The 144,179-nt window shown below is 42.2% G+C and overlaps 1 protein-coding gene and 1 pseudogene across 2 annotated transcripts; one reads left to right on the forward strand and one right to left on the reverse strand.

Annotated features, from left to right (window-relative positions):
• Nucleotides 1-22,520: 22,520 nt before the first annotated feature.
• On the forward strand, nucleotides 22,521-64,229 carry ANXA2 (annexin A2). 2 transcript variants are annotated; one of them, XM_044764784.2, is made up of 13 exons: nucleotides 22,521-22,660; nucleotides 32,962-33,020; nucleotides 35,964-36,063; nucleotides 49,254-49,348; nucleotides 52,909-53,022; nucleotides 56,100-56,190; nucleotides 57,101-57,180; nucleotides 58,578-58,637; nucleotides 60,321-60,414; nucleotides 60,961-61,056; nucleotides 61,522-61,580; nucleotides 62,703-62,825; nucleotides 63,868-64,229. In XM_044764784.2, exons 2-13 carry the CDS (start codon nucleotides 32,973-32,975, stop codon nucleotides 63,925-63,927), a joined length of 1,020 nt encoding a protein of 339 aa, XP_044620719.1. In that variant the 5' UTR covers nucleotides 22,521-22,660; nucleotides 32,962-32,972; the 3' UTR covers nucleotides 63,928-64,229. The 2 variants fall into 2 exon arrangements, with proteins under 2 accessions (XP_044620719.1, XP_070356738.1); XM_070500637.1 differs by lacking the exon at nucleotides 22,521-22,660 and adding an exon at nucleotides 26,482-26,574.
• A 6,909-nt stretch (nucleotides 64,230-71,138) lies between these two features.
• On the reverse strand, nucleotides 71,139-72,104 carry LOC123276102 (dual specificity protein phosphatase 5 pseudogene; annotated as a pseudogene).
• Between the last annotated feature and the right edge of the window lie 72,075 nt (nucleotides 72,105-144,179).

A 144,179-nucleotide genomic window follows, 5' to 3' on the forward strand; every position in this document is an offset into this window, starting at 1 on the left:
GTCAAAGATAGTTGATAATTTGAGTTTTGAACTCAGAAGCCTCTGGGGTTTGGGTCTGATCTGCTGAGCAAAGCTTACTGAAAGAGTCGAGGCCAAGATGTATATTTCTAGGCCAGGTCTCTAGATTCCCTCATCAAATAGGAAGATTCAAACAGTTAAGGGGTCGCCTTGGCATATATGTTTACTTTCAACATATGAGCTACTGTTAGAAAGCGATCAAGCAAGGAAGTACAAAAGAGTTGTTTTTTATTGCTGTACATGCATGGGATAACCTGGTTAAGGAACTGGGGACGAGGGCATTCTGAGTGTAAATTAATGGCTGTTTTGAAAGTGAAGAAACCTAGAGTCTGTGATTAGTTAATTGAATTACTCCTTCCCTTTTCTTGAGAATATACATTTTTTGGAGGGGAAAAAGAAATCTTTTCTGTACTCCCTATCCTAGATTTTGCTTACCCCAAAACATACAGCATAGGAGAGTATGTGCATGTTAATCTTAAAGAGTCACACTCCACTAAGGCAGTGCCATACTGATGCCAGGGGTTTCAGGTCTCTTTCAAGCACTGCATTAATGCAGCATCTGCTCCAGTCAGGCTCTACCAACACGTGAATTAGCCATTCTTGTCCCTGCCTGCATGTTTTTGCACATGAAGCTACCTCTGCTTGGATTTGTTATCACCTGTCGAAAACTTGCCTGTCCTCTATTGTTGATAATGCATTTTGGAACATCTATTGGATGTAATACATCATACGAATCCCTTGGGATTTACAGATAAATAAGATTGGTTTCTGCCTTAAGGGTATTTTCTAATCTAGTTGGGGAGCCAGATATGCACAGTTGGCTATAATACAGAGCAGAATGTTCAGGTGGCACAGTAATGTATAGGAATAAGAAGGATGCTTGGCAGTAAGAGAAATTCCTGGTAGAAATGACCTTTAAGCTGTATTTGAGAGACAGGTACAATATTAATATGAACAAAAAGGAAGCAGAGCATTGCAGGATGAGGGAAAACCATATGAAAAGTGCTGGTTTTAGGAAATGGCAAATATGCTCGTGTAACAAGCATGGGGGCAAAAGATGATAAATGGAAGATGAAGTTGAAGAGGTAAATTAGAGCTTGATAGTGGAAGGGATGGACTGTTATTCCCAGAGAATTTGATTTGATTCTGAAGGCAAACAGGAGACATTGAAGACTTTTTGAGAAAAATAACATCAATTTCAGGAAAGTTAACAATATAAAGGATTATTTAGAGAGGAGAAAGACTTATGGCAAGGAGATGTTAACTATACAAATAGCAGGTGATGGAAAAGGTGTAGATTGGAAAGCCATTAGCAGCTATCAGATTTGACCCTACCCTGAAAATGAATGTTTACCTCAGGGGCCGGCCCGGTAGGCTAGTGGTTAAGTTCACATGCTCTGCTTCGGCAGCCCGGGGTTCACAAGTTCAGATCCCAGGCACAGACCTACCCACCACTCAACAAGCCATGCTGTGGCAGCATCCCCCATACAAAATAGAAGAAGATTGGCAACAAATGTTAGCTCAGCAGGAATCTTCCTTGCCAAAAAAAAAAAGATGTTGATATGAAATAATGGTCTAGAACTCCATATACATCTCAAAGAATTAAAAAAAAAGAACATTTACCTTATATAACATTGAGTCACAACTGGGACACTAGGTGTTGGGAATACAAAGATGAATTAAAGGTCACAGCGTATGAAGTAGCTTGCATGTGTGGAATTATGAAGTGAGAAGTTTCTAAGACAACTGAAGTTTTCAGCCTGAGTCCTACCACTGACTTAAGTAAAAATGTTATAAGAAGAATATGGATGAGATGAAAAGACAACTAGTTAATGTTTTTAACCAGATGTCAGCAGTACAATTAAGGTGATGTCCTACAGAAACTATAGACTGAAAATGTGGGTCTGCAACTTAGGGGAGAGAAATAGATAGGAAGGCTGGGGGCCCGCATTTAGGCAGATACACCAGGAAACAGGCTGGCATGTCTGGGACCAAGCTGGCCTTTCCTTTCTTTATTTTCCTCTACTTGCCCTTCATTTGGGGCAAGGGGCTGGGAGTTTGGTTACATCCCAGGTTAATTGAGCAAATAAATACATTGAGAATAATGGGAAAGAGAAAGGCAGGAATAAACTCTGTGGTGTTGGATTAGAATTGGAAGTATCAGAATGAGCTCATGGTACTTAATATATACATAGAGATGGAGAAACAGATGTACCTGTGTCTGTGTACATGTGCATACATTATTTCCTAGTTCTGCTGATAGGGTCTGGAAGCAATGATACTCTAGTAGCAGTGAGCACACCTAGCACCCAGATCTTGGTTTCTAAATCTCATTCTTCACTAAAAGAAATCAGGGGTCGTTGGAGAAATTACTAATTCCAAGACTGGGGCAGGGAAAATACAAGATGAACCTACAACCTTGTCTTGCACCAGAAAGGAAGAAAGTGCTCAAAGAATAGTGGGTGCATGTCGAAAGAACACAGGAGCTAGCCTAAAGGAGTTGCCAGGTCTCAGAAACTTTCAGCATGAAATAATGATAGTAATGGGTTGTAATCCTTGAGCAAACTAGTAATCCACAAGCTCATACTGATATCAATGAATAAATAAGTAAATGGGGAAGAAGAGAATACTCTGTTCTACAGGAGAATGCCAACCAGTAAATCTAGAGGGAATGATGGCATTAGAAAAATCACCAATTTGCAACCGTTATAGTAATAATCATTTAGCTAAGAATCATCAAAGGATGCTAAATGTGGTGGGTGAAAATTTGATGGCAAATAGAAATATTTACATTGTCTTGAAGAATCTCCCTACAACATAGTTGTTATTATTAATGAGTATAACATACTTATTTACTTAATGCTGAAGAAACCTGGCAGAAACTATCTTTTCTTTCCTGCTTTTTCTCCCTAAATCTCCCCAGTACATAGTTGTATATTTTAGTTGTGGGTCTTTCTAGTTGTGGCATGTGGGATGCCGCCTCAACGTGACCTGATGAGCGGTGCCATGTCTGCGCCCAGGATCCACCGGTGAAACCCTGGGCCACTGAAGCGGAGCGCATGAACTTAACCACTCGGCCATGGGGCCGGCCCCATGCAGAAACTATCTTAACCAAGTGATTAAAATTAGTATCACCATTAATAAGACAAATCAACAATGTGTCTTTCTTGGTATGCACCAAGAAGAGCACAACATCACTTTTGTGGTATATTCCTGCCAGATATGCATAAATCATGAGGAAATAGAGAAACACAAGTTGAGGCACTAGTCTAGAAAGTAATTGGTCAACAATCTTCAAAAATGTCAGGGTCGTGAAAGACAGGGAAACACTGTAGGACTGTTTCACTTAAGGATTCACTGTGACTCGCGATCCTGGTTTGGATTCTAGTCCATTAACGGGAATTATTGGAACAATTGGCACAACTTGAATGGAGTTTGTGGATTGCATGGTAGTAATGTGTCGGTATTAATTTCCTGATTTTGCTGTGGTTTTGTCAGAGCCTGCCCCTGTACTTAGGAAATAAACGCTGAAGTATAGATTGGTCCTGGGGCATCGTGTCTGCAACTTATTCTCAAACTGCAGGATTTGGGCAGAGAAGTGTGAACAGAGAGTCTTGATGAAAGCTATGTAATAGCTATACGTACTATTTTTGTAATTTTTATATAAATTTGAGATTATTTCACAATAAAAACTCTGTAAAAAGGGCGTAATTCACAGTGTCAGGTACTATAGGCACGTCAAGGAGGGTGAAGACTGGGAGTAAAAGGCTATTGGATCCATCAATCAATCAGGCATAAAGACTAAAGTGTTGAAGTGAAATGGAGGGAAATCAGGGATTCCTGTTTTTAGGATCTGGGGCATGAAACTTTCCTTACAACTCAAACTCCTGAAAGGCTTTTCTCCTCTAAATTCCTACCGTACTTATTGTAACAGCACAGACTCTAAGTCTCAGATATTATCCTACATTATTCTCTTTCAAGTACTTTGTGTACATCCCTAAACAGATTTTAAGTTCCTCCCAGGCAATGTTTGTGTCTTTATACAGCTGTGTGTCTAACCCAAGACCAAGCACAGGGCTAGGCCAACTCCAGATGCTCCAACAATACGTATTAAATTGGGCTGATACCTATGAGCTCCCCATACACATGTCTAGGGGGAGACAATCCCCTTTCTTCCCTTCTTGTGTTCTTATGGCTGGACTAATAATAAAATTGACACCAGACCCAAACAGGAGGAAAACCTAGTTTGATACGTACGTATTGGAGATGATGGAGAGAGACGATGCTCGGAGAGTGAACAAAGCAGACCATATATATATCTTTTATGCAAAGAAACAGTAAATTTGTGAGGAATGACAGGACAAAGAACTTTAGATTAGAGATATGTGATTAGTAAGGAATTTAAGCAGAGTTTAGGCTTCAGGAAGTAAATTAGTAAGGTTTGTTTATACAAGCTTCCAGGCCCTGAATTCCTAGCTCTGCTGATAAGGATGAAAGGAGAGTACCTTTCACGTGGGAGATTTATTTCATGCTTTCAGGGGGAACGGAGATAGAAGGGTCAGAACGCCATTTTTGCTCCTCAAGTAACTTTAATTCAAAATAATCAATATACTGGGGCTGGCCCCGTGGCCAAGTGGTTAAGTTTGCGTGCTCCACTTCGGCAGCCCAGAGTTTGCCAGTTCGGATCCTGGGCACGGACCTATGCACCACTCATCAAGCCATGCTGTGGCAGCATCCCACATAGAGGAACTAGAATGACCTACAACTAGGAGATACAACTAGGTACTGGGGCTTTGGGGAGGAAAAAAAAAAAAAGAGGAAGATTAGCAACAGATGTTAACTCAGGGCCAATCTTTCAAGAAAAGAAAAAAATCTATATACTGTTGTGGGATATTTGAGGGCAGCCTGCCCTGGGCCCCCATACCAGCATGTAACTAGGTTGTCTCCACCTCAATCTTAGACCTCCCTACTTACAAGGGCAAGTCTATGGGCCGCTATGAGCCCTGCACAAGAAAAGAAATTTAAAAACTTATTAAAGGCCACACCAGTCACCCCTCAAGAAAGGAAGAGCTTTCTCTATGTTTGGGATACATTTTTACAATAATGTCTAACCCATTTAATATTACTCCATCTCATCTAAGAGCAACAAAAGAAGCACAAATTCAGGTTAGAGTTAACGATTTGGAAGATACCATGTTGCAAAACCTCTTAAAAACATCCTACCTGGCAGCCAGAACTTGTGTGGACAGGAACATGTAGTCTGTGATTCTTCCTGGGGCAGCCAAAAACAAAAAAAAATCCTTATCTTATCAAAGGGAGAGCCCTGTGGCCAACCACTGGCAAGCTGAGAAGCAGCCCGCTCATTTACACAACTCAAGGCCTCCCCGGTAGGTGATGTTCTCCAACATCAAGGAAACACAAACCCTCCATAGTTTGCAAACAGGTCTTTCCACAAACCTCTACCCAACTTAGGCTCCTGAAACTATAAGGTTTTTTTTTCAGTTTTAGCCTGTTAGATGAGACTCCAAATAAATAAAAGAGGATATTGTGTCCAGGGAACAGTCTTACTGACTGCAGAATCCTCCATGAGACTGGGCCCTGGTGGCCCAGTAGTTAAGTTCAGCACACTCTGCTTTGGTGGCCTGGGTTCGGTTCCTGGTGGAACCCGAGGTTCGGAACCATACCACTCCTGTTAGTGGCCCTGCTGTGGTGGCACCTAACATACAAAAAGAAGAAGATTGGCAGTGGATGTCAGCTCAGGGTGAATCTTCCTCAGGAAAAAAAAAAGCGAGAAATCTTGAGTCCAGAATAAATGATCAAGTCATTACAATCTCTTTATTTACTTGAATGAGAAAGTTAACGTTTCTATACAACTTAAGAGAGAGAATGCATTTTATGGAATTTGTGTTTTATTTTTAACTATTTAGTAAGGGGTCCCAACGATATGCAAACAGTAGTTTTACTAATGTGAAAGATAAATAATTGAATACATTTTGCAAGTATAATGTTTGTCCTCTGCCTCACTGAAAGTGATGCAAATTCTAGTTTCCCAAGTGCCACAATGGGCAGCTGGGAATAGCCTCTGTCCACTGCCAATATGCAGCCTCATAAAATTTCATGATGAGATGAGTTCTTCCGAGTTCAGAAAGAGGGTGAAGAAAACTGAAATCACAGTGCATTAGGCTTGACCGTCTCCGGGTATGTGTGCATGTTGGGAGGCTAATAAAGTGGTCGGTCAGTCCCTAATTCAGTTTGGCTTTTTTTTAATGCTACACTCTAGTGCCTGAAAACTTTTACTCCTAAGGAGCAAGGACTGTGTAACTTAGGAAGTGCCCTAGGCCAAAATGTCATTTTGCATACAAAGGAGTGCTGAGTTTGCTGTCAGCCAAGCCTTCTGCCCCGCTGGAGCCTGTGCTGGAGTGAATTCACGTCTGTCAGTTGGGAAGTCTTCAGAATGTTAAGACTGTCAGTTGCAACCTGGAGAGAAGTAGGAGAGGTTGCGTCTTAGAAGTAGGCAGCCCAGAGCTGGAGTTTGTTGGAAGAGGCAAAGTTGCAGAAGGATGCGTTGTGTTAGACTCTCAGCTCCACCATTTGTAAGGCCATATTTCTCCCCTCTTTGAGCCTTGGTCTTTTCACCTGTAAAATATAGATATTTGTGCCTTCTCAGCACATTCTACAGGCTCTAGTGGCCTTCCAGTACATAATGGACCTAAAAGTTCTTTTTAAACTGCAAGTCACTGTATAAATGTGAAGTATTGTCAGATCGAATCTATGAGAGAGGTCATTTGAGCTAAACCTTGAAAGAAGCTTGCCATACTGGAAGGGAAATTTCAGGCTGAGGCACCACGTATAATCGATGTTGCAGAGGTACAAACATGCCTACCGTGTTGGGACAGTAGGACATCCAGTGTGGCTAAGACCTGGCCGGGATGCCTATGCTAAAGGGACCAAAAGGAGCCTAAGAAAGGGTGCTGGGGAGAACTTGTCAATAAAAAGCCCCGGGTGCCTTCTTAGAGACTGTGGGTGTTGTCTTGAGATGGGAAGTAATCAGAGGCTTTTTAATGGGGGGTGGCAGTAGAGGTGGGCAACACAGTTAAGCTTGTATAATGGAAAGGATGGCTGTAATATGTAGGATAGATTGGGGGGGCAGAATAGAAACCAGGGAAGTCTGAGACCAGGGAGATAGGAGAGGGTATTTTTCAACCTAAACCTGAGGTTGCGTCATCAATCTTACTTGGCAATCTGTCACCTTTGTTTCTGTGGGACCAAATATGCCTGCCTCATTTGTGAGAACGTGGCCAAGCCAATGAGATAGAAGGTGCAGATCTGAAACCTCCTGGAATTGGACGAGCCAGAAATAGGGTGATAAGTACTACAGACCCTCATACAAGCTGTTCAGATGCCTCTCCTTCCTCTATGGCTACATGGGGTAAGGTTTCCTTTGTAAAAGTTATCATAAATTCCAACGATATCATTGGGAAGTGCACTCTAAATCTGGAAAACAGTTTGGAGTCCTCCCAAGAAACTCACTTAAAACAGGGTGGGTAACTCTTTAAATGCTACTTTTGCCTATTTGGTCTCTCTCCTAACATTTTAAAATTTGGACTCTGGGGCATAGGAAAGAAAAATAACGTGAGCCAAGCAGCTGAGCCAGATGCCCAAACTGAAACCTAAGTTGCCCTCCTTTCAGGGGCTTCAGGATCCCAGCAAGTCATGCTGTGAGCTCCTCCCCAGAATGTTTTAATGTTTGTGTGATATTTATGTTAATGTTGAAATGTTGAAAATGGATACTACAGCCTCGAAAGAGAGCACTGGGGGCCCAGCACCACAACTGAGTGGTTAAAGTTCCACATGCTCGGCTTCGGTGGCCCAGGTTTGTGGGTTCAGATCCAGGTGCAGACCTACTCCGCTCAATAGCCATGCTGTGGAGGTGTCCCACATACAAAATGGAGGAAGATTGGCACAGATGTCAGCTCAGGGCAGGTCTTCCTCAGCAAAAAAAAAAAAAAAAAAAGAGAAAATAGTGGGCTTAACCAGTTAAAGCTAATAGTAATGTGGAGACCAGCTTTGCCACCCTATGTGGATCTCAGGTCATGTCCCCCACCCATTCCTTTTCAGTTTGATATCAAAAGTATGAAGGCTTCATGGTTTTTTGTTTTGTTTTGTTTTGCTTTGTTTTGTTTTTGCTGAGGAAGATTCTCCCTGATCTAACATCTTTACCAATCTTCCTCAATTTTGTGTATGGGTCGCCACCACAGCATGGCCACCGACAAATGGCGTAGGTCCACACCCGGGAACTGAACCCAGGCCACTGAAGCGGAGCATGCTAAACTTAACCACTAGGCCAGGGGTCTGGCCCTATCATGTTTTTTTGTTAACAATACAAGGCAGAAAGTTTTATTATGTACATAACTTATTAACAGACTAATTTGTTAAACCACTAGCAGAAACAATATTAACGTTCTGCTAAACTATTTCTGTTTATGAAGGAAGAAGAACTTCAGCCCCAGAAGAGTGGTCAGCCCTTGTGAGCACGGGCTGGGGGTGACTCTGAACTGACTCTGCATCCACTAACTCTGTGCCTCCTGCTTTTCCTCTTCAGCTGCCTGGAGTGTGTTCCAGCTCTCCACAATACCCACAGGAATGCCACTGGCTCTGGAAGAGGAAAGGGATTGATGGTGGTAACTGAATCCATTTTGATGGTGACCTATGCCAGGCTGATGTCATTCATTGGAAACTGCAGCAAACTTGGCTATTCTTTTACCAATGGGGTATTGGTTTTTTGAGACCGTCTTTGGTGTATAAGTACCTCATCCAAAAAAAATATGTCATTATTGAAGATTCCATTTCAGTCCACTATATTTTTGGACATTTTCACCAAAAAAATTAATTACTCCTAAATAGCATTACATGATTTTGAATATTTAGTGTCTGAGGAACTCTGAAAGCTTTATTGGACTGATAGATATGCCTTTCAGACCTCATATCAGAATGATCGAATTTCCTTAAAACTGAAAAGTAAATACTGCTGAGTCCATTGAACAATGTAATCAAGTGAGGGCTGATATGGCTTCATGTATACTTAACCCCAGGTGGCAGTATCCTCTCCTCCTACTATCCTTTTCCCTCTTGGTCACGAGCCTTGGCTCAGAATGACCTTTAGCTCTTCCTCAAGACTCCTCTCAAGGGGCCAGGATCCACCTTGGATCTGAGGGTAATACCTAAGTAGAGGAGTTCCAAAAATATTTCACAATGGTGGCATTAATCAAATCAATATATACCTTCTCCGGTGACTAATTCTTTTTACCTCTTTTTATACTGGAACGGTCTGTTTAAAGATTAACGGCCACACCTCTCTACACTGACACTTTCCGCAGAAATAGAATCCGTTGGTGTGCGATACATTTCCTCTTTTATGGTTGCGCAATGACTTCAAACAGCTAGGAGTGATTGTAAATGCATTGACCAAGATGAAATGCCTTACTTCCTTTCTCTGATGGTTTATTGCCCCTCACAGAGTTAGGCATTCTTTTAGCAGTTTGACTCTATTTCTGATACATTTGTCAAATTATAATTGCTTATGTACCCCCACTAGACCTTGAGGCCGGACTTAGCATGTTTTTTCCTATTATGCATCTGTTACACAGTCCTGCCCTGGTGCCTGGCGTATGGTGGATACTCGATGTTTTTAAACTGAGTGAATTTGTCTTGAGTGTTCCTTGATTTTTGCAGCAGACAGATACTGGCAGCAGGTGATCAAAACCAATTAAGCTTCTATCTGTACTAGATTAAGCATTTCATCAATTTCCTAGAAAAATATGTGTAAAATACTTGATAAATGACAATGTTCATGTAATTGATATTTAAAGAGGAAAGATGGGGGTGCTGGAGATAGGGAGACCACTTGGGGAAGATTTCTGAGTTAGGAGTGTTGTGAGTTATTTTTTTTTTCATTCTCTTACAATCTTAACAGTTTTTCTTACATTCTTTCCTTTTGAGCTGTGACATAACCTGATTATTAGAGTTGTTTTTTTGCCCCTCCCTAGTTGCTATAGCTAGTGAATCATAGAAACCAGAGAAGGGAAAGACGGGTGAAATCATCTGGTTCATCTCCAAATTAGGGAGTGGAGCATTGGGATTTGGAGAAGACTAACCTCTTGTTTGAAAAAAGAAAAGAAAAAAAAACTTCAACTAGAGCTGATGAGAGCAGCTCTCCTGTCTGTTCACCTTTTGCTTCTCCCACAATCCTGAGATCCATCCTATTAGAAGGCAATCAGGGATTCTTATCAAGGGCCCCAGGAGCACCAGATGCCAAAGTATTAAGGAGTTGAACAAAAATTCTACTGCCTGAGTAATAAAGTTGGATTATGAATCCTTCAGTGATTGTTTTAATGGAGTCTTACAGAATTTGAAACTCTGTTTCAGCAAGGCCTTACGAATTTAAGAGCTGGCAAAGAACTTACAGAGGATCTGGGCTAAAATGTCCAGCTCCCAGCTGCAGAAACTAACAAGGGGTTGTTAAGAAATTATAGCAATGCCTAAGTCAAGAGTACAGACCTCTCAGTGCGTGTCTCTCTGTGTCACAGTCGCACAGTGTCCTCCCTCACAATGCTCCCCTCCACTGTTGTCTTCTTCCTCTTCCCCTCTTCTTCCTTCTTGTTCTTGTTCTCTTTTGCAGTGTTGTTTGAAGAAATGGCAGAGATGACTTAGCATCAGTGTCTGCTCTACGTGTCAGCCAAGCCTCATCCACTTGTCCTTGGGCCACAGAGGCAAGTGGATGCCACTTCAGCCACATCTGCAACCTGTCTACCACAGTCCTTGCTTCCCTCCTACTTGCCTCTGTGTCATTCCAGCTGCAGAACCTCGACTTCATCTCCTATTCAGACTCTGCTCTTGACCTTTGAACTTTTTCATGAATCACAGTGTCCTTGGCTCCTCCCTTGGTACCTCGCTTAGTTCTCCCCCAACTTCTGATGTCTTCCTATGGTATCCCTGCACCAGCTCTGACCTCCTACATTACAAAACCTTCCCCATACTGCTTGCCCTTTGCCAATGGCCCTTTACAGAGTGGGGAGGAATATTTGTACCCTATCAATAGTCATAGCATCTGCATACGTGTGTCCCCAGTGTAAATCCCCATATCTAGTTACCCAAGTATGTTATCACAGGCTCACATTATGGAAATCTAAATTCTTTTGTGATATTAGAGATATTCAACAGTTGCCTGTTATTTTTATTTTGATAATATTCTACACGGCCTCATCTCACTTTAAAGTGATCTTTCTCAATCGCAGCTATACATTTGAATAACTTAGGAACCAAAAACATGCTGGGATCCCATGATTCAAAGAGTCTGAATTAAAGCCACAATTTTATATGGGTATATTCAATTACACAAGGGATACTCTTTCCAATTTGGACAAAAATGGAATGCAGAGAAAGAAAGTCAATCGTATTTGATAAAAACGATTTATTGATCTAATAGAGAGAGAAAGTTGTTATTCAAAGTACTTCCATTTAGGAATCCTATTGGGCCTGTTTTAATGAATAGATAAAACTAGTTTATGTTTAGTAACATGCATGTGCATATATACAATTAATGTGCCTAAATCTATGAAGTTTTCATATTAAGGATTGAGTTTTAGAGCTAAAAGAGAACTTGAAGATTTTCTCATTTTGCACATAAGAATCAGAATCAGAGAGCCTAAGGGATTTGTCCAAGTACACCCAATTAGGATAGGAGTTAGGACCAGCCCCTCTGCCTCCTGACATCTGTGATGATTGGCACAGGACCCAGAAATAGAGTGCAATCCAACAAAGTCAGGGCTGTAAAGATGCAGAGGCTGTGATGGGTTCACACTGGGCAAGGTACTGGAGTTGCAAAGATGAACAGGAGCTCCCAGTCTGATGGGGAAGCCTGACACATCGACAGTCCTCTTACCATGAGATAAAGATACAGGGTTAATGAATAAAGAGGTCTACTCTACCCTTCCCATAAACCACATGCCACAAGTTATCTTATTTATTATATTAATTTGCTTAGCAAACCCTTTTTTTTCATACGCTGTATGAAATATGTAACCTTTGGCCCTGCCTACGTTGTATTATCATAGATTCTGATTAGAGGAATCAAAATCAAACGAGATTTTACAATATTGGGTGTTTTCTTTGTCAGCAGAGGGTGCTACGCTATCCAACTTTTCCTCTATAGGTTTTTAAAATTGTCTTTTCTTTAATAAACTATATGAAAAATACCATCAGGAAGATTAAAGTTTTCCCCAAAGCCTGGCACAGGCTGTTATAATCTTAATGTGTAAGAAGGAAGCCCTTTTTTCACTAGCTGTGTATCTTTTTGCTTTTTTCAACTATTTTTAAAATTATAGAAGTAATATGTGTTCACTGTTAAGAAAATCAACTAATATAAAACTTGCATATAATAAAATGGGAACATTCTCCTTTACACATATACATCAATCTTTGTCTTTCCCCAAAGGTAACCAATATCAGTTTGGGGTATATCCTTACATATGTGTGTCAAATATATGCACACACCCACACACATATGTAAATGTGCATACATGTAAATATTAACATAAGTAGAATCAAATTAGTCATATTATTCTAATTGACTTTTTTTCGCTCAGACAACATAAGGTCTTCAAAGTTTAAAAAATATTCGACACACTCAAAATGTATGTAGTGGACAATTAATAAAGATGAAAACTTTCAAAGTGCAGCTATCTCTTTTGTGTGTGTTTTCACATGAAAAATACTGTCCTATTTTGAGCATACTCTAATGCTAAGAGATATATATTTTATTACAGAATTAGGATTTTTCCACTGATAGCAGATACTTAGCACCTAAGTATTTGTATATATTTTGTGCCAAATTATGTGGAAAATGCTGCTTGAAGAAACAATAGAGGCTGATAGGATTTGAAATATTCATCCTCTGACTTGCCAAAATGTAAAAATGCAGTAAAATGTGCTGAGGTAGGAACTAAGATGCTTATAGCTCAGGAAGCATCCCAATGTCCCAGGGAGTTAACATAAGAAGGCTTATGATGGGGTGGACACTTGTTGCCAAATCATTTTCCATCATGCTGTACATATCAATATTGTAACAGAATGCCAGCAAGACACAATTTTACACTCACATTCTGCTTGTTCTTCTACTGAACATTATATTTTGGAAATCCGTTCATGTCAGAACATATTGATCTACTCCATTCTTTTCAGCAGCTTCATTCCATAGCACAGAAATTCCATAATTAATTTAATTTAGCTCATTGATGAGCACTTAAAGTGTTTCCACCTTAAAATGCTGCAATAAATGTCCTCATACACCTATGGCTGTGGTCATGTATCACTCTCTCTTTGGAAGAGCTTTCTAGAAGCAAACTCACTGAATCAAATGGCAATGACACTTTATTGATAGATTCTGCTAAATTGCCTTCCCACCAATAACATGAGAATTCCCATTGCACCTATTTCCAACTACACTGGATACTGTCAGCCTTTTAATTTTTGCCAGGTGAGTTATAGTGTGAATAAGGGAGGGGCCGGCTCCGTGGCCAAGTGGTTAAGTTTGCGCGCTCCGCTGCGGCGGCTCAGCGTTCAGATCCTGGGCGCGGACATGGCACCACTTGTCAGGCCACGTTGAGGCGACGTCCCACATCCCACAACTGGAAGGACCTGCAACTAAGATATACAACTATGTATGGGGGGGTTGGGAAGATAAAGCAGAAAAAAAAAAAAAGATTGGCAACAGTCGTTAGCTCAGGTGCCAATCTTTAAAAAAAAAAAAAAAAGTATGAATAAGGGCAAGGTAATGCGTTTCTGGAGAGAAATCCAGTAGTTGCCTGTACTGGGTAAGACAACGTCAGCACAACAGGCAACAACTCAATGCCTGGCCTCCAAGGAGCTCCTGCCTAGTTGCAGAGACCAACAAACACAAAAATAACAACACAACGTGACAACTGAGAGAGGAGTGGTATATAAAAGAAAAGCTAAGAGAAACAGATTAGAACCAAATCTGCCTGAAGGGCTTGAGAAAGGCTTTCCCTCACGAGAAAATGATATTTGCTCTGAGGCTTGAAGGAGGAGGTGGGGTTCAGCATGAGGAAAGTGGGAAAGTGCAAAAAGAAAGGCACGCAGGTGCTGGGAGTGGCGCATGGTGGGAGTGAAGGGGAAGATGTGGGAGATGAGGCTGTCAGGGCAGGTCAGACCCTGCTAAGAAGGGTTTCCAGGGAGGGTCATGTAATCAGAACTATTTCCTAGAAAGATCATTCTGGATGCCTTGTAGAAAACGAATTGAGGGGCTGGCCCCATGGCCAAGTGCTTAAGTTCACGTGCTCCCCTTTGGCAGCCCAGGGTTTTGCCAATTCGGATCCTGGGCACGGACATGGCAGCGCTCATCAGACCATGCTGAGGTGGCGTCCCACATAGCACAGCCAGAAGGACCTACAACTAGAATACACAACTATGTACTGGGGGGCTTTGGGGAGAAGAAGAAGAAAAAAAAGATTGGCAACAGATGTTAGCTCAGGTGCCAACCAGCTGGGAAAGAGGTTGGAGTCACTACAGATGTTTCCCTGGAAACATCTCAAAACAAAATAGAAATTGTGGTTTGTTCACATGAAGAGTCTTCTGTGTGGTTTGGTCATGATACCTGAATTTAACAAGGGTTGATTGAGGTCTTACTATGAGTACAGCAGGACTAGATACCAAGAACACTCAAAAAGCCAATCAATTAGCCACTGTTTTTTCAGCACCTACAATATACCAGGTGCTTTTTGTACATGCTCTAATCTTTACAATAGTCCTGTGACATGACAAGTGAGAAAACTGAGGTTTTCAAACGTTTCACCTGGCCAGGAAGAAGCAGAAACAGAAGGAGAGCCTGGAACTGGTTCACTCCAAAGCCCCATGCCTGTTCACTCACTCACTCACTCTCTCTGATTCTCCTCCTCCCTTCTCCCTCCTTCCTCCCTCCTTCCTCCCTCCCTTCCTTCCTCCCTTTCTCTCTAATTTTATCACAACTTATACATGTGAATAGTTCTAAAAGCCTACACAAGAATTCTATATAATTCTATATAAGCTCAGATTAAGTTAGTTTGTTAGTAACAGAGACTGGAAATAAGTAATTTACAAAAGGTAGAAATTTATTTTTTTCTTTCACGTAAAAGAAATCTGGAGGAGAGCAGTCCAGGGCTGAATGGATGGTTTCACATGCACCAGGGAAACAGTCCCCTCATAACTTGTTGCTCCGAGCTTTGTTTTCATCCTTGATTTTTTTATTTTCCATCCTTGTGCCTAGTTTCCATCTTCCAGTTTTCCTCATGGTCCACGGTAACTGAGGGAGCTCCGCTATCACATCAAGTATTAGGCAAAGGAAGAGTGAGGGGAAAAAAGTGTTTCAAGGCAAAAACAAAAACAGAAACAAAAAACCCATGTCAACTGTGTGTTTTGTCTTTAAAGAGCTTTTCTCGAAATCCTCCCTAACTTTTCCTTGGTTTCTTCTCAGCCAGAACGGGGTTAAATGGCCACACCTAATTCCAAAAGAAGCTGAAAAATGTAATCTTTTAGCTGAATATATTGCTGTCCACTCAAAAAAAATTGGATTTTGTTGTTGAGAGAAGAGCAGAATGTATATTGAGTAGGGAATTTGTACTTTCTATCATAGCTTACACACACACACACTCCTGGAGAGTTGTTACCTTGATCCACAAAACCCACAATTTCTGCTTCCAAGCCAAACATTTTCAACACCTGTAGCTATTTCTTGTGGAGATTGCACCAATATATTTCTAAACAAGATACTAATCTTCCTTAATTTTTCAGTTTTGAATATTATCTATTGCCTACTATGAAAAACGAGGCCTTTTGCTCCTCGCATACAGACACACACAGTCTCAAAATGGCTACATGACTTTCTCTAAATATTATTTATAGAATTATGACTATAGAAACACAACCTGAGCCAAATAATGTACTGTGTTTACATTGCCCTCTCATGACAACTGTTTCGGTTACATATTGCTGCAGAACTAACCACTCCCAAATTTGGTTTCTTAAAACAACAAGAAGAATTTATTTTGCTCACTAGTCTGCAGGTTGGGCAGAGCTCAGTGGAGAAGGCTCGTCTGTGCTCCACACAGCCTCAGCTGTGGCGGCTCAAGGAGAGGCTAGACAATCCATTTTCAAGATGGCTCACGTAGCTCGCAAGTTGGTCCTGGCTGTCAGCTAAGGACCCTGGTTCCTCTCCACATGAACCCCTCCACAGGCTGCTGCTTGGACTTCCTCATGGCATGGTGGCTGGATTCCAAGGCAAATGTCCCAAGTAAACAAGGTAGAAATGCATTCATGATCCAGCCTCAGAAGTCACATAACATGACTTCTGTTGGTCAATAATTCACAACGGGTCATGAGGTTCAAGGGGATCGGGCATACACTCCTCCTCTTGATGGGGAAGAGCAGGGTCCTAGAAGAGCATATGGGATGAAAAATATGGTGGTCAAATTTGGAGAATATCATACATTGTGTCTTTGTCTGTTCAGGCAGCTACAACAAACTACCATAGATTGCATGGCTTACAAACAACATAAATTTATTTCTCACAGTTATGGAGTCTGGAAAGTCCAAGATCAAGCTCTGGTGAGAACCCACTTCCTTCTTGATAGACTGCCATCTTCTCCCTATAACTTCACACGGAGGAATGGTGAGGGAGCCCTCTGGGACCTCTTTTATAAGGGCATTCATCCCACAGGAGGGCCTTGCTCTCCGGACCTAATCACCTCCCAAAGACCCCATCTCCAAACACCCTCACATGGACCATTAGGTCTCCATATATGAATTTGGGGGGATACCAACATTCAATTTACAGCATGAGGCGATAATTTTTTGTTTTCCTGGAGCTTTTCATTTGATAATTTTCCTCGTCACTCTCACTAGTGCATTTTCAAACCATCCAATGAAGCTGTTAATTTCTTCTCAGTGCCTTCAAACTCTTTGGGTAGTTGCTTCCTCCCACTCTTTTTGAGGCGTCCTTGCTAGACCCTCAGTCCTCTTCTCTCACCTAGAATGGTTGCTCTGCACAGCTGTTGTTCCAAGTTCTCTCTTCCTCATCATTCTGGGAATTCAGTTCACTTATTTTTGCATCGAATCCTCTGTTTTCCGGATCCAATGCTTCCTATTTTTGCTTTATTCTCTTGTCCTGGTTGAGCACATTATTCATAAGCCTCCTGAGAAAGGGTGTGTAGTGGGATGAATGGTGGCCCCCAAAACACATGTCTACATCCTAAGCCTCAGAATCTGAGTATTTCGTTATCTGGAAAAAGGGTCTTTGCAGATGTGATTAAGTTATAGATCTCAAGATGAGATCATCCTCAATTATCCATGTTGGTCCTAAATCCAGTGACAAGTGTTCTTATAAGAGACGGAAGAGGGGAAGACACAGAAACAGAGAAGGCCATGTGAAGATGGAAGCAGAGACTGGAGTAATGCAACCACAGGGAATATTGACAGCCACCAGAAGCTGGGAGAGAAAAGGAAGGATTGTCCTTTAGAGCTTCCAAAGGGAGTGTGACCCTGCTGATACCTTGATTTTAGACTTGTGGCTTCTAGAACTGTAACACATTTCTGTTAAGTCACCAGGTTTATGGCAATTTGCTATGGCAGCCCGGGGAAACTAACACACAGGGCATAAACAGCATTTTTGAAAAATGTTTATTATGCATGCATTCTTGATTTATAGTTTGGCTGCTGTAGAATTCCTGTTGCAAAATAATGATCTTTTATATTTATTTTTCCTGACACATTTATAACATTGGCATTCTTCTGTGAATAAGAGGTTTCCCTATCCCACCTCTTTTTGGATATTTTTTAACTATTGGTTTAGACTATTCAATGTGATATAATCAATTCCTATCATTACTCAATGTGATGTTCAAATTATCCCAAATTTTAACCAGTAAGAGACCCTTTAAATTGGCTTTTATGTCTTTTTGATATGTTTCCATCAGTCATTTAGCACAAAGCTCACCGTGTATTGTCTCTGCCCCATCTCTGGAACCACGTGTTTCTTCCAGGAGAACTGGTTCTTTACTGGGGAATAGTATTTAGAAACTGAGATCTGAGTATTGAATATCATGCCATTCTTATTTCTTATTCTTCATATATGACCTTTTTCTATCTCTCTGGAATCTTTCAGGAACTTTTCCTTGTCCCCACCCAGTGTTCTGAAATTTCATGATAACACACCTTGAGATTGTTTGTTTTTCCACTTATTATGGCTTTTCAATCTAAAAACTCATAGTTTTCAGTTCTAGAAATTGTGTTCAGTTATTTCTTGATGATTTTCTATCTTCCATGTTGCCTATTCTTTCTTTCTATTCTTGCTGATTCTTTGGGTGTTGGATTTTCCGGATAGATCTTTTTCCTCTTCTGGCCACCTCTTCAAATATAAGACATTATGATATACTGATTGTATATGACGAGGCTCAAAGAAATAATAGCTTTATGGTTAGTGAGAGTCTAACTCATATAATATAAAGACTTGGGGATAGCCTGCGTCTCACTGAAGCGATGGTGGTATGTAAGAAATAGGGTGGAATGAAAAAAGCAGTGGATTGAAAGGCAGAAAAATATATTCTAGCCTCAGCTCTGACACGTACTAGTTTAAGGATTCTGGTAGATTGTCTGCAGGTGGTTCCCAACAATTCGCTCCGCCATGTAAACATATGTCACTCCCTTTATGAGGAGGCGGAATCTATTTCCCCTTCCTTAGAATCTGGGTTATAGGACTCGCTTTGACCCACAGAATGCAGCAGAAGTGACATTGTTCCAGTTCTGGGCCTGGCAGCTTCCACTTTCACTCTTGAAAACCAGCAACTGCCCTGCTGGAGAGAGGCCCTTTTGGATCTTTTAGCCTCATTTGGGCCTCCCTAGCTAATGCTAAATAGACCAGAAACGAGCTGACCCAACGAACTCTGCCCTTTGCAGAATCATGAACAGATAAATGGTGGTGGTTGTTTCAAGCCTCTAAGATTTGGAGGTGGCTTATTTCCTAGTAATAGGTAACTGAAACAGAAATTAATACCTGGATGTGGAGTGTTGCTGTAACAATGGCCTAACATGCTATTGACTTTACTGCCAGGCAGTAACCAGAAAAAAGACTGTTTGTGGGTGGAGCTTGGAAGAGCAGTGAGGAGTTTGTTATGGGAGGTTGGAGAAAAGGCAACCTAGGTTATATATTGGCAGAATGTTTAATTACTGTTGCCTGTGGTAACATGAACGAACTTGTGGATCTAGCCAAGGAGATTTCCAGGCAGACCGCTTTAAATGCCAAGGCCTCCTTTAGCTGCTTATGATAAAGTACAAGAAAAAACATGCACTGAAAGAAAGATGCTTGATTTTCAAGCAGAATTCTAGCCAGTGAAGGATTCGTAAAGTAACAAATGGCCTCAGGATAAAGATCAAGTCACGTGTGGTTACAAAAAGTTTTTAATTTTTAAGATTCCAGAAAGCTTTAATGTGGTACTTTGAAGACCATCCCAGGGCTTCTAAGAATCTTAAGTGCATTGTTCCAGTCTGACAAGCACAACGTAGAGAGAGAGGTCTGTTTTTAGAAAGAGTAATGAATGTGAATTTTGGAGAATGGAGTTAAACCTCATTAAGATTTACAGAAAATCCACAACGTTTTTGAGAAAATTGTATTGGATATGAATTTTGAAGCACAGAGTGGACCTAGATAAGATTTATAGAAAATCCACAGAGTTTTTAAAGACAATTGTATTAATGAAAGAACTGCCAGCTTGGACACACAAACAGTTCAAATGAAAAGAAGATTCTGTACCTTTGAGTTTCTACTGGCATGAAGCCAATTGAGAGAGCCACTCAGCTACAAATTATGGGCCCTTCTTAAGGAAAAAGAAAGGCATCTCAGAGAGTGGGGTCAAGAGGGCAGAGGGCAAAGCCCAAAACTGATTAGACAATGGATTAAAGCAAGGATCAGCAAACTACAGCCCATAAAGCCAATCCAGCCTTTTGGTTGTTTTTGTATACTCCAGAAGCGAAGAGCCCTGGCAGCTTCAGCTTTTGCTTCTTGAAAGCCAGCTGCCATTACTATCCCAGTATAGAGAGAGAAGGACCTGGAAGATGAGAAACCAAGGGACAGAGAGACCCAGCCTGCTCTCAGTCATTCTTGCAACCCCAGCTGAGGCACCAGACAAATGAGTGAAGCCACATTGGATCCTCCAGCCCCAGTTGAGCTGCCCCACCCAACACCATGTGAAACAGAGCCAAGCTATCCCCACTGAGTCCTGTCCAAATTGCAAAATCATGAGCAAATAAATAGTTATTTCTATTTTAACCGCTAAGTTTTGGTAGTAATTTGTTACATTGCAATAAGTAACTTGAGTGCATTATTTAATCTCTGAACTGGGCAGGGGACTTTATTGGGCTCCAGTTTCTTCATCTATATAAATCAAAGATTGGACGAGTTAGTCTCTTAAGGCCTCTGTCTGCTCTAACGTTCTATTACTGGGTGAAGAATTCTGTTCTATTATTCTATAATTTTTAGTGCATGCCTATCATTGCTAGCTAGGCAGTATTAGTGGGGCAGCAGATAAAGTGTGAACACAATAAAGCTGAGGCTTTAGAGGACAGTATGCACAGCAGCAGACATAACCTGAGATCTGTTGTAGTAAACATTCTCCCCAGCCAGGGGGGAGAAAGAAAGAATGGAAAAAGAGAATCTTTGCAGTAAGAGATTCAAAACTTCTCTTTTACTAGTAGAATTGGCCCCACATTCCTCAGAAAAAGCAAACCATGACTTCTAATAGCTCCATTTTTATGAGAGCATCAGTGTAAGGTTCTGGAGCATGGAGCAAACTCTGGCTATTGCACAGATCTGTATGTTTGGATTTGCTGGATGCCCAAGATAAGCAAAAACATTCTTTTGGATACTTAGTAGCTTTTATGTATTCCACATGCTTCGAATTAAATCTTGTCTTCTGCAGAGGGCCTACCACAGCACAACTAGGAGTAAGAGGCTGTGCAACCTGCCCTGAGAAGAGAAGGGAGGCGGAATCCTGTCCACCTTTATTGACTGCCTGTGTTCCCCTTCTGTTCCAAAATGATCAGGGCAATAGGCAGATGAGCACGATTTCTGGCTGTAAGGCTTTCAGCCTAAATTGGAGAGCCATAAATGTAAATCAGAAATTGCATCAAAAGAGTTGTCTTATTCTCTAATTGTCCTTCTGATGGGGCCTACCGTGTATTATTCCCGGTGAAGGAACAGGATGACAGTGAGCTCTGGGGTGAGTGTGCCCAGGCTCCATTTGTGGCCCCGACTTTGCAGCTAACTGGTTAGGTGACCGTGAGCATGGCAACGAATGTCTTTCGGCCTTGCTATCATTTTCTGATTCCCAAGAGTGAAATGACGCTCTACTGGAATTCAAAATGGACGTTAAAGATGGGAGATTGAAACACACAAGCAACAAGACTAGGAGAAAGAGCTGCATGAAGCGGGTGTGAAAGGAAGGAATTCAAAGACGCAGCGAGAGGTCTTGGGATTCTTAGCAAAACATTCCTGTTAGTTTGAGGTGCAATTCAGCATTTGCGCAGTCACACAAAAAAACATGTTTGCTATTACATGTTGCCACTGTGGCTCGTGGAAGGAGAGCAGGGAAGAAAAGCGAGAAACTGAGCAAAACTAAGCAACGGAGCTGGCTAGGAGGCTGCGAAAAAACAGCAGTTAGGAAAGAAGGAAGGGAGGAAACTTCTTTGTTGGAACTCGAGGTTCAAAGCCACCGGCCCCACCCAGCCCGGGACGGCCTGCCACGAGGACGCGCAGAGCTCCCAACTCGCAAGGGGAGCGGCTGAGCAGAGCGCGCTCGGGAAAAGGGCGCCTCCCGGGGCGGGCGCGGGGTGGATCTGGGCTCCTAGCCTCGGCCTCCCACCCCCTCCCGGACCCTGGCTCCGGGCCCCCCTGCGCGCTCGGAGGCCGAGGCAGGCCAGTCTTTGCAGGGCAGGAGCCGGCCCATCGCCCTCCCCGCGCTCCTCCCGGGAACTGCCGGTCAGAGGTTAAGCTAATATGTTTGCAGACGGTAACGAGGAACTGGATGCCAACGGCCCCAGCTCAGGGGAATCACGATTTATGTTTCTTGGAACCATTCTCCCTTCCATTGCATCGATGCCTTTAAAAAAGTGACTTAACCAAGCTCAGAGTCTGCTAAAGTCTTGCTAATTTATTAACCTAAGCCAGAGCTGGGAACTCGACGTGGCGCTCAAGAAGGAAATGGAGGGAGGGAGGCAGGACGAAACGAGGCCGGTAATGGGTCTCGAGGAGGCCTCGGCGACGCTTTCAGGGAGGGCAGGGCCGTGGGCGAGGGGCCGCTCCCGCGTGGCGCGGCTCGGGGAACGTTCCAGGGCGAGGCCACCCCTGCGGGCGAGCGGGCCGGGGAGGGTGAGTCACCCCGACTCGGGGTGGGAGCGGGCAGGGGAAGGGGGAGGCGGGGCGGGGCGAGGCGGGGCGGGCCTCGCCTGCACAGCGAGGATGTGGCGGCTATAAAAGCCCCACCCAGGCCAACGGGCTCCGCTCTGCATCTGGGACGCTCGCAGCCCTCGGCGTCCGGCCCAGGTAAGCGGGCGCGTCCCCCGCCCGCTATGGCCCCGGGCCGCCGGCTAGCGGGGCGCGGAGAGGAGCGCAGGGGGCGGCCTTGCAAAGAGCAGCTTGGGCAAGCGGAGCCGGGGGGCCGGCCGGGGGAGGGGGCTGGAGGGAGGGTCGGCACCAGGTTTCTACAGGGAGGGGGCGCAGTGGCAAGGTGGTCTGGGGAGGAGTGAAGGGAGCCGGGTGCGCCCCGGCTTGGGGGGTGCAGGGCAGAGGGAGGGGGTCGGGCATCCCCCCAAGTCCTTTCAGGAAGCCCGGCGAGACGGCGCAGGGGCGGGGAGCTGAGGGAGGCCCCGCATTCCAGACGCCCCGGGCGGGCAGGGTGTGGCCGCCTGGGGAGCCGCGGGTTCCAGGCGGCGCAGTCTTCGTGGGCATTTCCCTCCAAGTTTAACCAAAGCGTTACGGCCATCTAGAAAGGAGTCCCCGTCTGTTCCAAGTTACTTTACTTGAAACAAACGCGCATTTGTGGAACTTGTACAGACCAGCAGGAGGGAAACAGTAGAGGAGTAGGAGGGGTGGGCGTTTTTAGTAGCAACCCCTCTCCCCAATAAAACAAAACAAAACGGAAAAAACCTAGGCTCTTTGTCCAGTGTCAAGATTATCTTGTAGGAGAGCGACTTCTGATTTCTGTTTATCTGGAGAGTTTCCCACTTGGTTGACCACTTTTGCATCAGGAAAGTAGTGTCCCTCGTGGTTCTGTGGAGAGGGTTGTCACTGTTGCTCGAGATGATGCGACAGAGACTCAGGGACCGAGGGTACAGAAAAGGGCGTGGCCCCCTGAGTTGCTCCTTGCGGCTTTGTGAGGTGGGTTCCAGCGCCTGGTGAGGAGGGCTGCATTCCATCAGCTGCCTGTTGAGAGGGTAGGAGGCGGCTAGCAATTTCCTTATCTATGAAGACAGTTTAAGGATGCCCATTCTTACCTACGCCCTCATAGGGGGGTTATCGAAAATCTCAAAAAACATGTTCATTCAAAAATAAATATGCTAAGCACATTGAAAACATTAAATGCCGATCGAATGCAGAGTGTCATTATTTTTGTGTTAAGATTTGCCGTTTTAAAGCTACGGGTGCTCTGAATCTCTGTGTCAAAGAGCAGTGGCCTCTTGGGTGCACCTTGAGTCTTTAGCAAGAATCACAGGGTCCTGGAGGCCGGGGTTCTGGGCCCCTGAGCTCACTGACTCTACTGATGGATTCTGTCCAAAAGTGTCTGCTACTGTGACTGCCTGCAACCTGGTGGTTTGTAATGGAGAATGCACTCTCCCACTGAAACAATGTTATAGAAGAGGCCTAGGTTCCCAGGCTAGCCCAGACACCCCTACTTAACATGCACTATATCAAAGTACATGCCTAATTTGGGGGTAGGGGTTATGGGGAGAAGGAAAAGTGGGAGGGTGAGGGAGGGTATGTGAGTAGGAAGAGTAAATCACTGAAATATTTTTCTGGAACTTTTCTTAGTTTTAAGACTGGCCATGATTAAATTATTCTAATTGGAAAATGAGATCGTTGCTCCCCTCTCCACTTTTCTCTGCCTTCCCCGCCTCCTTAGAGACCCTCTTCCCTGACATATTGCAGACGCTGTCCAGGCTTGCCAGTTCTGCATTCCCTCCTCCTCCCCATTTCAGTGTACTTAACCCAGCTAGAGACTAGCAAATTGAATCAGTATTCATTCATATTCAACATTAGGAGTGGCTGGTGGTCCTAAAGTTGTCAATAACCCAGTGGAGTTTTTTAAAAAACAGGAAAACTTTGTTAACCTGAACAGTTCTGTAATTTATCGAATTCAAGGCTGTGGAATCAAGGAGCCACATAATATAATATTCAGGCCATGTGAAGGAAGATTTTTGATGAGGCCAGGTTCAGAGGCCAACTCGAAGAGATGTCTTTGTGGTCAGTGGTCTGAAGACATCCCCCCTTAGCACTTTCCTCCCTTTTTCTAAGTCCAGCTATTATCTCAAAGCTTCAGGAGTTTTCTCTGAAAGTATCCAGTGCATCTGCAGCGGGAGGGTGTGACCATCGATGTGTACTTCTTTAGTTGGGCGTTTATGATTTGGTGACGGCTGGATTTTGTCATTCCCCATAGTGCCAAGTGGCCTGCCCGTGGTAATTGTCCAGGAAATATTGCTGACTCACTAGCTTTGGTCAAGAGCTTGGTCTTGGATTGGCGGCTCCATATTTAACATCCTGTGTCTTTGAGCTTTTAAAGTACCGTATTGATTGACGTTATGCCGGCAGTGGTGGCCATTAGTTTCCTGACTTATTTCTGGTTTAAGTAGTTTTCCTGGTGAGGTAGATATCCTTCTATAATTGCTATTGATTTTGAGGGCTCTCGGCTCTTGCTGCACTGCCTGGCCTAGAATCTGGCACTAACACACTGTCATGGGCCTTTGTTCTCGTTGCTTGTGCTGGGCTGTGAGCTGCTGAGCCATTTTCCATTAAGTGGGGGCGGGTGTGTCACAAAAGGAACCCCAGGCTCTCCTGCACTGCCTTTAACATCCACTCATGCCACAGTATTTATTAAGCACCTACTTTGTTCTGTTCACAGGGATAGGCACTGGGGATACAGCAGTGAACAACAGACCCCCCCCCCCAAAAAAGAAAAAAATACCCCTGCTCTTTAGACTTTAAATCTAGTGGGGAGAAAAAGAAACTAGACAAAATGAGTGAACTGTGGACAGTAATTGAATTTTGAACTTTACGTTTTCCCAAATCGATAGTAGTTTCCGAATCTGCCTGTCTGGGGCTCCTTTCCTCTTTAATCCGGCTGTTCCCCAAACCTGAGCATCGTAGTCAACTTGCCTTAGGAAAAGTGTTTAAAGTTATCATGACTTAACCAGCATCCCGATTTGATTGTGAGGATTAAATAGAAATGGAATGCTCCTCTTTTTTTGCACATGGAAATCCACCTCCCTCATTTTCCTTGGTGCCACACCCTATTCTAGTTGTAGGCTGCATCAGAGGAAATTCCAGTCCTTTAAAAAAATTCTTTCCGCCCGTTCACTGTCTGGTATATTTTCCCTTCTCCTGTTGGCAGAGGCAGTCCCCATTTTCTTTGTTGGGGAGCAGGTCAGCAGAGGGGGTCAGCGGATGCCCAGTCTTGTTCTTCTGGGGGGGGTTCCACTGAGATCACCGCCAAATCTCCCATTTAGGGTGCACCCTGAAGCTTTTAAACCTGAGCTCAGTCTTGTCAGAGAGAAGTCAATAGCGTCCAAGTGGTCTGAGTTCTAATCCCAGCCTTGATGTGGAAAGTTCTGACTCAGGGGAGCAGCTGTGACATGGAATCCTTGCTCTCTGTCTCCCTGCCACACCCAGTCTCCACACTCACAGTCAGAGGAAATTGGAGTCCCAAGGCAACTTGTAACTCCTTCCTCCTTGCTGCCTCCTTCCTTGCCATGAGGAGATGTTGGCTTGGTTTCCATGTGGTCCTGTGGGCAGAGCTGGGACCCCAGGCCCTGGCAGTGCAGAGGGGGCGTGCTGGGCTGGGGAGAGGATGGGCTGCATGTCAGGATGAGAAAGGCTGGAGTGCTCTGCCAGGCTTTGCAAAGATTTGCAGAGGCTGGGAATTTAAGCCTCCAGCTCTGAATGTATGGAACTGGAACCCTTTTGAGATGTTCAGTCTGAGAGAGAAAGAAAATGGAAGGAGGAGAGTGTATTGGAAACGAAGAGAAAAAAGACATAAGACCCAGTGTGTGTAAACCATCCAAAATGTGATTGAACGCCTGTAGTGTGCTGGGCCCTGTGCTCAGACCTATGAGGAAACAAGAATGAATAAGACAGAACCCCGTAGGCGGATAGACCGGAAGAAGGCCTTTATACACTGAACTCTGATATTTCACAGACACACAGGGAGACGGGAGCACAGAGCAGGCAGAGGTGCAGGAGGAAAGGTAACATCATTTTTTGTATTCTGAAGTGTCATGAGGATGTCAGCTGGTCCAGATTGGGTGTTCCCAGTGGAGGGAACTTGAGAGCTGGGTTTGGAGGTAGCGGGACAGTGCTGAATGTATTTGGAGAAGAATTACCAGTCCAATCTGACTGGTGCAGGGTGTGCTTTTGTGTGTGTGTGTGTGTGTGTGTGTGTGTATACATATATATGCGCACGTGTGCTTGCATGCGGGTTTATTTATGGAAAGATCAGTGAGGACCAGAATGTATTAATCTTGAATGCTGAGTTTAGACTTTTTGCTGTGGGCAGCAGGGCTCCGTTGGAAATATAGTCTGTGTGCCATAAAACACTGAAATTGAGTTATAGATGTGAAGGCCTTGATTTCCCAACCCTGAAAGTGCTTCCTGCCAGGTGACATCATTCTTACCAGCTCTTTCCACCCACTCCAACCCCGTATCAGGAGACTGACAGAGAGCAAGAGATGCAACATGTCTGTAGGTAGCAAGCAAATACTGCTTCAGATCAGGCAGTGAAAGCGACAAGCCAGAGCAAGTGCTGTCATGTCCATCCTGCTCAGTTTGATCAAGGACGCTGGGCAGAATTCCAGGATTTCTGGGGAATGACTTGGCCCTGTGACTCAGGCATTAATCAAGACCATAAAACCGAGGGGAAAAGTGTGTGCTTTCAAGAAGGTTCTGTTAAATAAAAATGTTTTGGGGGATGGGCGTGGAGAGTGGAGTACAATGGGAACTCTACACCCACCCCAACTTGTGCATTTTTTTCCCTTCCGGTTTAAAATTCCCGTCTTGTCCTTTAGACTCAGGTCCGTGCACAGTAAGGGCTTTGGTGAGGAAACCCAACCCTCCACGCTCCCACCTCCCCCATTTTTGCTTTAAAAGTCCTCATTTGTATCATCCAGTCCCTGATTGATTCATCGTGGTTGCTAGGGATGTGTTTTGTGGTGACCCATCAACACGTTTAAACTGCAAAGTGGGTATGTCTATGAAACTGCTAGATTTTACTCATATTCGGCTAAGCCCACCAGCCCTGTTGCAACATGTTTTTGTTTGTTTGTTTGTTTGTGGGCTTTCTGGAGCTGGTTTTTCTTAATTCATTTCAGTAGAACTTGTTTTTACTATTTCAAGGATTGACTTTTAGGTTAACTTTTTTTGTTTCAAACTTTTTGCAAACGTTGTTTCACTCTTCTTTTTGGGGAGAAGTTAAAGCTGTTTCACTTGTACTATTTTTGTTGTAACTATGTGTACGAAGGGAAACAATAAAATACTAAAAAATCCATAGGGTTTTAAAAAAAGGTCAAACCCTCTTAAATTATCTTTAAGATAGTCCGTATGTTAAATGTAAATTACTTGTTTTTCAGCCCACACAGATTTCATTAACTTGTCAAGCTTTGCACTCTAGGTGCTAGTTTTGTAGGCAGGCAATTAATAGTCTTATTTATTAATATTTTCAAGGCCAGAGGGAACTGTTCTGTTCCCTTCATTAGGGTGGGGCTGAATGAGTCTGTTCCCACCCCAGAGGTGGATTATTTCAAACTAGTTTGAAGTGTACTTCCCTGGTTATTGTCTTAAAGAAAAATCTTTCCCTGATAAAGGGCTATTCTAACGATCTTGTCTTGTCACCCAGCCCTTCTGTGGAAATGGAAGGTACTGACGTGTGGAGGTACTCATCAGCAGACTGAATTTGCTGATTTTTTTTTTCTTTTTTGCAAGTTGAAGCCTGTTGGAGATCTGGGTGAGGTTGCAGCTTTGGGAAGAGCGATGCAGGTGCCATTTTCATGTTCTCTAGAGGAGATGGCTGGAAAAGGAGTGCTCGTTCTGCTTGTAATGCACTTAGGAATTTTCCCCTGTGATGAGGCGGAATTGTCTCATATGGCGCGTAGACTTCATTTTATTCTCATTCAAAGCAGTAGGTACACTGAGGCCCAGCTATTGTTTTTAGTAAAAAAATTCAGCCTCCAGAGCAAATGTTGTGAACAGATACTATGAGTATTGGGAACAAATCACTCTGGCTTTTGGTTAACTAGGATTTCCTTAGCCAAACTTAAATTTGCACCATTCAGAAACTTATATTTTAGGTCCCCCACAGTGCACCACGTTAGACGTGGCTTGTTTTTTGTTTTTTTTTTTAAAGATTTTTATTTTTTTCCTTCCCATAGCCCCCTGGTACATAGCTGTATATTCTTAGTTGTGGGTCCTTCTCGTTGTGGCATGTGGGACGCCACCTCAGCATGGCCTGATGAATGGTGCCATGTCCACGCCCAGGATCTGAACTGGCGAAACCCTGGGCTGCCAAAGCAGAGCGCGAGAACTTAAGCACTCGGCCACTGGGCCAGCCGCATAGACGTGGCCTGTTTTAACCCCGTCCTCTCCCCCTCCCCTTTCAGTCCCGTCTATTGTGTCATGTCCCCCTCCACCTCCCACATTCTCCCCCACCCCCATCCCTCCCAGCTCCTCAGGCTTTCTCTGGCTGGAAGCTTCCAGAGTGATTGCTCTTCTCAAGTTGGTTAATACCTCACTGTTAAGCCCTTGGCTGAACTCAGCTCGAGGTGCTTTTATCTTTCTCTCGCTTCTTAATCTCTTGGAATGAAGAACTTGTGGTGAAGGTGAAAGGGCACTGGCCCAAGAGTCCCAGGGCTGGCTTCAGGCCCTGCCACTGCTGCTCATTAGCTGACTGACCTGGGCTGGTCTTCCAGGTGTCTCCCAGTGGCAGGAAGGGAAGAGAGCTCGGAGGTCCCTCGGGGCTGGAGTCTGCAGGTGGAGTCTGCAGTTCGTAGTTTTGCGTGTGTCTTGCAGCCCTTGATGCAGTGCAGGCTGTGTGTGCCTGGTAGGGTTTGTTGATGGATTCCCTGGATGTTACCAGGGTTTGTAACCTGCAGTAGCCCTGCCTTTCCTTTTCCGCTTTCAAGGGTAGCAGCACGCTGACATATTCTCATTAATCAAATGTGCTATATTAAGCTAATGCTTTAACAGCCATTATGAGTGGCAAGGCTATTTCTTCTAGAGACTCATCAATCGTCTGCAGAATGACTTTGCATTGCCAGGGAATCAGATGTAGTGAAGAAATGAGGGCCATATTTTATTTCTAAAGTGAAAATGTGTTTGCCATTAAGCTTGCATGGAATAGGAAATATTTACATGGATACAAAAGGCACTTGGGTGGAGTAATAGCGGGCTTCATGGTTATTGCTTTGTGGTGGTTGTGACGTTTTTGCTTTTTCTGCAGAATGATTGTAAATAATATAAATGTTAATTAGGCAAAATAGCAACTCATTGTTTCTAAAAGTTTATTTAGCAGCTAGAATGTGCAAAGGCCCTCTTAAATCTGTGGGGAAATTGGGTCGATGGGGGAGACGAGGTGAAATATACTCCCTGCTGCCTTGAATTGTACTTGTGCATTTGCCATTTGAATGCTTGGTATGTGGCAAGAGCTCAGGGAACTTTAGCTGAGTGAATAAATCTAGTGGCATCAAAAAGTGCTTCTGGCACTGAAAGGTGGGAGAGAGCACTGAGTAATGGGGGCTGCAGCCACCCCATTAGCGCCAGTGCCAAAGTAGTGGTGACTTGAGGAATGGGCAGGGTCTCTATAAGTAGAAGAAGAGGAGAGGGGAAGGAGATGGGTGGAGAGAACACGAATTGAGGTGCTGTGCATTAAAGGTGTGTTTGGGGAGAAGCAAGTAACGATTTGACTCAAGTCCCCTTGGGGAGTAGGTAGAGGACGCTGGGGCTGGGTTCCCATCCAATCTCTGAGAGCTGGACTGAGCTGAAATAAGAGAACGCCACTGTTTTTGTTTTGGCATTGTTATGTGTTAACCGTTTGCAATGGGGACTAGAATTCTGTGGGGCAGCTGACAAGAGTCTACCCCTCCCTGCAGACCGAGTCCAGTTCTGGCCAGGCGCCAGGGGTGATAGTCCGGGCCAGGACCCGGGTGGCCAGTGTCCTGGGAAATTCCTCTCTGCTTTGGTGATGCCCAGGCTGAAGGATACTGATAGGACCCTCTGGAATGTTTCTTGGGTGAAGTTGGAGATATCTTCTTTATCAAGGCAGACTCAAACTTGTCTGTCTTGACAAGAAATCTCGAACTTACTCTTCACCTTACCCAGCTCCTACAAAGGTTTTTGGACTAGGATTGGACTGTGGCATCATGAGATGCTCTAGACCATTGCTGCCCAATACAAACACAATGTGAGCTGCATATGGAATTGTGAATTTTCTATTAGCCACATTAAAAAAAAGTATAAGAAACATGTGAAATTAAATTTAAATAATGTATTATATATAACCCAATATACCCAACACGTCATAACTACAATATATAATCAATATAAAAATTATTGAGAGCCTTTACATCCTTCTCCTCATATGAAGTCTTCAAAATCCAGTGTGTACTTGACCCTTACAGCACATCTCCCTTTGACCTTGACACTTTTCAAATGCTCGACAGCCGCATGTGGCTGATGGCTGCTGTATTGGACAATTCAGCCACAGAGCAAGACTTTAAAAAAAAATAGATTTTATTTTGATGGGCAGTTTTAGGTTCACAGAAAAATTGAGTGGAAAGTACAGAGTTCCCATATATTCCCAGCCCCATACACACACAACTTCGCTCACTGTCAACATCCCCCCCCAGAATGGTACATTTGTTATAACTGATGAAGCTACATTGACACATCACTACCTCAAGTCCACAGTTCCCATTAGGGTTCTCTCTTGGTGGGATACAGTCTATGGGTTTGAAAATGTATAGTGTGTATCCACCATCATGGTATCATACAGAATGGTTTTCTGGTCCTAAAAATCCTCTCTGCTCTGCTTCTTCATCCCTCCTTCCTTCCCCTCTAATCCTTGGCGACCACTGATCCTTTTACTGTCTCCATAGTTTTGTCTTTTCCAGAAGGTCATGTAGTTGGAATCACACAGTATGTGGCCTTTTCAAACTGGCTTCTTTCACTTGGTAATACGCTTATAAGGTTCTTCCATGTCTGTTCCTGGCTTGATAGCTCATTTCGTTTTAGGCCTGAGTAATATTCCATTGTCTGGATGTACCACAGTTTATTTATGGAGGAAGACTTTTTACAAATCAGGATTCTATTCCAGCAGTGGGACCTATTGGGGGAGGGTCTGAGAGTTGGGGGAATTGGAATAACTGATTTTCTCTTTGCCGTGCTTAAAAAGCTTCTGTGGGCAGTGAGAAGAGAGAGGAGTGGTCTAGGAGAGAGCTCAGGATGGAAATCTTGCAGAAATACATCATAACTACAAATAAAGGGAAATTTTCTTTTGTTATATCCCCCACCTCCACCCCGCAGAGAGCCTGCAATCTGCTTAGTCCTAAGCCTTCCGATAAATTGGCAAGTGTCTATGTCGAATACTCCCTCCAAGCCAGTTTTGTGAAAATATTTAGACTAAGCAAACTGTTGGGAGAGAAGGAAGAGCTGAATTTGCATGGGCATAATTTCCTTGATCAAAGAATATTAAGCAAAAAGAGATCAAAGCAGGGGTTGCTGCAATTCAAATGTCGCTCCCACTGTTTCGGGATGCAGCTCTGCTCTATTCTCTTTATTTTTGGGATCTGCTGCTCAATGACCTGTCTGGTCTCAGCTGAGATAAATTTCCTGCCAACTGAGCACTCTTTATTGGCAGGGGTTGGTGTATAGTTCCGAGAACTGTGTGATTGCAAAGCTGGAAAGCCAATTCATCAGGCTATAGTGTCACCGCCTGATTAAGTGTATTAATTGGAAGATGACTTCATTTCAGCCATTTTGAATCTTAAATACAAGGATCAGTCTTTCATGGAATGAGTTAATGTCGGAAAATCTGTCCACTGTCTTTCTCATAAAGTTTAATATTTTCTAAGCATCGGTGAGCTAAGAAAACAATTAGGGATAGTAATAAAGGGTTCTAATTAGGAATTGGCCAGCACGAAAATGCTGTTCATTCCAGTTCACACCCATGGTTTTCGGGCCCTTTCAATATGTGAAATTACTGGTGAGAAATACAGAAGTGGTGGCTGGTTTGACAAGCTTATCATTTTTTATACGAACTGGAAGACAGTTTTATCCTGTTGGGACAAGTTGCATCAGCCGTGGGAGCATTTTGTTTTTGTATTCACAAATCAGTCTCCCCAGGTTCTGTTTAAACAAAACAAGAGAAAGACTGACTTGTTCTGTAGTTCATTGCAAACCCAAGGCAAACCATCTCCCAGCTTTAATTTTCCCAATCATAAGATGGGAATTGCATCTATTTGCAAAAATTACTCTAATATCCTCAGATGAAATGGTCCAAGAAGTAGAGATTAGTATAATGAATCACTGTGCTTCGGGGAAAAGGAAAGCCTCTTTATAAAGACTCTTTTTGTCCTTTTTTCCCCCAGCTTCTTTCAAAATGTCTACTGTTCACGAAATTCTGTGCAAGCTCAGCTTGGAGGGTGATGTAAGTATATCATTTTCACTTTGTGTAATTTTTGCAAATTGGACATCTCTCTGGATAACTGTGCTGCTCCTTTTCCTTGTACATATAGGAAAATGAGGACCAAATTCAGATAATCCATTCCGCCTCTTGGTCCCCTCCCCCGCCCATTATTTCAGCTGTTCCTGCTAGTTCGATGTGAAAGAAATGTATAGCACTAGAAACTTTAGCATTACATTACAATTGGATGGGCATTAGTGACACTGGAGTGGCTGGAATTTTATCCAGCTATAGACTTAAGCATGTCCGTAATAGTAATTGTTATGACAATACATGACTTTTAATGTCATTCCCTGGTATTTTATTAATGGTTAACCTAAGCTACAGCCATATTGATAACCAGGTGGTTATCCCACCAAGGACTTATATCTTTCTTTAAAAATTTTAGTACCTGGGAAAGCTTTTCTCCAAAAGAGCTAGGATGTTTGTTCCTTTTTCTTTTTTTAGAACTAAATAATGAAAGTATTATAATTCATCGTTTCCTTTTTTGCTTTGGCTATCAGGGAGCTCAGAATTATATTTAATTGTCTTTCACAGGAAATATGCGAACCTGGAAATTCTGATGCAGTTGCTTCTTTGTTTTAGAGTTAAAAAATTTTAAACTATATGTGAAATTAGAAGTCATTGCAAGTACTTTTAGAATCAAGTAGAATATAAAGTGGAGATATGTAAAATATCTAATAATACGGTACATCTTTCAGGTCATCTTGGCAGAAATGGCTTTTACAAAAACTCAGCAGGGACATTGGTTTGTAGGTATATCTTGCAGATACTTCAAAATATGCTCTCATTGGAATTAAAATACAAAGAAGCACTCATAAGTGGGTTGACAGCAAGTTGGCTCATGTGGTACAGAACCACCTGTATCATCTCTGGTGCTCGCCATCAAAATGTTCAGATAGATGATGTCTGTGCAAGCACAGGTTGTATGCAGTATAAAGCCTATATATTTTTAATCTTTCCTCTTGGACTTGTGCACAGTGTTGTTGCCTACGAGACAAGCTGCACGTTGGGGTCCAGACAAGTCCAAGAGCTAAATAATTTTTTCTTTAAAGGATCTGATCATTAGATTGTTTTTAGTCTCAGTTTTCATAAGAAAGCTTTTCTTAAGAAAGAGGGCCTTTGAAGTCACTCTCATGTGATGCATTTCTCTGTGTGGAGAGATGGGACTGGAATAGAAAATGTCATGTATTCCCCAATATTTTGAGGGAGGAGAAAAATCACTTTTCCCTCAAGAATTTGATTTTCAGACAAGTGGATTTTATAGGTAATATGTTGATTTATCCATTTAACCTTTGTTTCCAGAGATACTATAAAATTATGCAAAACTTTTCCCACCTTACAACTGTTTTTGCAACAAGATGACATAGCGCCTGGTCAGTGAAGCCATATGTGATAGGGCTCAAGGAGCAGACTGCCCGCCTTTGTAAATAATTGATGGCATTGTTAACAAATATTTTTCCTTAGATTTACAACCACATTTTGTAGCCACCATAGGAGATATTGCAAGTATTTCAAAACAGCACTTTGTCTTTCCCTTTTCCAGAACGTGTGCTCCATTTCCAATGACTTAATCGTACCAGAAAGTTTAAGTAGTGAAGTTAGGTGGAAAATAACTTGATAATCCATTGTATTTCACAGTGATAAATATTAACTGGGTTTACTCTTTGGCCAAGATGGTCACAAGTACATTTTGAAACATTTTGTCCAGTCCTGAACTAGATTTCTGGCTTCTCCTGGGAGACAATTGAGAAGATGGCATCTTAGTTGCTTACCTGTATACCCTCACTGCTAATAAAAGCAAATGGTGGGGGTCCTGGGGTGCCTCCTAACAGGATGCTTGTGGGTTGAGAAGTAAGTCAGGGAGACCTCAGTCTCTGACTCTTTCCAGAAACCGAGCCAAGGCAAGGTCATGATATTATGATGGGCATGATGTCCTGGGAGGAGGTGGGGGGATAAGGCTTAACGTGGAAGGTGGGCAGTGGTGGATGGCTCCGCTGGCCAGCAGCCAGTCCAAACCACATTGTCCATCCTCTTTTGTCTGTTCTTTGCTTTGGGATGGGTAGCAGGGAGGAGGGAAGTTAACGTTTTGGAAAGGAGAACTGGTAGAAACTCACTATTGTCCTTACCTCAGTGCGGTCCTTCAGATCTGGAAGGGTGTTGGGTCTTGAAAAGCAGTGGAAAGGCAGAGGGTATGCTTTAAAAGGCAATAAGGAAAAAAAATACTAGGAGGAGTGGTAGGCAGAGAGGATTGTGTTAAAGACAGCAGAGGGAGGACACAGAGAGGAGAGAGGAGAGTGGGAACTTGGCCGACATGAAGAGGATGTGGGCCATGTGGCCTGACCACCTTGGTGTCACAGTGGTGGCCAAAGTAGGTGGGGGGAAGACGCTTCCCTCACTTATCTGATAGTCACAGACGAGCGGGCAGGCACATTGTGTTTGCTTTTTAAAGAATTATGAGCTCAGCGATACAAGCCCGGTGGAAATTCATGTTCCTGTAGCAGAAACTTGGCTAAACACACTCGTCATTCAGGCATTTCCACATTTTCAGCTTGTTTCAAATTGTTGCCAGCTGAGTTTAATGCTCTTCAAAGCCGTCCCAAATCAACGGGTGGTTTCAAGTGCCCAGCTCTGCGTCGTCTGCTTTGAGCTTGCACTAAAAGTAAGAGAAGTGGAAATATAGATGGCATGTTCTGAACTAGCTGAGCCCTTGAAGAATTCTCTTTGGAAGCAAGGAAGTTTCGTATCCTAAGGGTGATGTCATGTTAATACTGACCAAGTTACCTTGTCTTGGAATGATTTGAATTGTTAAATAAACAATAGAAAAAAATCTATTTTAGGAATTGATGTTTCACGAAGAGCCTTTTAAATGTGTAGGCCTTGAGCATGTTTGTTTTTGAACCTCAGCACTCTACCCCGGCAAGTGCTTACGGGTCAGTCAAGGCGTACACCAACTTCGATGCCGAGCGGGATGCGCTGAACATTGAAACGGCCATCAAGACCAAAGGTAGGTCAAACATTTGTCCTCTTCTCAGGGTCTGACTGAGGCATTTTTAGTTGTCTCTTCATTCTCCCACGAATCTCCATACATTGCTCATTTGAAGTTGTCGTTAAACTTTAATGGAGTGGATCCAAACTTAGCCCGCCCCACACCTCCCTCCCTCCTCCTATCCATCCTTCTCTTCCTCCCTCACTGCTCTCTTTGGAGAGAAGAAGATTTAAAACATGAGAAAGTATGTTAACCAAAGAGCATAGCCACATGGAAATAGGCCAAAGCTGAGAGCCAGGAGGCCTGATCCCCTGGGTGTGTACTTTAGGCTCAGTTCTTCATTTTGAGGCCTGAGTGCCTCTTCTATAAGGAAGAAGTTGGTCGTGGTGACCCCCAAGGGACTTTTTCTGTCCTGAATCCACTTGAATTTCATTACATTTGTTGGAAAAATGCTGGGAAAATTTTACTGCATTGCTCTTCGATTGAACTGATGAGTGAAAAATTCAGACTATTTTTTTTTAACCCTACAAGTTATGACACTCCTTAGGCCTGCAGCTCAAATTGGAAGAGCTGTGAGAATGAGTGTATTTCCTCGAGTTCCAGGATGAATAAGAGAAGACCAGGAGGCATGAAAGCCTCCCTTTCCAAAGAAAGCAGATAAAGCTTTTAATTAGGTGGAGTTGAGCAAGAGCTTGTTCAAGTCATCATGCTGTTTTCTATGTCTATGAAAGTCAAGGTACAGACTTTTTTGGCCTCTGTTCATGAAACATGTATCTTTGGGGTTGCCCTGTCTCCTACATCCCTGGAAACCTTGTGATTATTGTGGTGATGCTTGTGATTCACCACTCTCTTTTCCCCTTTTGGACAAAGCACTTCCTTCCGCTGAGGCTAGGCTGGGAGGCGGACGTGATCCAGTGACCAGGGAAGCTGCTGGTTCATGATTCTGTTGAAGAGCCATGGGACATTTTTCTCTTCTAAGTAGAGTATTTTAACTTGTTGATACAGTTGTACAATTCACATACAGGTTACTGGCAGACTGGGAACCTCAACCGGGATAAGCTAGGAACCGAAAATGAGGGTGACCCTATGTCCTGGGTTATGCCTGTAGATTTACTGATGGTGCCCCCCTTTCACTCAGAATTGTCTTATTTTTCAGGATAAATCATATGGTCACCTTTCCTAAAATCCTTAGAGAAACTGGTGACTTTGTTTCCAAAGATAGGAAGGAGAGTTGAAAGATCCTTTGTGGCCCTAATAGGACATAGGGGTTTGCATCATCTGCCCCAGAGCAGCCGTCAGCTCCATGGGGACACTGGGTGCCTCCCAGAATGGCCGCTTGGACAACCGAAGGGAGAATAATGAAGTGTCCAGATTTGACCTTTAAAAAGTCTTCCTTTTTTGGTGCTTTTAAATGACCATACTTGCCGAAGGCTGGGTTGAGAAGTCAGGAAGTCACTGATCAGAAAATGAAACTAAAATCTGCAGGGCTTATCTCTCTACCGTCAGTTCTTCCTGGTGGAGCGGGAGTGTGGTGGATGGGAGCATATGTGATCACCTTCGCATCTTGGCTCTGCCACTAAGTTCCTAGCTATCTGACTCTGGAAGAACACTTCCCTCCCTTCGGCCTCAGTTTCTGTACTAGTAAGTAAAGCGAGTCAAAGTTCCCACCGCACAGGGTTGTTGTGAAGTATGAAGCACTGAGCATGGTACCTGGCACGTGGAGAGTGCTCAAAATGTTACCTTAACACATACACATGCGCGCATGCACGCACGCACGTACGCACGCACGTACGCACGCACAGACGCACAGGTGATGATTCACTTTTCTGAAAACAAACCCTGTCTCACCGTTTGGATGCTCCTCCATTCCTGGGGTTTCCCAACATGCCATTGTGTAGAAACACAGTCAAAGTTTAGCAGTTAACTCATCTGACAAAGATGGTGCCTTTTACAAGCTTGAGACAAAGGCTGCTTTTATCCCTGCATGAGAAAGCTTTTAGCACACTGGAATGTAAAGATTGCGCAAATGAACTCTGGTAACAGCTGAAACTCCCATGGTAATAAAAATACCTTCAGGCTCTTTCGGAGCAAGTAGAAAAATGCTGTAGTTTCTAAGCAGAAATGTCTAGAGGGCTAAGATGTGGGTTCCTGCATTCCAGTTTGGTCAAAAGCAGCTGACATCACTGTGATGGTGGTAGCAGCTGTTTACTGAGTGCTTGTTATGGGCAGGCACTGCATCAAGCATTTCAGGAACATCCATCTTAGGTGAACTTCACATTAATCCTCTGATGCAGTGCTCTGTCATCCCCAGTATATGGGTGACATTCAGGATTAACACGCTGTAGGTCTCTTGGCCTTGGTTCAAAGCTCTGTCTAGCCCCAGGCCTGTGTTCTTAAGCACCCCGATGTTGTGTCACGCACCTGTCAGGACTGGACATATTTTCTTTCCTATGAGTTATTTTCAGGCATGAAAAACATTTTCTAGCTGTGATTCTACTGATATCGGATACATGGCACATTTGTGGTCCAGCTTTAGGTCCCCTGTCGTCTGCTCTTCCAGACTTAATGCCCAGTGAGTTTTACTTAGGACCACATTTTTTTTTTTTTTAAATATGATGCTAGCTGTAGATTTTTTTTAAAGATTGGCACCTGAGCTAACAACTGTTGCCAATCTTTTTTTTTTTTCTTTCTGCTTTTTCTCCTCACATCCCCCCAGTACATAGTTGTATATATTTTAGATGTGGGTCTTTATAGTTGTGGCATGTGGGACGCTGCCTCAGCATGGCTTGATGAGCGGTGTCACGTCCGTGCCCAGGATCTGAACCAGCAAAACCCTGGGTCGCCATAGCGGAGCCTGCGAACTTAACTACTCGGCCACGGGGCCGGCCCCAGGACCACTTTTTATTTACTCGTTTTTTTTGGTGCCTTGTAATTTTAGAGAGTAACTCAGTTTTCTTGAGTTAAGTGTGTTGGTCCTTTAAAATAATTTCTAGGTGGTCAATGTGCTTAGAACCTTAAATCCTTCAAGGAAAATATTGAGGAGAAAGAATATGATAGCTATACAGAGGTCAGTGTACCAAAGGCGTTAATATCAGCGTGGTTATGATAGTGAAAAACCCAGATCTATCTTCTAGTTGGGGAGTGACTTAGTAAATTACGGTAACTCCCTCTATATTACGTAGAATGTCACAGTCATAAAAAATAAAGTTTATGAACAATTTTTAAACATTTTTATTGCAATATAATTCACATACCATACAATTCACCTATATAAAATTTACAATTCAGTGTTTTTCGTTGTATTCACTGAGTTGTGTAACCATCACCACAATCGATTTTAGAACACTCATTTTAACATCCATTCACCTTAAATTTGTCAGTTGCATAGAGAGATGGATATAAAATACAGTACATTCATCATACAGTATGATCACACCACAAAAATTTTTTATGTCAAAAAGAAAAAAATGAAAGGCACTATTAACTGATATATGGAATTTTAAGTAATTGATTTTTTCCTTTCTTATGTTTTCAGTATATTCTGTATTTTCCAGATTTTCTATATGTATTGCCTTCATAGAGAAGGTAGTAAACTTAATTGAAAACAAAAATGAAGTTATTAGTTGGGAAAGTAACATTCCCTTTGTTCCTTTCTCTTTCCCCTTGATATTTTTAGATAACTAACACCACTTTAAAAAATGAGCTAATTAAGGGCTGGCCCCGTGGCCGAGTGGTTAAGCTCGCGCGCTCCGCTGCAGGCGGCCCAGTGTTTCGTTGGTTCGAATCCTGGGCGCAGACATGGCGCTGCTCATCAGGCCACGCTGAGGCGGCATCCCACATGCCACAACTAGAAGGACCCACAACTAAGAATATACAACTATGTACTGGGGGGCTTTGGGAAGAAAAAAGGAAAAAAATAAAATCTTTAAAAAAAAAATGAGCTAATTAAGATCTTACCTTTCTTTGAGAATGCCTTCTACCTTAAGTGTAATTAAGAAGTTGGGTCACACCTTCACCCCACCCCCACCTCAGACCCTTTATCGGGAGATCACAATGCTAAGTAATTGGCATTTCCTTGACATCAAAGGAAACAAAGGGTAAACCTCAAATGCTGATACAAACCAAAGCCAAAGGACAGTGAAAAGATGAACTATCTGGGCCTCCTCTCTAGATACGGTAGCCCAAGTGTGTGTGCGTAGGTGTGCGTGCGTGTGTGCAGGTGCATACGTGTGTGCAGGTGTGCGTAGCGTGGGCCGAGTAGGAAGCATGCTGGGCATTACTTGCTCCATTGGATGTACTGTCGACTTCCCTGATGTCTGAGTACTCTCAGGAAGGAGAACTGGGAGCAAGTTACTTGTGGTGGAGAGTTAATCAGTTGCTGTTAAGCACAAGGATTGTAAATCGAGCGGGCCTGGAGTGGGGAGGAGCAGTAAAAGGGGCAGGCTTGAGAAGAGGTCTATGGGCTGGTACTGCCTAGTCTGGTCAGAAGGTCCCAAAGCAGCAATTATCCATCCCTTCCCCTCTGCCCTTATCATCTCTCACCTGGGTTCTTGTGGCATCTGTCCTTTTAATGGGCTTCCTTGTCTCATTCATTGCAGATTCTCTTTCTAGCTTTGTCTCCAGGCTATTTGGTGCCCCAAACAGCCTTTGTCTTGCAGGAGCATGCAGCTCCCTTCTAGTGGGAGTGTCGCCCCACTTCTAACATCTAGGTTGTTCCCACTCACCCCTCAGCCTGAGCCAGTACACAACCTCTTCTCGAAGCTTTGTCTGAGAAGGGGGTCAAATCAATAATTCCTTGGTCTGTGTTTCATAATACATTACATAGTCCATTATAGCTCTTGGCACTTTGTGTTACAGCTGTTTATGGATGGATTTGTCTCTCCCACCAGAATGTGAGCTCCTTGTGGGCAAGGACTGTATTTCATTAATCTTATTTAACGCCTGGGCCCCTGGAACTGTGTGAGAAGGTGAACATTTAACCTGAATGGTAGTCAAAAAGTACACAGATACCAGAGCACACAGGTGAGCAGAAGTGGGGACACATGGCTGGCAAGACAGAGCAGGAAAGGACAGAATCTGGGTGGTATCCAGAAAAGATAACACTGCCCTGGTGAGCTTTGATCTGTTTTCACAAAATGAACTTAGCTCACGCTCATAAGTCCGCCTGGTTTCTAGTTTGAAGGGATCTCTGTATCTCTTGAGTATGTTACCTAAACCACAGGCCTGATTGTTTTGTATATGCTCTGGCTTGAGGTAGGCTATGCAATTACTTACCTTGATTTGTGTCTAGTTAGAAACTGAATAAAGCCATGCAAAAGTAGTAAAATTGCTTAATTAACAAGAGGTTTCTGAGACTTAAATCTGTAGGAGTCTCTTGGTCTAGATTGGCCTTGGGTTAAATATATACTGTGGAGTGTACAACACAGCTGTGAATGGTTTACCATATGGGTCCAAATAACTAGAAAGGAAAGTCAGCTAAATTAGAAAAAGATGAATCTAGACTACATAAAATAGGTTGTAATTAGAAGCTGCACACCCCAGAGTTAAAGTGCCAATACACTGGCGCAGCTTGGGTCTCTTTCTAGAAGGGGAGGGTAATGTGTTGCCCTATTATTATTGCCATTTTTGATTTTAGCAGTATTTGTGTTCTCCGGAAGGGATGCAAAAGTGGGTGATTTTTTTCCCCCTTCTCATAAGCACAAGTATAGAACATAACTGCAGCAAGTTTTTTGCGCTTATTTTTTTCCAATACTTTTAAAATGGAACTGCTTAAGATTTCCAGCATGGCCAAAAGACTGACGTCCCCTGCCAGTGGAAAGCCAGCCAGGACGTGCATTTTTGGTATCACCTGCACGCCTGGAGGTGTATTCATTCCGCTGAGACAGCAATGAGGAATATTGAAGATGCCGGGGGACAGGCTGGCTCAGAAAAGTAGCTTCTCTCCTTATAAGGTAGGGGTGGGAGGTGAGGGCCCAAACTGACAAGAACCCTTAAGTCTGGGTGAGAGTGTTGGTGAGAAAGGCCTTTGTGACTCATGGAGCGTGGGGCCTCCTCACCTTCCTGGAAGGGAACAGGAGGGAACGGGACCTTTTGTTTGTGTTCAAGTTTACATTAGACTGAGTTCTCGTCTTACAGGACTGGTGGGAACAAAGAGGGACCAGTACTGAGTCACAACCACCTGGACTCCGGGCACAGATTTTCTGATTTTCTTCAAAATGATCTTTGTCCACGTGGGTGTGTAGATGCCAAACCCAAGCCAAGGAGCCTATAAATTGTGGGTGAAGGAGGCCCTGGTGCCTTTCTAAGTGCAGGCATTGGCTCTGCCTGCCTCACAGATCTTTCTTTTTTGTAAAATCTGATACCTCTTTTCCATGAGGAAATCCACATACCAGTGCCACAGGGACAATGGGGTAACCAGATTCCTGTCTGGTGTCAGCAGTGCTAAGACAATAAATACCCTGGGGTGGGCGTGTTGATGCCTCTTGCATCTGTTCAGATTTCTCACTTGCTGTCTCATAGGCTGATGGAGTAGCAGGGCACAAAATGGTGCTTGCATTTTTTGCGTACTCCTTCATTTACAGTTTTATTTAATTTGGATCTTGAGTGGTGGCCTGCTTTGTGTTTTCTTGCTGGTTCTGTACAGTATTTCAGAAATACAATTAGGCGTGGAAGCAGCCTGCGTTCTAGATTATTAAAGGATCCAATGGGATAACCAAATAGATGTTACCTGAAATCCTTTCTAAGGGACTCAAGCTGAGGTGAGATCAGAGCAAGATGGAAATAGAGGAAATTTGATTTCTGGGCCAAACCTTTTCCTTATGCATTTAGCTAAACTGTGCTTTCCCTGAGCCGGGACCAAGCCACCTGCTGTGCCAGACTCAGGAGAGGTGCAGAGCTTCCCCCTCCTCCCCCCTCCCCCCTCCTCACCCCCCCACCTCTTCCCCTGCACAGGCTTGTTTTCTGTCCCAGCTCTCAGGCAGCTGCCAGAGTTCATCATGAAACTGGACTAGGAGTCTAATGTGTGCTAATGACAAAAATGTTCCCCGTCTTCTTGATGCCCTATATTTTCATGGAGCAAAAACTGAACGCAGGCAGGAGTCAGGCCTGTGACAGAAAAGCTGAGTGGAGAAGACAGAAGACACCTTCCCAGTCATCAGCTGCCAGTCCTTTCTGCATCTCCGTAAATTAAGTATTCTCATGATCTCTATTTTATAGGATCAGACATGGAGGCAGAGGGAGGTAACTAATATACCCCACATCTTACAGTTCTGAGTCCCATATAGTTTCCAGAGCAATACATCTGTCACTGGCACTTACCCCGATGCCTCTTTTTGCATCTCTGTCGCCCACCTGGATGTCTGGCTCCTGGTGAGACCCTTTGGAGACAGAGTGCTCACTTCCGCTGAGCGATCCAGAGGAGAGACTCTGACAGCAGGAAGTCTGGGCCTGGCAGCCCCGTGGCTGGGTGTGGATAGTCATATGCACACACACACCTACTGCTCTGTCTCTGAAATCCCTCCTCTAGACAGATGACTTGTTGGCATATTGGGCTTGTTAGGAGGGATTGCCCCCTCCCGCCGCGGTATTAATGGCTATCTCCAAAAGAGAGGCTTCTAGCTCTTTCTTTTGAAAAAACCCTACTTGGGTTGTCTCTTCAGTGGCCTTGCATTGTTACTGGGTGGCAAATCATTACCTAGAGATTATTAAATGTGTGCACGTTTGTATGTACTAAATAGGAAGTCCAGTCCATAGACACACTACTGTCCCAAATCCTTTTTATTAGGAACTAGTTGGAGCAGTGTGGTATAAAGAATAATTTCAAAAAGGTAGGCTCATGTTAATATAGGATGAACACTTGCCAAACATTTATTTAACTCATTGAGAGAATGCTGGTTCAAAGGGAAAGTTGAGAGAATGAGAAAAGCATGTTGAAATAAGGTTGCTGGGTCGGATACAGGACCATTAATGTCCTACAGGGCACTGAAGCCATAACCCTTGGGGTGATCTTTTCTACTGGACCACAATGTGTAAGTTAACATGTAACCCACAGAGGCTGCGCCCTAATCCGTAGTGAGTAGCAGGTCGGGTGGGAGCACGCCCCTGGAGAAACAGCCTTGGCTGGGCCTGTTCACCACGCTGGGAGGACATGCTGTCGTCCTCTTGCCTTATTTTCAAATTTGGGATCATTTTCTATAACAGGAGGCAGGGCAGACCAGTGTAATGACTTGTGTCTTTAATCTTGGTTTCCAGCCCAGCTCTTCAGGTGACTTGCTTGTGTGATGTTGGGTGAGCCCCTGCCTTCTGTGAGCATTGATTTCTTCATCGGTAAAATGGGGATGATGATGATACCCACCTCACACGGGTGTGGTGAAAATTACATGATAGAACTGGGTAAAACACCTAGTGAGATGCCTGTCACATAGTAGGTACTCAGGAACTGGATGCTGTTCTCTGTCCACATGTCCACACCCCTGGATCTGCGGCCGTCTCCTCTCTTTGTGGCCTGCCTCTGACCTTCCTGTCGTTGATGATTTCTTCTGAGGTTTGACCCCGAGATGCCCAGTAATCTAAGCCGTGTCATGGTTTTTCTCATCTAGATAAGGAGGATCTGGGCAGTTTTCCTTTATTTTCCAACCAGTCAGCCCCGCCCTGAGGGCCTCCTGAATCCTTCATCAAACAAAATGAGATCCATTTTCTTTGTGCAGTCAGTGTGTCTTGGCAGCTGTGAGTCAGCATCCTGTTCAGAATGACCTCTCGGTTCCTTGCCATGGACAATAAAGACACACATTTTCCATGGAATGCCAGATGCAGAGCTGACTAGGGATTTCCACCCGCAGAGAAGAGGAGGAAACTCCAGGAGGCAGATTCTGTGGTTTTGGATTCCACCATCATTTTAGACTGCAACTGTTCTTTATGCTTTAAAAATACGGCAGATGGTTTAAGGGACCCACGACCCCAGAGTTTTCTGCTTGAGCCCTGTTGTCTATGGCAACTCCCTGCGGCATTAATTGGCAAAGCTGCTGCTTCGGGTTGACTGGCATTTAGAAGTGACCAACCTTTCAGATGCCCCAGCTCGGACTGTTGGAAGCATTTTTGTAGCTAGCTGATGAGATTAGCCAACTATTTTCATTCAAGGAATAAGTGCTTAAAAACTATATTTTGCTGTTTCTTGTCAGGAGCCAAAGAAATTTGGGTCTTAGTTCCTTACCAATCTGGAAAATCTTAACTTTTATTAGTTTCGAAAAGACAAAAAAGAAAAATCAAACTACTCAATCACAGAATTTACCTTGTTCACAGAATTTATTATGTTCTCACCCACATTCTGTGGGATCCCCCACCCACATCACTGTTCCCCACCGTGAGCCTTTGCTCAGATTGCTTTGTGGCCTTCCACATCCAATACAAGAGGAATGGGGTGGGAAAAGAAGCATTATTCAGGTTTTCTGTTTTTTCTGGATGCTTATGCCCCACCGACACAGTTTCTTTTAGACCCTGGGCCCTTCCGCCCGCCTAACACTTCCCTACGTATGCACTGGAACATGAGCGATCGGAAAGTGCAGATCCAGAGAGGGCACAGCCTCATCTACCGGGTGTCGGCGGCTATATTAAAGTTGTTAAATTTGAAGCTTTCCTAGTGTCCTGGCACTCGCTGTGCGTTGTTGACGGCGATTGTGCTGACATAGGTAGCTGAGTGTTAGTCCTCATCCTTCAGCTGCATCCTGGGCAGAAATGGTGCGCAACCGGATGACCCTTGCAGCTGCAACCTGTGCCGAACTCCTGTCCACAGGAATAAACTGCCTCACCAATTATGATAGCAGGTCGAGAGGAAGCAGCAGTGTTCTGAAGATAAGATGGTTAAATCCCCCGGCAGATATGTGTATTCTGGGGTTGCGACGTAGCACATACCTTAAGTGGCTTTGACTAGGCAATTGATCCTGGGCTCTGGGATTTTTTCCTCTTTCCAGTTCAATTTGAAACTTGCAGACAATGGATGGGAGAAATAGCTGATGTAGGAGAGGTTCTCGGAAAGGGGAGGGGGCTTCCAACTTGCAGAAATAGCCTCCATTTAATTTCTTGTAGTTGCTGGCATTAGCATTTGTGTAATGCGTTTGATTGTTTCCTTGGAAGGGGTCCCAGCATGCTGGATGCTGCAGCTCAGCAGGCTGTTGCTTGGTGAATAATTTAGGTAAAATACACTCAGATTCCTTCAGGCTATCGTTGTTGCTGCCTCCTAGGTGAGATTCAGGTTAACTACCCAGGCTTTTTATGGGGATTTCCAGTAATAGGATTGAATTCCGACTCTGTTGACTAGACACTTAGCTGCTATGGACAGAAAGGCAAAAAGCTGTTTCATTGACTAGGAGCATGGGATTGCACTGAAGTTTGTGGCGTGAACTCTATTCAGGTGTTATTTCTTACCTGGGTTGTTTGGACAAAGGTAAGCATTTCTTCCTCAGAAATTGTGGTTGGCCCTTCCCCTCGGAGAAGCAGTTGTTGAAGTGACTTAATGGTCTCGTACACAGTCAGATTTCTAAAGACCCATGCTTCTCCATCTCTGTTGGTGGTTCTCAAATAAAGAATCACCAGGGAGCTGGTGGAAATGCCGCTTCCTGGGTCCAAAGTCCTAGAGTCTTTAATCAGTAGATCTCAGGTGGGGTCCAGCGGACTGTGTCTTTTAATAAGTGCTTCGTGTGATTCTAATTCAGGTGGGCCACATTCTGACACAAAAATAAACTTTGCATTTGTTTCCAAGGGAGAATAATTTTTTTATGAGTCTGTGTCCTTGGTATGCGTTCAGGTCAGCAGCCCCAAAATTGATTTCAGGAAATGTCAGAATTGAAGTCAGAGGATAGAATTGTATGTTGTTTTGTTGGCCAGCATTTTCAGATTTGGGTAAGAAAGTTAAGTATAAAGCTAAGACACATTTATAAACAGGTGGTTTTCCTAATGTAAAGTTAGAGCCATCCAATATTTAGAGATAGAGATAGTGCGAGGATGCACGCTTGGGTGTGGGTAGGTGTGCACGCATCCCAGTCACACATCCACCAGAGTAGCGTCATAACCATAAAGAGCTTTTGAGTAAAGCTGTCCTGTGCATACCTCCATGAGACTCCCTGCGTTAAAGCTCCGTTTGCCTGTTGGTGTTTCGTGGAAGCAGCACAGGAGGTCGTTGTTCGAGATGTAGAAACTGAGGCCCGTGGAGGGCAGATGTTTACAGAGGTGACGCTTGCGGTCCCTCTGAACTTCAGCTGCCCCATCTCTAAACTAGGAAGAGGAATAGCTGTCCCCGTTTGGTTGTTGTGAGGACTGAGTAACATAGTTTGTGTCAGGATGTTTTGGAAACCAAAGAGAATTATGTAGACACAGCTCCTAATTAGTAAGCATGTTGTGTTTTGTTCTAACGGAAGTATTTGGAACCAGGCGAGGACTCTCTTGAGGCGAAGTCACTAGTTGATTCTAGATCAATGATTCTGTGTCATTCACAGTGTATTTTAAAAACCCTTTTTATGGTCATTATGGTGAACTTTTAAAGTATAGACAATCAAAAGAAAGGAAACTTTATCCATAATCCTACCACTCAGAGGATCACTTTTAAAAGTTTGCTATAAAGGCTTCTAGATATATTCTTATACTATCCATATGTATTTATAAAAATCGAGTTATATTTTTGGGGATATTGTTTTCCAACCTGTTTTTTTACTTCACAGTATATTGTCAGTAGTTTTCCAGGTCAATTAATACTTTATACCATCATTTTAAATGACTATATAATATTCCATTATATGGACAAAAGAACATTAATTTAATCATTCTCTTATTGGACATAGGTTGTCTTTCCCTTGATTTTTTTGATATTATATCCAATGCTGAAATAAACCTCTTAAAAACTGAGTCTTATTTACAGCAACTGGGTTTCTGTGTTGACGTTGGCCACTCTAAGAATTGGAGAGAAAGTTATAGATGCTGCAGTTAAGATAACTGACTGACATTGGTGTGAACTCACTCTGAAATAAGTATATAAATACAAAATAAATGTTATTTATTTTTATACCCAGAAAGTCTAACTTTATGCTTTTTGATCTTTCTAACACACTGAAAGCGGAAGATACCTTCTCTGTCAGTCTGCTCGTTGCCTCTGCCTCAAAGCATTGCAGTTCTGACCTTTCTGTGGCTTTGGGACTCCTGATTTCCTTTAGGTCAGGCTGTTTGCAGTTCACATTGACCTTGTGGTTTAGCCACTCTTGCTCTCACCCAAGAATTACCTATCTAGTTATGGCAAAGACTCTTCCTTTTATTAAACAAAGTTCATAATCAGTCAGGAGAGAGACGTTTCACTTGCTGAATTCTTAAAATTATGCTTTCTTAAGTTAAATGGCATGTTAGGAGTATTTCTGATATAAAATTGGAAACTTTCAGATACCAGAAAGCATTGCTTATCTTTGTAAATACACATGTTCCAATTAAAATAGGTACTAAAATATTTTGGTGGCACTTCAAAACTCCCAATTTAGATTTAATTTAGATTAAAACACTTACTCTTTTTAATAAAGTTATAAAATTGATTATTAAATTTGCCTATTGAAGATTAAAAGCAGCGGAACATTTATTTTCCTTACAAAATAATTTAGTCTTCAATAAGTATGATTATTTTAATCAATTATGCTATTAAAATACAACTGCCATATTAAATCTGACTCATTTGTCATGACAGTTTTTATAATTATAGAAATTATACCTAGCTGCTTATATAGCCATAATCCTGCAATAAATATAAATAATTGTCTCTATTAATTCAGTTCACAGTTACTGTCTATTAAATCTTCAGTTAAATGGCAATTTGGGGACCTTCATTTAAAATCCTCCTAAATCTTTGTTGTTCCATCTGACTGCCACAGCCCCACGGATGCACCTCCTACTGTTGGTTCCAGAAAGCTATTTATGAATAAAATAGTTTTTTAAAATACACATATTTAGAAGGCCCATTTAGGCTTGAGGTTTGAGGTTATCAGGAAAAAAAGAAAAGAAGGTACACACGTTAAGCGGAGGAAGCTGATAAAAAGAAGACAAATCTTGATGTTTTGGTATGTGTTGTTTGGAGAATGGTGTATAAATTTCACTTTGAATAAACTCTGCTTAAAACCTTCTGTGCAAGCGCAAAGGACTAGAGCACGTGGTTGAGTAACCATTCACAACTTGTATTTCCATAGGTGTGGACGAGGTCACCATTGTCAACATTCTGACCAACCGCAGCAATGAACAGAGACAAGATATTGCCTTCGCCTACCAGAGAAGGACCAAAAAGGTACAGGCGGTTTCAGGGATGAAGGCCATTCCTTGTTGAATTTCATTTCCTCAGCCATTGCTTTTTCTTTTCTTGAATTCTGGCTCATTCCAGCAAGCGCCTCCTGGAACTCTTAGGTATCCAAGGTGTTCCTCTTACATCCTTGTAAGAGTCACCACTCACCCATGGGTGGCCCCTGGAGTGCTTGGAGCGCATCCATAAAGACCACACCCTCCTTCAACTCAGAGTGTGTGGAGGGAGCAGTTCTGGGACTAGAAAGGTTGAACGGAATAGGGAGAAACAGCAACAACAGGCACCATTTACTGAATGCTTACTTTGTGCCTGGCATGTAGTTCTCTACATGTAGCAACTCATTTCATCTTTATGGCTTCTGTTAGCTCTTGATAAGATGTTTCTAATTTAATCTTAGGACACTAATTTAATCTTAGGACACTAATCTTAGGAGTATTGATCCTGACACGCTCCCCTCATTCTTAAAAAAAATACAGTTGAATTCTTAAGAGCTTGACAACAAAGGGGCTTAATTAGTTAGTAGTTCATTTGGTCCAGCAGACTATCTTCGGCATGCCATGCCCCGACTATTTAAGGGGTCTTTGTGCTTTTCTCCTTGCTTGTCCACTAGTGGTGAAGGAACAACCCGGTGCTTATTCATCCTTTATTTTGTCACAGTGTTAGGAAATTTTATTTTAAGGACAGGCTGCTTTATTTTTAACTTCTTGCTATTAAAAGCTTTTGATTTATTCTTGGACGGTGTAGTCAGCGTGGCTTCCTGCAGCTCCTGTGTGACTTAGAACCTCCACTCGTAGCCACGGTGGAGGTGAGCTGGAAGCATTCTGGAAAAGATGTTTCTGCTCTTGGGGTTGACGTGACCACCAAGGTTCTGGGAGTTGCAGGTCAAGTTCTGCTGTAGCTCCCTCCTCCACCTCCCGAAACAGTTGGACAGACATAAATAGGAAAGCATCTGGCTTCTTTCATCTCATGTGCATTAAAATTCTTCTTTCAACTAGACTTATATTAATCTTCTGGAGTGAGGCATAGAGGGGAGTGTTTTATTTCTCTGCTTCCCCAAAAGGATCTGTGAGCTGGTAGAATAGAGTTCCAGTTGGAGCAGAAGGCCCACCTCTTTGGACGGTATGCCTGTAATTGCTCCTTCAGCTGTGACTTACAGAGTGGGGTCTTGGAACACACGTGGGTGTGCACACATAAATGTACACAGAAACAGAGAAGCCTGGATCTTGATTTCAAATTAGATAGATGGAGAACAAAGCTCTCGCATACCCTGTTGGATGGAAGATATTACCAGAATCATGATGAGTTCAGTGACCTCAAAGGCTTTGCTGTGTCCTGGGGACAGCTCACTGTCCTACTGATTCTTTTTTTTTTGAGGAAGATTAGCCCTGAGCTAACATCTGCTGCCAATCCTCCTCTTTTTTTTGCTGAGGAAGACTGGCCCTGAGCTAACATCCATGCCCATCTTCCTCTACTTTATATGGGGGATGCCTGCCACAGCATGGCTTGCCAAGCAATGCCATGCCCGCACCTGGGATCCGAACCGGCGAACCCCAGGCTGCTGAATCGGAACGTGTGCACTTAACTGCTGCGCCACCTGGCCGGCCCCCCCTACTGATTCTTGATACCTCTCAGCCTTGGACTAAGAAGAATTGTCATCTTTTATAGAAAGATGCATAAACTTCTTGAGATAATTTCTGAAGGAAATCGTGGAGGCAGAACCTTATTGTGTTGAATGAGTTGTTTATGAATAAAGGAGAAGGCCCTGTACTGCAGCATTCTCAGGAGTACAGACCGAGGCTGCCTAGGTGACGAGCTTGAACAGCAAGGGCACAGCTAGTAGACGTGGAGAGGAGCTGAGACTCTCTTGATTTCATGTTTCTTTCGTGTTCAAGCAGATGCCAGGTTTCTCCATATAAGGAATGATTGTGTTTTATTTGTCGAACATTTCTGGAGTTTCTGCTGAGTGCAAAGCCCTGTGCTAGGCAGTATGAGCAGCAGGAAGTTGAACGCCCATAAGGAGTTTATAATAGAAGTGGAAGAAGTCAGTAGGTGCCCAGATAGATGCTATTTGAGGTTTGAGCAGAGAATGGGTTGAGGGAAGTGTCAGGAATAGGCTGAGTTTGGAATTACCTAACCTCAAAGTTCCAAACTGGAAAATCGGTGCTATAATTGGAAGGTGTTGCCTTTTTTTTTTTTTATGTCAGTGGCTCATTTTCTGTGAAGGTAATCACGGCCACCTTTTGTCACTTATGTGCTTCGGCAGTCCTTGAAGTTAGTTTTGTTGGTAGCAGGAAAATACCCTCTGGAAGGTAACTTGTCTAGAGAAAAATTAACTCGTTTTTTTAAATTATTTTATTGAGGTCATAATAGTTTATAACATTGTGTAATTTCAGGTGTACATTATTATATATCAGTTTCTGTATAGGCTGCATCGTGCTCACCACCAATAGTCTAGTTTTTATCTGTCACCATACATATGTGCCTTGGAAGGTGTTACTTTTAAAGTCCCCTCCTAAGGGCTGTGTGTTACCAGGACATCAGAAAGCAGGAGAAAGTAGATGGTGAAGGGGTTGGGCCAGTTGCTTTCTAAGATCCGTCTCAATTCTCGACATCTGTGACTGATTTGAGAAGATTCGCACCGAAGCAGGCTGCATGTCACCTCCCAGTGCCTGTAAATTCTTCTAGGGGCCAAACTTTGTAGATGCCGTGGGGTTCTGCTGGAAAGCAGGAGAGAAAGAAAGAAGGAAGAGAAGAGGAGAAAGTGAAAAGGAAGAAGAAAATAATTACAGTGGGAGAGTTCAGTTATCACTCAACGCCCATGATTTGTAGGAAGCTTAATCTGGAGGAAGCATCTGTGAAAGCCACATTGAATTGGGGTATCTGTCTGCATACATGGGTGCTGACTCAGACCTCTGACTTAAAATCTTTCTTAATGGTGACAGTGGAACCCTTAAGAAATAATATGCCATGGGAAAGTCAAAGGGCTGAATGGGGAGCTTTAGTCCCCATCATCTCTCTCAACACGTCCCAATTTGGTATGGACAAACAGATGTTCTCTCAGCCGTAGATGAAGTGTTTGCATAGGACAGCTTCATGAGGCCACTTCCGGCCTTTTTGGGCCCTCCAGTTCCTTCTGGAGACTTTGAGGAGCCACTCCAGGCACAACCGCAAGCATCTTTTACAGGAGGGTGTCAGCAGGCTATGAGGGCTCTGCTTCCCCACGGGCTCCCCACTCAAACCACCTCATTCTCAGCAGGGGCCCTGGCCCCGGAAAGTACCCTGTCTTCCACGGGCTGTCATCGCATGCAGGTTGTATGGTAAAGTGTCCTGACACCCACAGCATTCTGAGGAATTGCATACTGTTCCGGTTTCCTTTGGATTTTAAGGGATTTGACTAGAGCAAAGTCTGATCTTTCATTTTCTGACACCTGAGTCTGTGGAAGGGCATGCAGGCGAGGGATGGTTTTCACAGGTATTTTACTCACTCGTTTTAAAGGGAATGTTGGTTACCAACCCAGTTTTCCATGTCCCTGCCCGTTTGTCTGAAGGAGCTTGCAGCAGCGCTGAAGTCAGCCTTGTCTGGCCACCTGGAGACAGTGATTCTGGGCCTGTTGAAAACACCTGCTCAGTATGATGCTTCTGAGCTGAAGGCTTCCATGAAGGTGAGCACGTGGGAGGTGCACGCTCTGTCGAATCTGCCACTAATATTGGTGAATTACAGCTTTCCGAGTGTAATTAGGTGATTTTCAGTTTTGTTGAATTCTCATTTGGAGCAATTTTTTTTTTGAATGAACTGAAGCTGTAAGTCTCAGGATTCGTACCAAAAATATTTCAATTACTTTTTTTTAAGACTGTAAAGAAATTTCATGATGCTGAGAAGTCAGTTACCAGCTGCTACTGCTTGGCACCTGGGCAATTGGAATATCATTTGGAAAAACTACTTCCTTGATTACACTTCCTCCTCAGAAAAGATTTGTTATGATATTAAGGCAGAAGTAAAACTCATAGCTTTTGTTTAAGTGAAGCTTGCAAATTCTGCCCGCGCTCTCTCGGGTGTTTCCTCTCCTGGCTGACCTTCTTGTCAATCCCATTGTTTGATTCAAATCGGGAAAAATCAGAACATCACAGTGCATATAAAGGATGATTTCTGATTGTGAATGGTACCTGTGTTTTGTTCAAAGTATCGTAGCACGTGTTATCTTGCGGTTTTTCTTTTGGAAAGTTATTTTGAACATGGAATTTTAGGTTTAAATTAGATAGTAAAAATTACAGGTTGGGAACTCCCTGAGTACTATGCGTTCCCAAAACATCAAGTTTTATATAAATGTAATAGATGCATAAACATAAATGCGTGTTACAGCAAAGCATAGCCCTTTTCCTGGTGTGTGCCTGCGACACTTTGAATAATCTGATACTGCCCTCTGCCGATAAGACTGGGTAAAGCCTCCAGAATAGGCGGAAAGCTATAGCTCTGATTTTTTATTCGAAGTCCGAGTACATTTTCTGTGATGCTGCTGTTCCTGCATTAAGAGACCGAGCTGTAAGCCTGTCACCAGAGCTAATGTCACAGTTCGGTTGTCATCCCTTTCCCTACAGAGCACCTTGAGAGTCAGGCAGCTTCACACACCAGGCATTTCCAGGGCTCAGAACCTGATAGCTCAGGGCCGCTGAAAGATTCCTGGCGAAATCTCTTTCTCCCTTCAGTTCTCCAACGTAGCCCAAGCTGTTTGTTTGAGCAGACTAACTCTGAGTTTCCCAAGTAGGCTCCTTTGCAGGGAGGGTGTAATTAAGAATGATAAAATGGCAACAACACTGAAGGATCCTGCTTGATCTTGAAAACTGAGTCTTGGGACCTTTTGAGCCACAGATGAGCCAGCCTAGGTCCTAGGTGTCTTCTGACCGTCATCACATCAGATCGGTTTATCTTCTTTTCATCAAGAATCCATTTAGTTGCGACTTGTGCAATTTTACTAGTATCTGTTACTAGGTATTTGTGACTTGAGATGGACCTGTTTGAGCTGTCAGTCACCATTGTAATCTGTGTAGCTGGGCCCAATGAAAGGTGCTTTGACTGCTACATCTTTGACCTTGTGCCAGCTCTTCCATTAGCTATCACAGTTGAGTACCCTTCTGAAATCCATAAAGCTCGAAGTGACATTAACTGAACTATGCTTTAAAAAAAATTTCTGTTTTGACTTCTGGCAATACCAGTGGCAATATCTGCCATATGTTGCAGTGGAAGCTGCCCTTGTGATAGGAATTGTGGACAGTCTGTGGAAAGCTTGGCCAAGTTTTGGAAATTGCCAAGGTCACCTTGGAATATAGAGATAAAAACACTGGTAGGATTCTCAGAGATTGACACTGGTATATCAGTGGTGAAAGAAAAATCTTACATTGTGCTATCTATTGTACATTCCCCCAGTGTCAGAATACAGCATTTCTTCCAATGCATGAGTTATTTTTAGTATATTTCTGTCATTCCTTGGGATTGAAAAACTGCCCCCTAAAATATTCAAAGATGCTCGGTAGTCATCCTGTAGCATTTGGATGGCATATTATTGTAGACCTTTTGCTAAGAAGGGAAGAAATTTTGGCTTTGCCAGAACCTCCACAAATCATGATGAAAAACTCTGGAAGAAGAGGCGCTGGCTCATAGATTAGATTAAGAATAAAATTCAAAATTAACCGTTAACCTGAGGCTTAGCTTATATGACACAGACCACTTTTTCAGGGGCATCTAAACTCTAATAAGTTTAATAAATAGCTGACATACTTTTCACGTGGATAAGTAAGTTTCTTATTGTATTAACACCTTATAATTGATTTACATTTTAAACAGTTGTAATTCTACTTAGTTCAAAGTGGTATTTCCATCTTCAGAAAGACAAGTATTAGAGGATCCTGATTATTAAATCTTGACTTTGATCATGAAGCCAGCTTTGAAATATATGTTTCATTGAGTCCTTTCAGGCTATCTGGCATGCTCAAAAGTGTATATATTAAATTTGAATACATCACCTATCAAATTCTTATTCTTTAATAAAGTGTTGGTGTCTAGGTTTATTTGGCACTTCATTATTTCCTTTTGCTTCTCTAAAATGCCCGAAGAGTGCATAGTAATCAAGCAAAAATGGAAGTACAAGAATGAAATTTTTAACATTAACCCAATTTTACATTTCAAAGAGTTGAAGCTAAAAATTTTATCTTATCTATACCTTTCCCTGGTAAAAAGACTTTTTCCAGTCTAACGATGCTGGCTGCAAGTGACAACACAAAATCTGTATATTCCTTTATTTTAAATTACTGAGCAAACGTGTTTAATAAAGAAAATTATTTCCCATCTATTAAAATAATGGGCGATTGTTATGGAAATTGAAAAATAAAAATAACAAAGAGAAAAAGTTATTCATTTTATAAACTCATTACCAAAAGGCAACTACTTTTAACATTTTGATATATTCCATTGCTGTCTCTTTCTGTTTACTATATGTATATATATTTTAATATAGTTGAGCTCAAACATGTCACTCATACCATCTCGTATTCTGGTGAAGCATTTTTTAAATAAATAGAAAATAACATTACCTTGTGCTGAGGAACAGAGTCCAGATCCCCCAGTAGGAATGTAGAAAGGAGCACAGACCCATCCATGTTTATAGTTTACCTGGTTGAGATCAGAGAAGTAGGCTAACGGCCAGGAGGACTTTGCCTGCTGATGTCGGTGCTGCCTGGTTCACAGGGGCTGGGGACCGATGAGGACTCCCTCATTGAGATCATCTGCTCAAGGACCAACCAGGAGCTGCAGGAAATTAACAGAGTCTACAAGGAAAGTGAGTAGCCCTAGTTCGGTGGTGCATCCTCTCAGCCCAACTTCTGTGACCCCGTGGTCATCTGGGTTAGTGTTCAGGACGGGATGCCCAGATTACATATGCAGAAATGCCTCCATCTGGACTGGTCCAGGTCCCTCTCCTCCACCTCCTCATGGCCTGTGTTTTGATTATTACATTCCACTAGAACTTCTACAGAAAGATAGATGGGAGGGAAAGGAGAGAAAACAAAGTTTTTAAAAATAGATCTGATGGGGTGAAGTAGAAAGGATCATACATAGATTTCATTTATTGAGTGCTGTCCAGTCTCTGCTCAAGAGGTTCTCAACTCTGGACTGTGGATATTGTTGCAAGAGACATAAGGGCCTACGTGCACCAAGTAGTATAGGAGGCTGTGGGTAGGATAAATGATGCAGCTTACGTGTGTATGTGTTAGTGCATTTCAATATAGATGCTGTTTTGAATAATAAAATACGAATTCATTCAAACTATTTAATTCTTACTACTTTTTGCCATTGTGCATTTTCTCAATCAGTAGATAATAAGGCATAGCTATGTGTGTGTGTGTGTGTGTAGCCCTCTATATTTTTTGATGTTCAAAATGAGTATTCATACTCAAGAAGGTTGGGAAACAGTATTTTAGCTATGATAGAGGTCACTGATCAAAGGTGAGCTTAAGGATCCCTGATTTGATCCAGTCTCGTCTGTCCCTTGTCACTGATAATAACACTGGCTCTGATTTTATGAAGGTCAAAATCATTTGAGAGAATCTGCCCTCATTTGGGTGGATACATCCATGCTGTCACAGACAGTTCTGCTTTTCACAGGCTTAGTGGGGCAGGGGGCAGTCGGGGTGGGTGGCTGACTGGCTGCACAGGCAGGAAGCATAAATCCACATGTGTTGTTTTCCAAGTGTACAAGACTGATCTGGAGAAGGACATTGTTTCTGACACATCTGGTGACTTCCGCAAGCTGATGGTTGCCCTCGCAAAGGTTGGTTTCCGGTTTCTTTCTTTGTGCTTGCTGCCTCCGGAGGCAAGTCGCATGCCTTATTTTATACTTGGGAGGGAATTAACTCAATCCTCTGTGCCTGCTTCAGAGATTCCAGCTGCATTTCCGATGGTGGGTTTGCACTGTCTCTGCAGAGCTGTCATTTTTGTATAATGGGATTTCTTATCCTGCAAAACCTCATGGTCAAGTGGACTTTGGAGCCAGAGGAGGAATAGGCAGCCCTCAAGTTCTGGCCTGGATTTATGTGCCAGCCCTCGCCACGTGACTCTGGGAAGGTCACTTTGCCTCTAAGTTTGGCCACATACTCAGGACCCAGTGGGGAGTAACCCTTTTGTTTCTTTCACCTGCTCTCACGTCATATGAGAGGATTTATCCAGGTGGTCCTTTACCTGGAGAGGGGGGTCTTTGTTTGTCTGCTGATGTTAACATATTAAAGTGGATGAAAGGCATTTCCCTTTTGAGTCTGAGCTCTGACCAGTGTGCAGTTTAATACCTATGTGCCAGAGGAGGGAGGAGAAATGATCATCTCCAGGAACCCTGATGACAAGTGATTGACTCACATCTCCGTTACTGTAGCAACTCCGTGCCACCCTCCCTGGCTCTCCTCTCTTCCACCTGCCCTGTGCACCGCCATCCACCCATCTTTTTGAAATCCCCTTTCACCATTTCATTCCCCTGATCGAAACCCGTTTCTGCTCCATCAAATCCGAACGCTCAACTGCCTGTAAAAGTCCTCTGTACCTGGCCTTCCCTCACTTAATCTTCCTCCCTAGGAGTCCCTCCTGTTCCCCTTCTCCGCCAGCCCGGCAGGACCTCACTCACCTGAGTGTGCGCAGCCTGTCCCTGAGCTCTTCCTCCTGTGCGGACTGGCTTCCTCCCCTCCCCTTTACTGGCTGACTCATCCTCAGGTTCCACCTCAGCTTACCCCATTCTCCACAGATTTTGTGACTATAGTGTCCGACAGATTTCTCCCTCTTTTGCATTTCACATCTTCTTAGAGCTGTAGATTACTGTGTTGTTTGACCATTTGTTCCATGCTTATTTCTCTATCTGGATTGAAAGCTCTCTGAGGGAAGGAACTGAATATCATTAGGTTTTTTGGGGGGGGCGGGGGATGGATCCTGAAAGATGCTTAGCCCAGGACTGGGTACCAAGGAGAAGATTGATGATGATGAGGCACAACCCCCATTTCTCTGCCTTCCATTATTGTACCAATCTTTGGTCTTATCTATACTTCAAAGTGAAGAAAAATTTTAAGTGAGTGATAATTCAGTAAATTAAATAATGGCTTACATGAGTTGGGGAGAAAAATAACATTTTTTGTTTTAAAATATACGAAGAAACATATTTGATGTTCTTAATTTTTTTTTCTTCCGTAGGGTAGAAGAGCAGAGGATGGCTCTGTCATTGATTATGAACTGATTGACCAAGATGCCCGGGTAAGTGCCAAGCTTCTTGGTTTGTTTCTGTTTTCTAGTAAATCTCTGGATAGTCTGTGTAGTAATTTTCTATCCTGTGTAACAAATTACCTCCAAACCTAGGGGCTTAAAACAACTAACATTTATTATCTCAGTTTCTGTGGGTCAGGAAATTGGGGAGTGGCTTAGCTGGGTGGTTCTGGCTTGGGGCCTCTTGTGAGGTTGTAGACAAAATGTTGACTAGGGCTGCAGCGTCTGAGGGCCTGACAGCATCGGAGGATCTACATCCAAAATGGCCACCCACATGACGGTCGGCAGGAGGCCTTAGTATCTTTCCACATGGCCATCTCTCAGGGGTTGCTTGAGTGTCCTCACAACATGGCTCATGGTTTCCCCAGAGTGAGAAGGGAGAAGGCAAGGAGGAAGCCAAGTTCCTTCTATGACCTAATGTTAGGAGTCACAGACTATCGTGTCTGTCATACTCTGTTCACTAGAAGTGAGACACTACGTCTGGCCCACAGTCAGTGGGAGGGGAAGTAGGCCCCACTGTTGGACGGGAGGCATGTCAAAGAATAGGTGGGCTTCATTTTTACTTTCTGGGAGCAATAGTTATTACAGGTATTCCCTTATAATGCTGGTGTGAATTCCAGGATCCATACCTGACTCACATACACTTGTTTAGGCTTTGCTTGTTTGGAAGTATACGTTTCTGCAGGGTGTAATACAGCTGTGCACACTGGCGTGCGTTTGCTACAAATGAACACCAGTAGAGTGAACGAGATGGGAAAGCAGAACAAGATGGCGGAGGCTCAGCCTGGGAGAGGAAGGCTCATTGCCCTTTGTGGTCGAGGAGAAGGGGAGGACGCCAGGGGTCCTTCCTTTTTCTCCAGCTGAATAGAACTTTTGCTGGTTCTAGTCTCATAATCACTGAGAACTATTTGTTAAGCTGATTTAGATCACTATGAACGATAGGCCTTTCCCAGAGGGTCAACAACCATTGCAAAGCATTTCGTAAGAGCTGCAGAACAAAATTAATTTAAATTCATTTTACTTTTAAAATTGAATATATTTCACACAGCACTTTTAGCAGGAGGTAGGGAAAGGTTTTAAATAAAGTCCTAGCAGTTGGGTTTTGTAACTCCCAGATAGTGGATGGTCCCTGAATGAGTATCTACCCTTACATAAGCCTTCCTCCCTCTCTCCCCACCATTCTTAGCATTACTTGTAGCCCATAAATTTTCTAGAAACTGAAAATGAGGTTGGGCCAGGTCCATCCTGTCCTGAGTCTCTAAGAAGCTTGGGTGTGGGTACCTGACCTGTAGCTGTCTTCAGTGGATGACCATCAGCTTATCTGCTATTAAAAGTGCCAAGGGGAGGAGGGTTGGATGTGCTAATGAACATTTGCTTGTCCTTCTGTATATAAACAGAAGCCCTTGGTCCTTCCTTTGGTGCTCAGGGAAGGAGATTTGGACAGCACCAACCTCATGAACAATCTAGTGTCATAGTGTGTCTGTCTGTGCCTTTGGCAGACGGCTCTTGATTAAGACTTTTAACCTAAATAGTACGTTTTTGCCCATATCTGCAGTGCAGTCATCCTTTCTCATACAGCATTTTGAATGTGTAGGTTTTTAGTTTTTTTCATGAAATTTTTATGACCACATCCTGGAGTGGGTAGTTAACTCTCCTGGTTGGTTGTGCTTGTAGGATCTCTATGATGCTGGAGTGAAGAGGAAAGGAACTGATGTTCCAAAGTGGATCAGCATCATGACCGAGCGCAGTGTCTGTCACCTCCAGAAAGGTGGGTGCTTTGCTGAGGAGGTCTCAGAGCCCAGGCTAGCTGGTGGTCTGTGTTGGGGCTCAGGTCTGTCAGAACAAGGTTCACTCTCCACTTTGCACTCCCATTTTCCCTCACAAGTCCATTTACTCTTCTCTCCCATTTTAGATCTTTCTTTCCCCTAAATAGATTCCACATTTGGTGCTTTAGCTTGCCGCCCCTTCTTGTCTGAGGATCATTTTATCTTGCTATATTTGTTGGAGTAATGGACTTTCCTGGATGCTGTGTACTGTTTTTCGTGGCTTTCAGTTGGTTTCTCTCGGGAGATGAAGATGGTCAAAATACGTGGCCTGGGCACTGCCAGTCAGGACAAGCGCACGTACGGCTGTCCCAGGGCAACTGGTGCAGTGTCAGCTCTGGTCCACCAGTGCAGCCCCTAACCCTCTAGGATGCCATGATTGTCCTCATTTTTCCTTTTTTTTTTTAATCATGGCGTGTAACTGTGTGAGTGATCATTGACAGTTTTAAGTAGTGGCTCTGTTATAATAATTATTTGTCACTTTTCCTCAGTATTTGAAAGGTACAAGAGCTACAGCCCTTATGACATGTTGGAGAGCATCAAGAAGGAGGTCAAAGGAGACCTGGAAAATGCTTTCCTGAACCTGGGTAAGCAAGTGTGGTCCCCATCTCTGGTAGGCATCAGCTTTCAGTAAACTGTGCTGAAGCAGAAGTCACGAATGGCTGTCCTGTTAATTCAAGTGTGTTTAGGAGGTGTGGCTTCTTTCCATGATTTGGGTGGTTTCATAATCTTCACTGTATAAATTTAATATATGAAACTGAGGAACAGCTTAAATTGGTAGAACGGAGAGTTGCCAAGGAGGCTTAACAAGAGAAATGTCACTGGTGGGAAAGCTACTATATCCACTTGGGTTTCTGCGGCCCTCAGAGGGCCCTGATTTAAAACCACAGTGGAGCCGAGCGTGTCAGAGGAGCCCCAGTATTCCCTTAGCTTTCCCATTTCACAGCCCGTTCACGTTGCATCAGGTCATCTGGTTTGTGCTCTGGGGTTGGGGCCTCAGCCCTACTGGTGGAGGAGAGAGGAGCAGCTGACCCCTTTTCTTCTCTCCACAGTCCAGTGTATTCAGAACAAGCCCCTGTATTTTGCTGACCGACTGTACGACTCCATGAAGGTAAGGGCAGCTGCCTGCGTGGTCCGTGTTTCCAGGAGGCTTTTCTTCTTTTGTGCCCCAAACTAAGTGTCCTTGGCTAGCGGATGGAGGAAGGAGCCCCACTGTCCAGATTCAGAAGCGCACTGGTCAGCTGTGGTTGTATTTGACAGTGAGAAAACCACAAATCCATCTTCTGTCTCTCTCAACTACTTGCACTCATGTTTGTGTACAGGTAGAAAATAAAGTGTCATGGGAAAGAGAAAATGCCAGATAGTAATCGTGTCTGACTCCTGCTCAGATTTCTCTGGGATTTCCTCCTGTTACACCAGAGTATAGACAAGCAAGGGAGGGAGAGATGGTTAAGCAACCACTATGCAGTCGACGTGGTGCTGCTTACTTTACCTGAAGTCATTACCGAAAAGCCTATGAGGCTGATGTATTTTCTTTATAGATGAGGAGACTGGAGCTCAGAAGGCTTCAGCTTGCCTGAGATTATGTAGCCACATTTGAACTGAGGTCTGACTCTAAAGTCAGCCCTGCAACTTCCCTTAAATGCATTGTCTCTTCCCACAATCCCATCCCGTTCCCACCCCTCAAATGTGCCTGGAGCTTTCTGGCTTCCAGGCTCTTGCCACTTTTTCCTGGATCACCCCCTCGTCCACTGCCTTCTCCGGAGCATCTCTCCTAAGGTCTCATGCCAGATAGGACCCATTCCTTCGTGCCTCTAGTCTGAGGCTATGGAAGTAAACTCAGTGGTCCTTTCTGCTCATACCATTCAAATGGCACAGAGCCACGATGAAAACCTGGTGGCAGGTCCTCTCTCTGTAAGCCCCGAGAGCCAGGAACTTTTTGTTACGTATGTAGACTTGCACACTTCTTGACCTGAGCCCCGCAGTAGTTGGTGCGCACTATACGTGCATTGAACGTGGACAGCTGGGTTTGTGATGATTTCGTCTAGTGTGTTTGAAGTTCCGAGGTGCTCATTTTTCTTAAGGGGGTAGTTTCACTATTACCTTTGCAGTCTCTTAGAGGGCAGCATCAAGAACCCAGATCAGTTCCATATGCAAGAAAACTTACTAGATTCTCTTTTAATGATTAACACTGTCAGTGAATTGTAACTGGGAACATCAACTTGACTTTCAGGGCAAGGGCACGCGCGATAAGGTCCTGATCAGAATCATGGTCTCCCGGAGTGAAGTGGACATGTTGAAAATTAGGTCTGAATTCAAGAGAAAGTACGGCAAGTCCCTGTACTACTACATCCAGGTAAGCCCCACTGGGCCGTGTCGGCCCTGCCTGGCCATCCAGGGGGCCTCGGGGCCCCAGGCAGGTGGCCTGTCAGAACGATGACAGGGTGGTGATTCTCTGTTGTCTAATTCTCTGAGGAGGAGATGCTAGTCATCAAATATCAGGGATTTATTTTGAAAGCACTATTTACGATTTGTCCTGGAATCTTATAGAATCAGGCAAATTTTTTATATTTTCCACATCTGCTATTCTACAATGATAATTGGTGTTTATGACACAGATTCTGCAAGACTTGACATCCTGAAGAGAATTAGATCAATAAATTTTACTATATTTTCATTTCTTGAAAAACCCTCTGTGATAGGTCTGACAACATTTAGTTACTCAGGACTCCCATCTCTCCCATCAGTTTAGTCTCTCTCCATTTTGGAGAGATGAAGCGTTTGTGTATAAGGAGTGACTGCGCTCACAGTGGTCCCCATTCTAAAAGATCCTGAAACTTCCAGAGGCATGCCCATGGCTACCAAGGATGAATTGGAGGTGGGTTTGGTGTAGCCAGGTTTGTTAGGGCATATGCTTTAAGTTTGGGGACCACTTAGACTCTTAGTAACTGTTTCCTCGCCTCACCAGCTTATCCCCACGTGACCTTAAGAATCCAGGAAGCAGCAGAGTGAGGCAGGAAGGTACCCCATCCTCTCTGGAAGGGTGAGGACCAGGGCGAAAAGTGGTGGTGTTTGCTGGACTTCGCTGCAGTAGCAGGCCAGGTGCTGTCGCTCTGCGCGCCAACCACGTTAATCCCCGGTTCCTCAGGTCCTCTCCACCCTGCGGTAATAATGGGACTTGAAACTCCCCTTGGCCACACTCCCTGAGGGTCCTCCCATGATGATAACGGTGGTTTGGGCGTGGCCTTCCCTGCCTTTGTGTCCGGGCAGGTGGCACAGAGTCTTCCCCTGTTAATAGCGGGAGCGGCTCTGGTGTAGTGGGCCTACTTGTATGTTGTTGTGGAGTTTGGGTCTTTTTCCTGATACTGAATTTCCTTTTTCTCCTTGGCCCTTTGTAGCAAGACACCAAGGGCGACTACCAGAAGGCGCTGCTGTACCTGTGTGGTGGGGATGACTGAAGCCTGTCCGGCTCGAGCATCCAGGAGTCAGGCTTCTGTGCTTCCTGCTAACAGTTCTAGAAAACAGCTTGCGACTAACAGCCCCCTTGTGCCCATCCCTGTGAGGATGATGTTAGCCTTGTGCCCCCATCCTTATTTTAGATGCCTACGCGTTACCCGGCTTTCCCGTCTAGTCTCTCCTTTTAGCCAAAGAAATGAACATTCCAAGGAGTTGGCAGTGAAATCTATGATGTGAAACACTTTGCCTCTTGTGTACTGTGTCGTAAACAGATGAATAAACTGAGTTTTTACTTTAGAAATGAGTACTTTGTGGACCTCGCTTTCAATTTAATGTTTAAAAATCAAACATGCTTAAGGGTTGTATCGTTCAGTTGGTAAGGCTGTCCCGTAGAGGAAGAAAGCTCTAGAACTGAGCTGTCTGATGTGCTAGTCACTATCCAGAGGTGGCTATTTACGTTTAAATTAATTTAAATGAAATAAAATGAAAAATTCAGTTCCTCAGTCACACTATCCACTTTTCAAATGCTCCATATCCACGTATGGTTAGCAGCTAGTGTGTCGGACAGTGCAGGCAGAGAACATGTCCATTAGACTAGAATGCTCTATTGCACAGCTCTGTGTGCCCAGGAGATGACAGTACCTGTGGGGGAAAAAAATCCCAGAATGACCCCTCCATCTGTTCATCTTTCTACAGGTAAATTAGGGGAAAACAAGCGTCAGTGGTGGCCTCAAACTGGGAAGAAGGGTGGGGGTGGAGTGGTGGACTTGTTTAGCAAATATTGGAAGTATTTCTATATAAATAAATGCCATTCTGCCCCAACCTCGCGGGCTCACCTGTCAGGCTACAGCGTTCTTGTATAGGAGGTGTGACAACTGTGGACTGGGAGCATGGGAAAGAAAGGGATGGGTTTTGACGAGGGGTTTGAGAAAGACGACCCAGAGGAGAAGCAGCATTTGAGCCGCGCCCTAAAGTCTAGGGTGAAGTTTTTCAGCTGGGAGGAAGCTCTCCACACAGCTTCTGATCATGGATAATAAGTAATTCATACAACTGGTATACATTCCAGAAGGCACAAAGACTAGGTAAGAGAAAATTATGTCTCTGTCTCAGTCTCCCAAACAGCCAGCCGCTTTGCCTGGAGTCACCTGGTTTCTGGTCCGGCCTTCGTGGGCAGACTGCCTAATCAGCGTGGTATTGGCGTATTCATATGTCTCTCTGTTGACAGTGTACAGGTGCTGTTCATAGGCTGCTAGCCCAGGACACTGCGGACAGCTTGCTCACACGGGTGCCTCCCCTGAGCGATGTGTAGGGCTGCTGGTGGGGATGGTGGGGGTGTCAATGACTATCCCCAAACCTTTCTACTATATTTCCTCCTTGTCAGAGGATGCCCTGTCAACCTCTAATTCTTGACACCTGGCTGATGTAGGGCACGCTCAGGATTCCACAGGGACTTGGCAGGGAATGGAAATAAACGTGTGAAATGGGCTGGTTGTCTGGAGAAATGGAGAACACGTGCCCCACTTTAAGCATTCAAATTCCATTAAAACAACACTGTGGTGACCCAATGAAAGACATCTGTGGGCTGACTGACTGGTTATTTTGACCCTTTGGCACACTTGAGACAGAAGCGCTGATGGAGCGTGGCGCCCATAAAGTGCCGGTAAGGCTGTTGAGATGGTCTTTAAAAAGCAAGTTATGCAAAAGTCACGTGTGTTCTCAAATGTATCCTTCTATGCATATTAGAATTGATGTCCGAATCCCAAAATAGACTTTTCCGTGTGCTTGGGGCAGAGTTTAAGGAACTGCATAGGAAATGGGACCTTTCTGTTTAACCCCGAACTACCGTGTTGGACTCGGAATTGACAGGGCCAGGCAGAGGCTGTCAGGAGCAATGTTTCAGAGCAGGAAGCATTAGACTTGGTCTCCACCGATGTGCAGTGTACCTCAGGCTGCACAGGGAACGTAGAGGCAGGAGAAAGCAGGGCCGCGCAGCCCCCGAGCGTGGGCAGGCTTCTGCTCCCTCCGAGCCCTGGGCAGCCAGGCCACTGGTCTGGCTGGTCTGGACCCTCCAGCAGGGGCGAGGGAAAATCCAGAAGACAGACTGGCACAGGAAAGGCACCCTCAGAACTGTTCCAAAAGCTGCCTGCTGTCTCCCCTGTATGGAGCAGTGGTTGGGCACTTGGGGTTTGCTCTCATATTCTTCCGGATTCAAGCCTGTCCTCCTCAGTGAAAGCTGTCCAAAATATTTCTTGAAGTAAAGAGAACCATCTGGAGATTTGAATATTCTCCCAATTTTGCTTTGTAAAGAGACAGAAAAGGGCACCAAGCAGGCTTTAACACTTTGTCGGCTGATAATGAGAACTTCGACCTTATTCTTTGAGGAGTTCAAGGCAATGCATGCAGTGTAGCCATGGAAACTTATTGAACTGTGATTGTGAACAAGAAGATGACTTTTTTCCCCTGATCTGTGTGGCCAGGCTGGGCAGAGCTGTCACATTCCACAACTCCAGATGGCACCCTTCACATGGTACTCTATGTGAATGATATCTCCCCTGGAGTTGTGCGGTGCACAACCTAATCGGCCACACATGACCTATGTGGTGACCTGCTCTATATGGTGACTCTAGGTGTGTGTGATGGCCTATTAAGCCTTTTGTCACAGGTTGGCTTCCAGATGAGAATTGGAAGACAAATTTTACTTGGAAACACATGGATAACCTCTCAAGGCCTCATCTTTTCCATGGACTCTTGATCTTTGGACCCGTTTTACTGGGCTACGCATAAACGGCTATGCATACGAGTCTTCCCAGTATGTGAATTTCCTATGATGTAAATTATTAGTAAAGATAGCTACAGCAGGGAAAACCAGGCTCACAAAGTGGCTACATTTAGCAGGAAAAATGATTTGAGGACAGAAATCTTTTAAATCAATTTTCAGTCTTTAAATGACTCCAATCTCCAGGCCTCTCCCCACGTTTTGACAAACGGTTTTGGCTTCTTATCCACATCAGTTTATTTGACCTCCTTTTTCCATCAACTACCAAAATGAAAACTCTGCTGCAAGAGAGAGAGGGAGCAATTTTAAACATCCCCTAGCAATGAGGCAGAACACGCTATAGCCATCAAGTTCTAGTTGTTCATTCTATTTATTGAAAAAAGCCTGTAGCCTGATTTCTTTTATGCGAATACATTTGAGCAAGCAAAGTTTATAGAGATGACTTATCTCATTACATTAGAAGAGTGATTTGCTATCTCAGCATCTATAAGCAATTTTAACAGACATTTCTGGATGAAGAAAAGCTTTTGTAAATATATGCGAAAGACACGATTTCATCAAGCATTAAATTGGAGGTGCCCTGGAAAAATATTACATTTGTGCATTCAATTAGCTTGATTGTGGCTGGATTTTGTCCACTGAAGGCAGCATTTCTGCAGAAAAACAGAAGCATTCCCTATGTCAGCAGGTTTCCTAAAACAGAAAAGCACACTTTCTTCTTTTGCAAGGTCCTCTTTTGCATTTGTGCTGTTCCCAGCTATGCGTTCCTAATCAGGCCGCTCAGTCTTGTTCTCCACAGTAGAGAGTAAGGGGAGAGTGAACCAGAAGCCACTTTATTTAGGCCTTATGGAAATCCGAACCCAGTGATTCCAACTTTAAATAGCCTGCACGTAGTCTAAAAGCTAGGCAAAGCTTGGGCAAAATTGGGACTGGTCAAGGATGGACTTAATTTCTCCAAACTTCCCTTCCTGGTCTCTGCAGGACCTCTCTCTTCTTTCAGGGTCTGCGGGATGCTGTTTCAATCTTGGCATGGCTGTCCTAATAGCTTTGTCCTAATAGCTATAATATAACATAATATAATGTAATAATATAATATAATTCCCTTTGTCCTAATAGCTATAAACTCATATATGACCAGGAAGATTTTTAAAGTCGAGAGTTGAACAGGCAATATAGGATCTCAGTAATTCACTTATTCATTCATTGACATTAATTTATTCAATAGACAGGCCTACTATGTGCTGGTGACTGAACTAAGCACTGGGGATTTGAAGAAGAACAAGGCAACGCTGACATGTAGAATGATAAAGGCTGTGATGGAGGAAGGCACAGGTGCATGGGGACCAGAGTAGCTGATGAAGCACCTGGAAGGTTTCTGGGGAAGGCAATCCTTAAACCTGGATTTTTGTGTGTGTGCATTTTTTTTACGACTTCAAGAGTAATACACAATCATTGTAGAAAGTTGGAAGATACAGAAAAGTAGAAAGAGGAACACGTAAATCCCCTGGAACCCCAACTAGAAGCACTCACTGTTAACATTTTGGCAGGATGACCTGTTTGAGAATTAGCTCTTGTTTCCTTGGCAGTAAGCTCATCAGGATAGAATGAGAGGCAGTTTGTCAACCTCCCCCTCCTCAAGAGGGAGGGCTGGGCCTAAGGCAGTGAAGGTCAGGCTTCCCTTGCCACAGAAGAGGTAAGTGGCTTTTGAGTGTTCAAAGTCTAGTTTGAGAAGATGTTGGTCTGGAGTGTCTCAAAGGGAAAGGCTCTTGGTGGAAGGAAGAAGCAAGAAGCCTCTCCCCAGGACGGCTGGCTTTCCAGAGACTGAGCTGGGTGCTGCCCAGGAGACGAGGGATGGTACCCAGCCTCCACACAGTGCCTGGAGCATCCTGACCTCTGATGGGGGAGTCTGGGCATTTTCAGGCAATCTGAAACTGCCCACAACAGTGTTGGGTACCTCTGGGAATGTCTTAGTGACTGGGCGTGTTGCAGGGGGAATGGGGCCCTGCCCAATGTGAAAGTCTATTTTCCAGTCTTGATCTGATTTGATACCACTTCTTCCCCCGGTCACCAGAACAGCCCACGTCCCACGATGAATTGCTGGAAGAGAATCTTTTTCTGTTTACCTTCTGACTTCTTTTCTTTTTGACATTTTATGATCTACAATATTTATCCCAGATAAATCAGAATAAGCATTCCAGACACTTCAGAGTTCCATCCTTTAGATCTAACTTTGTGCTTTGAAGAGCCTAGTTAGCTAAATTTTGCGTATCAGTAAGGAAAACAGGCTCCTATTAAAGTCATAAAACAAGAGAAGGAAAATGAAGGATGCACTCCTGATATTGTATTCCAAGTTTCTGGGAAAACAAAGAAATGACAGAAAATGATTTCAGAGCATAAGATGAAATAACAGAAGAGGTAGAATCAAAACATTTCAGCTTTTCAGTGGGATAACTACCAGTTTTGTTTTAATATGAGGTTTCCATGTAGTCAATATCTGGCTTCCAATACTAACAGATACAGAATAAGATAAGGTATGTCAGCCTTGCTCCTAGCCTCTGTATCTTTGTTTCTCCCCTTGGCTGAGGCCTCCAAATCCCCGCATGGAAATTCAGGCCTGGCCTGGCCCTGGTTTCAGATCTATTCTGGCTCGACAGTGGAATAGTTAATGGGCTGTTCTCCCACTGCTCCTGGGACTGTGATGGCCTCCCTTCTGCTCTGGGAATGAGTGAGCTGTGCCTGGGTTCACGCTTTGCCCCCAGCATTGTGCCCTGCTCTGATAACCCTGGCCCTGTGGGGGCCCTGGTAACTGACCTCATCCCCCAGTTACCCAAGCCCTGTGCTGTCACGACTCTTCTCCCGATGCCCTGGAATCATTCCTGCTAATCCCAGTCCTCCTTTCCTGTTCCTTCCTGGATGAGCGTTCACATAACAGGGGCAGCCATTCTTGAAGGGTGAGCTCTGCTCAGCAGTTGGAATAGCCCCCCACTGTCTCTTTCCATTGTCACCAGTAACTATTTGCCTCTACTCAGAACATTTCCTATGGTCCCTTGCTTGCCTCACCTCACTATAAATAACCACCCAGGCACTGATGCATTCAGAGCTGATAACACAAGTTGTTTTTGGCACAAAGAATGTGCTACATGAGTTCAGAGACTGGATAACAACTTTTTCCTCTCTTCGCCCATCCACCTGCTGCTCTGCCAGAAACTCCCTCCTTGACATTAGTCTTTGCATGAAGACATTGTCCCCCTGTAAACACATCAGGTGGGTGGGGTGATTCCAGGTAATCATTTAGCATACTGGATTTATAGACATTTATCATTTCTTCAACAGAGAATGTGGCTCTTAAAGAGTAGGACGTGGGATGGGGAGGTTTTTTTCCTTTTACTATTTCTATTTTGCACTATAAACAACAACAACCAGTAATAGACTGCTTTTCTTCACACTCATATGGATTTTAGGAAATTATTCCCTTTTCCCCTAGAGATAAAACCTACTGACAGAAAAGAAATAATACCACATTGTGAAATCTGCAAATCCCAGAAGTCAACAGCTTGAAGACAACCCCCAGGGGCAGGGAAGAAAACAAGTGTCACAAGAGACAAGACATCACATATGAGGACAGCAAGCTGGGAAATGACTGTTTCAATGCCACTGACCCAGATGACAAGTACCCTTCTACTCCTGGAACCCACTGCCACCACCTCAAAGGGTCTATGTTTTGAAGAACTCTTTTCAAAGGACACAAGAGTTGTGTTGAGGAGAGGTGCAATGACAATGGTTCAAGTATGAATAGGAATCATGCCAAAGTCCAAAGTCAGGGGAAGGAAACCCGGAAGTGTCAATATCCTGCTCCTTCAACCAACTGCCTCCATTGTACCCAAGAGGGAGTCTCAGAAACATCTGAGGGATAAAATCAGTATATATGTCATCTTCCTACAAACCCTGTAGGGTTTCTTTTTCCTGACTAGATGGTGATCAGCTTTGCCCTGAAGAACAGAGACAGATACAGAGACTGTAAAAGTTAAAAAAAAATCAGGTGGAAATTGTGCTTCCTTCAAAATAACGTGGCTCCATAACTCCCTTTTCTCCTGGTCTAGCAACTGCTTTCTCCCCCTGTTGCTGCAGGTACTTATTGCCTCATGCTGGAAATGAAAAGGAAAACCTGGAGGTGCAAGGACTGGGCAGTCCTGAGAGGACAGAGGGTCTGGAAGCAGAGGAGTCAGCACATACTGTGCTCTCCTAATGGCTTGGCCTTCCTTTGGTCTGAGAACCTATCTTTGAGATCAGTCTGAAGTTCATTTGCAAGCCTGGAAACCACTCTCTCTCCCACTGGGGCAGCATGACAGAGTGAGGTCTTCAGTACTGCACAGGTATGGAATGCCCATGAGTTTAAAAAGCAAAATCACAGTTGTTCGTGAGCCTGGGCTGGTTCCCCTATCCCAGTTTTAGCAGAATGTGCCTGCAGCCATGGAGCTCCTGGGATGCTGAGACCCTTGAGTCAGTAGGCACTGGTGCCAGCACGGAGGTAGGGAATGTGCAGTAGGAACCCTGCACACCAGGGCTCAGTGTCTGCAAATGGGCCATACAGAAAGAGCTGGCTGCCTCCTCTTGGCAGGAAGGGGCCTACTAGGTGGAGATGAAAGGTAGGATCTCAGGTTCATTCTTTGGAAGCTGCTGGCCCATGAGGTAAGCCACCAAGATGATGGGCAAAAGGGAGATCCCAGCCTCACAGTGGACCAGGACCTTGCCTCCCTTTTCCCTGACAGTCAGCGAAGTCTATTGCTTCTTGAACCTGGGAGCTAATGTCAGTGGCTGGCTGTCTTCCACGGGATCCATTTGCAGTGTAGGTGGGTCGTGCAGGCCTCAGGGGTGTGCCACGAGACATTCAGCAGGGCCGTGATGTGCAGAATGGCGAGGAAGTCGCACTTGCATGCCTGGGAGGCACTTCCAAGGTGGAGGAAAGGAAGGATTGCGAGTGGGCTGCCCTGACTGGAGCCGGCCTGTCCGTGATGGTGAGAACTGGTTTCCCACACCGGTGGCAGAGGGCTCCCTAGGTTTCAATCTTCTGTGAAATGGGTTGTACATCTGCTCAGCACTAGGGTTACTCCGAGCAAAAGGCTCAGATCCTGCCTGACGGAGGCAGACCCGGGGGCCGCCGAGCGGCAAGCTGAGCACAGGGCTCGCGCTCTCCCCGCGCACCCGCGGCCGCCGCCGTCCTCCCCTCGCAGCAGCCGCCACGGCGCCGGCGCCGCCTGCCGCCAACACGCCCGGAGGAGGGGACCTTGGGCGAGCTGCGCCCCCTCGAGGCAGCCAAGGCCAGGGAGGGCCGCAGCCCACAACCCGCCGCGTGCCTCCGCCTCCCGATGAGTACCTGCGGGGCTGGCGCGCGGCTGGCGACATCCTGCCGCCGTCATGCACCAGCAAGCGCCCACGCCGGGGTGCCAGCGAGTGACGCGCAGGAGGACGACCCGCTGGGCTGGCCGCTCGCTACCCAAGAAGCGGCGATGGAGAGTTTTGAAGGGGGTGTGAGGGTGACTGGAATGTGCAGCCCAACTGGAAACTAAATATAAGGCATCCAACTGGAAGAGCCAGATATGATGGGTTATTAACGTACTTTTGGTGTATTTTATAATGGAACTCTGGCTTAGGTGTTTGAGGGCTCCCCCTCTGAGAGGAGTTCAGTCAATCAATCACTTCCCATCCTCCCCAAATAAAGAATACAGATTTGAGGGTGCCTGGTGGTCAGCTTGTGTCTGGATCCAGCTCTGCTGCTGTGAATCCCTGGTGAGAGGGCCAGGGACAGTTAGGATGACTGGCTTGTTACCGGTGCACTGGATTCTTATTGTCCCCCAGGATGGACATCAAGAGAGACAACAAATGGGAGTAGAAAAGTAAAAGTTTATTAGCTTGTGCACAGGAGAGGCACAAAGGAGCCCATGGGGAAAGGAAAGGGGACGGTGACCGGCTGGTTAGGTAGTGGGATTGTGGGCCTTTACTAGGCAAAGGTTGGGGAGGCTACACGTCATGGCCTGTAGAGGTGGCTTGCGCTGTTGTTGGACATGCCACCACATGTGTTGCATGTATCATTAGCATGCTAGCTGTCCACCCTTGGGTGGGATGTTTAGTATGGAAACTGGGCTAAGGTCACCTTCGGTGGACTCCTGGGTGCTAGGGCACATGCGTAATCCTGGGAGAGTCCAGAGGCTACAGAATGTGGATCTTGGTGGCCTCTATCTGATTCTCCTACCTTGCTGACTGTTAGGGGCTTTATGTTGTTACCCCAGGGACCTTGCGGAGGACCTTGTCTCGTGAGGCTGGTTCCTGTCTCAGGCTCACCCCAAACACAGATAGGTTTCCCTTGAACCCTATTGTGAGGCTGGGTGTTCACTTGGCTGAATTCTTTCCCTGGAGGTTCCCCAGTCAGTGTGCCCTAAGAGTCTGCTCCCCTGGGAATAATGGTATCTACCTTATAGGGTTGTTGTGAGGATTAAATGAGATAATTCAGGTAGCGTCCCTAGCATAGTCCTTGATATACTGGAAGCATTTAATGAATCAAATAAAAAATTTCAGATATAATCAGATAGATAATATATAAATAAGTAATATTGTACAATATTGTTAGAGAGCTGGCCCTCATGAACCTAAGAGAGACTTCCTGCTGGGTGGTGTTGGTGTAGTTCAGAGGTCCCGTGTGTCTTGTCCTCCTTCTATGGCCTGTTTCCATTGGGAATTTGGCCTCCTTGGTTCTCTTGGCTTTCTCTCTTGTCACATAGTTGGCCTGGGATGTGCCTCCCACCTCTTTCCTTCCGGTCTGTCAATGAATCACAAGCCCTGAATCTGCAGTCCATCAGGGAAACATAGAGAGTTTGGATCTCAGTGTGTGGTCTCTTTGAATTTGTTTTATAGCTAACATCATTCGTCTTCTTGGCTGTGAGACAGATTCCTTCCCCTCCCCCCTTTTTTAAAGTTTCCATCTACTTTGGACCACTTCAAGTTGGTGAATATGTATATGCTGATGATGGGTAGGAAATAATGTTTCATGATGGCTATTCCTTCCTATTCCTGAAAATCATTTAATTTGATGATTTAACACAGATACTGGTCCTTTAGGGAGAGGAGTTAAGGGCTCACTTCCTGGAACCATGTGACAATGACTGCAATTCAATGATGGTAGTAAAAACTGTAGAAAATATCAAGCTGCCTAAATTCAGTAGGGTTTTGGTTCCACAAGATCAGGAAACATGGAAAAAGCCAGGAAGCCCACAGTGCATGGTTTCTATTCCGTATGGATTTACTAAACCAACATGATGAGTCTTACTTCTAGGCAGTGTGTCTCACACTTGTTCCTGTGGCCGAATTCCTGTGAGTCACTTCTGGGGACATCACAGAAAAATGATCCATTGTACATTTATTATATAAACCATGAGCAGTTTTCTTGATGGAAAATTTATAATCATATGTGTACAGGTTCCATGCCTCAACAATTTATGGAGAAAATATTTCTGGGAAATATCATATACAGTGATGGTCCTTCTTGCGCCGGTCCTCACCTCCTTTCCTGGAGGCTGGCCCTTGCTGAGGCTGGGTAGTAGAAGGAGGCCTTTTACAAAGAGACTCCCCTATTAGCTTAATAACATATAAGGAGGTTTGCTCCTGGGAGTTAACCTTTTCTGGGCTTTTTTTTTTATTTGGTGAGCAAGATTGGCCCTGAGCTAACATCTGTTGTCAATCTTCCTCGTTTTTTTTCTCCCCAAAGCCCCAGTACATAGTTGCATATCCTAGCTGTAAGTCATTCTAGTTCTTCTATGTGGGACGCTGCCACAGCATGGCTTGATAAGTGGTGTGTAGGTTCCCACCCAGGATCCAAATCCGTGAACCCTGGGCTGCCAAAGCAGAGCGCAGAAACTTAACTACTTGGCCACAGGCTGGCCCCTGGGCATAGGCTTTGATTGTCGTTTATTATCCACTTTCTCTTCCACTCTCAGGACTTGGAGGTAGAGCAGAGAATGCCTGCTCCGTGTGAATCAAAGGAAGGTATCAAGGGATTTTGGGAAGAGGAGAGGAAGTGAAGAAGCAAAAATAAAAGCAGAGTGAAAGAAGGCACAAGGCAGGGTGGAGAGAATTGAGGGAGGACACCTTTTTCAGGCTGCAGCCACAGAGCCGGGGACTAAAGACCCATTCTCTCATCCACAATAAAGGACTCAATGTGGAGATTTTAAGCATTCTGAGGTTTTCTTTTTCTTTCTTTCTTTCTTTCTTCTTCTTCTTCTTCTTCTTTTTTTTTCTTTTTAAAGATTTTACTTTTCCTTTTTCTCCCAAAGCCCCCCGGTACATAGTTGTGTATTTTTAGTTGTGGGTCCTTCTAGTTGTGGCATGTGGGATGCCACCTCAGCATGGCTTGATGAGCGGTGCCATGTCTGCGCCCAGGATTCCAACCAGTGAAACCCTGGGCCGCCAAAGCAGAGCGTGCGAACTTAACCACTAGGCCACGGGGCCGGCCCCCATGAGGTTTTCTATTTACTACCAGGACATTTGTTTTGTCAGTCCATCCACCCTAGCTAGCTAATAAGGGCAAGAATTTCTTGAGCTTACTCAGCGCCAGGCACTGTGTTAAGTGTTTGACATAGATTATGACTAATTCCTACAGCATGCCTAGGAAATAGGTATCATGAGCGTGTTGGACTAAGGAGAGAACTGAGCCTCAGTGAGGTTAAGCCATTCTCCCAAAGTCCAAAGCTAGTAAGAGGTGGAACTCACATTTCTGACTCCAACACTGTTGTTGGTCATCAGCTCACTCAACTGCCTCTGCATCAGAACTTTAATAAAAGTGGAAGTAAAATTTGTTAATTTGTGTGCATATGAACTAGGAAAAGGCTATCAACATTTTTTACACCAAACTTTTAATTTTAGAATAACTTTAGATCTACAAAATTATTATGAAGGTAGTACAGAGAGTCCCTGTATTCCCCACATCCAGTTTCTCCTTGTTTAAACATCTTAAAATGTATGACATCTTTGTCACAATGGACAAACCAACATTGAGACATTATTATTAACGGAAGTCCTTGATTTCTTCAGATTTAGTAGTCATGTCCCCTCAGGGTCTTAGCTGTTGCAGTTCCTGACTTTGCTTGTTTTTGGTGACCTTGACAATTTTGAGGATTACTGGACAGATATTTTGTAGAATGTCCCTCAGGTGGAATTTGTCTGAGGTTTTCCTCATGATTATATTGAGGTAACATATTTTTGGAGGAAGACTACTGAGGTCAAGTGCCATTTTCATCATCTTCTATCAAGTGTCATCCTATCAGCATGACTTATCACTGTTGACTTCAGGTTGATCACCTGGCTGAGGCAGTGCTTGTCAGGTTTCTCCCCTGTCAAGTTACTCTTTCCACATTTCCATGCTCTTCTCTGTGGAAGGAAGTCACTGAGCACAGCCCACACTTAAGGAGTCAGGAATTATGCGCCACCTCCCTGAGGATGGAATATCTCGACAAGTTACTTGGAATTCTGCACAGTGGATTTGTCTCCTTTCCCTCTTTATTTATTTATTCAGTCATTAATTTATGTCAGTATGGACTCATGAATATTTATTTCATACTTTGGGTTATAATCCCATACTACTTTATTTTCTTGCACAAATTTTCTGGCTTTGGCCACTGGGAGCTCTTTCAGTCGGCTCCTTTGTCCCTTTGACACATCAATGTAGATTTTTTTTGAGCACTTCCTTACTTTCTGGCACTATGAGATGCTCCAAGCTCATCTTATGTACTTCCTGCCCCAGTCCTTGAATCTGCCACTTCTCCAACTAGCCCTGGCTCCTGTCATTGGAGAATGAGATTAGAAACCAAGATCTAGGCATTAGGTGTGCTCATTGCCACTGGGATGTCATTGCTTCTGGCCCTCTCAGCTGAAAGAACAAGGAAATATATGTGTGTATATTAACCTGTGTATACACACATATCTATAAATTTTTCTATAGGTAATAACCATCCATATCTATATTAAGCTAAACATGAGTTTATCGTGATATCTCCAACTCTAATCCATTACTCCATGGCTCATTTAGTCTCCTCCTCTTGTTTGTCTGCAAATTCCCACTCCAGCAGTGAGAAACCTGGCTCCTGCCACCTGCCATCCATTTACTTAATTATTCACTTCCAGTATATACGTATAGCAATATCAGAATTGTTAACCCATATCTCCAAGGAAAACAACTTTCTCGACTAGAGTACAGTGCTATGTGCAATTCCTTTTTCCTTTGGTGTTACAGAGTCTACTCATTTCCAAAGTTCCTTAGATCAGCACCATTTTTGCCCACCTCTTTTGATGAGGTTGTTTCACACATTTGTAATACAGTTGGATTGTTTGTCATATTTTGTTTTCCATTCCTGGACCCCCTGTTTTCCTAAATAATTTTTTCTAATTTGCATCTATTTTTATATTATCACACAGAATAGTTTCACCATCCCCAAAAATCCACTGCACTTCGCCTACTCAACCTCACCCCCCAAACTCCTGGCAGCTGATGACCTACGTACCTGCTTTATAGTTTTGCCTTTCTGGAATGTTATATAATTGGAATCATAGAATAGGTAGCTTTTTCAGACTGGCTTCTTTCATTTATTAATATGTATTTAAGATTCATCCATGTCTTTTAATGGCTATAACTTGTTTGTTTTTATCACTGGGTAATATTCCATTGTCTGGATGTACCACAGTGTGTTTATCCATTCACTGTTGAAGGACACGTTGCTTGCTTCCAGTTTTTGGCAATTATAAATAAAGATGTTAGAAACATCTGGGTCGAGTTTTGTGGGGACATAAGTTTCAGCTCATTTGGATAAATACTCATGAGTACAATTGCTGAGTCATATGGTAAGACTGTTTAGTTTTGTAAGAAACTGCTAAACTGTCTTTCAAAGTGATGGTACCATTTTACATTCCTTTCAGTAAAGAATGAATGTTCCTGTTGCTCTGCATCCTTGTCAGCATTTGGTGTTATCAGGTTTTTTTGGATATAGTCATTCTAATAGATGCATAGTGGTATCTCATTGTTGTTTTCACTTGCAATTCCCTAAGGATAAATGATATTGAGCACCTTTTCATATGCTTATTTGCCATCTGTGTATCTTCTTTGGCGAGGTGTCTGTTCAGATCCTTTGCCCCCTTTTTATTCTGTTATTTTTTAAATAGTTGACTTTTAAGAGTTCTTTCATATTTTGAATATAAGCCCTTTATCAGGTATGTGTTCTGCAGATATTTTCTTCCAATCCGTGGCTTGTCTTTTCATTTTGTTGAGTGTCTTCACAGAGCAGAAGTTTTAATTTTAAGGAAATTCAACTTATCAATTTTTCCTTCCATAGATTGTGCCATTGTTGTATCTAAAAACTCATCACTAAACCCAAGATCACGTAGATTTATTCCTATGGTTCCTTCAAGAAGTTTTTATAGTGTTGCATTACACATTTAGGCCTATAATCCATTCTGAATTAATTTTTGCGTAAGGTGTAAGGTCTGTGTCTAAGTTCATCTTTTTGCATATGGGCATTCAATTGTTCCAGCACCATTTATTGAAAAGCCAACATTTATTTTTTTATTAGCAAAATACTTCTGGCCGGTTCGTGGAACTGGAGCGCCATGGAAGCGGGCTTTGAGACCTCTGGACCCAGTCACTGAGGTCTTCTCAGAACAGCCATGGATTGTTTCCTTTTCACCCATCTTCCTGCTGAAGCAGATGTTACCTGCTGCCTCCTACAGAGAATTACAAAGACTTTGTTATTTCAGGAGCGCAGGAGAGGAACTGCTGTGTGTGTGTGTGTGTGTGTGTGTGTGTGTGTGACAGACAGTAAAGTCCCTTCGGGAGGGGAATTTGTGGAGGAAGGGACGGTGGTTGGAGAGCCTCTACTTTACCCTTGAAGATAGAAAACTCTTAAGACAGGAGAGAATCTAATTAACTTTTGAGACAGAATTCACCTTTTAGGAAAAATATAGATCCTGCACTATCCACACACACACACACAGCCTTTCTCCCAAGGCCTGGCATTCCCTAAGAGCAGCCATCGAGACCCTTCTTCCGCCTTGGGGGAGCCGGGCAGGCGCTCTCCGTCATCACACACCTTAGGGAAGGTGGAGGCAGATTTTCATAACTGTGATGCGTGGTACAACAGTACACATGATAGTATATGAAATCAGCTACATATTTCACCATCTCGTTTATTCTGAACTGTGTGAAAATCACTTTTTTTTTTTGGTGCTTATGATGAATTAAAAATAAAGTGCCATCTTGTGGGCCTCTGTATTACTACCACAACAGCATCAGATCTTGGGAGTCCATCAACCCCAGAGAAGCGTTCTGCATACATATGTACACATCTGTATGTCATGGATCAGCTGAGCGCAACTGATCAAGGACCCTCTTCAGTTCTTTTACCTACAGTGAATCCTTCTATGGGTTTTTCTTTTCAGAAATAGCTAAAAGGTACTTCCTAACAAGCTATAAATTCAGTCATAGAGGGGTACTGACATTGACATTCATAATAACAAATGGCACCAGTTCCCTTAACTACTCAAATTCCATTTTGGGCAAGAAGTTTGTCTGATAAGCCCCACAGTGCATGAATCCTCATGGGATGGGAATTCCAGAAAACTCCGGGGAGGATGTTTTGTGTTCAGTGTTGTATTGAATTTTGTTGTGGTTTTCAGTTGCTGCTAGTCTTGCCTTGAGGAATGTGCTTGTCATTTACTTATCGCTGTGAGGAAAGAAGCAGGACAGAGCGCTCAGTAGCAGGAAAGAAGTTTTAGCAGCAGTTCAGGGACGGCTGAGCCAGCCCGGGTAGAGAATTGGATGCCAGAAAGCTCTTTGGCAAGATGGGGCCAAGGAGAACCGGTCACGCCAGTTATAGCTGAGAGACCCAGCTTTGCTGCTTTGTACCCTGAGACCTTGGGCAAATCCCTCCACCTCATTGGGCTTTTTTTTTTTTTTCTCATCTGTAAAATGATGAGTTTGAAATGTATAATCTCCAGGGTCCCTTTAAGACCTGAAACTTGATGAATCAGAGAGGATGCTCATTTCTCAATCCTTCTTAACTCAAGTTTTCTGGTCAAAGGCAGGATATATCACAAAGATCCTTATTTTTAGTGAAGCTAGGTAGAGCATTCTGAAGCTATAGAAATGGTTTATTTTGCATAGTTGACAAATTATGGAAATCCTTGAATATGATTACTCCCTTCAATATTTTTTTTCCCGAGAGGATCCAAAATCCAACAAGATATTAGAAAGTTCAACCCCGAATTGTAGCTTATTTTTGTCGAAATTATGCTACTGTGGACTGTCAAAAGTGCCCTTTAAAAAAATGTGCAACAGAAATTGTGTTGATGACATTTGACCACAAGAGGGCGCTCTAACAAAACACCTTACAGCTGAAAAATCTCCCTCCGCTTCCTCAAACAGTTACAGGCTACAATTTCTGGCTCGTCTTATGACATAAAGCTCAGTGTCACAAACGTTGTTTCAAACTTTATGAAAAGAGATTTTTTTTTAGCATGTTAGGAGTCTGGGAAGTGAATCCTAAGCACGAGTTAAACTACTTTGTTTAGCTGGAGATGCTTTATGATTTCTCCATCCATTTCCAAAAAAGGGCAAAGAGTTTAAAAACCTTTATTTTCTTTAAGAACAGACGCAACAATACAATCTCAAAACACTCTAGGAATATTTCCATTTCCAAACTAGAGCTTTTATGGATTATCCTTCTAAGAATTCTAAGTCTAAATATATGATTAAAAAGAAATGACGACTAACCAAACAAACCTATTCGCCGAGCTAAATACAGCTCTCGGAGGAAATGCTGGTACCTCTTCCAGGATACAGATATCTGAAAAAGAAAGAAGGGGAAAGGCTCTGGGATAGTCTCTGAAGTAAATTAAAGCGCCAGACTGTGTTTCCCTAGTCGACAGATAATACTTGAGCGCATAATTGCCAACAGTGGATATCCTTTACATTTAAACAATCTTTACTGATAATAAAATAATTAGAAAAATTTATGTACCTCGGTGCTATTAACACGGCTTTGCTTAAAGGAGATTCAGCTGGTTATTCACGGATATTACGAGGGTCTCCGTCTCCTCTTCTCAGATGACATGTTTATACTCAGGCAGCACTTCTAAATTTTTAATAGAGACGAAGAGATTCCATTTAATTAGGGAGAGTGACTTGTTTATGTGCAGGTTATGCATTTACGAGTTCTAATGACGAACGGAAAATACCTATTGAGCAGCCTTTGAAGTTTCCCTTGTTTGAGGATAATTGTAAACCCAGCTCAATGGAAACAGCGTCTCAGTCAATCAAGTGATGGAGAGTTGAGTATAGGGAGTTAAGTCTAGTAAAATAATTGCACAAATTGCGTGTCGATCAGTGTTCAAAGGCATTTTTTTTTCTCCCAAGTCAAAGCCCTTCCATCTTACATTTGATTGGAATATTGAAACTGGGTTATAGGAAAAACTGTTAAGGAGGTAACAAGATATTTTCCCCTTTCTTAAAAAATACCCCCACCATCTATGTAAAACCTGTCTGTTTTTTCCTTTAAATTTTCACTTTCTAGATTCTGCGTAGTCTATTTTATTTGTGAATTAGGTAACGCAAGCATGTTACTGTCAAAAGCATTTTTTCACATTCATAAATCCTTCCTGAAAATGAGAAGTTAATTTTTTCTTAACCTCTGACCTAAGGTAAAAATTCCAAATATTTGCGTGCCTCAGATGTACCACAAAAAGGCCGCCTAAATTAATGAGGTTTCTTGAAACGGTGTACAGAAATGAATTACAAAGCTTAAGAAGTCGAAGAGATTTCTCATGATTTTTAAAGCGATATTAATGATTGCAGGGAATGAGAAATGAAGCTTTGTGTTATTACTGTAGGATTAGTTTTTAGATCCTGAAAGCTGGTCTATTTATGAGTATATAGGATGGAATTAAACTCTGAAAAGGTTAATTTTTTAAGAAAAATGTTCTGTAGTAGGTCTATTTCCTATCACCTTTGAGAAGTTTCCTTTGAATTCTAGTGGCAATCTGCATTTGGAGCGAGTCCAGAAAGCCTGAATAATAATGTAATCCCTGGTGGGGTGGGAGTGGGATAAATGAAATGATACATCAGGTTCCTGACAATATATTCATCTTGATATTATCACAGCTGATGGATCGTAGCAAGGCGACTCTTAGGACTTGCGTGTGCCATCATTAGTGTACGTTCTAATTTCATTGTGAAAAACAAAACCCTAGTGTCAAAAGAAATAAGGCCATCCCTAATTGAAAGGTAGTACCTTAAAATATTCGTTGCAAGAAAAATATTTGTCTTGTTGCAGGGAGAAGGAGGGTAGAGAATAGATTAAAGAAGAAAGAAGAAACCATTGCCCTTGGTTTAGCTTGCTGACTGCGTTGAAGGCTCTCAAACATGTTAGCAGTTGCGCATCCATTTTCTCTTTCTTCCGTGCGCTTGTCTAATTTATTTTCATAAGAAAACTCTGCTCCTCTTGTCCGGAGCCAGCGTTAGGTAGCTGAAATCTTGGATGGTGTGGGTTTAAGATCAAACAGGGCCTAATAAGGTGGGATTTGTTTTCTTATTGGTCTTTTTATTGCTTGGGTTCGTCTGACAAGCTGTGAAGTGTTGGGGAGGAATCAGGGCAGCAGCTCTTCAGAGAAATGCATCCTGGCCGGGGCTCTCCCTCGAAATGGGAGAGCAAGAGATTGCCAACAGCTCAAACACGAGAGGCTTGCAGGCTCGCAGAGTGGAAGCAGGTTCGGGAGTGGCCAGCAGCATAAATGTTAAAGGTGGAAGATGCTAGTTAATTTATTTATTCTTTTAATTGTATTTTAGGTTCTGGCAGGTTGGCTGAAGTCCTTGATTAGAGTTGATCAACATGCCTAATTCAGGCCTAAGTTAAGAAACAAAAGCCCCCTGACTTTGTGGGAGCACTGGAAAGAAGGACAGGATAGCATCTGTAGGAGAGAAAAGCAAAAGAGTTTGGTTGGGTTTTTTCTCCAGTTGGTTTACTTCAATCAGGATCCAAACAAGGACCACAACTTGGTTTGGGTTGATATATCTCTTAGGGCATTTTTCCATTTTCCCCCCAAGTTTTCATAGCTCTTTGATATCCTCCACTATATACATATATATATGAAGATTGGTACTTTTTTAAAAAGTTCACTTAGGAGTCAAAAAATACTTAGGAGCTGTTTAAAGGAAGCTAAAGGGAACAAAAGTGAGAAAAAGAATTTTGTGAACAAATTAAACTCTCTGCCAGTCAATGGAAAGAGGCAGGAGGAAGAAAGGTTGTTTGGGGGGAAAAGTGCATTGTTACTAAAAATAAATCATTCTGGCTCCATCTTTCAGAAACAGAGAATTAAACAATCTTTCGTGGTCTTTTTGATAACTTAATTGAACTAAGGAGCATTAAAATCTGTCTTCTATTAGAGTAGAGAACACACGTTTAGTGTTCTTACAGAACGAGAACTGCAGCGTTTTCGTATTATTGATAAATAAGAACGTATGTCTATAGATTCTACAGCATTTTAGACACTCTCTCCATCAGCTCAGGCATTAAGGATCGTGTTTTGCTTCTGTCCACCTTTCAGTGTTGCAGACAAACGAGAGGGAAAACAGAACAGAAGGGAGTAGCCATGACAAGTGAAATAGTCTCGAGGACGCTGGAACTCCCCTTGCCGGGAGCTGACTTCTCGGGGCCCTTTGGCAAGGAATTTACAGATGCAGTATTTCTGTCACTCTCCTCCCTCAGCCCACTCTTTGTTTCTTTAATGGGCGAATTAGCCTTCGGTTCTTGTTAAATCTATTCCTTTTGGGGAGAGAAAATGATGTCCATTGTTATGAGCAGGACCTGCCAGGAGACATGTCAGTTGGAGTGGCGTGTCCCCTTTCAAGGGTGCTTTTTCCATGGGATGTGACTGTCACCAGCTGCTTGCATGGCAGCTCCTCGGTTGGTCTCACACTTAGAAGCAAGGTCCTGTCGGGTGGAGGGAAGAAGGCATTCACAATTGTCCAGTGAGAGGGAACTTAGGAGGCACCTAGTGCTAGTTGGGCAGGGGCGCCTCCTTTCACTATTGAAGATGGATGGAAGGAACTTAAAGGCCAGATACTCTAAGCTTTTCATTGCACAGATGGGTAAACTGAGGCCCTTTGAAGCTCAGTGAGTTGTTCAAGATCATGCGAGGCATTAGTGTACGATAATTTTCCTCCTGCGGGGTACCTTGAGGAGGAAGCTGCTGGGGAAACGGGGGCATCTTTCAGGGCCTGGGAGGGGCCTTAAGAGAATTGTGCTCCTTACTCCTCAAAGGGTAGTTTGTGGACCAGCAGCATTGGCATCACTTGGAGCTTGATAGAAATGCAACATCTCAGTCTCTACCCCAGACTTACTGAATTGGAATCTGCATTTCAGTTTGATCCCCAGGGGATTTCTATGTGTGGTAGAGTTTGAGAAGCACCGATGCCCCAAACCCAAACTGGAATGACTGGGCAGCTGCCTCATTTCAGCAAGTGTCATAACTACTTCTAAAAAAGATGTTCTTGCAAGAAACATCTTTAGCTAAGGTAGATATATTAAAATATAAAAATGCGAAATGTAAAGAGTAAAAGGAGTGATGCTTTACCGTGAGTGTGAAGGTGTGGGGAAATAGTGGTATTTTTTGTTTCTAAAGATTGGTGCCTGAGCTAACATCTCTTGCCAATCTTCTTCTTCTTTTTTCCCAAAGCCCCCCAGTACATAGTTGTGTATTCTAGTTGTGAGTGCCTCTGGTTGTGCTATGTGGGATGCCGCCTCAGCATGGCCTGACGAGTGGTGCCCTGTCCGCGCCCAGGATCCGTCCTGGCGAAACCCTGGGCCACCCAAGTGGAGAGCGTGAGCTTAACCACTTGGCCATGGGGCCGGCCCCAAATTGGTGGTATTTAATGTACAACTTTTCTGAAGGACAATTTGGTAATAGGTATCAAAGTCTTAAAAATTTGTGTACCCTTTGATGCAATGATTCCACTTTCTAGGAAGTTATCTGGAGCAACAATTGGACCAGTTTGAAAAGATGCATGAATTAGAATGTCATATCGTTTATGATAGCTAAAAGAATTGAAAGTCGTCTAAATATCTAACAGTAGAGGATAGTTAGAGAAATTATGAAACCTATAGTGAAATACTCTGCAATTGCTTAAAATGATAAATTAGACTAGCATTTAATCCTCCAGGAATATGTTTATGTATATTTGACAAGTAAAAAACTCAGGTTACCATACTTTGTATAAAACGATCTCATCTATTTTAGAAATAGATACGTATTTTAAAATCCAGAAGGCTATGAAGCTAAATGTTAACAGTAGTTATTTCAGATGGTAAGATTAAAGGTTATATTTTTCTTTTTGCTTATCTTCTTTTTATGGTTCTTTTATAAATGAAGTGTATTAATTAGCTAATCAAAGGTGGCAAAATAATTGTTATTTTGGAAGAGCATTTTTTTTCTTTGTCTTGAATATTTTACTTCCCAGGCAAAATTCCTAAAAGGAAAAACATTTTGTCATCTTGTGTGCAACTTTTTTTTTCAGATTTTTTTTTCCTAAAGATTGGCCCTGAGCTAACATCTATTGCCAATCTTCCTCTTTTTTTTTTCTCTCCCCAAAGCCCCCCAGTACATAGTTGTATCTTCTAGTTGTATGTCCTTCTAGTTGTGGCATGTGGGACGCCTCCTCAGCATGGCCTGATGAACGGTGCCAGGTCCGCACCCAGGATCCGAACCGGCGAAACCCTGGGCCGCCCAAGTGGAGTGCATGAACTTAACCACTTGGCCATGGGGCCGGCCCTTGCATGCAACTTTTTCACTGTACTGACTAGATTATGTTAAAATGATCTTTTAGAAGTCTTCCTCCTCCAAGACTGAGACTGCGTTATCTTTATCTCTAGGGCCTAGCATGGAGCTCGGCATGCAGCAGGCAGTTAATTAGTATTTTAAATGGATGAATACAAGGGTTTTGGACGACTGTTTGAAGTTTGTTTGATTCTTTATGAGTGGCCAATGGGATGAAAGTAGGAATTGATTGCTATTGGATATAGGTAATGTGCTTGATGGTGTAACTGTGGAGGGCAAAGTTCTGCTTGACTGATTGGTTTAGCTGTCATCTCTATTCTGGTAATAAATTGTTCCATGAGGTGCTGGCCAGGACTGAACGTGTCAGGAGGTCAGGCCATGGAGATCTATAAAGGCTCGGAGGAAATGTGCTTCCCAGGAGCTGCTCACCATCTGCTCCAGTGGGGTGGCCCTCGGGGACTCCTAGAAGACTGTTGTGCTCAAGTGGAAGTTCATGGGCAGTGGAAACAAGGTTCTGGGTCCTAGTTTGTTTGTTTTAGTGTAGTTGTAACTTGGGATCTTGTCTCATTAGGAGACAGAGTTTGGAGGCTTGAGCTACTGCTAACTAGCGCTCCCTCTGTTTCAGCATCATGCTAAGAAGCATTCGCAAGCATTCTTTCACCCAGTCCTCACTGCTTCCTTGTGAGGTCGGTACCCATTTTACAGGGCAGGAGATTGAAATTGAAGAAGGCTAAGCTACTTGCCCCAAGTTCGGACACAAAGAGGTGGAGATGGAATCCACACGTGGGTCCCTGGACCAGAGCCCAGGCCCTCCTGCAGTGCTATGAAGAACCCCTCAGACCATCCCCACAACTTCACGCATGGCACAGAGCTGGTGGACACACCCCTGGGCTTTTGTGAATGTTCCCAGTTCTCTTTGGTAAACAGATTCTATTTAAGAATGGGTCTCCACATTCTGTGGTCATGTATTTTCTTTCTCTTAACTGTAAGTGAAGTCACCAGAAAATCTATTTTATAGCTTAAAAAAAAAGAAGGGAATAAAAATATTCTTATCAAAGTAGTTCGTATTGTTTAGAAATAGTCATGAGATTCAAGAAAGCGATTTGCATATTTTACTTAAGAGTAAACTTTAGCTTTAATTTGGCTTATAAGTGATTTATGAATGAATTATAATTCATAAAGTTATAAGAAAATTCATGGAAGATTCATTGAATGTGTCTGAACATAGGCTTGTTTCTTGCAATACCCCGGTTTCTGTATTTGGAAATGTTAACAGTATGAAAAAAACATCAGTTCTAAGCTACAAAATTGGGGAAATGTTTCTGATGTTGAGCGATATAGGAATGAAATATGAGTATTTGTTTATAAATCTTTTGGATGCTTTACATTTGGAATTTGCATAGTAATACAGAAGGATCTTGAGAAACATCTGAGGAAGGGTCATGATTTGGTCCAAATTATACTTCCAAGAGGTTTCAAGATTATAAATGACATGAACCTACTCTGGGCTTTCGTTAGTGCCCCCCAACCACAAATGGGTTGTATCTTAATTGTGACAGTTGCAATCCACATTTTCTTGTGTGACTATTTGATTGATATCTGTCTTTGCCACTTGCCTGTGAGCTTCATGGGAGCAGAAGAGCCACATCTGTTTTGCTTGTGATTGTATATACTTAGCACATACTAGCGCATAACAGGAAGGGCAGCAACAACAATGAGAATGAATAAGAACAATAACCAACACTTGCTGAGCCCTTGCTCTGTGCCAGGTATTGTTGTAAGTGCTTAATACTAACTCATATAATGGTAGTTTGACACGTCGTGGTCAAATGACTTTTATATACATGAAAAGTAAATTTTGAGTCTATACATCTATTTAACGTTGGGGAGGTTTGCGAGACTTTTTATTCTGATGAGAACTGGAAGATGTTGGACTCGAAGTGCTTTGGCAGAGGGTGGCTTTTCTTTTTCGTACCTGAAAATATTGGTTTCCATGTTGTTACATTCTTTTTTATTTCTTAGCCCCCACAGCAGATTTTTAAGAAACCAGAGAAAAGGCTAGACACTATCTAACTCTTAAAGAACTAGAATGGCAATGCTCTTCCGAATTTGGGCTTTAGTTTTAATAGAAAAGTCTCTGACCAGCAGCTCTCAGCTCCGATGGTGGGAGAGGAGGATGGTATTTCAAGAAAGTTTCAAGCTGACGTCTCTGTTGCTGCTGCAGTAACCTCCGCTTAATTTATTGTCATTTAGTGCAAAAATTGATGAGAACATAACCTTTGAAGGGTTTTTATGTTTTATTGGCTATAAAAGATAAAATATGGAGTAAAAGGAAGTAAAATAGTATTTTGTTAGGTCGGGGGCTGATTTATGCTTTAAGTAACTGATAGCACAATCAGAGGGTCGTAAAGATCACAGTCTCTGCCTCCTATCTCTTCTCTTTTTATGTGTGCATTCAACAAGCTTCTCTTTGTGGCTCTCAGGCCCAGGGGAGCTCCCCCAAACACCAGGCCCCTTTGTCCAAGGGCATTAACTCAGCTGTTCAGATCAAGAATATCACGGAGGCTTCTGTCGCAGACATTAGGCAATTGGGATAAGTCTAAATGAATCAGATACTTGACATGTGCAAATAGGATGTTTGTTCACAAGCGACTCCCGGCTGCATTGTGTCTTGAATGAACAGGCAAAAACAAAGCGTGTGAGTTAAATTGAATTTTGTGGGAAACACACAAAGAGATCTGGATCTTCGGGAACTGCCAGCAATTGCAGTGGTGTGCGGGAGGCTGCTGGGAAGGCCCAACCCCACCGATTCCCCCAACACACCTCCCCACCCAAAAAAGGAGAAAGAAAAGATATCAAACCAATTTCAAAGTGATTAAATTTGATTATCTAGGTCAGTGGTTCTCAACTTCAGCTCACGCATCAGAATCACCTGGAGGGAGGCTGGCCCATTGCCCAGTGGTTAAGTTCATGACTCTTCTTCGGGGGCCGGGTTTTCACTAGTTTGGATCCTGGGCATGGGCCTAGCACCGCTCATCAGGCCATGCTGAGGCAGTGTCCCACATAGCTCAGCTAGAAGAACCCACAACAAGGATATACAACTATGTACTGGGGGGCTTTGGGGAGAAGAAAAAAAGAGGAAGATTGGCAACAGATGTTAGCTCAGGGCCAAAAGAATCACCTGGAGGGCTTGTGTTGGGTGCCAAGCCCAGAGTTTCTGATTCAGTATGTCTGGGGTGAGACTTGAGAATTTGCATCTCTAACAAGCTCCCAGGTGATGCTGCCTGGCTGGGGACCTCACTATGAGAACTTCTGCTGTAGGCGCTCATTTGTCCATGGCGTGGCCAGGTGGACGTGCTTCAAAGAGCTGTGAGAATCCAGGAAGACATCTCACCTCAGAAGGGTGCAGCTGGGTGAGTCTGGGGGCGGGGTGTGTGTGTGTGTGTGTGTGTTTCATCTGCAAGCAAGCCAGGACCTGTCCTGAGGGTAAATAACCACTTTAATCTTTGGAACTTTCAATCTAAGGTTGGGCTGAGGAATAAAATATGCAAGTTAATATCTTTCCTTAAGTGTCATGTTTGTTTTGTAGGATTCGCTTCCAAAGTAATATACTTGCTTGGAGTTCCTTGAGCATGCTGGTCTGTTTTTATCGCTGTGTGCTGGATGCTAAGCATGGTGCTGTGCACTAGGCCTGCTACGTAATTTGCAGGACTCAGTACAAGTGAAAATGTGGGGATCCTTGTTCAAAAATTAAGAATATGAAGACAGTGACAGCAGGGCATTAATCCCAATGCCAGCCCTTCTAAGTGCAGGGCCCTGCGTGATGGCACAGTCTCTACACCCTGAAGCTGGCCCTGCTTGTCACCTAGTAGACGCTCAACAGGAGCAAGCAGTTTATTGGCTCCTTTCGCTAAAGGATCATTGACTAAAGATTGACCAAGAAGGGATTTTGAAGGACCTCCTGGTGTGACTCCCTCTTTTCTTGGGGGGGTGGAGGCAGGTGCTGTCCTTTCACGTAATCCCTGTGAGTTATCCTGGCGCCTCTGCACCTGTGACCGCATGGACAGCAGCTCTGTGAGGGAGGCACGAGGAGCCCATTTGCACAGGGCTCAGCTGTGACTTGGCCATAGTGATTTGGACCAGTTTTCTGAAGGCTAGTGCTCTTTTTTGGAATTTTATTTTTCACTTGCCACATTTGCCTCTCAGGTTTTTGCTGTTTGCTTGAAGACACACAGCCAGTGACAGTTGAACAGGAATTTGAACCCAATCTTCTAAATCCTATGTGAATATTCTTTTGACTATCCACCACTGAAGAAAGCAAGTTTTGGGAAGTTCATTGATTCTATTGATCAGTATTTTTGAGCTCTGAAGCTTTAGTGTTGATCTGAGAAATCTAGTTGACCCCTGGTCTGTTTCTGTCCCTGTGTGCTGTTTAGTTCTGAGAACAAATGACTTGTCAAAAACACCCTGTTCCCAGGAGAGTCTGGCCCCCTAAATTTCACTATTGCTGGCTTGGAAGACTCTTTTCTGAGTTAATCCCTCACTCAGTGTTCTTCTGCAATGCTACCCAATGTTTAGATTAAATAAAAGTACTTATTTCCCAGTACACTGGAATTCTCCCCTCCCCACCCCCTCTTGATTGATCTGTGTGTGCCTGGTGTTCCTTCCCCTGTGCTCTGTGGGTGTGAAACTCTCCCTCCCAGGGTATGAAGCCAGGTGGGCATGGTGACTATGGCTGGATGCCCTTGGACAGGCTGGCTGGGTTTGAGTCCTGCTTCTACCCTTCTTACTTGCTGTGCGATCTTGGCCAAGTTTTTGACTTCACCAGCTTTGCGCTTGTTTCGTGGTCTGTAAATAGGGATAATGCAGTAACAGAGGTTTGCTGTGACGATTAAAGGGCATAACTTATGCAAAGTGCTTTGGTAATAGCATCACTGTGTCGAGAGATGGCGCCAGACACAACTAGGCAGTGGGTCAAATTTTTTTCCCTTTATTCTCAGTTGCTTGTTTCATGCTTTCTCCACCCCCCTGGGAGGGGAGTGTTGAAATGTTGCCTTTTCCCATGGTGCATCTGCATTACAGTACATTCAAAATTCCAAACCAAAACACAATGGAGGGGATGGTATTGCCATAATTGGCAGAAGTGGTACATGTTTTGAAGCAGACTTTTTTTGAGGGGGTTGAGTGGGGAATGCCATGTAAAAAGAAAAAATTATACCTTGTAGGTGGGCTTGTGTCTCAACAACGTGAGGAAATGAAAATGTGTATGAGTGTGTGTGTAAGCAAGTGTGTAAAGCACTCATGAACTTCATCGTTAGAATCTGCCTTCTTCCTTCCAAGTCCCTCGATCCTCCTGTGCTCCTCCTCTCCCAGTTTTGCAGTGAGTTTTGGAAAAATTGAATCTACGGTTGCCTGGGGCTCAGGGAAAGCCATTTTCCTTCAATGCGCTCACTGCAGCTTCTCATTCTGTTTCTTCCACCAGTTCCCAGTATTTAGAATGAATGCAAATGTTTATTTACCAACATCTTGATATGTTTTTCTACACCCACAACTATTTTTACAGAAGTGAAATGTTGAGCATCAAGGGATGACACAAAGACAGATGTTTCCACTGCTTTTTCTGACGATCATGGGGGAAATGGAGGATCTGTATCTTTGAGCCTTAGGTACCAGCTTGCTTCACCCCTTCTGATCATCCTGTGTCTGCACAGCAGCCAGTGGGGCAGCCCTTCTTCCTCTCCGCCCATCCTCCCACCGTAAAACAACCCATGAGCTGGGCAGCCATTCAGAGTCCTTGTAATAGGAGGAGATGCTTTAGATTTTCATAGAGCAATATTTTTGGAGAATGGGGTTGAGCGAATGAATACTAGCTGGATTGCAAATACTAAGTTGAGATTGCCGGTCAAAGCTTAACTGAAGGATATTCTCACTTCAAGTGCCTAGGGAATCCTCTACACTTTTGCATTTATTAAAGACACATGAAATCAAAACTATAATTTGACAACTTCATGGGAAAAAACACATTGTTGGTACCCAAGGAGAGCCCCACTTCTCTGGTATTGACAAGATCTGTGCCCTGTCTTCTATGATTTGCTGCTCCAGTCCCTGCTTGACCAAGGTGAACAACGATGACATAGATTCCTAAAACCAGAGACAATTTCAGAACTCCACTATTGCTATGGGACTCTGCCTCTTGCCTCACTGTACATAAAGAGACACACTAGCCGGTGTTTTTTCTTTTAATTTTCCTTGACTCTGTGCGCAGGCTATTGAGCATCGGATGGCTGCTTCCACACAACTTCAGTGCTAACTGAGCCATTAGATGCTAACTTCGGCTCATCGTCTGTCTCCTTTTTCTTCCCCTCAATGAAGGAAAACCCCTCCCACCGACACCCTGCGCTCCTACCACTGAATTCTTATCTTCCTTCTGAATTGCTGATCTAAACCAGATTCTTGAGGACCATCCTAGATGCCTCCCATTTCCTCATCTCAACATCCAACTCAACAAATATCATTGATCAAGTCTCTCTAGACTCCCTCCCTGGTCCCCTATTTCCTGCTCTCATTTAAACTATCACATCTCTCGTGTGGATGGCTGTGGTCTGCTCTCCCTCTGTAGTCTCAGCGTGGACCATCATTCCTCCCCCAACCCCCTAGAATGAACGAAGCATTGCTGTGATGGATAAACTTCACTGCTTCTCAGAATGGGGTCCAAACTCCTCTTTTGGCAAGGAATATTTTACTAACCTTCCCTTGCCTCCCTCTCTAGCTACATCCGCGACCTTTCAAAAGCAGCCAGAACACATGACTTAATTTTCCTGCAAGTGGCATATTCCCTCAACTTTCTGGGCCTTTTTGTGAGCTCCTTCCCTAGGATCCTTTTATGGTGCTGTGTCTGGATAACTGCTATCAGCTCAAGGGTCATCTCCTCCTTAAAGCCTTCTCTGATTGCTCAGGCAGAGTTGACTCTTCTCTCCTTTTGACTTCGTATAAAAATGTCCTAGCACTGCTGCTATATTGCACCTAGTTTTTTTTTGGTGCGGAAGATTGGCCCTGAGCTAACATCTGTTGCCAATCTTCCTCTTTTTGCTTGAGGAACATTGTCCCAGAGGTAACATCTGTGGCAAACTTTCTCTATTTTTTATGTGGGATGCTGCCACAGCATGGCCTCATGAGCAGTGTGTAGATGCATGCCTGGGATCCAAATTGGCAAACCCTGGGCCACCAAGGAGGAGTGTGCGAACTTAACCGCTATGCCGCCAGTCTGGGCCCTGCACCAAGTTTTTAACGGGTACTTGGAGACAAGGAGCTCATCACACCATTACTATTACAGTGTCTCTTTTTACTTTCATTATGGCACATTTTAAACATACTTTTATGAAGTGTAGCATACACACTAAAGAGTGTTTAAAATGTATAGGTGAAATTTAAAGAAATCACCACAAAATCAAACACCCATGTGTCTATCACTCAGGCCTTAGACACAGGGCTTTGCCAGTCCTCAGAAATCCCCTGTATGTCCCTCTTTGGTCTCATCTGCTTCTGCCACCCCCTATAGGTAACTATTATCCTGAATTTCATGTTAATTATTAACTTGCTTTTCTTTATGGCTTTTTAAAATGCCGCCTAAGTATGTATCCGTAGGCAATATGTTGTTTAATTAGGTCTGTTTCTGAACTTTATATAAATGGAATTGTTCTGTTTGTATACATTTGTGACTTGCCGCTTTCTTTCATGATTATGTTTATGAGACTTATTCTGTTGATATGTGTTGTCATGGTTCATTCATTTTTTTCATGGTTGTATAAATTCCATTTTATTAATACATCATATTTTATTTACTGAATCTATTGTCGATGACTTGTTTCTAGGTTTTGCAATTATGACAAAGGCCCCTAGGAATGTTCTTGCCTATGACTTCTGGCATACATGCAAGATTGGCTTTAGTATCTATATAGCTGGAAGTAGGACATCTGGGTAGAAAATATATGCAGGTTCACACTTACCAGACATTACCAAACATGTGCCAAAGTAGTTATATCAAGGATTGTATCTTTTTAATCTTGGTATCTCTAGTGCCTAGGACAGTGAATGGCCAAACGCGGTTGCTCGATAAACATACCCACTGAGTGAAAGCAGAACCATAAATGAGGTGTGACGTCACAGCCCTTGTCTATGAATAGCTCTGGGAAATAAAGCTGAAGCAAGCATCTTTTCCACCCCCAACTTACTTCAGCTGGTGGAGTGGGCCTGCTGGCTTGGTTTGGAAGGGTGCATTTTAATAATAATCAAGATAGAATTGATGTAATGTCTTATACTATTTTAAAATGGGATTCTTAGAAGACCACTTGAAATTATGGTTATAGCAAGCAGACCCTTCAGAGGAAAATAGGTCCCAACTATGCCTTTAAAATTAATAATCTTGTCCCATATTGCTGAGGGGCTTGATCTTGGGAGCTAACTTGCCTTGGAACACAGGTCTTTCTGCACACGTCTTCTGGAGCTCAGAATATATAGATCTTTGACACAAGAGAGATTAATGCTTCTGGAATGGGTATGAAAGGCCACAAATATACAGTGCTACACAGAGAAAGACATAGATGGACTTTCTGTGCAGCAAAACACTGCTACGCCCTGCTGAAATGTAGGTCATAAATCTGGATAAAGCATGAATTTAATCGTGTTCCTTGAAATACTTCTCCCTAAAGTAATATTTTAGGGATCTCTGGTCTTACCCAAGCCTTATTTAATAAATTGGTTCTTTTAATTTTTAAAAAGTCCTAGATTTACGGAAGAGCTGCAAAGACAGTCCAGGGAGTTCCTGTATACCCTTCCCTTAGCTTTGGCTGATGGTAACAGCATCTCACATAACCATGGCACACTTATCAAAACTAAGACATTAACATTGGTGCAATACCTTAATTAAATTACAGACTTTATTCCAATGTCACCAATTTTTCCACTAATGTTCTTTTTCTTTCCAGGATCCCATCCAGAAGACCACATGCGTGTAGTTGTCATGTCTCCTCCAGTCAGTGATAGTTTCTCAGTCTTTCCTTGTTTTTCATGACTTTGGCTCTTTTGAAGAGTATGTTTAGGATTCCGTAGAATGTCGCTGAATGGAAGTTTGTCTGATGTTTTCTCTTGATTAGACTGGATTATGGATTTTGGGGAGGAATGCCACAGAGGTCAAAGTACGCTTATTCCATCCTGGGGGGGAGTGCAGGCTATCGACATGACTTATCGCTGGCCCTGTGAGCCCTGGTCACTTGGTTAACGTGGTGTCTGCCAGGTTTCTCAGCTGTAAAATTGCAATTTCTCCCTTTCTGTACTGTATTCATTAGATGTGAGTCACTAAGTCCAGCCTACACAAAGGAGAGGGGGGGAGGAGTATCTGAAAATTTGTGACATATATTAAAATCACACAGTAATTGATAAATATTTTGGAAGATACTTTGAGGCTGTGCAAATATCACTTTTTTCCAAGTTGATTCTTTTATATTAGGCAGAAAATAGAACACTCAGGTCCCCAAGAACAGAGGACAGTCAAAAGAGAATTTTGACAACGAAAGTTCTCGCTTTTTCTCAAGATAATAAGTAATAATCAATGAATACACTGTTTTTTCAGCACTCTGCTGAAAAAGTTCAAGCTGAGTAGTTGAAACCCACGTGATGGGGGGGTGGACCAGAATAAGGCTCCTCCATAACCAAGCTCCATGGATAACCCCTAGTGACTGTTTCCTCTCTTGTTTAATTGGTGTTGATGACATCCATACACAACTTTTTCTGTTTGGGGACATTAAAAGCTGGGCTTTATTTTTTAAAGAAATGTTATTAAGTAGGAAGCATGCATAATTTCTCGAGATGGAGAGCAAGAGGTAAAAGCTCCATTTTTCTATAGTTGTCTCTTGTTTCAACTTGTATAAATTATCATTTGAGATAAGATTCTCCAGGCCTTGTGGTGCCAGGCCTTAGAATACTGGTGACAATTTATCAAGTGTATATTTTTTTCTGAGTGAAGAAAATGGCCAAGAATCCCCAACCTACAATGTCCACTCTTCCATGGGTTTCCTGGCCAAAGAGAAACTTCACATTATTAGTTTGTGAGTCTATACTAACTCCTTGCATTAATGCTGCAGAATAATTCCACTAAAATAATCTAAGATTTTTGACTAAATTTCCTGGAAAATCATTATGTAAATGTTAGAAAATTACTCTTCTTTTTAAAAATGTTGGGTTATATATTTCTTATACTGTTCTGTGTCTAAACCAGAGGTTTCTTTCTTTTTTTTTTTTTAAGGTATGCTTTCTGGTGAGGCAAATTGGCCCTGAGCTAACATCTGTTGCTTATCTTCTTCTTTTTTTTTTCTCCCCAAAGCCCCCCAGTACATAGTTGTAGGTCCTTCTAGTTCTTCTACGTGGGATGCCGCCTCAGCATGGCTTGGTGAGGAGTGTGTAGGTCCGTGCCCAGGATCTGAACCCATGAACCCTGGGCTGCTGAAGCAGAGCACATGACCTTAACCACTAAGCCACCAGGCCGGCCCCTAAACCAGAGTTTTCTAACATGGCATGTCTGAATTCTTTACAGTCTGGGTCCTTATTTGCTAGTTATAGAAAACTAACTCTGCATCTTTTAAACTGAAAAAGAACCTATTTTATTAAATTGAGGTAACATTGGTTTATAACATTATATAAATTTCAGGTGTACATCATATTTTGATTTCTGTGTAGATTACATCATATTCACCACCCACAGACTAATTACCATCCATCACCAGACACATGTGCTCAGTCACCTCTTTCTTCCTCCTCCCTCTCCTTTTCCTCTTTGGTAACCACCAACCTAATCTCTGTATTTATGTGTTGGTTTGTTGTTGTTGTTGTCCTCTTTTTATGAGTTAGATCATACGATGTTTGACTTTCTCCCTCCAACTTGTTTCACTTAGCATAATACCCTCAAGCTTCATCCATGTTGTCGCAAATGCATGATTTAATCTTTTTTTATGGCTGAGTAGTGTTCCATTGTGTATATGTACCACATCTTCTTTATCTGTTTGTCCCTTGATGGGCACTTAGGTTGTTTCCAAGTCTTGGCTATTGTGAATAATGCTGCATTGAACGTAGGGGTGCATATATCTTTACACATTTGTGTTTTCATAGTCTTTGGATAAATACTCACCAGTGAAATAGCTGGATCATATGGTAGTTCTATTCTTAATTTTTTGAGAAATCTCCATACTGTTTTCCATCGTGGCTGCACCAGTTTGCATTCCCACCAGCAGTGCATGAGGGTTCCCTTTTCTCCACATCCTCTCCAACATTTGTTATTTCTTGTCTTATTACTTATAGCCATTCTGATGGGCATGAGGTGATATCTTATTGTAGTTTTGATTTGCATTTCCCTAAAAATTAGTGATGTTGAACATCTTTTCATGTGCCTGTTGGCCTTCTGTATATCTTCTTTGGAAAAATGTCTGTTCAGATCTTTTGCCCATTTTTTTAAATTGGGTTGTTTGTTTTTTGATGTTGAGATGTATGAATTCTTTATATATTTTGGATATTAACCCCTTATTAGATATATGGTTTGCAAATATCTTCTCCCAATTGTTAGGTTGTCTTTTTGTTTTGTTGATGGTTTCCTTTGCTATGCAGAAGCTTTTTAGTTTAATGTAGTCCCATTTATTTTTCTGTTGTTTCCCTTGCCTGGTGAGATGTGGTATTTGAAAATATGCTGCGAAGACCAATGTCGAAGAGTGTACTGCCTATATTTTCTTCCAGAAGTTTTGTGGCATCAGGTCTTACCTTCATGTCTTTAATCCATTTTGAGTTAATTTTTGTCTGTGGTATAAGATAATGGTCTACTTTCATTCTTTTGCGTGGGGGCTGTCCAGTTTTCCCAACAGCATTTATTAAGAGACTTTCCTTTCTCCATTATTTGTTCTTGGCTCCCTTGTCAAAGATTAGCTCTCCATAGATGTGTAGTTTTATTTCTGGTCTTTCAATTCTGTTCCACTTATCTGTGTATCTGTTTTTGTACCAGTACCATGCTGTTGATTACTATAGCTTGGTAGTACATTTTGAAATCAGGGAGTGTCATCCCTCCAGCTTTGTTCTTTTTTCTCAGGAGTCCTTTGGCTGTTCGAGGCCTTTTGTTGTTCCATATAAAGTTTAGGATTCTTTGTTCCATTTCTGTGAAAAATGTCATTGGGACTTTGATAGGGATTGCATTGAACCTGTAGATTGCTTTAGGCAATATGGACATTTTAACTATGTTAATTCTTTCAACTCAAGAGTACGGAATATCTTTCCATTTCTTTGTGTCTTCTTCAATTTCTTTCAACAATGTTTTATAGTTTTCAGGGTACAGGTCTTTCACATCTTTAGTTAAATTTATTCCTAGGTATTTTATTCTTTTTGTTTCAACTGTAAATGGGATTGTATTCTCAATTTCTCTTTCTGCTACTTCATTGTTAGTGTATAGAAACATAACTGATTTTTGTATGTTGATTTTGTATCCTGCAACTTTACTGTTTTCATTTATTATTTCCAAAAGTGTTTTAGTGGATTCTTTAGGGTTTTCTATATATAAAATCATGCCATCTGCAAATAGTGAGTTTCGCTTCTTCCTTTCCAATTTAGATTGCTTTTATTTCTTTTTTTCCCCTGATTGCTCTGGCTAGGACTTCCAATACTATGTTAAATAAGAGTGGTGACAGTGGGCATCCTTGTCTGGTTCCTGTTCTTAGCTTTCAGTTTTTCTCCATTGAGAATGATATTAGTTGTGGGTTTGTCATATATGGACTTTATTACGTTGAAGTACTTTCCTTCTATACCCATTTTATTTTGAGTTTTTATCATAAATGGATGCTGCATCTTGTCAAATGCTGTCTCTGCATGTATTGTGATGATCATGTGATTTTTATTCTTCATTTTGTTAATGTGTTGTATCATGTTGACTGATTTGTGGATGTTGAATCATCCCTGCATCCCTGGAATAGATCTCACTTGATCATGATGTATGATCTTTTTAATGTATTGTTGTATTCAATTTGCTAGTATTTTGTTGATAATTTTTGCATTAATGTTCATCAGTGATATTGGCCTGTAATTTTCTTTTTATGTTGTCCTTGTCTGGTTTTGGTATCAGGGTAATGTTGGCCTCATAGATTGAGTTAGGAAGCTTCCCTTCGTCTTCAATTGTTTGGAAGAGTTTGAGAAGGATAGGTATTAAGTCTTCTTTGAATGTTTGGTAGAATTCACCAGGGAAGCCATCTGGTCCTGGACTTTTACTTTTTGGGAGGTTTTTGATTACTGTTTCGATCTCCTTACTGGTGATTGGTGTATTCAAATTCTCTATTTCTTTTTGATTCAGTTTTGGAAGGCTGTATGAATCTAAGAATTTATCCATTTCTTCTAGATTATCCAATTTGTTGACGTATAGCTTTCTGTAGTATTCTCTTATAATCTTTTGTATTTCTGAGGTGTCCATTGTAATTTCTCCTCTTTCATTTATGATTTTATTTGAGCCTTCTCTCTTTTTGGTGAGTCTAGCTAAAAGTTGGTCAGTTTTGTTTATATTTTCAAAGAACCAGCTCTTAGTTTCTTGATTTTTTTTCCCTATTGTTTCAGAAAGGAGTCTATTAAAAGGATACTGGATAGGAACCAAGAATAGGCTTGGAGCTGGCTCTATGATCAGAAATTTTTCCTCCAGTTAGGCTGCAGAACTGATCAACGACAGCAGAGTGCTGCTGACCCTCAAGCCCAATGGGTCCTGAGCCCTCCCTGGTTCTTTGGGTCACTAGCTTCCAATTCTGGGTCTAGGTCAGGTGTATTAACAAAGCTTGACCTATTCCTGCACTATAGCTGCAAGGGAAGCCAGGAAAGTGCCTATTTCTTTCTGTGGTGGAGTATGTTCTGACTCACCAGGTGTGGAGCTCCCCAAGTGTGGTAAGAGGTTCAGATACTAGCAGCTGAAATGAATATCACATATTCACTACAGACCCTCATGGATGGGGTCTCTTAAGCTGTAATTTTTTTTTCTCCCCATATATTGTTGTATATCCTAGTTGCAAGTCCTTTTAGTTCTTCTATGTGGGATACTGCCACAGCATGGCTTGATGAGCAGTGTGTATGGCTTTACCCAGGATCCAAACCAGCGAACCCCCAGCCACCGACCTGGAACATGTGAACTTAACCACTATGCCACCAGGCCTGCCCCAAACCTATAAATTGTATCTGATTCTCAAATGAGTCTGTCAATTTTTTAAAAGAACTACTGCTTTAAATGCTCTACAATAAACATGTATTACATTATAATAATGTGAGAAAACCATGAAAAACTTATTTTCCTAAACTATAGGTTGACTTTTTTCATATGAATATAGTTAATGCTGTCTCAATCTTTTCTTCTTTTGAATATAGTCTGAATATTGTTTTGGCTTCTCTTGTATTTGTTTCAGACTTTTGTTCAAGAAAAACTATATGATCCTTTCCTTTAAAAATTTGGTATCCTAAAATTATTTTTCCCTCTTTTTCATTTAGAAATATACTTCTGGTTAAAAATGGTGATTAAATATAAATGTTTATCTCTGTGCCCTCCTGAGAGCCCTCTGAAATGGCAGTAAGGCATAGACTCACAATAACAGAGTGGGAGTGGAGACATTAACAATATTTTGTCAATTGGAAAAGCAGGAAGGTGAGTAGATAATTGACTTAGCAGATCTGAGAACTCTGAATCCTAAGTTAGCAGTGGGGAAAACATTTATTTAACTTTCCACAAACATTTATGGAGTACCTACTATGTGCCAGCTGCTCTTTTTGGTCCTTTGGATTCATCAATGAACAAAACCAAGACCACTGTTCTTGTGGAGTAACCATTCTGGCAGGAAAAGCCAATAAATCAAATACATTTGCACCTCAAAACATCCAGTAGGCTCAGAAATTGGGGATACCAGATATCTCTGGAAGTGGCAGTGAATGTGGGGCTGAAACATGAGGATTAGTCAAAAGTCTATTTGAGAAGCATTTAGACCAGCCTTGTCCAATAGAACTTTCTGGAACTTTCTGGAATGATGAAGATATTCTGTATTTGTGCTGTTCAATACAATAGCCGCTAGCCACTTGTGGTTATTGAGCCCTTGAAATGTGGCTAGTGCAACTGAGGAACTGAATTTTAAATTTTACCTAATTTAAATTACTTTAAATTTGCATAGCTACAGTGGCTAGTGGCTACTGTATTGGACAGCACAGAGTTAAATCCTCTGTTCCCTCTGCAGCCTGGAACAGCTGGATGATTCCCCACCTTGAATGCAACAGAAAAATTTGAAGTTTATTCGTTGAACTAAGACACATAATGCATATAAGAGGGTGGAGATTCCATAATGAAAAGAGGAGGATTACCTGAGTTTGAGAACTTGGTTTCCTTCTCCCATTTGACTCCTCAAAAGCTGGCAGCCAGCCTTTATTTCCAGGCATGAGATTAGGAACTTAGTCTCTGATCAATCTGACTAGTCCAAGAGAAAATATCTAAATATGTTAACACTGGGGGCCTCTCAGTGAAACAACCCAGCCAGGTGATCCAGGGTAAGATCCAGAGTTGACAACCCAACCCGTATACTCAGAGCTTCCATCAACTTGTTAGTGCTGTAATCTTAAATATGAGCAGACAATTAAGGGTCACCAGACAACTGAGGATGGCTTCTCTCTGAAATTAAAGACACTTAAGTCAAAAAATAAATTTGAGGACATAGAGACAATTCTGAAGGTAAAGTAGTGAGAGTTTATAAACTAAGCAAACAAGAAAACTAAGCAAAACAAAAAGTCCAGATAAGTATTGACTCTAGGGAAAATAAAACGTTGTAGAAGAAAGAAAGAAATGATAATATACTTCATGACTCAGCAGTGGACTGGCATTCACGTAATCAGCATAATGTAAAATTGAATAATGATCATATCAAAATTATGATAAAAATATGTCCGGGGCATAGAGGATTGGGAAGTATGCCTATACGTGGTATGTGTTTGTGTTGGGGAGCTGGGGCAGAGAGAAAGCGAAATACCTATTTTCACTAGGGGAAGTGAATAGATAATACCTAAAATGGAAAACTCAAAAGGAAAAACATTTATGCTTCTAGTAGAGATATGGAAGTAAATACCAAAATAAATAGTAAAAGTGCGTTACTGGAGTAAAGGGGTGATGGGGGTAGAACAAATGTTTTCCATGATAAGTAGTCCTTGGAGAAGTATTTGCCTTGTTAAACTCTTTGCACATAAAATTTCAATTAAGGTAAAAAGAAAAACGATAAAAAAACATTAGAAATGAGGTGTCATTAGCTGGGATGGAAAACTTTTTTAACTTCTGAAAAGTTGTTTGGGGAAAGATTAAAAATACTTTTTGGAGTCAAATTCTTGTCTTCACTTTTCCAAGGTTGTAGAAATAAACTTGTTGCTGCAAATATCTGAAATGATAAAAAGTAATATGGCTTTGCATAACTTCTCCCCCCCACCAAAGTGGCACAGAGGATGTGTGTTTAGTTAGCCCAGACATGTTTCCTGCTTTCTCCTGGTAACAGCACTCCTTATCTTTGGGAAACAGCCTTATTTCTCCCTCCATCGGTACTGGTGGAGCCTCCTGCTTCTCTCTCCTGGGCCACAGAGATGGGCATATGACCGAGTCTGAGCCAATCATCGTTTACTCCCCTTCTGCTCACACGACTGGCCCAGGAATGGGGACGTGACTCACATTAGGCCAGTCAGGATCCTTCCCTTTTCCAACTGGAACTGATGGAGAAGAGCAGTCTTTTTCAGTCTTGTCCACGTAGCTATAGGGATAGATGCCTGGATTTGTTGTAGCTATATTTCCGATTTGTGGGGCCAATTATCCAGAGAAATCGAAGCAACTATGCAGGCAGATACAGAGATGAGAAAAACACAGAGAGAGAAAGAAAGAGAGAAATAGAGGGGGAGAGAAGTAGGAGGAGGGAGGGAAGGCCTCTGAGTCCCTGGATCCAGCTGACCGTGAGTCTAGCTGCCTTTCTGCCCTTTTCGTAGTTGGAACTCAGAAGCCAACACATCCCTCCACCCTTTTTTGATAAAACTATTTAGAATTGGGGTTTTGTCACTTGGACCAAAGGGTACAGACTACTATTAGCAGCCAGCATGTTTTATATCATTAGGCAAGAAAAAGTTTCCCATATTCAAGAAAGAGAGCATATAGACATGTCCACTACTCTATTTATTTATTTTTAACAATTAGGATTATATCAATGAAAGGAAAAGACTCTCAGATGGAATTGAAAAGGAGTTTAATGGAACTCTAGCAACAAGAATCTTCAGTTTTTGCAGTTTGTGCTGACATAAATTTGATTCAAGTCATAGTACCAAGTTATGCATTTTATAGTCAATTAAAGAGCTAACTTAAAGAGTTAAAAACCATGTTTAAGGGTTTATAATGATCTTCTGGACACTGTGTTAGGTTGGCACTTTGGGGAAATTCAGAATGAATATCAAATACGGCCCATGCTCTTATGCTGCTTAAAATCAGTTAGTGAAAGATGATGCGGACGGGTGAAGTATTTAAGTCTGACAGCGTAAGATACATATGCACTCACCCAAAGGAAAGGAGCCATTCTCTTGATGCAGCTTCTGGCCAGTTTAGTCTAGAACTTGCTTGTAAGTCTCTCCCCTAAATAGACTCATCACTTTTTTTCCTCTTTCCTTGAACCTAGGCATGGGGCAGAGGACCTTGGCTACGAAGGAGAATAGAGCAGCAAATCTGGTTTTTGGGTTAGGTTGTAAATCGACACTCAATATAAACGTGGAGGCCGAAGAACTCCAGTGCTTTGTTAGGAAGGAAGTGAAAAGCTCAGCTGTTCTGTGGGCCAGAAGTGCTGAGCCCGCAGGATCCTCAGTGGAGGGGTAGAAACTGCTTCGCAATGGCCCCACTCCTCCAGGGTTGCCCTGCTCTCGTCAGATGCTTTCCCTGTTCGTACAGGCAGGCATGGCCCAGAGGAGGAGGGGATGGCAAGGTGCCAGCTGTAAATAATGAATAGCATCCTCATTTACATTCTTTTTTAGTGGCGCCCGTTTGCACACAGCCTTGCAGGAACCTGGAGCCTGAGGAAATATGACTTGGAGCCTGCTTGGGCTCCCTCCCTCCAGTGTGCCTAGCTCAGGAAAAGGCAGAGCACTTCCCGTCAGACCATCTGGCTCTCTTGAATGTGCTTATTAGTGACAGTGGAGGTGGGTCTTTTAGCCTAGAATAGCATCTCAGAGACAGATGCTGAGTTTGTATGTAAAATATGGCTTCCAGCCAAAGCACTAATCATGATCGCCTCTGAAGTGGTTCCAATCGTCTGGATGAGGCGCTCCGGCTCTTATGTTGTTTGTACAAGCTGGTAGTTAGAGGTGTTGTGTACAAGATATTTGTAGTCATAATTTCTCCAAACAGGTTAAGGCAAACATTATGAGAATCAGCATATTAATGTGCTGTGTTTCAAATTAGAATTATAAACACACTTTCCTCATTGGAGGCCTAATCTGCTAGGAAGAAGCCAGATGTTTAATGATGAAACCATTATTTAGGAGGACCTATCAGAGGAAAACAAATTGTTGTTGTTTAAGTGGAGGGAAAAACCTGATTTATGCAAAGGAACTTGGAAAACCTGCTTTGAGAGGATTCTTGCTTGTGTTGAATTTCCACCAACCTTTTGCTGCTGTTCTAGGGCAAAGGCTGCTTCTAGAAACATCATTCAGCAAATGAGAGTTCTGCCCTTCCAGGACAAAACTTCAGGCCAAGACAGCGCCTTTCCCAGTGAAGAGGTGGGAGCTGATGTGCTGGAGTAGTAGTTTAGAAAAAATCTGGTCTCAGAGGCTTTTTTTTGAGGAAGATTAGCCCTGATCTAACATCCGCTGCCAATCCTCCTCTTTTTGTTGAGGAAGATTGGCCCTGAGCTAACATCCGTGCCCATCTTCCTCTATTTCATATGTAGGACGCCTACCACAGCATGGTGCTGGGTCCATGCCTGGGATCCAAACTGGTGAGCCCCAGGCAGCTGAAGCAGAGCATGCAAACTTAACCATTACATCACTGGGCAGGCCCCAGTCTCAGAGGCTTTTTGATGCTAGCTTTTGATAGTAACTGCCCTTCCTCTTTCTGCTGTCTCTGAGGTAAGATGAAGCAATGCTTGGTGACAGCTGACATTTGTGTTCTCCACTTGTCTTCTGAGCTTCTTCATGTAGAACTGACACCCACACACCTGTTGCTCAGGTATCATCAGTCCATTAGCCCCTTATCATCTTTATGGGGGCACAACCCCACCCCCTTTGCCTCTATCTGTGGATATATCTTTCTTTCCTCTCCCCTTCCTCCTTCCCCTCCATATTCCACTCCACTCTCTCATAGTCCCTTCTTTCCTCCTTTCTTGTAGAAAACACGTCTTAGAGAATATATCCGATTGCTCCTTTAGGTGAAAGAGTGCACAGACAGCAGGAAGAAGCATAAAGATGGGCACTGGAGATGATTCTCTAAAATTTAACACCATCACATATCTTGTCCTAAATATCCAAAATACTTCCACTACTATTTTTTTTTTTGTGAGGAAGATTGTCCCTGAGCTAACGTCTGTGCCAGCCTTCCTCTATTTTGTATGTGGGAAGCTGCTGTGGCACAGCTTGATGAGCAGTGTGTAAGTCCACACCTGGGATCTGAACCCACAAACCCCCTGGGCTGCTGAAGCGGAGCTGATGAACTTCACCACTACGCCACTGGGCTGGCCCCTCCATTAATATTTTTAAGAGTTCCAATTTATTCATTTTCCCAAAGTTTTCTTTGTGGCTGGTTGGTTTTAGGACTGTCCAAGTCCTTTCAAGGTACACGAGGCTGTATCCTAGCAAATTAACTGAGACCATTTTGACATGCATGTATTTTTAGTCTCTGCAGCAGTGAGAGGATTAGCAGGTTGAGTGGTTAGAAACTGTGGGGGTTTGGAGTCTTCCCTTCTGGGTTCTAGAATCTGAGAGCTGTCAGGTCCTGAAAGGGTCTAGAGAAGCCAGCACCTCACCTGAAGCTTTTCCACAAAACCAGGAGGGTGCACGTGGCCCCAGGGCTCGTTTGCTCATCACCTTTGCCATTATAAGTGGCCAGAAAGAAAGCATCCCGTAGGGATGAGAAGTTGTTCGGTTACTGAAGATGTCTTGATTTCTAATACTGCCATCTCATTTTCCTTCAAATAAGTTTTGATTCCTCCTTCTAGTCTATTTCATGTTCCTCTGTGTCATTCATTCAAAATCATCTGTTAGCCTTTCCTTGTTTACATCTTCTTTTTTATTCTGACAAGTCCCAGAAGGGACTTGAAGTGGAATCTAACTCAACCACGCATCTGATACTTGGATTCTCTCAACAATGTCCTCTCACCTAGGGTTTTCTACCACACAACTGGTCATATCCAGTCACAGGACACTCAACATCTTCCGATGTGACCTATTTTGCCTCTGTGTGACTCTAATTATTAGAATATTCTTCTGTGTGTTGACTTTAAATCTGTGTCTTGCTTACTCCCACTCATTAATATTGGGATTGTTGTGACAATCAAATGGAGTAATCAATATGATGTATTTAGCATACTGTCTGGCACAGAGAAAGAAGACAATAAAAGGTAACTGCTTTCATTATTGTTATTGTTGGTTCTTATTTTGCTCCTTGGAATTGTATAACACAAACCAATTCTTCCACATGGAAGCCCCTTGCATAATCGAAAGCAACTGTTGCCTCTCCTTCACCCCTATTCCCCCTGCCAATATTTTAAGCTAAATATTCCCATTAGCTTGAATCATTCCTCACATGACAGGGCTTGAGTTTCTTTACTATTGCGGTGACTTGCCTTGAACAAGTTATATGGCTTGTTCTTCTAGGCGTAGCTTCTAGAAGTGAAAGCAATATTCACGTAGGGGTTGGGGGTGGGGTGGGTTCTGATTCATCCAGAGTATACTAGCTGTTAACGAGGCCTAAATCACTTTATCTTTTTTGGCTGTTACATTAAATTGGGGATTCCTATTGGATTTATTGTTGACCAAGTTTCTCTCTAAGTTTTTCTTTTTTAACAGGAAAAACCTATTCATCTACAATTTTTTTCCAACCAAAGTAAAGACACTTATGTTTATCATAGCTGAATGCCTGCAGCTTATTATTTTAGCTCTCAAAACTTCTTTTGCCTCCATCCACATTGCACTTTGCTATTGGACCCACAGAAATAGCTTTCTTTGCTTTATGGCTTGAGGTTTTCTTGGGGGGAAACCCTGGATTACATAGCCCAGGCTTATGTAACAAAAATACTGTAGACTAGGTGGCTCATAAACAAAGTAATTTATTTCTCACAGTTCTGGAGGCTGGAGGTCCAAGATCAAGGTGCCAGTGTGGTTGGGTTCTGGTGAAGCGCTCTTCTGGGTTGCAGACTACGGACTTGTCATTGTATCCTCACATGGCAGTGGGTGGAGAGGGGAAGCAAGCTTCTCATGACTTTTAGAAGGGCACTAATCCCATTAATGAGGGCTTCACCTTCATGACGTCCTCTGATCCTAATTACCTCCCAAGGGCCCTACCTCCTAATACCATCACACAGGGTAAGGTTTCAACGTGTGAATTTTGGGAAATACAAACCTTCAGTCCATAACAGATAAGGAGACTGATGGAGGCTTCACTAGAAAGGAGAAGAAAGAGTCTGGGTGAACACAGTTGTTCAAAGTGGCAGAGTTACTGCAAATTCAATTAGAGTGAGAGGGGACCAGAGAAATAGGTAAACACAACAGACTGAGTGACTGTAAGCATGAATTTGGAAGCATCATGAAAAGTTGAAAATAGCCGGGGATTGTGGAATGCAGTCACGAGCACTGAATTTAAATCCCCAATTATTAGAGCAGTTATGAAAAAACTCGACATTCTCCCTGGAGGGGCTGTTAGTAGGATCAAATGAGATCATATGGGAAAGAGCTTAGCACAAATCTAGAAACCTAGCAGGGATTAATAGAAATGTGTCTACTAGACGTGTGTCCTCCTTGGGTACTTCTAAATCTTGACTTTGGCCGCCGCCTTTTTCTCTGGTGATTTTCTCTTAGGCAATTGCATCCAACCCATTAGCCCTTTTCATTTCTCCTCACATTTCCCATCTCTAGTCTGTTGTTGTGTGAACAAGCCCATGTTTCTGTTCTCCTTAGTCTTCATGATTTTATAGCCTTTGATGACTCCCCCTTTCACTCTCCACATTTCCAGGCTAAGGAGCCGTAAGATTTTCAGTCCATCAAACTCCCCATCATCTCCCTCACTCCCATTGCCCCCTCAGGACTTTCCCTCGCTCTCTGCCTTACTGGAAGAAGGACTTCTTGTTGGGCTTGGCAGATGTCCCTGTAGTCCCCTTCTTGCCTTCCTTGGCTTCCTGTCAGTTTGCAACCTAGTTTCTTATCTGTAAAGTGGGACATGAAGCCACTAACACCACACAAGGAGGTGATGAGATTTAAGTGAGTTGCTGGGTATAAATTGCCTAAAGGAGAGTGTGGCCTGGAGGAGTCACTCTGATGTCCTGGTTAAAACTGTCCTGTTCTTAATTAAATCTCATTTTCTAGTTTGACTTGGAAGCCACTAGTGTGAAATATGCAGGCCTCCCTTGAAAACTCACACTGTAGATTTCCAATGAGGAATGTAAGAATAATTTTTCTAACTCATTTTAGCCTCATGGTAACGTGCTTTTGTCACTTGTGTGGAGAATTGTGAGAGAGAAAGCCCTGATGGAGTCATTTGCTCTGTCCTACTCCCCTCTAAACATCACTTTGTCAGTCCACGGCTGATAGGAGCAGGACTGAGGGATTCCATGAGCCTTGCAGGAGCACACCTCTGAGACACGTTCACCCCTGCGTCACCTGTGAACCTCTCTACCATCAACAAGAGCGACGATGACGATGATGATAACTTCCATTTTTGAGCTCCCTCCTACGTGCCAAGTGCAGTACTAGGACCTGGGGGCAAGAGGATGAGCAAGATATTCATAGATTAGAGAGCGTCTACATAAGTGATGTTCGCAGAGGTTAAGTGACCTCCAAGGAGGTCTTTTGGATTCTTGAAAAAAATAACACCTTTTCATGAAGCTCAAAATACACCCACTCCGTACCAAATTCAGCTTCTTGGCAAGTGACGTGACTCTGAGATTCTGTTGCATTTGAGGCCTATTCAGTTCACACAAGCTACTTGAACCTGACTTTGGGTTCCTTCCTCATTAGTCCCTTCAGACTTCTCCTTGGTGCCCCACACTGTTCCAGGGAGCATGTCACTAGACAAAAGCTGGCAAAGTAAGTTACGGAAAAGAGCTAAGGCAGTGGGACTCTCAGTTCATCTGGATAACTTTTCTGGCTCTAAGTGGCAGCCGGAACTTAGGAAGACAATGCTTTTCTCCCTCAGTTTCTTTTTCTCCCAATTACTGACTTTTAACAAATGGATCTTATTGTTAAACAAATAAGCTGTTTTTAAATTGCTTTGAAAATAGAGATATCATTGACAAACGAGTCTTGAGCTCTCTTCTTTGTTGGAATAGAGTAGTACTAACGCTGTAGCCATGCTCTGCTCATGTGCCTGCGTGTGTGTATGTTGTATGTGAAGTACAGTGTGTTTTGTAAGTACTCTTGCTTAGCTTACTTCGCGCTTGCACAGTTCTTTGTGTCTTTAAGTTTTAAATGACGTTTGGTGGTGAATACGTTAGCTACATTAACTCTTTCTGTCTCTTAGGATCCATTTTTTATGTTGTCTATTTCATCACACCTGATCGCCTCTAGGTCCTAAGGAAATTAATGCCCCCATTGAAAGTGAGCAACTTTGTTCCTGAGCCTTCCACATTAGAAGGATCATCCCCAATGTTTCTGAATTACTTAAGGATGTGAAAAATATCTTTATTTTCTATTTGATGGCACTTGTGGGTAATGTGAGGAATTATAGAATAATACCTTAGCTTGGAAAGGATTTTACTCCTAAATAAAAATCAAGTCAGATTCTCAGCTGTTGCTTGTTAAGTGCCAGTTTGACATTCGAAAGGATCTGAACTTAGTGATTTGGAGAACCCCACAACCTGCAGCTATGACTTTCATCCACTCAAAACCCATTTGGCCATGACTGATGAAGGAGCTCATTTGTTTGGGAGGATTGAACTGGAGCCATTGGGGATGAAAACATAAGACCTAATGATGGAGTAGCTGCCGTGCAACTTCAAGGTCCAAATTTGTGTTCACTTTAAAATAAACACTTTTATGCCTCTTTTTCTCAGGAAATTTAGGGTGGAATAAAAATGAACTAATGTTGAGAAATGGTAGAAGTAAGTCATGAATAATCTTTTAGTCTTAGGAGGCCACATTGTGTATTGGCCAACCACAGGGTACTGGAGTTGGGTCCTGGTTTGTCCTTTGTGGCAGTGTGACCTTGGGCCAGTTGATCAGCCTTTCTTGGCCTTGGTCTCCTCATTTATACAATGAAGCTGGAAACAGTGCCTTTCTCAGAAGGGTGGTGTGGTGATTAAGTGAGCTTCTCTGTGTAATGGGTTTAACCTGTAGGAAGCACAGGTAGGGGCTCGCTCTTAGGAGAACGCAGGTGAGAGGTGGAATGCTGTGAAGCTTATGAAACTTAAGTTTCAGGACTCCTCACTTGCACATACACTTTTAAAATATGTATTTTCTTTTGTACCTAGTTTTTTATGCGTTATTGTTGTGTTTCCTTAAACAGGGCCTCCCAAGCCTCATGATTCCATAAGGCCTGGATTCTCCCTTGTCAAGCCCTCTTCATAAGTTGGTCCCATTATTCCTCCTACTTAGGTGCAGACTCCAGAATTCATCAATTTAAAAATGGTTTTAATGACTGCTAAAAATAAGACACTATTCTTAAAGCATCTGCATGATATATGTTACGCTAGAGCTCTCTCAGGCAGGAATTATCTGGAGGGAGAGGAATTAATTTGTCTCCACACATATATTAAACAATGGATTTATTTCTGCCAAGGAAAGCAAGAGTGTAGAAGCTTCCTTGATGAGATTTAATAATTTGTAGACTGATCCACTGATGAATGTCACCTGGTGTTAGAACAATAAGCCCACCCAAACAAGATATATAGTCCTTTTTGAATGCCTCTGATCTGAGCCCCAGTTACACGAACATTTTATTGTATTTGGTTAAGTTGGTGAGTTTGTATTTTGCAGTCTTGGTTGTTTGTTTATTGGACCTAGGAAAGCTATGTGTCTTTAAGGGAAAGGGAGGTACGGGCCATTTTAAATGGGACCGAGAGGGCGAGATGTTCTGACAGAGGTGTCCAGAGGCCGTGGGTAGAACTGTGAGAGATGTATGGCATTCGGGCAGAGCAGGGCTGTTCCTTCCAAAGTATGCAGATTTTTTCTTAGAGGAAGGAAAGAGTTCGGTTAATGAGTCATTAACTGAGAGAAGCTTTTTATTGTAAGTACAGCTCATGCCAAAAAAGGCCGTCTGATTAAGGAGACATGCACACATGCGTACACACACACACACACACACACACCCACACACACAGATTAGGAGAGGTTGAGTGAGTGGAAGCTGAGAGAGAGACCCTGAAAGACTGAGCAATTGGAAATGGAGATGAGAAAACAATATAGTGCTTCCTCTCAGGTGAACGCAACCAAAGCTGAGGCTGATTTGGAAAGAAAATGAAAATAAAACAAAGATTTCCATTGGTTCAGAGACTAATTTGACTAAGCAGAAAAGCAGTTAGAGGTGGGGTTCTGCTTCTGAATGCCATCAGAAAGGGATAGGAAGAGCTCCGTGAGAGAGAGGCAGGGGGACAGGACCACCAGGGTGACCTGAGAGCAGGGGTAGCCCAGTGGCTCAGGCAGCTTGCCTTGGGATGGGCCTAAAGCAGGACTTGACTAGGATTAAGGAGTTGATGCTGGACCCATGGAAGCTAACAAGGCCGTGAGCCTGTATAAGAGGAAGGCATCGCCAAGATAACTGATTACATTAATTGAGAATTCCATAAGTGTTCTAATGCTTTGTGGTTTCTTCTCTTGAGTGATTCATGTTCATTTCATTTATTAGTTACTTAGTATTATTGGTTTATTAACCCACAGTATGTTTTATTGGTAACAATAAATACCGTCACTCATTTTTTTATTGGTGCACACAGTTCACGTGTTATCTTGTAGTGACAAGGTTATCTGCTAAAGCTACACTTTTCTTTGGTAATAGTGAAATCTGAGAGGTGATGAGGTGAAATTCTTGGTTGGGAGAAAAACCTGATTATTTTACTGATAGCACAGGTGATGGTGAATGGATGCCATGTAGTAGCACACACCTGGCTCTTTGCTGGCCATGGTGTAAAATCACTTAAGGTTTGGCCCCATTTTCAATTCCATTGTTATCAATTCCATTATTATATACTGAGTGCATCCAGTGATGGGCTGGAGCAGCTTTCAGAGCCCCAAGAACTGATTATGTGCATCTCTTCCCAACACTGCCTTCTCTGACATCATCTTGGTTGCTTGAAATTCGTCGTCATGGGAGTATTTACACCACAGAAACTGGCAATCACTACAAATCAGTTTTCCCCACCCCTGGAGGGCTGGTTGTCAAATATTTGCCAGCATGCAAACGTCCCCTGTGCAGGGCACTGTGCTAGGCACTATAGGGGAATTAAAATGTGAGTGAGATACATCCCCGTCCTTAAAGATCTTATAATTGGTAGAAGGAATTGATGACAATAATAATAAGTACTTGTGTATATATAGATATATAGTATGTATATATGTACATATACAGTGTGTACATATGTATATATAGTGTGTATATATGTATTATACAGTGTGTACATATGTATATATAGTGTGTACATATGTATATACAGTGTGTATATATGTATATACAGTGTGTATATATGTATATACAGTGTGTACATATGTATATATAGTGTGTACATATGTATATATAGTGTGTATATATGTATTATACAGTGTGTACATATGTATATATAGTGTGTATATATGTATTATACAGTGTGTACATATGTATATATAGTGTGTATATATGTATATATAGTGTGTATGTATGTATATATAGTGTGTATATATGTATTATACAGTGTGTACATATGTATATATAGTGTGTATATATGTATATATAGTGTGTACATATGTATATATAGTGTGTATATATGTATTATACAGTGTGTACATATGTATATATAGTGTGTATATATGTATATATAGTGTGTATATATGTATTATACAGTGTGTACATATGTATATATAGTGTGTATATATGTATATATAGTGTGTATATATGTATATATAGTGTGTATATATGTATTATACAGTGTGTACATATGTATATATAGTGTGTACATATGTATATATAGTGTGTACATATGTATATATAGTGTGTATATATGTATTATACAGTGTGTACATATGTATATATAGTGTGTATATATGTATTATATAGTGTGTACATATGTATATATAGTGTGTACATATGTATATACAGTGTGTATATATGTATATATAGTGTGTATATATGTATTATACAGTGTGTACATATGTATATATAGTGTGTATATATGTATATATAGTGTGTACATATGTATATATAGTGTGTACATATGTATATACAGTGTGTATATATGTATATATAGTGTGTACATATGTATATATAGTGTGTACATATGTATATATAGTGTGTATATATGTATTATACAGTGTGTACATATGTATATATAGTGTGTATATATGTATATATAGTGTGTACATATGTATTATACAGTGTGTATATACAGTGTGTACATATGTATATATAGTGTGTACATATGTATATATAGTGTGTATATATGTATATACAGTGTGTATATATAGTGTGTACATATGTATATATAGTGTGTACATATGTATATACAGTGTGTATATATAGTGTGTACATATGTATTATACAGTGTGTATATATAGTGTGTACATATGTATATACAGTGTGTATATATAGTGTGTATATATGTACATATACAGTGTGTACATATGTATATATAGTGTGTATATATGTATTATACAGTGTGTATATATAGTGTGTATATACAGCGTGCATATATATGGATGTATAGTGTACATAGATGTATATGTGTATATATGATGTGTGTAGATGTATATATATAGTGTGCACATATTTACATTAGAGCTTTGCAGGTATTAGCCCATTTAATCATTACAAAAAGGGGCGAGGTTTAAGGAAATTAATTAGTTGCATCAATTTACTATGGAAAGCAATATTTTATCCTAAATGTATCTGTTTGCAATGTTAAAATCGCCCCTCTTTTCATGTGCCCATACCTTCCCCAGCTCTATTCTAGTGTCTCATGAACAAGCTAATGTTTATGTCGTCTCTGTTCTTTATGATCATTTCTCTTTCATTCTGCATCTTCTCAGACTAAAAGGACCTAAGATCTTTTCACCAGGCTCACCATCCTCTCCGCCACTCTAATTGTTCTTCTCAGGACTAGCTCTCTGCCTTTCTTGAGGGACTTCTTGTTGGGCTTGGTAGGTGACACTATGGTCCCCCTCCTCATTTTGAGGTTGATGTTTTGAGGTACAAACATGACATTCATATTTTTATTTATTCATAAATCATCTTTAATACATCCTCCAAGAAGGAAGGACGGGAGATATTAATGATCATCACACCTTTGGAATAAAGCTTTTCAGAATAAGCCTTTACAAACACTTTACAGTCTTGCGGCATCTGAGTCCATACATCAGCACAAACGGCTTTGGGGAAATGCTTTTCACCCAAGCTGTCTAGTTGAGATAGGTTGATGCAGTCAGGACTTGTCTAAGCTTGTACTTTGCAGTGTGGCTGAGCAAGCCACCAGGAGGAGTTCTCTGCGTGTGTAAATCTGCATTCTTCCACTCTCGTTTGCTGTAAGTTCAGACAAAACCAGGATTGGAGTAGGGATTGCTGCTTCAAACCTTGTTATTATCTGATAGACCGAGACATTTACAAGTAGGATATTTTATTCATCTGAGCTGGAGATGTGCTATAGCTTCAGGGAATGGATCAGAATTCTAGCTAAGAAAACCTATTTTAAAACCTCAACTTGATCCACCAACTTTCTTGGTCAAAAGGGAACTGTGGCCAGCAAGTGGGTGTTTGGTTTGGATTGGGGAAGGAAGAGCCCAGACTTTCCTTTGGCATGTTTAGTGATAGCTAATTCTTTTCTTTCCTTGGAGCTTCCTCCTTCAATTAATGTAAATACGTTAATGGGATATGATTTCCCTAATAGACAACACTGATTGTAACAGGGGTGGGACCGAACCTAATGGTTTCTGTAACATGTTTAATTTCTGATGTTGCTGTTAAATGTTGAGGAAAATTAGTCACGTTTAGAACCATCTGTTTCCAAAAGTGGTTAAAGTGTGGATTGCCTTCCGACTCACCATTTTATCACTTATGATAACGGTTGTGGCATGAAATTATTCTTTTCATTCCCTTTCTTTGTTTTCCGTTATGAATACTCACACATTTTGCTTCTAGGGAATTGGGATTAAAAATGTCAAAGGACATCCTTCAGGTGTCTTGGCCATTGTGGACATGAAAAGGAATCTAAATTCTTAATTCATCTTCAATCTCAATATATCTTACCTGCAGTTTAGATAATAGTTACAGATTGGAAACCATGGCTATGAAGTATATGAAATCTTCACTAGGAATAAGCACTGTATGATCAATAAATGGTTGAATGAATTAGGAGGACTCTAATATGAGGTGCCATAGACATTGACATTTTATTTCCTGGGTGGTGGGTGTTGAGGGAAGGGGAAGAGGTGGGGGACAGTGGAGAGAGTCCCTTAAATATACATATGCCTTTCACAGGAAGGAAGAACCAATTTTTGAAGCTGGCAACCAAATAATTTGGCCAGTGTTTCCCTCAATTTTTTTGCCTTCTGAATGGTCCTTTCCACGGAGTGGGCATGAAACTTAAATATGACTGTCCAAGTCTTTTTTTGAAATTGAGGTCATATTGGTTTTTAACATTGTGTAAATTTCAGGTGCACATTATTATATATCAGTTTCTGTATAGATTGCATTGTGCCCACCACCAATAGTTTAGTTTTTATCTGTCACCATATGTATGTGCCCTTTTACCCCTTTTGCTCTCCCCCACCCCCTTTTCCTCTGGTAACCACTAATCTGTCATTCTTATCTGTGTGTTTGTTTATCTTCCACATATGAGTGAAATCATATGGTGTTTGTCTTCCTCTGTATGACTTATTTCGGTTAGCATAATACCCTCGAGGTCCATCCATGCTGTAGACCTTTTAATCAGCAGGTCAAAGTTCTGGTAAGCCCACCTGGAATATTTGTTAGGATAATTTTTTTTTAAAGATCAGTCCTGAGCCAATCTTTTTTTTTCCTTCTTCTCTCCAAACCCCCCAGTACATAGTTGTATGTTCTAGTTGTAGGTCCTTCTGGTCGTGCTATGTGGGATGCTGCCTCAGCATGGCTTGATGAGTGATGCTTGGTCTGCACCCAGGATCCGAACCTGTGAAACCCTGGGCCGCGGAAGCGGAGTGGGTGAACTTCACCATTCGGCTACGGGGCTGGCCCCTGAATATTCATTAGGATATTTAAAATGTTCACATAATGTGTATCCTTAAGAAAAAAAATGTCTACCATTCTGGTTTGTGCTTGTGGTTCTTTGTTTTTGAGTGGTCTCTGGGATCCAACATAGTTTCCTAATTTTGGATTACTCTCTGACACGTTCTTATAGAAAAATCAGACTCGAATTCTTTTTGTGTCTTGCGTGGCGATGGGTACTCAGATCTGCCCTAACCGTGGGGCAGTGACACCTGCGCTCTCCACCACTCACACAGCAGAGGGCGATTACCTGCTTTACCTGCTGCCCGTCTGCTTGGGAACACTGTTTCTACTCGATAATATAAGAAAAGCTAAAAAACAAAAACACAGACAAAACCTTTTTTGAAAAAAGTTAAGAAAAAAAGGGAGAAGGAAAGGTTTCAAAATCAAAAATCAATTGTTTATTGCAACTATATTGAAAGTTTTGTTTTTTCACTAATTAAGAATTAAAATAAGGGGTCTGCCCCCTTAACTCTGGTCGTTAAGTTTGGCATGCTCTTCTTCAGCAGCCCGGGTTCAGATCCCGGGCATGGACCTACACCGCTCACTGGCAGCCATGCTGTGGCGGTGACCTACATAGGAAGTAGAGGAAGACTGGCTCAGATGTTAGCTCAGGGCTAATCTTCCTCAAACAAAAAGAGGAAGATTAGGAACAGATGTGAGTTCAGGGTGACTCTTCCCAAGAAAAAAAAAAAAAGAATTAAAATAATCCAAATGTGAAATGAATTAAAAAAAAAACAACTGTGTTGGAAGGTGATCTTAACCTGTGGATGTGTAAAGGAACAAAATATGGAAGTAGAGTGAAACTCAAATAGCCCTCTCTTCATGTCGTCAAGAGTGGCAGCAGCTGGGCTTCCTCGCTTGAGGTTGGAAGTTACATGAAGCGTTGGACGCTCTATCAGTGGGTTAGTCCTCCTGAGGGTGGAACGGTTCCTCGCTCACTGCCCATGTCAGTCGGTAAGGGAGGAATCCGTTATCTTATGAAACCATTTGTTTGATCTGCTGAATAGGGGTGGGGGATAGCTAAAATTTTGGCCTTCTAATAATCAAGAAATTTAGCTAATTGATGGAGAAGTTCTTTCCAATATCTAGGTGGGCAAGCACCTAGATTGGTCCCTACAAAATGAATCTTGAAATGGGTTGCTGACAACTTGTTCTATAATCTTGCATGACAGTAATTCCTAAATGACATTTTGCTCCTATTAAGGCAGTGGAATTGATTGCTTGCAAAATTTTTAAGTGGTAGTTTTTTTTTTTTAAAGATTTTATTTTATTTTTTTTTTCCTTTTTCTCCCCAAAGCCCCCCAGTACATAGTTGTATGTTCTTCATTGTGGGTCCCTCTAGTTGTGGCATGTGGGACGCTGCCTCAGCGTGGTTTGATGAGCAGTGCCATGTCCGCACCCAGGATTCGAACCAACGAAACACTGGGCCGCCTGCAGCGGAGCGCGCGAACTTAACCACTCGGCCACGGGGCCAGCCCCTTAAGTGGTAGTTTTTGATGGTACAGTTTACAGAACGAATGTGAACTGAAACACCTTAATTAGGCCACTGCGAAAATGAAATGGCCCGCACTTACATGATGCAGGGTCCTCAGTGAAAGTTCAGTAGAGAGAATCTTTGATCGCTGTGGTTGCGTGTAACAGCAGAGCCAAATCACCAGCTGCCTGGGGAATCTGTAATAAAACAGGCAGGGGGAGCTGCTTCAAAGAGAACTGATGTGATTAGCTTCACCTATGTTCTGTCAGCATTCTCTGAATTACCTCCTGGCCCTCTCTCTTTCCACCTTTCTCCTAGTCATAGCCACATCAGCCCTTGGATAACAAATAGTTGTTTATTCATGCCTTATGCATAAGGACTTTTACTTGGAATTTTAACAATATTTTTTTTCTAGCTAAAAATGAGTACAGATGTGAGAAAAGGAGAGAGTGGGAACTGAATATCTTTCTCCCCTGGAATATCTATTTGATACAAGGAGAATTTACAGCATGGGAGAGAATGTGACAATGTTATATATTTTTGGCTACTTTTTTCTGCTAAACGAGACCTCTGCTGCAGGTGACTAGAGCTATATAGGTTATTTGACTAGAAACAGCTGATAATACGGACACAAGTGATTATGGTGACCAATTAATGAAAAAGTGGTTAAAAGACTTTATTTTCCTGCCATGAAACAGTTGGACAAGGAAGATCTTTGACATTATCACGCATTACCAAAATGGGTCATCCTTCTTGCTGGGTGTCTATCATTTATTTTTTCATTCATTTATTCACTTCTTCTATAAATATTTATTCTTCCCCCACTAAGGGCCAGCTCCTTATGAGGCACTGGAGATAGAGTAATGAGTCAGTCAGACATGGAGCTTACAAACATTGAAAATTGTTGAAATAATGGATTACAATGGTGATGGAAATTTGAGGGATAAGTACAGTGTGCCATGTGAACGTTATTCAGAGTGACCTATTATGGATAAAGATGATTCGATTATTGTCTGGAAGTTACATTTAGTCTTGGTTCCTAGTTATAAAAATACATAGACTTTTTTTTTTTTAAGATTGGCTCTGAGCTAACATCTGTTGCCAATTTTTTTTCCTCTTCTTCTCCCCAAAGCCACCCACTACATGGTTGTCTATTCCAGTTGTAGGTCCTTCATATTTCTGCTATGTGGGATGCAGCCTTAGCATGGCCTGATGAGCAGTGCCATGTCCAGCCCAGGGGCTGAATCGGTGAAACCCTGGGCTGCTGAAGCGGAGCACGTGAACCCAACCACTCTGCCATGGGGCTGGCCTCTGAAAATACATAGATATTTTGAATATCTATTCAGATATTCTATTCAGGTATTATGAAATAGCATTTCTAGAAAGGTATTTGTAGGGAAATGTAGCTGCGTGTCCACAGAATACAGGCTGAGTGAATGTGGAAGTCCCAGTAGACCAGAGCAGTAACTAAGAGAGAAGGTTGTTAGTCTCCCATTTGACTTAAAGTGGTGCCCATCCCACGGGAGCATGGAGTCAGGTTTGTTTTTAGGATTGAGTACTAGGAAATGGTGGTCCTCAAGCTGGATAAAGTTTTCCAGGATGCTCTAAGAATGAAGTGTTCTGGGTAGCAAACACCTTGAGCAGGATTTCCCCATGAGTTTACTTTTGCAATTCATTTATTTGAACAAATTTGTTTGACAGGATTTTCCATGTTTTGCCATTATATTTTATCTTGATTTCAGCATGTTTTAGTTCTCTCTGAATTCTCATTCTGACATCCACAAACTTGCCTCTTCTGTCTTTGTGTCACCTGGAAATTGATAAAGATGCCTTGTCTGCCTTCATCTTGTCTGATAAAACTGTTGAACATGACAGGGCCAAGCACAGAGCTTGGTGTATGCTCCAGAGTTCTCCCTTCAGGCTGACGTTGCTCCGTTAGTAATGTGTTCAACTGGATTTGAATTCCCAACACTAGGCCCTCATCAACACTGCATAGTGTGGGGCCAGTTAACTGGGGAGGGAACACAGGCTGGGGACACCAGGATTCTCAATTGTCATGGAGTGGCAGACCAGCCCCCGTGAACCGAGAAGCAGAAATGAGTTCTGGGGCTTAAAATTGTTTTATCCATTCAAGAAAATGCACCCTGAAGAAATGGCATACTGTGGAGGCCAGAACTACATTCCTGAGCTTCAGGCCTGTGTGTCCAACACCGTATTTACCAGCCGTCTCCACTGGGTGTCCTATAGGGACCTCGAACCAAAGGAGTCACAAATTGAACTCATCCTTCCCCACTCCCCAGAACTGCCTCCTCTGCCTCTGTTTCCTATCAGGAGTTTTCCCTCCATCCTGATCCATCCTCCACATTGCTTTCAGAGTGATCTTTCTAACAGATCTAATATTGTGCCTTCCTTGTTCAAAATTTGTTCATGGCTCCCTCTGTATATGCAGGATAAAGTCTGAACTCCTCTGTATGAATGAAAGACTCTCCATGATCTGAACCTGCTGAACCTGCCAGCTTCACCTTTGGCTCGTTGCCTTATTAATTTACATCCACACTAATGTCTTTATTTTTTGGAACATGTTATGTTTCGTATTCTCTTAACTTTGCATATTTTATTTCCTCTGGTTGGAACCCTGTTCATCTCCCTGACAGCCCTTTATTCAACCTCCAAGCCTCACTTCCAGGGCCACATTCTCTGTGAAGCCTGGAGAGGCTTTAGAGAGAGGTCTTCATAGACTCCCCTGGCTGGCTCAGGGGTGCTCCCCAGTGCTCAAATTAAACCAAGCACACTGCCATTTCAGTGCTCATCATGGGTATCATAATTGTGTTTTCCCCTTGAAGGCAGTGTCTGTGTCATTCCGTCTTTGAACCTCCAGCACCTCACAGGGTATCTAGCTCATGGAAGATGCTTGTGGAATGAAGGACAGCTGAGTAAGACTAGAGCTAGAAGCAATGGAAAGAAAGATGAACAGGGACTATTTGTGGGTTGGATCCTGAGATAAAGACGAATGGACAAGTTTCCCATTTAAAAACGCTCCTGCTGCACCTCTCTCCTGGCTCTGCCCAATCTATCCTGTGGCAGAGGTGGCTAGCGGTCCAGCTATATCCGTTCTTCTCTTCTTCCTTTAATAATAGAACTGCAGAGTTTAGCTGGGCACCTGATTCACAGCCAGAGACTATATTTCTCACATTCTCTTAAAAGATGTGGTCATGCAGCAAAGTTTTAGCCAATTAGATGTCAGAAGAAGAAATGTGTGATAATTTCATGTTGTGCCATTAAAAAGAACGAAGCATATTCTCAACATTCTCTTGCTCTCCCACTGACCGTTGTGTAGATGTGATGGAGAGTTTTAGAGCATCTATGTTGGACTTAGAGATGGAAACCCTGGGTTGAAGATGGCCGATCAGTGCCACCAGCCCTGGACCACCAGCTCCTACATTGTGATCACAGAAGAGAAACATCTGTCTTGTCTAACCCATCATAGTTTTGGGTCTATGTAGAGACTGAACGTAAATAAAATATCTTTTTAAAGAAGTTCTGTTCATGAGCTGCTCTTTGTTATTTAGCAGAAACATCCCTTGGCGTGCACTTTTATAAGCTCGTTTTATCACATTTGTTAAAAAATTATGAAAAATTTCAAACATATACAATTATAATCTTTTTGTGATATATGATTTATAGTTTTCTTTTCTGTTTTTTTTTTTTAAAGATTTTATTTTTTCCTTTTTCTCCCCAAAGCCCCCCAGTACATAGTTGTATATTTCTCGTTGTGGGTTCTTCTAGTTGTGGTATGTGGGACGCTGCCTCAGCGTGGTCTGACGAGCAGTGCCATGTCCGCGCCCAGGATTCGAACCAACGAAACACTGGGACGCCTGCAGCGGAGCGCGTGAACTTAACCACTCGGCCACGGGGCCAGCCCCATCTTTTCTGTTTTTTTAAAGTACTAAAATGTTATATATAGAGTTAATTCTCATCTCTGATCCCAAGTCTTTGTCCTTCAGAAGCAACTTCTATTCTGATTTTGTATTTGTCAATCTCATGCATAGTTTTATACTTTTAACTACATGTTTATGTGCATCTAAACATGTGTAGCATTTTTGTGTGTTTTAAACATTTACAAGAAACATACCATACTTTTTCCCCAATCAATATTAGGTTTTTGTGATTTGTTTGTGTTGATTTATTTATGGTTGTTTCAATATTTTAGCTACTATGTAATATTTCACTGAATGCATAATTCAATTTAGTGATCTTCTTCTTGATGAATCTTGAAGTTGTTTCTAATTTTTAACTATGAACAATTACTACAAGAACACCCTTAGATGTGTCTTTTGTGGTCAAATGCAAGAGATAATTGGGCAGAACCAATATTTGAAGAGCTACCAGCCTAGGTTTCCAAAAATGAGAGAACGTATTAAATCAGCTAAAATTCAAGAGGTTTACAAACCATAGAGCCCAGGTTGATAGAATAGTCATCATTTGGAACATTTGCAGGTAACATGGCAATATGGGAAGAAAGTTCTGGAAGGTTTTGCGCTGACAATTAAATGCTCTGACTTAAAGGTGACACGTGGCACTTCCTCTCACAAGTCTTGGCCAGAACTAGACACATGACCCCACCCAACCACAAGGGGCCAGAAAGTATAATCCTAGTCTAGCATGTGCTGGAAGGGAAGAGTTAGGAGAGTTGGCAGTCAACAGTAGTCATTACCGTAAGCTCGAATCATACCCCTATTAAAACCACCAAATCCAAAAGCAAACAGTTTAATTTCTATTTGACAAATCTTTTCAGGATTGATAACAACAGCAAATAAGTGACATTTATTAAGTGCTCTCTATTATCCTGGCTCTGGGTTTTATTTTCCTTATTTAATTAAATGTTCTCAGCAGCCCTAGGAGGAAGGTAGTTTATTATTCCCATCTTACAAATGAGGATACTGAGGAAGAGTGCTCAAATAAATAACTAGGTCATAGAGCTAGGGGGCTGGAGAGCCTGGATGTGGACTCCAGAGCCAGTCTGGAACTCTTCCCCATACACAGGCAGCCTACGTGAGTCCTCAGAGCCTCTGCTTTGAGACCTCCTTGTTTAATAGAACCAGAGATGAAGGCCTCTCTCTGCCTCTCCTCACAGTTTAAAGCCACTAGACTACTCTCCAGAACAGAGTTTAGCAACATTATGCTTCCACAGTAAGCATTCAAAGCACCTCGGCGTTCTAGTCTGGAGATAAAACAGCTGTTTCCTCCGAGTGGCTTAGACTGAAATGTAAATGAACAAGGACGTTACAAAAAAAAAAAGAGGAAAATAGATTTAAGTTCTTGCCTTTTAAAATTTTTATCATATCCCATCCAAGCTTACTGTTTTTGTTTAATCTTACCATTCCTTTTCTTCTTCCGTGTATGCTCTTTTTCTCAGGGATATGCAAACTTTATTAGTCAGCTGCTCTTTCAAGCTCTGTATGCTTTTGTGTTTGAGAATTGGGAATCAGGTACTTTTACTGTTAGCCCCAGGGTGGATCTGAGCAGGAGGAAGCTTTATGAATAATCAAGGTTGACATCTCCAACGTTGTTCCTTCATTATAAATATTGTTAAAGGAGCTGTGACCACCATGGGCTCCCACTGAACAGAGTGTGCAGGGGGAGGCAGAGACAGCCTTTGATTTCAGCTCTTTCCTGGTTATCACTTCACTGATGACCCTGGAGTTGACAGGTCTCTTAGATTTGGCTGCCTTTTTTTCAGAAAGTTTCTCTTCAATTAGCATATGTGTTTGGTCTGCAGGAAGCTGGGTTCATCTCGCCAACTCCAAAGGCTAAGAACCTTAGTTAATATTAGTGCTGTGCATTGCCTTAGCCTGAATCCCTAATGAATGCTGAGCTGCTTTGTGACTTTAACCGTTTTAGTTCCATTTGGATTATTTAGAGCATCATGATCTTTTTCAGGGGGGAAAACAAATTGTAGTGTCCAAGGTCTTTGGCCCTTCTCCCCACCTCTTGAGAAAGCTCAGGCTCCCCAAATGTCTGAAAAGATGCCAATATTGCCTCCATACCTCTACTAAGGTGCCCCCTCCCATTGGCACCCTACGAATCCCTGGTCAGATTATTAGGGAACCATTCTTTAGATTATTCATGTTATCTTGACACTGTTTCCACTTTAAAAATAGCGGAGACACGTGAACTTGAATTTACAATCATGGAGTAAAACTTTGTAAATTTCCTCTGCCTCCCTGTTCCCCAGCTCCATTGCCTTCTATCTACCCCCAGTAGGTTCACTGAAGAGTGTTATAGAACCTATTACGTGGTAAGAAATGTAATGGACTTCACTTCATTTAACTGTCCCAACAGCCCTGTGAGGAAGGTGATGTTGCTGTGCTGATGTCCTTGAAAGATACATAAACCTAGGCTTAGGGAGTGAAGGGACTTGCCTGAGGTCACAGGATGAGTCGTGCTTAGAATAAAATGCTGGGCCTCGAATTCAAACCATCAACTCTCCTGCTTAGTCCATGTTTATTAGCAATGTTTGCCATTCATTCATTCTGCCAACATTATGGAACTTTTGTTTATGTCAGGCACTGGGATTACAAAGGTGACTAAAGCTGAGTTCTCAGGAGCACAAATCCTGGTGAGGGAGAAAGCCCTGTTACCTGGTGGTGATGAGACTAAGATATTCGACGGTGCGATGGTTGAAATGGGGAAGTTTGAGGGTGCAGAGGAGAGCCACGTAACTTCTCTCAGCGCCTCAGGGAAACCTTCTAGGAGGAAGTGATATGTGGAGATGAGTATTGAGGTAAAAAGGCAGGTCTCACTAAAGAGGAGCTGAGAGCCTGCTTTTAGTAAAGGGAAGGGCAAAGAGATTCCTTCCTTTTCTAGGCCCCTTTAGGACACTTCAAATACTTTTGAGTAAGCCTGTCAAAGATTTTGATGTGTGTATGTACATGTGTGTGCTTGGGATTCAAAAACCCACATTCCCAAGTGCAAAAATGCATTTTTGTTTTGCCAGGTGTGCGCCTGGGAAAGGCAGGAGGAGTAGCAGGTTTGAGAAGGAAATTTACTGTTTGGTTTTAGGTGTGAAATTTGAGGTGTTTGTAGAAGTTCAGGTGAAGTTACACAGGCATTTGGCTGAGAAGTGTTGATCTAGAGTTCAAGGGAAACCGAGGCTGGGGATGTAAATTTAGGACTCATCATTGTCCAGGAAGGCAGTGAAATCAGCATGCTAGCAGACAGATGGAGAAGAAGGCCAAAGCTTGAGCCCTGAAAAACTTCAATATTTAGGGGCCAAGCAGAGAGAAGGTGCCTTCAAAGGCGACTAAGCAGGACTCACCAAAGAGGTAGGAGGAAAATAAAGGGAGTGTGGTATCACGAAACCCTAGGGAACAGAACACTTTAGGAAGAGAGAAGGCTCAGTAAAACCTAACATTGCTGTCAAGCATATAGTTTTCAATTTTGCACAGCCATTGGATTTAGCCTTGGGGAAGCAGTACCAGCCTTGTTGAGAACAATTTCAGTGGGGTGTGGGTCAGACCCTCAACTGCAGGAGTAGACAGAAGCGTAGGAGTTGGAGGATGACCTTTTATGAGTTGGCCTTTGAACAATGACAGACCACTTTTCTATCAGTTTCTCTGAAGAAGAGAGCTGTAGGAAGTAGCTGGAGAGGGATACAGTGTTGGGGGAGGAGACTTTAAGGTGGAAGGGGCATTAGGATGCTGATAGGATGTGTCTAGCAGACAGGGAAGGGGCAATTGGCTGAGCAAGTCTCCAAGGTGGGGAAGGAGTGGTGGAGTCCAGGGCAAGATGGAAGGATTAGTCTAAGCAAGAGACTCTTTCCCCTTGACAGGCAGGACTGAAGAATTGCTCAAGATTAGGGTGGGTAGTAGGAATCAAGACGTCAGAATAGATTTCTGAGTGCTGACTATGTGTCAGGCGCTGTGCCATTCACGTACATAAGTGAACTGTTGTAATCCTCATTCTACAAATGGGGAAAAGGAGGCTCGAGGAAGTCCAGCAAGTTTCCCAAGGCCACAGCTGGAGTGCAGAGCTGGGATTCCAACACAGGCAGTCTCGCCACAGAGCCTGCCCTCTGCCACGTGCTCAGCTGAATGAAGGAAGCAAGGATAGTGACTCAGGCAAGAATGCGTCAGCTTCAGGAGCCTGAGGCAAGAGGTCTGACTCAGGTCCCTTGCTGCCCTGGTTTGCCCCCACCCTAAGCTGGTTGTCTATTTCTATTTCTACTTCATGAAAATTAATTCACTAATGTCCTTGGAGGCCAAATAATGTGTGTATTTTGAGAGTGGGAATATTTGACATCTCTTCATCCATTATTGTGTCTATTTATCAGCTCTGTTTTATTCTGTGTCGTAGTTGATGTTTTTCAAACTTGAGTTTTCAAATAAGTTTTAGGGGAGCTAAGCCTTTTCTATAAGAATTTAAATTATTTGTTTATTTTTAGAAAATCTTAATATAACTATACTTTGGGTCACAGAGATGATCACCTTGTAATTAACCCTTATCCCACAGTTTCAGGACTCATGTTGCATTTGTATCTATAATTGTGTGGGCACCAAGAACTCCGCTATGTTTATTGATTTGGGCTAGTGAGGAAGATCAGAGGCTTAAGATGTACCTAATACATCCATACCAAGTGAAGGGCAAATGTCCTCACTCAGCAAATATTTAGGACTGGGTGCTTTGGGAGAAAACAAGGTACAGGAAGAATCCAGAATATCAGTCATGCTTTTAGGGAGATTACAGTCTATTTGAGAAAGTCAGACTCACAAATAAAACCTGTTGGCATGTTTTTAGGGCTTAAGTGGGTAAGGTTTTGCTAGATCTCTTGGGCAAAAATGTGAAGAAAAAAAAGAAAATTTCTATCAGCACACAGCAGCGTTCTGATTCCTTGCCCTGTTTAGGGGGCTGGAAAGTCAAGGCACACCCCTTCCTTAACCCTGTTCACCCCTGTCCCACAGTTTCCAGTAGGGTGGCAAATGCTGCCAGCTTGAACCCCTTGTAAAAAGATGGAAAACTGACTTCAGCTGAGAAGCGGTTACTAAATATCCACTGAAGCTCTAGCTGTTCTGAATGCAACAAAAAAAGTTCATAATACTCTTTCTTGTTTAGTATACCTCTGTGGACACCTTCCTTTCCCAAGACTATAACCAATGCTGGAGTTACAGGAGGAAACAAAAGTGGAGAGAGTTATTTAAGGAAGGGGAGGGCAGAAAGAGAGCCATCTTTCCTACCAACAGAGGTTTTAGAAAGGAAGAATATTCTTTCGAAAGAAAAATATAGCTTTGGCTTGAGAAGAAATGGTACATCCTATCACATTCAAAATCGCCTGCCTGCCTTATCACCAAATTGCATATTGAAACCAGTATGTTCAGTAGAGCCTGTGGGAGTAGAGTGGAAGGTGGTTGGGTCTGTAGTCCCTGCTGTATTCCCATCTCAGAGGAAGTGAAGAGAAGAGTGCCGTAGCTGGGACCCAGGTACCAGGGGAAGAGAGTAAAGAGAGCATCAATCCGGCTGCTAAGGACAGTGCCATCTCCTGTCCTGTCAGCGGACTGACAAATGTTTCTGATTCTGACCCAGAGCAGCAACTCCTCTTTTCTTAGAGGGGGCAGGGCTGTAAATTGGGCAGAGGAGGGTCTTGGTGGCGTGGTGGAGGAAAGGGGCTGCAGAGTCCCTATCTTCTCCACCTTTGGTGAGGCCCCAACCTGTATGTGTTGTCATTAGAGTTTCTAGGGCATGTTAGAGTCAGCACCAGTGTGGGAGTCTTCATAGTGCAGGTTATATCGCTTGGCTGTTCAAGAACAGAACTGACTTCATTCTCCCAGGGGGGATTAGGCTGAGAAGTCAATTCACATTAACAAATCTCACAGGAGACCTATGTTCAAGCTGCGGTGATGATGTATTAATTGGCAGCGGGCAAGTCTGACTGGCCTTAGCCCTCCACAGCAGGCACACTGTCCTTCATGTTTGTACACTCAGGAGATTAGATTACAGGTTAGAAGGTTGCTATACGAGTCTCAAGTTTGGGTAGAGGAACTGAATATTCTTGAGCAATAACTTGATGAATTGCCCTTCTGCAATCTAAGGATGTGTCTGCCATAGGAGTCAATATTGATTATCTAGACTTAGAGCAACAGTCTTGTGGACAATAATTTTACTGTAAACCAGAAGCTTTGTCATTATATTTCTTTTATTGAGATATGATTGACATATTAGTTTCAAGTGAACAATATAAAGGTTCTATATTTATACATATTGTGTAACAATCACCACAGTAAGTCTGTTAACATCCATCAGGGCACACAGCTACAAATTTTTTTCTGGTGATGAGAACTTTTAAGATCTACTCTTAGATTATATTTCTTCAAGACAAGTTATGGTGCATTTGTAGATCATCTGATGATAGTTGTTATTTAGATTGACGCAGAGAACATTTTGGGGAGGCACCTTAGTCTTATGTTATAAATCGTCTCTAACTGTGGGTAACATTCTAGGATGATTTCCACGGATGGCCAAGCAATAATTTCATGTTGACTTTTATTGATTCCAGTTTCTTAGAGCAATATCTTCTCTCCTGGTCTCATAATTCTGGGTGTACCCTGTATTTGGAACTTAACAGTTCAACGTTCTGAGCACAGTTTAGAGCAAAATAGAAGAAAGGCAGTAAATTAACCTTGCCAAGTGCTTTGCTAGAAATTCTGAGCTGCCCGGTGTGGTAGAAGAACCCTATTTTATGCCTTAGGAAGTTGAGCTCAGGAAGAATGAGGAACTGCCCAAGAACACATGGCCGGAAGTGGGGGACCTTGGAGTCTAGTTTAAGCTTACATCCAAAGGAAGCACTTTGGGAATTCACAATTTATTTCTTTCAGTTGAAGGGTTTCATATAGGAGGTGAGACTTTAGCTGAGTCCTAAAAGGCAAGTAGGAGTGCAAAGAGGAGAAAATTTTGATTCAATGAACATCAATGAGCGTTGCCCCGGCTAACCCACCTCTCTTTTTTGCATTCCATTCTGGCTACTACACTTCAAAGAATGTAGACAAACTGGGCCATATTTAAAGCAATGGTTTTCACCTTTGATTCACCATGGATCATGTGGTTGATCACATTCACAGGAGCAAAATATTCACCTGGGTGTTTGTTGTTTCTACCCAGGCTTGGCACAAAATAATGTAGAAAGTAAGTTATCCTTAATTCTGGGTGCAGTTGCTCTAGTAATTTATCCTTTCTTTTCTTCTTGATCACCAGAATGGTTGTGTTACAAAATCATGGTTGAAATTCACTGAGTTAGGGACTGGAAACCCAGATGGTGATGGAACCAAAATCAAGTGCTATGATGACGATTCAAGGAACTGGGCATCTTTAGAAGAGAGGGTTCAGGACATGGCAAGGGATTTCAAATGTTTGGAGGGCTGTCACATAAAGGGATTAGATTTGTCTCACGAGACCCCGAGGGGTATAACTAGCATCATGGATTAAAGCTACAGGACAAAAACAAAACCTGACTCAGAATATGGAAAACATTTCTAAGGTGATGTGAGAAGACAGAACAATCTCCCTCATTAGGTAGTGAGCTCCCCATTGCTGGGGCTGTTGCAGTAAAGGCTGGACAATCTTATGTTACAGATGTTGCTAAAGACACAAGCTCTGGATAGGGGCTGCACAAGATGTGGTTTAGAACTCCTTTCAACTCTGAAATTCTAAAACTAATAATAATTCAAAAAACTACTTATTGATTCCCATAAGTATCAAATACTCAACAGAGTATTAATAACCAACAAATTAAAATATTAAAATCTTTGGCCTGTAGGAATTCAGCCATGCATTTTATCTCCAAAACTCCAAAGCCAAAGGGTCCTGGTCTTCTAAAGAAATTACAAAGTTGATTGTAGATTACTGATTGTGTTTGAAAAAGGCATCTTTGGAAAGGAAAGTTTTTAAGGAGGTGTTGCATTAGAATAAAGGGGACCTTGAGAATAAAGAGGACTTAAGAGAGAAGTCTTTGGTGTTTGTCAAGAGTTTATTTTTCCCCCGGTACCAAGCATATGAAAAATGATTATTACAGAAAGTTAGTCCTCCATTTGCTAGGGATTTAGTACATAAAACCCATGGGAATGTATAAAATTACTTCCAGAAAGAGTATAGTGAAAGAAAGGGCCAAGTTGTGCAAGGTTGTGGCATTTGCTGTTAGTGTGTAACTTGGAGCCTTTGTATTGGACCTGCCTGTGTTTGTTTTCAGTGGTCTTTGGCTTTCAAGTGTTTGTAGAACACAAGTATTCTTAACCTCAGATATTATAATGGGCGCGTAGTAAATAAATTTATATCATGTGGATTTTTCCATCAATCCAGTAGAAAGCAGTAATTTCAATCCAATTACTCTTTGGAGTCAATGAGATGCGTAGGCATTGAGGTTTTGCCATAGCCAAGCAATTTTTGGTTATAAATATTAGAGTTTTCTTACCTATAAAAAATATTTGAAAAAGGATCCATGGGGAAGTTCACCAGGTTCTACTGACTGATGGCTACTGAGAAAATTGCTTATCAGAGTAGATAAGTCTAGAAGAGAGACAGTTTGAAGAATAATTTTCCTTCCTAACACCATTTCAGTCTTCCATCTCTCCATTCCCAACAGTAAGCAGAGAGCCTAGACCACAGTAGGCATTCACCAAATGCTTTGAGGTGAATGACTTTTAGGAAAAGGGAAACTATTCTAAATTTCAGAAGTTTTTTTTACTGAGACCATGTCTGTGTGACTGATTGAAAAGTGAAAATTCCAGTCATCATCCAGTTGTTAAATATTTAGGCTGCCAAATCATTTATTTGATTGATGTTTATACCTTTAGAATTGACTGACTGCTTTGGCTCGGGGTAGACACAGCATGAGTCATATGCTGCCGTTCTTGTCAGTCAATGGTTGCATTTTCATGCATAACCAGTTGACTTATGTTGGTCACATCAGGCACAAACATAAATCATGACAGTCCAATAATTAGTACTTGGGCCTTTTCTGGCTGGAATGATTTCTTGGCCATTCTGGTGTTAATGACACTGAATACTCAATGATTGAGCAGCGTTGGCCAGCTGAGTAAAGAAGTTTCCTACCTTGAAAAGATCTTAAAATATAATGTAAAATAGAATTGGCCAATGAACGTGGGTTCATTTAAGTGTGAATTCAGTTCTAGAACATGGCGGAGAGTGACCCTCCACTGAGAGAAGCCGGGTAAAGTAGGAATAAAGTAGGACACAAATATATATATTTTGCTTGAGGAAGATTGGCCCTGAGCTAACATCTGTTGCCAATCTTCCTCTTTTTGCTTGAGGGAGATTGTCCCTGAGCTGGCATCTGTGCCAATCTTCCACTGTTTTCTATGTGGGATGCCGTCACAGCATGGCTTGATGAGTGATGTGTAGGTCCGCTCCTGGGACCCGAACCTGCGAACTCTGGGCCACCAGAGCAGAGTGCATGAACTTAACCACTACACCACTGGTCCAGCCCCCAAATAATATATTTTTTAGGTTCTAGTTGTGGGGGACAGACTTTAAGGTGGTCCCCATGATCTCTACCTCCAGCATTTAGACCTTTGTATAGTCCTCTCCCCTTGTGTGTGCGCAGGATCTGTGACATATTTCTAAGCAGTAGAATATGGCTAAGGTGACGGGATATCACTCCTGTGATTACATTACATTATACAAGACTCTCTCTTGCAGGCAGAATTGCTAGAAAAATTGCTCTCGAGTCTTCCTCTCCTTGCTGGCTTTGAAGAAGCAAGATGCCGTGAGTCTTATAACTGCAAACATGTGATTTCTGCCAACACTCTGAGTGAGCCTGGAAGCAGGTCTTTTTCCAGCTGAGTTCCAGATAAGATCCAGGCCTTGATTAAAGGCTTGCAGGGGACCCAGCTAAGCTGCGCCTGGACTCCTGATCCACAGAAACTATGAGATGATAAACGCGTGTTGTTTTAAGCTGTTATGTTTGTGGTAATTTGCTATACTACATAGAATACATATACAACAGTCATGTTCTTACATAAAATCTTGACTATGGTGTTGGTGTTCAGGATATACACCCAGGAGTCAACTGGAAGATGCCTTGATAGGCTAACTCCCCTGGATTTGCACACATAAATACTGAGTACTGACTTTTCCAAAGCAGGAACAAAAAGAATATAGAATAGATATGGAGTCTTTATTCCCATTGGCAAGTCTAATCATTTGTATGTTTGAATTATTCACTGGAACATTTGTGTTTAAAGAAAATGGAAATATGATTGAATTCCCACATATGTCAGTGAAGCCTGGGTTGGAATTTATGGTCAGTGTGGTAGATATTATTATTGCTCACCGTCTGTCCTCCTCCCTTGCCCTTTCCTGGCTTCTCTGTGGGTGGAACATACTTCCCTGTATATTCCCTGTGGGTGGAATATACCAATGTTGGGCTTAGCCATATGACTTGCTTTGGCCAATGGAACATGCTGAAAGTAATAGTGTACCAGTCTGAACTGAGACTTTGAAGGTGAGGCAAATGCCTGCCAGCAATTTTGTGCTCCTGCCGTACACTTTGAGGAATGCACACTCAAGATAGCCACTGCTTCTTAGCCTGGATTCCTGAATGAGAAACACCTGAAACACACCTGAATTTGACTTACTGCTTGAAGCCAAACTGTCCCAGCCAACCCAGAGACTCATCAATGAGAAGTAAATGGTGATGGTTGTAAGTGTCTGAGATTTGGGGATCGTTTGCCATATAGGCTTATTGCAACAATAGCTGAATAATCCAAAGTCCAAAAATTCACTCATATTAGATTTTAAATGAAACTAGTGCTGTTTTTGTGCCTCACCACAGAAGTAGATAAATTGGTTCATTGTTCTTGCCTCCTGCCTCAGTATATTAGGTCTTTATTTGGACAAGACCTTTTACAGTAGTGTTTCCAACTCATATTCTATTGAATTCTAGTGTTGTCTTATACGTTTACTGGTGTTCTTTGAAACAATGATTCTGTATTCACGGAAGTTAAAAGAAGACTGATAATGTTTATCAGCTCCAAGAAATTCTGCATTGAAAAAGGACTCCTACTAAACATAATTTAACCCAATATTTTCCAGTCTTGTTTAACATGGAATCCTCCCCCTCCCCAAGAACAATTCATACCTCGTTCCTCTGGATCCAGTGGATACTGCTATTCGGGGCAGCATGTGCTCACTGACCTGGTCTCGCTGTATTACAAGCAGATGGTGTGCAGTATAAATTTGGAAGGGTGCCCTCAGAACTGATGAAAATAGGGGCCAGCCTGGTGGCGTAACAGTTAAGTTCACACATTCAGCTTTGGCGGCCCGGGGTTCGCCGGTTCGGATTCTGGGTACAGACCTAGCGCCGCTTGTCAAGCCACGCTGTGGCAGGCGTCCCACATATAAAATAGAGGAAGATGGGCACTGATGTTAGCTCAGGGCCAGTCTTCCTCAACAAAAAGAGGAGGATTGGTGGCAGATGTTAGCTCAGGGCTAATCTTCCTAAAAAAAAAAACCTGATGAAAATAATAATTTTTCACATATTGAGGTATATGGGGAAGCCATTCTGGCTTAACCCTGATTCAGCCTATAACTTATTTTTCCCAGAGCAGCCTGACTTATGGCCTGCCAAACGTGCATTGCACATCTGCTTCAAATATTTTCCCAGAGCAAAGAATGCACTCTTTAAAGATGGGAATGAATGTCTCCCTCTGTCTGATGCCAATACCAGTACTTCTTTGAAGATAGACTTTTCTTCCCAGAGAACCAAGGTCAAGTTGATCTGCTGTGTATGTGCTAAGCTGAAGCAAAACATATCCTTGTGACTTTGGGAAAAAAAACTGTATTCCTTTCATGCTTGCTGTATGTGCTTTGTTCTAAAATGTTATATAACCATGCTGTAAACACGCTTCTCCAGAGTGCTTTCTTCCCTGGTGGAGAATGCACTTCTGGGCTAGTCCTCAGCATTGGCTCAATAAATATCATTCTCTCTCTCTTATCTATAGATTGGTTATTGACTGTTTGCATCAACAAAATTTAAGGCTATTTGGCAGATACCACAGAAATCACTGATTAGTATATCTCTCTACGAGCTATCACAAAACCTGGGTAAGGAAGATGCCCAGATGGAAGTAGATGATAAAGAAAGACCTCGTCATTGCAAAGTCCTGGACCTTCAGACAGATGTAGGAATAGTGTTCTGGAAATTCCGGCAAGAAGTCAAGATCATGGGGAATCAGTCTCACTTGTTCGAGTTGTAAGCAGGTTATTTGCATCCTCTGAAAAATTGATTCAAATTGAAGACAGAATGACTCGATATTTGGTCCAAATTGACCTGAAACTGCTGGCTTGGAGGTCTGACATGTTTGTAAGTCCAGAGGACTACTTGGCGGAAGTCTGTATAAGGTGGGTGCACAGACACATGGCGTTAATAGCATTTCCTGATGTCACTGAGTTTGCTGGGAGATGAATGATCCTTCTGATTCATGGGTTGAAGTGGGGATCTTGACTGTTTATAAGTACATTGAAAGTGAACAAATATATTACAACATGAAAAAACTTTTAAAACATTTCCCAAATATATTAAACCCCCAATTTGGAAAGTGATTTCTCATATTCCCTCAGGACTATGTCTTCAAACCACAGTTGACAATTCCTGATAGTCTAATATCTGTCTCCTGAAGACACTCAGGTATTATAGAGAAGTTAAAGTGGGGATACAGTTTGAATATACCCCTTGACCAAACACTCATAGTCGTATAATCAAAATGTAAAACTGCCCCGATTTCCCTGAAATGCTGATTCTGACCTTAAACAAAACTTAAGCTTTCTTCATATCGGCGGATCCTGCAGCTTCCTAGCTAATCAGCTACAAACAAGTGTGCTTATGTGATGAAAAGGAATGTAAGTTTCTAGTAACAAATCACAATAGGAAACAATGTACTTGCTCATTCATGCTTGATAAACTGAGCTGTGACTCCTGAAAGCCGAGATCTTCTTAACCACTTTCTGTTTGGAAGTCTCTCTGTTCATGACCAGTTTCTTGCTCAGGGAAATACTCATATCATGTAAAGCTCTGAATTTTCTTTTGACTGTTTCCTTTAATGGGAGTTCTGGTGTCCAGCATTTGGGAGCTCGGTCTGTGTTTTCGGATGGGAATGGCAAGCCAGTTCTAGGCTAGGTGGCAGTGACTTGAGAAGCCATGGAAATAACTGCTCTAAAAAATGGTTTGGATGGAGGAATGAGATTAGCATATTAATTAAGGTCTTCATATCCAGTAATGATCTCATTTGCTTATATAAACAGTTTATAACAACATTGGGAGAAATATCTTACACCTTCTCTTTTTTTTTTTGTATGTGAGTGAATTTTGGTAAAATATAGGAATGGCTATTAAAGATCTCTCAAAGCTAAAGCCAAATGTTCTGTTTCTAGTCTCTGGGCCTGTTTTCATGTGCTGGTGCCCCCTCATTTGCTTGCTTTTTCTCATCTGTGAAACAGGGAACTGTGACCGGGGGACTGGTTATAATGTTTCTTGATAAACCTTCGTAAAGCAATGTGCTGTTGCGAGTAATGGGCTCCATTCATTATTAGCCCAGTTGATTTTCATTTACACTTGGCTCTAACAATTAGCTTGAGCAGGTGTGAAGGTGATGGAGGGGCTGGGACACCCGGAGGTCAGCCTCGGCTGGATGTGATAAATTAACCATTATTATCAGCAGTGAAAGTGGTTCTTTACGCTTGTCAGCAGCAAACAAAGGGACAACATATCTCACATAAACTCACTGTTCAGAGCAGGGTTTGCTGAAGGATCAGAGTTTCCTTCCAGGCCCTACAGACAGATGGGAGGGAGGCAAAGAACACACATGAGTAGAGGTGAGGGTGCCTTGAAGGGATGACCTGGTTGATGGAGTGGCATATGGATGTCCCAACCTGGGTGGTTTTGCAGTGCTCACCCATTCCACTATGAAGCCATCAACAGCCTTTGCTGGTGATGGGAGATCTACCCGTGGTTAAGTACTATGAGGGGGTAAAGGGTGTGTACATCAGCAAAGCAGACAAAGCTTTTACAGAGTGTAGATAGATGCATATTTCCGTATACCAATCAATAGATATTGTTGAACAACGTCTTATAACTGAGCACATTTATATTCAATGAAAAGAAAAAGTTAATCAGCATTCCTCAGTTCTCCATCTGTACCAGTTTTATAAGACTTCAACAGGCTTAAAATTCAGAAAGAAGGTGTAGTAGTGTTCACAGAAGGCAATGCCAGATCCTACCTGCTCTGGACCCGATGGATCTAAATGTCCTGCTTCTGAAACAGGAAGTGTCTTCCCATATAGTTACACCCTGCCATGGAAGCTCACCGGGCACACCCAGAGGTAGATGATAGCTGGTAATCACTATCCATATCCTGAAATCCCATAGATATAGTTTCTTTGGTTTAACGGTGTTTGGGAGACTGTTATGGACTAAATATTTGTGTGTTCTCCCCACCAATTCCTATGTTAAATCCCTAACCCCTGATGTTACCGTATTTGGAGATGGGGCCTATAGGAAAGTAATTAAGGTTAAATGAGATCGTAAGGGTGGGGCCCTGACCCAATAGGATTAGTGTCTTTATGAGAAGAGATACCAGATTGCATTCATAGAAAGGCCATGTGAGCACACAGTAAGGTGTTTGTCTAAAAGCCAAGAAGAGAGCCTTTGCCAGAAACGGAATTTCCTGGCACAGAGATCTTGGAAAGCTAACCTCCTGAAGTATGAGAAAATAATCTTACAAAGGTCTGTTGTTTAAAGCAGTCTGTGGTATTTTGTTATGGCAGCCTGAGCAGACCAAGACAGAGACTCAAAGTCTGATTGGAATGTTGGAACGCATAAGTGGACTTTTGACCATGAGCTTGTTTTGCAACGATTAGACCGAGCCTTCAGTGAGGAACCCATGATGTCGATATGTGTAAGTCTTTGCTCTTGGGCTGGTAAGACCACATGGGATTTTCCAGGCTCTGCCTGAGGGTGACTGCCGGGCTGCCAGGGCCCTGGAAGCTGAGCGAGGCGAGGCTAGGGGAAAGGTCTCAATTTCACATATTCCCCCTGTTTTGTGAGTGGTACATCCACCATCAACTGTGCCTAGTAGTTTTTAGTCCAAATACCCTTTGCTTTACCCTCATCAGACAAAAACCTTTCAGTCCTCTATTGGGGTGGGGGCTTGTTCCATGGCCTGGATCTGGGAGTCCAACTATTTCTTACACAGCCTTCAAACAAATATTCTTTATTTAATTCCTTCCTTTACTCCCACCTCCAGATGCTTCCACTTGTGAGCCTTTTGAAATTGCTGTGATTCCTGACAATGAGACACTCTTGAGGTATCAGAACTTATATCCTTTACCTGGGACAGCAGTGGTGGGGATGGGGTAAGCTGGGTGTTGGCAGAAGATCCTTGGGAATACAGTTCAAATCAAAGACAAGGGGGATATGGGGCCTCATAAAGAATCATGCAGAAAAATTAGAAATAGCAGAGAAGAGAGGCTTTGCCTAGTGAAAAACAGCTAATCTGGTATGCCACCCTGGCTCCCCCTTATAAGAACCATGTGCAAATGGCTGGCCTGCTAAAAACCAACTCGTTCAATAATAAGTAGTGATAAGAGGAACTAGAACAATGTCTATAAAGAGAAACTATAAGAAAAAAGGAAGAAAAAGTGCAGCAAAATGTATTAGCAGATGATCAACACTCACCAAAAAGACGTTGTCATGAAGCAGATGAAAACTGTGAACGAACATTTTGACATAAATTTTTTAAAAACTCAAGGAAGCAATCACCTCTATTAACAAGTACCACAAGGTAGAAATGCAATATTTGAGAGAAGAGATAGTGAGATGGTAGGAGAGGAAGAAATATAAAGTAGTAAATCTCTAGAAAGCAGTAGAGGGAAAAAATAAACACAGAAATCAAGACAAAATTGGAAGAAGTAACAACATGGAAAATACTGGTAGGGACGTAAAAGATTAAAGTAAGAAAAGTGAACACAATGAAATACAAATAAAAGAATTAAAAAAAGGTTACAAGAAAATGATAGACACAGAAGATATACAAGGAAGACGCAAGAAGCACATAGAGTACCCAAAGAAGAAAACCAAGAAATGGTAAGGAACAAATATTTTAAAATATAATTCAAGAAAGCAAAAGACTTGAATCTACATATTGAAAAGTCATACAGTGTGCCAGGGAAAACCAATCCAGAAGGATCAACACCAAGACAGATCCTAGCAAAGTTACTGGACTTTAAAGATAAAAAATCATTGGGAAGACTGGAAAAGAAAAGATTTCACTTAGATGAAAAAAAAAAATGGGCTGGGATCAGACTTTCCCACAGCATCTTCTAATGCCAGCAATTTCTAGAGCATGACCTGGAAGGTCCTCAAGGACAGGGTGAGCCATCCAAGCTGTTCTTCAGATGGAAAGGCTGAACGTGCAGGAACCCAGGGAACATTAGGTGCCTTGGGCACAAAATTTAAGAGGATGACAGAAAGCTCTGTAATCAAGAATAGTATTTAATGTAAAATCTATCAAATTAATGGGAAAAATCCATAATAAATAAAATATCAAAATTTTAAATAAAGATGGATCATTATTACTGATTTTTTTCTTTTGCCCTAGGCTCCCATATGACTTGACACAACACTGTCATGAGCTCTTCCTGGGCAAACTGCTAGAAGAAATTTTAGCTATGATATGTCTAGGTTGATCCTAGCAAGAGGATTGGAGGTAAGCGCTGAATATATTTAAAGTGTAATTAAGACTAGGATAAATGTGGGGATTAGAGTAACAAAAAAATATAAATGTTGTATGCCTTCTTATAATTAAATTCTCTATTAAGGAAGAATAGAATCAAAGAGGGAGTGTAAACTAAAATGTTGGAATAGCTAGAAAATAATAATTATATAAATACTACACATCAGGAACTATGGGATATAACTAGTCAAGTTCTCAGAGGAAAATTTATATATACATATGTACATACACACATGATAAAAATAGAAATATATGTTATAAGCATCCAACTTAAAAGTTAGAAAGCGAAAAACAAAATTAATTGAAAGAAAGAAGGAAAGAATATAAACGGAAAAAATTAGTTTGGTAGAATAAATCCAAAAGCTTGGAAAGATAAAACATTTGCTTATTTAAACAGTAAAAGATGGAAGAAAGTACAAATACAAAAAATAGGAAACAATAAGGAGGAATTATAGGAAAGGAGAAAATGAATATAATTATAAGAAACAACTCTGCCTAATTTAATGCAAATTAATAGTTTATCAAAATAAACTTCAAAAGATGCAGGGACTCTAACAGGCCCATTGTGGAAATAGAGTAAGTTGCCTAAGAACCAGCTCCCAAGAGTACTAAGATCAGGTGGTTTCACAGAGAAATTCTGTGACGCCATTCAAGAGCAGTTCATTTTCATGCTATTTCAGTTGTTCCAGAATGTTGGTAAAGGAAGAGAATCTCCAAATTCTCTTTAAGAAGCCAGTGTAAAACTGACATCAAAACCTAATGGAAACGATACAACACAGAAAATTACAGACCAATCCCACTTAGGAATATAGATGTAAAAATTCTAAATAAAATATCCATGAACATAACATGGAAACATATTAAAAGAACAAATCATATGGGATTTCATTTCAAAAACATATGTTTGAATATTGGAAAATCTATTACCATAATTTATAATATTGGTAAGTCAAAAAAAATCATATGATTATGTTCACAAATACTGAAAAGGCTTTTGAAAATATTCAACACTTATCCCTGACAGAAAACACTCAATAAAGTAGAATATTTCTTAAACATTAAATAATTTATCTCAGCCCCCAACAAGCATTATTTTTTTTATAGAGTTGTTAAATGAGTTTATGTTGATAACCTAGTACTATTAGTGCTTGGCTTATGACAAATTTTTTAAGGGTAATCTTTTTTTTAAAAAAATTATTTTATTGAGGTCATGTTGGCTTACAATGTTGTCTGAATTTTGGGTGTACATCGCTGTATTTCAGTTTCTGTATACACTGCACTGTGTTCACCACCCACAGTCCAGTTTTTATCTATCACCATACATATGTGCCCCTTTACCCTTCCTCCCTTCCCCGACCCCCTTTTCCTCTGGTAACCATTAATCTGGTCCCCTTATCTATGTGTTTGTTTATCTTCCATATGAGTGAGATCATATGGTATTTGTCTTTCTCTATCTGGCTTATTTCAGTTAGCATAATACCCTCAAGTCTATCCATGTTGTCACAAATGGCACAATTTTGTCTTTTTATGGCTGAGCAGTATTCCATTGTATATAAATACCACATCTTCTTTATCCATTCATCTGTTGATGGGCACTTGGGTTGTTTCCACGTCTCGGCTATTATGAATAATGCTGTGAGGAACACAGGGGTGCATATATCTTTTTGACTTATTGATCTCTTGTTCTTTGGATAAATACTCATAGTGAAATAGCTGGATCATATGGTATTTCTATTTTTAATTTTTTGAGAAATCTCCATACTGTTTTCCATCGTGGCTGCACCAGTTTGCATTCCCACCAGCAGTGTCTGAGGGTTCCCTTTTCTCCACATCATGTCCAACACTTGCTATTTCTTGTCTCGTTAATTATAGGCATTCTTATGGGTATGAGGTGATATCTTGTTGTAGTTTGGGTTTGTATTTCCCTAATAATTAGTGATGTTGAACATTTCATGTGCCTGTTGGCCATCTGTATATCTTCTTTGGAAAAATGTCTGTTTATATCCTCCATCCATTTTTTGATCCAGTTGTTTATTTTTTTGTTATTGAGTTGTATGAGTTCTTTACACGTTTTGGAAATTAACCCCTTTTCAGATATATGATTTGCAAATATTTTTTCCCAGTTGATGGGTTATCTTTTCATTTTGTTCATGCTTGCCTTTGCCTTGCAGAAGCTTTTTAGTCTGATGCAGTCCATTTATGTATTTTTTCTTTTGTTTCCCTTTGCTGAGCAGACGTGGTATTCAAAAAGATACTGCTAAGACTGATGCCTGTATTTTCTTCAAAGAATTTTATGGTTTCAGGTCTTGTGTTCAAGACTTTAATCCATTTTGAGTTAATTTTTGTGTATGATGTAAGATAATGGTCTACTTTCACTCTTTTGCACGTGGCTGTCCAGTTTTCCCAACACCATTTATTGAAGAGACTTTCCTTTCTCCATTGTATGTTCTTGGCATCTTTGTCAAAGGTTAGCTGTCCATAGATATGTGGTTTTATTTCTGGGCAAATAGGCATTATTTTTAATGGGGAATCCCTAGACCTATTCTCAGTAAGTCAGGAATAAGACAAAGATGTGGAGCAGTTAAAATTGTGCTAGAGGCTGGAGGCTATTCCTCAACATCTTAAAATAGGAGAAATAAAATGACAAAGGAGCAAATTTTCTCTCTATTGGTAGATGATGTTGTTGTGTACCTAAAAAACATATGAGAGAAAAATAAAAATCTAAAAGCAAGTAAAGAATTCAGTAAAATAGTAGGGTTCAAAATTAATAAACAGAAATTCATAGTTTTCATATATACAAAGAACAATCAGAAGATAAAATGAAGGGGAAAAACTGATCTGCAATACCACCCCATAATATAAAATGCTTAGGAAAAAATTTAGCAATAAAAGTAAAAGTCCTATATGAAGAAAACTTTAAAACATTCCTGAAGGACTTAAAATAATTGAAAAAAGGGGAAAAAAGCCTATCCTGTTTTGGGCTAGGAAGATTCAACTTCATAGAGATGTCAATCTTCTCTAAGTTAATATATAAATTTAACGCAGTGCCTCAAAAATACCACAGGGGTTTTCTTTTTCTTCAGAACTAGGCAAAGTTGTTGCTATATATAGGATTGTTTTTTTCTAAAAAGAGCTAGACAAACTTTGAAAAATAACAAAAATTAGGGAGATAGATATTCCGGATATTAAAATATGCTATAGAGCTTTAGTTATTAAATTAGTGTATTATTAGAGCATGTTGTCAGAACAATGAAATAGAACAGAAAGTCCAGAAATACATCTCAAAATAGAAACAATTTTATTATACGAAAAAGTGGCAATGTGAATCAGTGGGAAAAAAATGAACTATTCACAAAACGGGGATGAGACAACAGAGTAGCCTCTGGAAGAAATAAAGTTGGATCCATACTTCACAGTGTGTATCAAAAGAAGTCCAAATGGATAGAAATTTTATATGAATATATGAACTCATGAAATTAAAGGAGAAAGCATGAAAGAATTACTTTATTTCTCAGAATAAGGAAGGCTTTGTAAACTATGACAAAATCTAGAAGCCTTAAGAGAAAATGTCAAGTGTGTGTGTGTGTGTGTGTGTGTATTAGTGTGCACATCTGTCTGGTTTGTTTGTTTGTTTTTTTGGTGAGGAAGATTGACTCTGAACTAACATCTGTGCCAGTCTTCCTCTATTTTATATGTGGGATGCTACCACTGCATGATTTGATGAGTGGTGTGTAGGTCCGCACCCAGGATCCGAAACTGCAAACCCCAGGCCACTGAAGCAGAGCTGACGAACTTAACCACTATGCCACTCGGCCACCCCTGAATGTTTTCTATAGATGGCAAAAATCATGCATATTGGAAGGGAGGATTCTCAGAATATGCTATTTTGTACTTTTTTGATGTTTGAACCACCTAAATATTTTACCTATTCAAAACAGTAGATGAATAATTTTTTAAAAATCCATAAGTGGGTATAAGAACGTGAATAGAACTTGCATATTTGAAATGGCAAAAAAAAAAAAAAAGTCATTACATTATAACAGAATTGAAACAGGAATCCACAGAGCTTAGCTCTTTGGAATTTGTGTTGCCTTTAACTTTTGAGACAAATACCACATAAACAAGAAGTGTAAACCAGGCATTTAGTCATGAAACACCATTCCAAACTATGATACCCAAACCAGTGAACATTGACCCCCTACCCCAGTGTTTGTGGTTCTATGATGATGATTAGTGATATTTAGCATCAAAGGCTATAGTTCCTATCAGATGCTTAAATAAGAAGGAAAGATATAATTGGGTTCACATGTCTCAAATTTATGTCAAGTTCTTTATCAGCTTAGCATTGTAATAACTGAATGAAAGTAACACAAGTCTTAACTGCTTTGAATATCACATATCAAAAATACACTGAGGATGTTTTGTTTGACTGATTGATTGGCTGACTGATTTCAATGAATATAATCAGACCACTGGGTTTGCGTTGACCAGCAGGCAGGATATGCACTAAAATACTGAAACCATCCCAAAGTGCTTTGCTTACTTTTTAGTTAACCACAAAATATAATTAAACAGGTTTATCGATTTTCTATCATTATAATGTCTTCTCATGTCAAAATAATAAACATTTATTGTACAAAATTTAGAAAATTCAGATAAAATTAAAAACCATCATGTAAAACAATCTTTGCTAGCCTTTGATGTCTTTTTCTAGTCTGTATATATATTTTAAAAACAACACAAAAATTGATCCTACTTTTTTATGACCTGCTTTTCATATAATAAGATTTTACATCACAGCACCAATGTCAATTAACATTCTGGAACATGATTTTTGATGACTCCTGTGTATTGCATTGTGTGGATGCACCATAACTTATTTAGCTAATCCTGTAGTCTTAGACATCTAAGGATAACCGATTTCCAAAGCACTTTAATTAAAATTTTTCTATATTTTGTTTATAACGAATTTAGTTTCCTTTGTTTTTTTTAAAACTGCTCTGAAGAATTTTCATGCCGGCTGCCAGAGAAGGATGCAATCCTTGGTCTTGGCCTACAGTGGATCCAGTCCCAAAGGGAGACTTTAAATGTACCTACCTCATTTTTTGCTGGAGTGATAAGACTGGGCACCATTGGACGGACTGTGTCTCCCAAAGCCACTTGAAACAATGGCTTTGCTGGCTGATGCTTGTTTAGAAATGACCTTTGCTAAGATGCTTTATGATCTTACAATAGCATATATTAAAAATTAACTCAGGTGACGGTGTTCTAGGCAAAAGATCTTTTCTTTTTTTACTGTAGGATAAGGCCATCACTTTTGGAAAGCTAGGCAGGAATTTGGCAAGGTAAGAGCTACTAACCTGGCCCAAGCATTCTGAGTCAGGAGCTTTGTCTCAAACTTTACGAAATTATGTGATTTTAAAAAATCACCCCTTTCGTTATTTTTTCAGCATTCTTTATTAAACAGTATATTGTACAAATTCCCACTTTGACTTGTTTAGAAAATGTACATTCAGTTTGTAATATGGAGGACTTCATTAATTTTGCTTTAGATATTTGCAATGTGATTGAAACTAGACAAATTACGGTCTATCTCTAATTTCTTTTGAAGTGAGCAAACTTTTCTTTGATGATGATGAATATAAAGGTTGAAACAAAATGTTGGCTCAATATAT

This window comes from Equus asinus, chromosome 2 (assembly GCF_041296235.1).
Source record: "Equus asinus isolate D_3611 breed Donkey chromosome 2, EquAss-T2T_v2, whole genome shotgun sequence".
In the NCBI taxonomy this organism is placed as follows: Eukaryota; Metazoa; Chordata; class Mammalia; order Perissodactyla; family Equidae; genus Equus; species Equus asinus.

Excerpts from the sequence above, each read along its gene's own strand:
- ANXA2 (XM_044764784.2), top strand. The coding sequence starts at position 32,973 with ATGTCTACTGTTCACGAAATTCTGTGCAAGCTCAGCTTGGAGGGTGAT. Across the intron at positions 56,191-57,100 it reads TAACAGAGTCTACAAGGAAA|TGTACAAGACTGATCTGGAG; the intron begins GTGAGTAGCCCT and ends TTGTTTTCCAAG. Across the intron at positions 60,415-60,960 it reads TGTCTGTCACCTCCAGAAAG|TATTTGAAAGGTACAAGAGC; the intron begins GTGGGTGCTTTG and ends ACTTTTCCTCAG.